Here is a 144,179-nt window from a genome sequence, read left to right on the forward strand (position 1 = left end):
AATATGCTATAGATGTGGTCTCAACCTCACATCTGACTTGCACCCACACAACGCATTCTACTTCCCCTGACAATCACACATACCAAGAAGAGTACCACTCTGGCAGCGGAGATACCGTTCTTGATTGGTGCGACAAATAGACTGCGCAGTAGAGATCAAAGTCTCCGCTTCAGTCAAGACACCACCAATAGCATAGGTGAATGGCCCTACACTGCTGATTTATCAGCAAAATAAACCTCCCAGATTAAGACACCCTCCCCAGGGAACAATTTCATCCCACCAACATGCTGTATGTCGGCTTCCCACCCAGTGCTAACCTAACATGAGAAGTATCTTCCACTGGAAATCAATCTTCTCTGGGACCCCACCCGCACCTCCGGTTCACTACATGTGTGGCGTCAACTTCAGTTAGACTTGGCGCTAAACTGCGTCTCCTACCTCCCCGGCATCACACACATCAGTAGCAGCTTGGCTGCTGAGATGTTTTACTGATTTGTGTGATAAGCAGAAGGCGCAGCAGAGATCCTAGTCACAGCAAAAAGTGACATCACACAGACACCCTCCCCAGGGAACTACTTCATCCCACCAACCTAGTATATGTTGGCACAACCCTCCCCGTGCTAACTGAACAAGAGAAGAATCTTCCAATGGAAAACACAATCTTCTCTAAGGAACCTACCCCCCACCCTTTTAAAAGCCTATAATAGTTGAAAGGTATGCCCTAACTAGTTGAAAGGAGTACAAACTCCAGGAAAAAATTTACCCTTCTAAGTGAACCCTCCCACCCCACCAATATGCTATAGATGTGGTCTCAACCTCACATCTGACTTGGACCCACACAACGCATTCTACTTCCCCTGACAATCACACATACCAAGAAGAGTACCACTCTGGCAGCGAAAATACCGTTCTGGATTTGTGCGAAAAATAGACCGCGCAGTCGAGATCAAAGTCTCAGCTTCAGTCAAGACACCACCAATAGCATAGGTGAATGGCCCTACACTGCTGATTTATCAGCAAAAAAACCCTCCCAGATTAAGACACCCTCCCCAGGGAACAATTTCATCCCACCAACATGCTGTATGTCGGCTTCCCACCCAGTGCTAACCTAACATGAGAAGAATCTTCCACTGGAAATCAATCTTCTCTGGGACCCTACCTGCACCTCCGGTTCACTATATGTGTGGCGTCAACTTCAGTTAGACTTAGCGCTAAACTGCGTCTCCTACCTCCCCGGCATCACACACATCAGTAGCAGCTTGGCTGCTGAGATGTTTTACTGATTTGTGTGATAAGCAGAAGGCGCAGCAGAGATCCTAGTCACAGCAAAAAGTGACATCACACAGACACCCTCCCCAGGGAACTACTTCATCCCACCAACCTAGTATATGTTGGCACAACCCACCCCGTGCTAACTGAACAAGAGAAGAATCTTCCAATGGAAAACACAATCTTCTCTAAGGAACCTACCCCCCACCCTTTTAAAAGCCTATAATAGTTGAAAGGTATGCCCTAACTAGTTGAAAGGAGTACAAACTCCAGGAAAAAATCTACCCTTCTAAGAGAACCCTCCCACCCCACCAATATGCTATAGATGTGGTCTCAACCTCACATCTGACTTGCACCCACACAACGCATTCTACTTCCCTTAACAATCACACATACCAAGAAGAGTACCACTCTGGCAGCGGAGATACCGTTTTTGATTGGTGCGACAAATAGACTGCGCAGTAGAGATCAAAGTCTCCGCTTCAGTCAAGACACCACCAATAGCATAGGTGAATGGCCCTACACTGCTGATTTATCAGCAAAATAAACCTCACAGATTAAGACACCCTCCCCAGGGAACAATTTCATCCCACCAACATGCTGTATGTCGGCTTCCCACCCAGTGCTAACCTAACATGAGAAGTATCTTCCACTGGAAATCAATCTTCTCTGGGACCCCACCCGCACCTCCGGTTCACTACATGTGTGGCGTCAACTTCAGTTAGACTTGGCGCTAAACTGCGTCTCCTACCTCCCCGGAATCACACACATCAGTAGCAGCTTGGCTGCTGAGATGTTTTACTGATTTGTGTGATAAGCAGAAGGCGCAGCAGAGATCCTAGTCACAGCAAAAAGTGACATCACACAGACACCCTCCCCAGGGAACTACTTCATCCCACCAACCTAGTATATGTTGGCACAACCCACCCTGTGCTAACTAAACAAGAGAAGAATCTTCCAATGGAAAACACAATCTTCTCTAAGGAACCTACCCCCCACCCTTTTAAAAGCCTATAATAGTTGAAAGGTATGCCCTAACTAGTTGAAAGGAGTACAAACTCCAGGAAAAAATTTACCCTTCTAAGTGAACCCTCCCACCCCACCAATATGCTATAGATGTGGTCTCAACCTCACATCTGACTTGGACCCACACAAGGCATTCTACTTCCCCTGACAATGACACATACCAAGAAGAGTACCACTCTGGCAGCGAAAATACCGTTCTGGATTTGTGCGAAAAATAGACCGCGCAGTAGAGATCAAAGTCTCAGCTTAAGTCAAGACACCACCAATAGCATAGGTGAATGGCCCTACACTGCTGATTTATCAGCAAAAAAACCCTCCCAGATTAAGACACCCTACCCAGGGAACAATTTCATCCCACCAACATGCTGTATGTCGGCTTCCCACCCAGTGCTAACCTAACATGAGAAGAATCTTCCACTGGAAATCGATCTTCTCTGGGACCCTACCTGCACCTCCGGTTCACTATATGTGTGGCGTCAACTTCAGTTAGACTTGGCGCTAAACTGCGTCTCCTACCTCCCCGGCATCACACACATCAGTAGCAGCTTGGCTGCTGAGATGTTTTACTGATTTGTGTGATAAGCAGAAGGCGCAGCAGAGATCCTAGTCACAGCAAAAAGTTACATCACACAGACACCCTCCCCAGGGAACTACTTCATCCCACCAACCTAGTATATGTTGGCACAACCCACCCCGTGCTAACTGAACAAGAGAAGAATCTTCCAATGGAAAACACAATCTTCTCTAAGGAACCTACCCCCCACCCTTTTAAAAGCCTATAATAGTTGAAAGGTATGCCCTAACTAGTTGAAAGGAGTACAAACTCCAGGAAAAAATCTACCCTTCTAAGAGAACCCTCCCACCCCACCAATATGCTATAGATGTGGTCTCAACCTCACATCTGACTTGGACCCACACAACGCATTCTACTTCCCCTAAAAATCACACATACCAAGAAGAGTACCACTCTGGCAGCGGAGATACCATTCTTGATTGGTGCGACAAATAGACTGCGCAGTAGAGATCAAAGTCTCTGCTTCAGTCAAGACACCACCAATAGCATAGGTGAATGGCCCTACACTGCTGATTTATCAGCAAAATAAACCTCCCAGATTAAGACACCCTCCCCAGGGAACAATTTCATCCCACCAACATGCTGTATGTCGGCTTTCCACCCAGTGCTAACCTAACATGAGAAGTATCTTCCACTGGAAATCAATCTTCTCTGGGACCCCACCCGCACCTCCGGTTCACTACATGTGTGGCGTCAACTTCAGTTAGACTTGGCGCTAAACTGCGTCTCCTACCTCCCCGGCATCACACACATCAGTAGCAGCTTGGCTGCTGAGATGTTTTACTGATTTGTGTGATAAGCAGAAGGCGCAGCAGAGATCCTAGTCACAGCAAAAAGTGACATCACACAGACACCCTCCCCAGGGAACTACTTCATCCCATCAACCTAGTATAGGTTGGCACAACCCACCCCGTGCTAACTGAACAAGAGAAGAATCTTCCAATGGAAAACACAATCTTCTCTAAGGAACCTACCCCCCACCCTTTTAAAAGCCTATAATAGTTGAAAGGTATGCCCTAACTAGTTGAAAGGAGTACAAACTCCAGGAAAAAATTTACCCTTCTAAGTGAACCCTCCCACCCCACCAATATGCTATAGATGTGGTCTCAACCTCACATCTGACTTGGACCCACACAACGCATTCTACTTCCCCTGACAATGACACATACAAAGAAGAGTACCACTCTGGCAGCGAAAATACCGTTCTGGATTTGTGCGAAAAATAGACCGCGCAGTAGAGATCAAAGTCTCAGCTTAAGTCAAGACACCACCAATAGCATAGGTGAATGGCCCTACACTGCTGATTTATCAGCAAAAAAACCCTCCCAGATTAAGACACCCTCCCCAGGGAACAATTTCATCCCACCAACATGCTGTATGTCGGCTTCCCACCCAGTGCTAACCTAACATGAGAAGAATCTTCCACTGGAAATCAATCTTCTCTGGGACCCTACCTGCACCTCCGGTTCACTATATGTGTGGCGTCAACTTCAGTTAGACTTGGCGCTAAACTGCGTCTCCTACCTCCCCGGCATCACACACATCAGTAGCAGCTTGGCTGCTGAGATGTTTTACTGATTTGTGTGATAAGCGGAAGGCGCAGCAGAGATCCTAGTCACAGCAAAAAGTGACATCACACAGACACCCTCCCCAGGGAACTACTTCATCCCACCAACCTAGTATATGTTGGCACAACCCACCCCGTGCTAACTGAACAAGAGAAGAATCTTCCAATGGAAAACACAATGTTCTCTAAGGAACCTACCCCCCACCCTTTTAAAAGCCTATAATAGTTGAAAGGTATGCCCTAACTAGTTGAAAGGAGTACAAACTCCAGGAAAAAAAAATCTACCCTTCTAAGAGACCCCTCCCACCCCACCAATATGCTATAGATGTGGTCTCAACCTCACATCTGACTTGCACCCACACAACGCATTCTACTTCCCCTGACAATCACACATACCAAGAAGAGTACCACTCTGGCAGCGGAGATACCGTTCTTGATTGGTGCGACAAATAGACTGCGCAGTAGAGATCAAAGTCTCCGCTTCAGTCAAGACACCACCAATAGCATAGGTGAATGGCCCTACACTGCTGATTTATCAGCAAAATAAACCTCCCAGATTAAGACACCCTCCCCAGGGAACAATTTCATCCCACCAACATGCTGTATGTCGGCTTCCCACCCAGTGCTAACCTAACATGAGAAGTATCTTCCACTGGAAATCAATCTTCTCTGGGACCCAACCCGCACCTCCGGTTCTCTACATGTGTGGCGTCAACTTCAGTTAGACTTGGCGCTAAACTGCGTCTCCTACCTCCCCGGCATCACACACATCAGTAGCAGCTTGGCTGCTGAGATGTTTTACTGATTTGTGTGATAAGCAGAAGGCGCAGCAGAGATCCTAGTCACAGCAAAAAGTGACATCACACAGACACCCTCCCCAGGGAACTACTTCATCCCACCAACCTAGTATATGTTGGCACAACCCACCCTGTGCTAACTGAACAAGAGAAGAATCTTCCAATGGAAAACACAATCTTCTCTAAGGAACCTACCCCCCACCCTTTTAAAAGCCTATAATAGTTGAAAGGTATGCCCTAACTAGTTGAAAGGAGTACAAACTCCAGGAAAAAATTTACCCTTCTAAGTGAACCCTCCCACCCCACCAATATGCTATAGATGTGGTCTCAACCTCACATCTGACTTGGACCCACACAACGCATTCTACTTCCCCTGACAATGACACATACCAAGAAGAGTACCACTCTGGCAGCGAAAATACCGTTCTGGATTTGTGCGAAAAATAGACCGCGCAGTCGAGATCAAAGTCTCAGCTTCAGTCAAGACACCACCAATAGCATAGGTGAATGGCCCTACACTGCTGATTTATCAGCAAAAAAACCCTCCCAGATTAAGACACCCTCCCCAGGGAACAATTTCATCCCACCAACATGCTGTATGTCGGCTTCCCACCCAGTGCTAACCTAACATGAGAAGAATCTTCCACTGGAAATCAATCTTCTCTGGGACCCTACCTGCACCTCCGGTTCACTATATGTGTGGCGTCAACTTCAGTTAGACTTAGCGCTAAACTGCGTCTCCTACCTCCCCGGCATCACACACATCAGTAGCAGCTTGGCTGCTGAGATGTTTTACTGATTTGTGTGATAAGCAGAAGGCGCAGCAGAGATCCTAGTCACAGCAAAAAGTGACATCACACAGACACCCTCCCCAGGGAACTACTTCATCCCACCAACCTAGTATATGTTGGCACAACCCACCCCGTGCTAACTGAACAAGAGAAGAATCTTCCAATGGAAAACACAATCTTCTCTAAGGAACCTACCCCCCACCCTTTTAAAAGCCTATAATAGTTGAAAGGTATGCCCTAACTAGTTGAAAGGAGTACAAACTCCAGGAAAAAATTTACCCTTCTAAGTGAACCCTCCCACCCCACCAATATGCTATAGATGTGGTCTCAACCTCACATCTGACTTGGACCCACACAACGCATTCTACTTCCCCTGACAATGACACATACCAAGAAGAGTACCACTCTGGCAGCGAAAATACCGTTCTGGATTTGTGCGAAAAATAGACCGCGCAGTAGAGATCAAAGTCTCAGCTTCAGTCAAGACACCACCAATAGCATAGGTGAATGGCCCTACACTGCTGATTTATCAGCAAAAAAACCCTCCCAGATTAAGACACTCTCCCCAGGGAATAATTTCATCCCACCAACATGCTGTATGTCGGCTTCCCACCCAGTGCTAACCTAACATGAGAAGAATCTTCCACTGGAAATCAATCTTCTCTGGGACCCTACCTGCACCTCCGGTTCACTATATGTGTAGCGTCAACTTCAGTTAGACTTGGCGCTAAACTGCGTCTCCTACCTCCCCGGCATCACACACATCAGTAGCAGCTTGGCTGCTGAGATGTTTTACTGATTTGTGTGATAAGCAGAAGGCGCAGCAGAGATCCTAGTCACAGCAAAAAGTGACATCACACAGACACCCTCCCCAGGGAACTACTTCATCCCACCAACCTAGTATATGTTGGCACAACCCACCCCGTGCTAACTGAACAAGAGAAGAATCTTCCAATGGAAAACACAATCTTCTCTAAGGAACCTACCCCCCACCCTTTTAAAAGCCTATAATAGTTGAAAGGTATGCCCTAACTAGTTGAAAGGAGTACAAACTCCAGGAAAAAATCGACCCTTCTAAGAGAACCCTCCCACCCCACCAATATGCTATAGATGTGGTCTCAACCTCACATCTGACTTGCACCCACACAACGCATTCTACTTCCCCTGACAATCACACATACCAAGAAGAGTACCACTCTGGCAGCGGAGATACCGTTCTTGATTGGTGCGACAAATAGACTGCGCAGTAGAGATCAAAGTCTCCGCTTCAGTCAAGACACCACCAATAGCATAGGTGAATGGCCCTACACTGCTGATTTATCAGCAAAAAAACCCTCCCAGATTAAGACACCCTCCCCAGGGAACAATTTCATCCCACCAACATGCTGTATGTCGGCTTCCCACCCAGTGCTAACCTAACATGAGAAGAATCTTCCACTGGAAATCAATCTTCTCTGGGACCCTACCTGCACCTCCGGTTCACTATATGTGTGGCGTCAACTTCAGTTAGACTTAGCGCTAAACTGCGTCTCCTACCTCCCCGGCATCACACACATCAGTAGCAGCTTGGCTGCTGAGATGTTTTACTGATTTGTGTGATAAGCAGAAGGCGCAGCAGAGATCCTAGTCACAGCAAAAAGTGACATCACACAGACACCCTCCCCAGGGAACTACTTCATCCCACCAACCTAGTATATGTTGGCACAACCCACCCCGTGCTAACTGAACAAGAGAAGAATCTTCCAATGGAAAACACAATCTTCTCTAAGGAACCTACCCCCCACCCTTTTAAAAGCCTATAATAGTTGAAAGGTATGCCCTAACTAGTTGAAAGGAGTACAAACTCCAGGAAAAAATTTACCCTTCTAAGTGAACCCTCCCACCCCACCAATATGCTATAGATGTGGTCTCAACCTCACATCTGACTTGGACCCACACAACGCATTCTACTTCCCCTGACAATGACACATACCAAGAAGAGTACCACTCTGGCAGCGAAAATACCGTTCTGGATTTGTGCGAAAAATAGACCGCGCAGTAGAGATCAAAGTCTCAGCTTCAGTCAAGACACCACCAATAGCATAGGTGAATGGCCCTACACTGCTGATTTATCAGCAAAAAAACCCTCCCAGATTAAGACACTCTCCCCAGGGAATAATTTCATCCCACCAACATGCTGTATGTCGGCTTCCCACCCAGTGCTAACCTAACATGAGAAGAATCTTCCACTGGAAATCAATCTTCTCTGGGACCCTACCTGCACCTCCGGTTCACTATATGTGTAGCGTCAACTTCAGTTAGACTTGGCGCTAAACTGCGTCTGCTACCTCCCCGGCATCACACACATCAGTAGCAGCTTGGCTGCTGAGATGTTTTACTGATTTGTGTGATAAGCAGAAGGCGCAGCAGAGATCCTAGTCACAGCAAAAAGTGACATCACACAGACACCCTCCCCAGGGAACTACTTCATCCCACCAACCTAGTATATGTTGGCACAACCCACCCCGTGCTAACTGAACAAGAGAAGAATCTTCCAATGGAAAACACAATCTTCTCTAAGGAACCTACCCCCCACCCTTTTAAAAGCCTATAATAGTTGAAAGGTATGCCCTAACTAGTTGAAAGGAGTACAAACTCCAGGAAAAAATCGACCCTTCTAAGAGAACCCTCCCACCCCACCAATATGCTATAGATGTGGTCTCAACCTCACATCTGACTTGCACCCACACAACGCATTCTACTTCCCCTGACAATCACACATACCAAGAAGAGTACCACTCTGGCAGCGGAGATACCGTTCTTGATTGGTGCGACAAATAGACTGCGCAGTAGAGATCAAAGTCTCCGCTTCAGTCAAGACACCACCAATAGCATAGGTGAATGGCCCTACACTGCTGATTTATCAGCAAAATAAACCTCCCAGATTAAGACACCCTCCCCAGGGAACAATTTCATCCCACCAACATGCTGTATGTCGGCTTCCCACCCAGTGCTAACCTAACATGAGAAGTATCTTCCACTGGAAATTAATCTTCTCTGGGACCCCACCCGCACCTCCGGTTCACTACATGTGTGGCGTCAACTTCAGTTAGACTTGGCGCTAAACTGCGTCTCCTACCTCCCCGGCATCACACACATAAGTAGCAGCTTGGCTGCTGAGATGTTTTACTGATTTGTGTGATAAGCAGAAGGCGCAGCAGAGATCCTAGTCACAGCAAAAAGTGACATCACACAGACACCCTTCCCAGGGATCTACTTCATCCCACCAACCTAGTATATGTTGGCACAACCCACCCCGTGCTAACTGAACAAGAGAAGAATCTTCCAATGGAAAACACAATCTTCTCTAAGGAACCTACCCCCCACCCTTTTAAAAGCCTATAATAGTTGAAAGGTATGCCCTAACTAGTTGAAAGGAGTACAAACTCCAGGAAAAAATCTACCCTTCTAAGAGAACCCTCCCACCCCACCAATATGCTATAGATGTGGTCTCAACCTCACATCTGACTTGGACCCACACAACGCATTCTACTTCCCCTGACAATCACACATACCAAGAAGAGTACCACTCTGGCAGCGAAAATACCGTTCTGGATTTGTGCGACAAATAGACCGCGCAGTAGAGATCAAAGTCTCCGCTTCAGTCAAGACACCAACAATAGCATAGGTGAATGGCCCTACACTGCTGATTTATCAGCAAAAAAAACCCTCCCAGATTAAGACACCCTCCCCAGGGAACAATTTTCACTATATGTGTGGCGTCAACTTCAGTAAGACTTGGCGCTAAACTGCGTCTCCTACCTCCCCGGCATCACACACATCAGTAGCAGCTTGGCTGCTGAGATGTTTTACTGATTTGTGTGATAAGCAGAAGGCGCAGCAGAGATCCTAGTCACAGCAAAAAGTGACATCACACAGACACCCTCCCCAGGGAACTACTTCATCCCACCAACCTAGTATATGTTGGCACAACCCACCCCGTGCTAACTGAACAAGAGAAGAATCTTCCAATGGAAAACACAATCTTCTCTAAGGAACCTACCCCCCACCCTTGTAAAAGCCTATAATAGTTGAAACATGTTGGCACAATCCACTCCGTGCTAACTGAACAAGAGAAGAATATTCCAATGGAAAACACAATCTTCTCTAAGGAACCTACCCCCCACCCTTTTAAAAGCCTATAATAGTTGAAAGGTATGCCCTAACTAGTTGAAAGGAGTACAAACTCCAGGAAAAAATCTACCCTTCTAAGAGAACCCTCCCACCCCACCAATATGCTATAGATGTGGTCTCAACCTCACATCTGACTTGGACCCACACAACGCATTCTACTTCCCCTGACAATCACACCTAACAAGAAGAGTACCACTCTGGCAGCGAAAATACCGTTCTGGATTTGTGCGACAAATAGACCGCGCAGTAGAGATCAAAGTCTCCGCTTCAGTCAAGACACCAACAATAGCATAGGTGAATGGCCCTACACTGATGATTTATCAGCAAAAAAAACCTCACAGATTAAGACACCCTCCCCAGGGAACAATTTCATCCCACCAACATGCTGTATGTCGGCTTCCCATCCAGTGCTAACCTAACATGAGAAGTATCTTCCACTGGAAATCAATCTTCTCTGGGACCCCACCCGCACCTCCGGTTCACTATATGTGTAGCGTCAACTTCAGTTAGACTTGGCGCTACACTGCGTCTCCTACCTCCCCGGCATCACACACATCAGTAGCAGCTTGGCTGCTGAGATGTTTTACTGATTTGTGTGATAAGCAGAAGGCGCAGCAGAGATCCTAGTCACAGCAAAAAGTGACATCACACAGACACCCTCCCCAGGGAACTACTTCATCCCACCAACGTAGAATATGTTGGCACAACCCACCCCGTGCTAACTGAACAAGAGAAGAATCTTTCAATGGAAAACACAATCTTCTCTAAGGAACCTACCCCCCACCCTTTTAAAAGCCTATAATAGTTGAAAGGTATGCCCTAACTAGTTGAAAGGAGTACAAACTCCAGGAAAAAAATCTACCCTTCTAAGAGAACCCTCCCACCCCACCAATATGCTATAGATGTGGTCTCAACCTCACATCTGACTTGGACCCACACAACGCATTCTACTTCCCCTGACAATCACACATACCAAGAAGAGTACCACTCTGGCAGCGGAGATACCGTTCTTGATTGGTGCGACAAATAGACTGCGCAGTAGAAATTAAAGTCTCTGCTTCAGTCAAGACACCACCAATAGCATAGGTGAATGGCCCTACATTGCTGATTTATCAGCAAAAAAACCCTCCCAGATTAAGACACCCTCCCCAGGGAACAATTTCATCCCACCAACATGCTGTATGTCGGCTTCCCATCCAGTGCTAACCTAACATGAGAAGTATCTTCCACTGGAAATCAATCTTCTCTGGGACCCCACCCGCACCTCCGGTTCACTATATGTGTGGCGTCAACTTTAGTTAGACTTGGCGCTAAACTGCGTCTCCTACCTCCCCGGCATCACACACATCAGTAGCAGCTTGGCTGCTGAGATGTTTTACTGATTTGTGTGATAAGCAGAAGGCGCAGCAGAGATCCTAGTCACAGCAAAAAGTGACATCACACAGACACCCTCCCCAGGGAACTACTTCATCCCACCAACCTAGTATATGTTGGCACAACCCACTCCGTGCTAACTGAACAAGAGAAGAATCTTCCAATGGAAAACACAATCTTCTCTAAGGAACCTACCCCCCACCCTTTTAAAAGCCTATAATAGTTGAAAGGTATGCCCTAACTAGTTGAAAGGAGTACGAACTCCAGGAAAAAATCTACCCTTCTAAGAGAACCCTCCCACCCCATTAATATGCTATAGATGTGGTCTCAACCTCACTTCTGACTTGGACCCACACGACTCCTTCTACTTTTCTTGACAATCATACATACCAAGAAGAGTACCACTCTGGCAGAGAAAATACCGTTCTGGATTTGTGCAACAAATAGACCGCGCAGTAGAGATTAAAGTCTCAGCTTCAGTCAAGACACCAACAATAGCATAGGTGAATGGCCCTACACTGATGATTTATCAGCAAAAAAAACCCTCCCAGATTAAGACACCCTCCCCAGGGAACAATTTCATCCCACCAACATGCTGTATGTCGGCTTCCCACCCAGTGCTAACCTAACATGAGAAGAATCTTCCACTGGAAATCAATCTTCTCTGGGACCCCACCCGCACCTCCGGTTCACTATATGTGTGGCGTCAACTTCAGTTAGACTTGGAGCTAAACTGCGTCTCTTACCTCCCCGGCATCACACACATCAGTAGCAGCTTGGCTGCTGAGATGTTTTACTGATTTGTGTGATAAGCAGAAGGCGCAGCAGAGATCCTAGTCACAGCAAAAAGTGACATCACACAGACACCCTCCCCAGGGAACTACTTCATCCCACCAACATAGTATATGTTGGCACAACCCACTCCGTGCTAACTGAACAAGAAAAGAATATTCCAATGGAAAACACAATCTTCTCTAAGGAACCTACCCCCTCCCTTGTAAAAGCCTATAATAGTTGAAAGGTATGCCCTAACTAGTTGAAAGGAGTACAAACTCCAGGAAAAAATCTACCCTTCTAAGAGAACCCTCCCACCCCACCAATATGCTATAGATGTGGTCTCAACCTCACATCTGACTTGGACCCACACAACGCATTCTACTTCCCCTGACAATCACACATACCAAGAAGAGTACCACTCTGGCAGCGGAGATACAGTTCTTGATTGGTGCGACAAATAGACCGCGCAGTAGAGATCAAAGTCTCAGCTTCAGTCAAGACACCACCAATAGCATAGGTGAATGGCCCTACACTGCTGATTTATCAGCAAAAAAACCCTCCCAGATTAAGACACCCTCCCCAGGGAACAATTTCATCCCACCAACATGCTGTATGTCGGCTTCCCACCCAGTGCTAACCTAACATGAGAAGAATCTTCCACTGGAAATCAATCTTCTCTGGGACCCTACCCGCACCTCCGGTTCACTATATGTGTGGCGTCAACTTCAGTTAGACTTGGCGCTAAACTGCGTCTCCTACCTCCCCGGCATCACACACATAAGTAGCAGCTTGGCTGCTGAGATGTTTTACTGATTTGTGTGATAAGCAGAAGGCGCAGCAGAGATCCTAGTCACAGCAAAAAGTGACATCACACAGACACCCTTCCCAGGGATCTACTTCATCCCACCAACCTAGTATATGTTGGCACAACCCACCCCGTGCTAACTGAACAAGAGAAGAATCTTCCAATGGAAAACACAATCTTCTCTAAGGAACCTACCCCCCACCCTTTTAAAAGCCTATAATAGTTGAAAGGTATGCCCTAACTAGTTGAAAGGAGTACAAACTCCAGGAAAAAATCTACCCTTCTAAGAGAACCCTCCCACCCCACCAATATGCTATAGATGTGGTCTCAACCTCACATCTGACTTGGACCCACACAACGCATTCTACTTCCCCTGACAATCACACATACCAAGAAGAGTACCACTCTGGCAGCGGAGATACCGTTCTTGATTGGTGCGACAAATAGACTGCGCAGTAGAGATCAAAGTCTCCGCTTCAGTCAAGACACCACCAATAGCATAGGTGAATGGCCCTACACTGCTGATTTATCAGCAAAAAAACCCTCCCAGATTAAGACACCCTCCCCAGGGAACAATTTCATCCCACCAACATGCTGTATGTCGGCTTCCCACCCAGTGCTAACCTAACATGAGAAGAATCTTCCACTGGAAATCAATCTTCTCTTGGACCCTACCCGCACCTCCGGTTCACTATATGTGTGGCGTCAACTTCAGTTAGACTTGGCGCTAAACTGCGTCTCCTACCTCCCCGGCATCACACACATCAGTAGCAGCTTGGCTGCTGAGATGTTTTACTGATTTGTGTGATAAGCAGAAGGCGCAGCAGAGATCCTAGTCACAGCAAAAAGTGACATCACACAGACACCCTCCCCAGGGAACTACTTCATCCCACCAACCTAGTATATGTTGGCACAACCCACCCCGTGCTAACTGAACAAGAGAAGGATCTTCCAATGGAAAACACAATCTTCTCTAAGGAACCTACCCCCCACCCTTTTAAAAGCCTAAACTAGTTGAAAGGTATGCCCTAACTAGTTGAAAGGAGTACAAACTCCAGGAAAAAATCTACCCTTCTAAGAGAACCCTCCCACCCCACCAATATGCAATAGATGTGGTCTCAACCTCACTTCTGACTTGGACCCACACGACGCCTTCTACTTTTCTTGACAATCATACATACCAAGAAGAGTACCACTCTGGCAGCGGAGATACCGTTCTTGATTTGTGCGACAAATAGACTGCGCAGTAGAGATCAAAGTCTCCGCTTCAGTCAAGACACCACCAATAGCATAGGTGAATGGCCCTACACTGCTGATTTATCAGCAAAATAAACCTCCCAGATTAAGACACCCTCCCCAGGGAACAATTTCATCCCACCAACCGGCTGTATGTCGGCTTCCCACCCAGTGCTAACCTAACATGAGAAGAATCTTCCACTGGAAATCAATCTTCTCTTGGACCCTACCCGCACCTCCGGTTCACTATATGTGTGGCGTCAACTTCAGTTAGACTTGGCGCTAAACTGCGTCTCCTACCTCCCCGGCATCACACACATCAGTAGCAGCTTGGCTGCTGAGATGTTTTACTGATTTGTGTGATAAGCAGAAGGCGCAGCAGAGATCCTAGTCACAGCAAAAAGTGACATCACACAGACACCCTCCCCAGGGAACTACTTCATCCCACCAACCTAGTATATGTTGGCACAACCCACCCTGTGCTAACTGAACAAGAGAAGAATCTTCCAATGGAAAACACAATCTTCTCTAAGGAACCTACCCCCCACCCTTTTAAAAGCCTATAATAGTTGAAAGGTATGCCCTAACTAGTTGAAAGAAGTACAAACTCCAGGAAAAAAATTTACCCTTCTAAGTGAACCCTCCCACCCCACCAATATGCTATAGATGTGGTCTCAACCTCACATCTGACTTGGACCCACACAACGCATTCTACTTCCCCTGACAATGACACATACCAAGAAGAGTACCACTCTGGCAGCGAAAATACCGTTCTGGATTTGTGCGAAAAATAGACCGCGCAGTAGAGATCAAAGTCTCCGCTTCAGTCAAGACACCACCAATAGCATAGGTGAATGGCCCTACACTGCTGATTTATCAGCAAAATAAACCTCCCAGATTAAGACACCCTTCCCAGGGAACAATTTCATCCCACCAACATGCTGTATGTCGGCTTCCCACCCAGTGCTAACCTAACATGAGAAGTATCTTCCACTGGAAATCAATCTTCTCTGGGACCCCACCCGCACCTCCGGTTCACTACATGTGTGGCGTCAACTTCAGTTAGACTTGGCGCTAAACTGCGTCTCCTACCTCCCCGGCATCACACACATCAGTAGCAGCTTGGCTGCTGAGATGTTTTACTGATTTGTGTGATAAGCAGAAGGCGCAGCAGAGATCCTAGTCACAGCAAAAAGTGACATCACACAGACACCCTCCCCAGGGAACTACTTCATCCCACCAACCTAGTATATGTTGGCACAACCCACCCTGTGCTAACTGAACAAGAGAAGAATCTTCCAATGGAAAACACAATCTTCTCTAAGGAACCTACCCCCCACCCTTTTAAAAGCCTATAATAGTTGAAAGGTATGCCCTAACTAGTTGAAAGGAGTACAAACTCCAGGAAAAAATTTACCCTTCTAAGTGAACCCTCCCACCCCACCAATATGCTATAGATGTGGTCTCAACCTCACATCTGACTTGGACCCACACAACGCATTCTACTTCCCCTGACAATGACACATACCAAGAAGAGTACCACTCTGGCAGCGAAAATACCGTTCTGGATTTGTGCGAAAAATAGACCGCGCAGTAGAGATCAAAGTCTCAGCTTCAGTCAAGACACCACCAATAGCATAGGTGAATGGCCCTACACTGCTGATTTATCAGCAAAAAAACCCTCCCAGATTAAGACACCCTCCCCAGGGAACAATTTCATCCCACCAACATGCTGTATGTCGGCTTCCCACCCAGTGCTAACCTAACATGAGAAGAATCTTCCACTGGAAATCAATCTTCTCTGGGACCCTACCTGCACCTCCGGTTCACTATATGTGTGGCGTCAACTTCAGTTAGACTTGGCGCTAAACTGCGTCTCCTACCTCCCCGGCATCACACACATTAGTAGCAGCTTGGCTGCTGAGATGTTTTACTGATTTGTGTGATAAGCAGAAGGCGCAGCAGAGATCCTAGTCACAGCAAAAAGTGACATCACACAGACACCCTCCCCAGGGAACTACTTCATCCCACCAACCTAGTATATGTTGGCACAACCCACCCCGTGCTAACTGAACAAGAGAAGAATCTTCCAATGGAAAACACAATCTTCTCTAAGGAACCTACCCCCCACCCTTTTAAAAGCCTATAATAGTTGAAAGGTATGCCCTAACTAGTTGAAAGGAGTACAAACTCCAGGAAAAAAATCTACCCTTCTAAGAGAACCCTCCCACCCCACCAATATGCTATAGATGTGGTCTCAACCTCACATCTGACTTGGAACCACACAACGCATTCTACTTCCCCTGACAATCACACATACGAAGAAGAGTACCACTCTGGCAGCGGAGATACCGTTCTTGATTGGTGCGACAAATAGACTGCGCAGTAGAGATCAAAGTCTCCGCTTCAGTCAAGACACCACCAATAGCATAGGTGAATGGCCCTACACTGCTGATTTATCAGCAAAAAAAACCTCCCAGATTAAGACACCCTCCCCAGGAAACAATTTCATCCCACCAACATGCTGTATGTCGGCTTCCCACCCAGTGCTAACCTAACATGAGAAGAATCTTCCACTGGAAATCAATCTTCTCTGGGACCCCACCCGCACCTCCGGCTCACTATATGTGTGGCGTCAACTTCAGTTAGACTTGGCGCTAAACTGCGTCTCCTATCTCCCCGGCATCACACACATTAGTAGCAGCTTGGCTGCTGAGATGTTTTACTGATTTGTGTGATAAGCAGAAGGCGCACCAGAGATCCTAGTCACAGCAAAAAGTGACATCACACAGACACCCTCCCCAGGGAACTACTTCATCCCACCAACCTAGTATATGTTGGCACAACCCACCCCGTGCTAACTGAACAAGAGAAGAATCTTCCAATGGAAAACACAATCTTCTCTAAGGAACCTATCCCCCACCCTTTTAAAGGCATATAATAGTTGAAAGGTATGCCCTAACTAGTTGAAAGGAGTACAAACTCCAGGAAAAAAATCTACTCTTTTAAGAGAACCCTCCCACCCCACCAATATGCTATAGATGTGGTCTCAACCTCACATCTGACTTGGACCCACATGACGCCTTCTACTTCCCCTGACAATCACACATACCAAGAAGAGTACCACTATGGAAGCGGAGATACCGTTCATGATTTGTGCGACAAATAGACCGCGCAGTAGAGATCAAAGTCTCAGCTTCAGTCAAGACACCACCAATAGCATAGGTGAATGGCCCTACACTGCGGATTTATCAGCAAAAAAAACCCTCCCAGATTAAGACACCCTCCCCAGGGAACAATTTCATCCCACCAACATGCTGTATGTCGGCTTCCCACCCAGTGCTAACCTAACATGAGAAGAATCTTCCACTGGAAATCAATCTTCTCTGGGACCCCACCCGCACCTCCGGTTCACTATATGTGTGGCGTCAACTTCAGTTAGACTTGGCGCTAAACTGCGTCTCCTACCTCCCCGGCATCACACACATCAGTAGCAGCTTGGCTGCTGAGATGTTTTACTGATTTGTGTGATAAGCAGAAGGCGCAGCAGAGATCCTAGTCACAGCAAAAAGTGACATCACACAGGCACCCTCCCCAGGGAACTACTTCATCCCACCAACCTAGTAAATGTTGGCACAACCCACCCCGTGCTAAGTGAACAAGAGAAGAGTCTTCCAATGGAAAACACAATCTTCTCTAAGGAACCTACCCCCCCCCCCCCCCCCACACCCTTTTAAAAGCCTATAATAGTTGAAAGGTATGCCCTAACTAGTTGAAAGAAGTACAAACTCTAGGAAAAAAATCTACCCTTCTAAGAGAACCCTCCCACCCCACCAATATGCTATAGATGGGGTCTCAACTTTACATCCGACTTGGACCCACACAACGCCTTCTACTTCCCCTGACAATCAAACATACCAAGAAGAGTACCACTCTGGCAGCTGAGATAACGTTCTTGATTTGTGTGACAAAAAGACTGCGCAGTAGAGATCAAAGTCTCAGCTTCATTCAAGACACCACCAAAAGCATAGGTGAATGGCCCTACACTGCTGATTTACCAGCAAAAAAACCCTCCCAGATTAAGACACCCTCCCCAGGGAACAATTTCATCCCACCAACATCCTGTATGTCGGCTTCCCACCCAGTGCTGACCTAACATGAGAAGAATCTTCTACTGGAAATCAATCTTCTCTGGGACCCACCCACACCTCCTGTTCACTAGATATGTGAAGTCAACTTCAGTTAGACTTAGCGCTAAACTGCGTCTCCTACCTCCCCGGCATCACACACATCAATAGCAGCTTGGCTGCTGATATGTTTTATTGATTTGTGTGATAATCAGAAAGCGCAGCAGACATCCTAGTCACAGCAAAAAATGACATCACACATACAGCAAAGGAACAAGGCCAATACCCCAACTAGCTGAAAGGAGTACAGATTTCAGGAAACCACCCTCCCTAAGGGAAACCTCACAGCCCAGAAGCATGCCATTTATGTGGTTTAATATGTGGTTTCTACTTTACATTTAACTTGGAACTACAATATGCCTTCCACTTACCTTCACATTACGTAAAGCTACAATTGAGTCTAGAATAGATGTTGCTATTCCTTTATGTGGCAAGTGAAAGGAACAGCTTTTTTCCAAGTCATTGTTACAGCTGAGGGTATATAAATATCATGGCATAAGCTTGTATTTTTTTTCACCACCCTCCACTCTACAGAAAAAAAATCCCTCTTACAAGTGTTGTACCTAATGTATGCTGAAGTCACCCAGTCTTTGCCTGCACCTACTTCTGCCTTACGCCACGCCTCTAAAAGCGAAAAACACTGGGCAGCAGTTTTGGATTTTATCTGAAAAAGGGCACTTTACTTTGATATTGAAAGTGCAGGCAAACGTTAAAGAGACTCTGGAACAAAATGTTCAGCCTTAGTTCTTCTATCCTATAAGTTCCTTTGCCTGTTCTAATGTGCTCTGGCTTACTGCAGCTTTTCCTAATTGCACAGTGGCTATGTTATCTCTGTTTATGATCTAATCTGTTTTCTTCTGTCAGCACAGTTGGGCTAAGGCTGGAATGTGTGGAATGTGCAGGGCTGCTTGTGATTGGTAGAAGCTATACACATTCCCTCCAGGCCCCCTGCAGGCTCTGTATGATTCACACACTCTGCTTATGTGAGCCTATCACAAGCTGGTTAGTTTGTTTGTAAACAGTGCCTAAAACTGGCAATTACAAGCCAGGTTTGCAGCAGAGAGTGGCAGAAATAGCACAGAGGGGCCCAGGAGAACATAATGAATAGAATGGTATGCTTTTTGCTGTAAAAATTTTAGAGTACAGATTCTCTTTATGTAACTTTAAGTGTACCTTGAAGACTAGACAAAAAGCGTCTCAGGCACCATATTTACCGGTGGCTTCCTTAAGCCCCCTCGTTGTCTCTCCAGGTGGCTCCGGTCCTCGGCAATTTGGCCCTGAAAGTTTGGCCGAGTTACGCTTTATCACGTAAATGCGCTTGGTGGTAAAAGCACACCAGTCACTCTCCCGCAGCGGGAGCATTCTACGCCAGTGCAGAACTGATGTGCAAGCGCAGAAAGCTTCCAGCAGTGGGACCACAATGGGTTAGCGTGCAGCAGAGCAGCACATGCGCGGTGAAACGTGATTCAGTCAAGCTTTCGGGCCAAATTGAGGGGGACAGGGGCCACTTGGGGAGACAGCAAGGGACTTAGCAGCCTCAAGGGGGCTTAAGGAAGCCCCAGGTAAGTATGGAGCCTGAGATGCTTCTTGTCTCAAGTTCTCTTTAAGGCACTCCTGGAATTAGGCTACAACTAGAGGAGTTAGAACACTTGATCTGTAACCTCCTTTGGGTTTAGTATCTCAATAAGGTCTACAGTAATTTTCCATTTCTGTGATTTCTTTCTATTTCCTTTTCATACAAATTCAGATGCAGAATTACACCCCACTAAAATCACTTGCAGGGAAAAAAAATAGGAGTCCCTGCTGCATTTTTCTAACATGACATCTGAATGCTTCTAGCCATGCATTGGCATGCCTACTGGATTGAGATGTGATTTCACATCAGCATGTGGCACAGGGCAAATGAAGCCTAATTCAAGGCTTGTACAAATGCTAAATGAATCTCTACAATGCCTCTCCCAAGTGTGTTTATTGGGCCCGGCCTCCCTCATGTATCAGCACGATATCTGGACTGATGAATTATCTTGCATAAGCACTGGCCAAGTATAATGTACAAGTTACTTATGCCTCCAGTTTAGTGTTGCTCCCTCATGCACCATTCCTCCGCTTTACAACAGAGCACATCACTGGTCTGGAGGCCTGATTGCTACAGGTGACAGTACTCATGCGTGTCACAAAGCAAAGAATTACTACAATAACCATCCAAGTCAGTGCAAACTTTGGACTACAGCCATGTGAAAGAGCAGTAATAATTTCACAAAAGCTGCACTTCATGTGAATATACATTTACTGGTATCCCATGACCTGTGAATAAGAGGACAATTGTTTGGGGCCCATGCATAGTCCCCCTTTCACAAAGCATAACATTGCAGTGTAAAGTATATCATACCAAACACATACATTTATGTTATTCAGGAATAAACATCAACCAATCTACATCTGGGCAAAGACAGTTAGCAATATGTATATTTTATGGACTTACAGGTCTCTTATGGTGGCAGGTCATAGCATGCAATTTACCCTTACAGGCCTATTTACAGAAGATATCATTATGCACAAAAATCAAATGATGCCAATTTGTTCTTTTTTACTAAGGTTTTTTAAGCCACTTCGCACAAAACTTGCAAAACGTTTTCATTAGTATCACAATAAAGTTAGAGTGTGATGTTGATTTTCACCGATAGTGTTCAGTGAAGAATATGACAAATCTAATGATATTGTTCTGTGAATAACACCTGTGTATCAACGTTAACTTTGGTCTCCTACAAATGTACCAACGATGTCCCACTTCAGCAAGGAAGAAGATGCATCCAGCAAGTGATAGTTGTCTGTCCAGGTTCGCTTTCACACTTGTCTGTTATACCAACAGCAAACACCGGCAGTAAACGCCACTGCCAGCATCAGTAAACGCTACTAATTAGCAGGCAATGGCCCAGTGGCGCGCATCCTTGATTGTGCACCCATGTCTGGGAGTACTCTGCATATAATGTCATGACTACATAGTGGGCATGTGTACCATGTAGTCATGAATATCATGCGAAAAGTGCTGGTGGGCACATGGTCAAGGATGGGTGCCATGGGGCAAGCACCTGCAAACTACTCACAGACCTTGCCAACCCAGAAGTAGCTACATGGAGAACTGTTCACCAGTGAACAGTTGTGGCATCACTAACAGCCACTGATTAGCAGCTGCCACTATGCCAGCAGCAGTAATGGACACTCATTAGCAGATGTCTATTTGACAGCAGCAGTACGAGAAAATCTCATACTGCACACGCACAGGACAATCCCAGCTATGGGAGCGTGATCGAGGACACGTGCGTCTAGGGCCCCACAGCCATTGACTGGCCCATTCGCCAAAATCGAAACTCAGCCAATGCAGGCGACCGGACAATCGTTCCATGATGGCACATGAACAGGGCGGCTGCAGGGAGCTGGTAGAAGCCACAGGTAAGTGAAACTATTTTTTCTTCCTTTCAGTTCAGGTTCCCTTTAAGGCAGGGAGCACACTTGTCTGTGTCTGCGTGTGTTCTGCACAGGAAAACTAAGAACCAATGTTTTGGTTTTTTTCTTTACTTTCAAAAGATGTTTATTGAGAAAATAAACAGAAACATCACAATGAATTATAACTGATAACAGCAACAGCAAATAGTGCAATAAACAAAACAATTGAGAGTCCCTATCATTCTTGCAGTCTTACACATAGTAATATTATGCTAGAATAGAGATATGAGTATAACCAAGGGCCCAATTCCATGAAGATGTCATAACCATATGTAGTAGTTTAAAGACAACACAAAACAAAACAGAACAAAGAACGAGGAACAGGTATACGTAGAAGTGAGAATTTGCGTATCCAAAGATGTTGTAGACCTTACTTAGAGGAAGTATGGGAGATCACGTCCCCTATGAGAAAGCTTAATGCACTTTTCTTATCATACTCATGTCAGATTAACATTTACTCAAAATTGTTTGTATATGTTTGCCATAATCTGAGGTTAGCCAAGGTTCCCATATTGAAAGAAAAGGTGCTGTGTCTCCTATAGTCAGAGCCCATATACATTTGTTTAAACAGATATAATTAATTTTTTTGTATGACTTTGTCCCAGGACAGTTCATTGATTAGCCAAGCTTGGGCGATGTGGAGTCTAGTGGCCACCAATATTTTAGTGAATAAAGGGTTTTCTAACCGGGAAAGTTTGTCAATCTTTAGGTTCAGTAAAGCTAATAGAGGGTTAGGGTTAGCAGCTTTATCCCAAAATTCCCTTGACAGCTCAAAAATATTTGACCAGAGTGAATGTACCATAGGGCAAGACCACCTAGGGCTTAATTCACAAAAGAGTGCTAACTGTTAGCACAGCCGTTTCTGCGCAAATTTTTGCATTGTGCGCGATCGCGAACTTTCGTGCGAAACGATAACGTTTTCGTGCGCAAACTCAAATTTTCCCGCGAAATCGATATCGTTTTCGCGTGAAACCGGTATCGTTTTGCGTGAAACAATGCGAAAATTCGTGCGAAAACGGCCGTGCTAACAGTTAGCACTTTTTTGTGAATCAAGCCCCAAGTGTGAAAAGAGTCTCCAATGTCTAGACACCCTCAGAAACATAAATTAGAAATGTGAGGTTTATATTTATAAATTCTAGAAGGAGTTAAATATGTGCGAAACTTAAGTTTAACAGAAGTTTCCGTCATTGATACATTATTTGAACATTTGGAAGTTCTTTCCCAGATTGTTGACCATTGAGAATCCGAGATTTTATGGCCTAGATCTTTCTCCCAGTTAATTTGATAAGGCCTCTTCGATGTGGGAGTTAATTTTGTGAATTCATCTTCCCGGCTCATTATTTAGTGATTCTGATAGTTTCCTTATTCGTTCAGGATTGGTTAACATGAAGGGTGGAACTCTCCATCTTGGGGTCCTATTAGAGTTATGTTGTGGTGTGAAAGTGGTACAGATGATTGAATGATCCGATAAATATGAATGGATGATTGTCGAACTCTTAATCCTAGTAGTAAGAATTTTTGTAGTAAATATATAATCAAGCCTTGAAGAGCTGAGATGGGGACTAGAAAAGAAGGTAAAATCTTTTTTTTTTGTTTTGGATGGGTCTCTCTCCATGTATCTGTATCTGCCTAATAAATGATATGGGGGCGGGGGTCTATCAGAAAGGGTCGAAGAGGATTGGTAATCCAGCTTTGGGTTTAGTGCTAACTTCATATTCCCTCCTATGATTATATTCTCATTTTGAAATTGATGGAGGGTGTTGATTATAGAATTGAAGAATGCTCCATTTTTGGTTGAGGGTGCGTAAATATTGACTAACAATGTTGGTACGCCTGCTAATGAAATGTAGCGGCCCTCCTTATCAGTCACTTTCTTTCTTAAGATAAATGAAGTATTTTTGTGGAGAAGGATAGCAACTCCATTTCTCTTGGCTGTTGGGTGACTAGATAAATGAAATTCAGGGAAATTTTTATGGAAAAATCTTGGAAATGACATCCTAATAAAATGGGTCTCTTGTAGCATAACTATTACAGGGTTTCTCGCATTATAATAGCGCATGCATTTAGCTCTTTTTGTAGGGCTGTTAAGACCTTGAGTATTATGTGAGAGTACTTTCATGAATCCGGAAGCCAGAGAACTGAAGTTGCTGTCACTCTCCTTATGCTGTATCTAAGGGCTCGTTTCCACTATCGTGAAGGATTCGCACATGTAATGCAAGTGGATGGGCCTGTTTCCACTGTAGCGTTTTTAGGGTGCGTTTTTTTTAAGCTGTGAAAAAAACGCACAAAAGAGCCGCAGAATTCGCCTGCGAGTGGAATGCATGCGAATCGCATGCAATGTATTTAATAGGGAAGTCGCATGCGTTTTCCCCATGCGTTTTTTGCCGCGAATTCGCATAGGTACCAATGTAAATTCACACAGGCAGTGACATGGTTAAAATCGCATATACCCTCACCTATGCGAAATCGCATGCGAATTCGCGGCAAAAAACGCATGGGAATCGCATCCGCATGCGATTTCATCAGCGGTGGAATCCAGGCGATTCTGCACAGCAATAGTGGAAACGAGCCCTAACAAGCAATTTGTTAACCAAAATAATCCTATAGATCTCAACATCCCTTTTACATAGTAAAAATATTAGTAGTGAGGACTTGATCTCTCTCAAAAACACGAACACCCGTATTGTACATCCGGTCTTATGGGTCACACGTCTATAACTAAAACGAATACAAAAAATATTTAAGATTACCGTACATTCAAATAAATATATATATTAAAACATGAACACACAAGCTATGAGAAAGCACATTTCAAATAACCAGGGAAATGTTGGAGCTGCAAATCACACAGCTGGACCGAAACTGCTGAGAGATACTTAAGTAATACTGCCTGAACCGCAGAAGCTACTAGGAGGTATAGCTTATTAATGTAAATCCTAGCCAGTAAGCAAGTTAAAGGCAAAGAGAGTGCCAAGATTGGCTGAGTCTGTATTATGTGAGCAAGTATAGCTCTCTTTGTCCCCTTATGGATGATTAACCTGTGGGTCACTTACAGGAGTAAAGGAAGCCATCAGTCTTTATCGTTGCCCGACCTTAAAGCTCTTGGGATTCTAGAAGGAGTCAGGTGTTTTTCTTTGCTTCGTTTATAGGTAGAGTGGTGCGTTTCCTGCCAGTCTCTGTTGAGCCTTTTATGCTTGTTAGAAGAGTCCATAGGCGATTCCTCTGTGATTTTCTGTACTCCATTTTCTCTGAGGGCTTTTATTCCTTCCTGCAGTGTATGGACTTGATATCTTTTGGGGCCAAAGTTGAATGCGAGTACAAAAGGAAATCCCACCGATATGGTATCGCTCTTTTTTGCAGGGCTGTAGTGACTGGTCTTAAAGATCTACGTTATGCAAGTGTAATTGGTGACAGATCTGGAAATATGTGTGTACCTTATGGTCTCCTATTCCATTAGGACCCATTTCCCGTGCAGCTCTCATCACCTCTTCTTTCGTTTCCGAGTAGTGCATTTTTAGTATAATGTCTCTTCACCACTCCGGGTTTTTGAGTGCTTTTAAAGCCCTATGAATCCAATCAAATCTGAACATCTCATCAGGGAGGTTAGGGAGAAGTGCTTAAATAACGCTGTCACATAAGCCTTAATGTCCGTCACAGAGTCTGGTACAGATCTGATCCTAATATTTTCCCTCCTACCACTATTATCCAGATCTTCCCATTTATTCTCCTGGTTTACCAGTTTTTCCTCCTGGGCTGCATTTTGGTTCTGTAATTCTGTAATAATGTCCACTGCGTCATCCATTCTGTATTCTAGTTTGCTCGTCCTGTCTCCCAGTTCTTCCATCTGGGCAGAGAGCGTATTTTACAGTGGCTCTGATCTTATTCGTGAAGGAGACCTTTAGATGCGTGAGAAGGTCTGTGATATCCTTCAGAGAGAAGTCAGTATGATGCAGAGATTCTCCTTCTTTCTCAGTAAGTGTATTAGTTGCCTGCAGCTTCTCGGCGGCCATCTTAGCTGCTGTCGCACCACGCGGCCTGAAGAAGTCCAGGGATCTGAGCACTAATTCTTTATCTTTACCCTGGGTTGAAGGCATATGAGGTGCAGGGGTAGTCTTCAGACCCTCTTCTTTGCCTATGTCGTCCGTTTTAAGTCCGCGGTTCAGAAGTTATGCCACTGTCTGTCCCCGCTATGATCGGAGCTCACGGAGCTTGCATCCGCCATACTCCGCACTGCGCCCCTACTAAGAACCAATGTTAATCAATGGGCTAGTTTATCCTTGAATGCGTTTTCGCATGCAGACAAAAATAATAATAATGAGAGCAGTACAGCACTGTGTGCATTTTCTCCAGCAATTACATTAGCATCTGTGAAAAAGCACACACGTTTACCTACCTACAGACACACATGGAGTGCAGAAAATGCATCCTAATAATCATGCGTAGAAAATGACAGACAACAGGTGTACTCCCAGCCTAATGGCCTCTTATCCAGGGATGCTGGCAACAAGCACCATTCAGCTGTAATTACATGCAGCTGAGTGGAAGCGATCGGTAAACACATGTTTTACACACGGTTGTGTTAAACAGTTTCATGCTGCATCTGAGCGCGGAAAGTGTCATGCTCAGATGAAACTACATGGGGGGACTGCCTGTGCCGAGCGCTAGCAAGCACCCAGCCAGTGGATGGGAGCAGCTGACAGGCAGTGAATTCACTGCCTTCAGCTGCTTGTGTAAAAGAAGCCTTAAGGTATCCATATATATAGCGATTCTGATTCAGTCGACAAAGCAATCGCCTTTATTGGAGATCAACTTCAGTGTGGTTGATCGAAAGTCGATCGGCTAGTAGCCCACACAGTACAAGGGATAGCCTATGTGATTCACTTTCACAAATCAATCTGACCGATATTGTACCTCCATGCTCTGAATGCAAAAATCGATATAGCGTCAAACGGTATGTGAAAAGTAGCCAATTCCTGTGTGAATGACCGAAATCTTGAATCCTGCTCAATTGACTAAGGTGGTCAACATGATATCAGCAACTTTTCATTGGTTAGACATACTGAAGCACATTTGATTTGATGAAATGACAGAATCAAAGCCGAATCACTAGATGTATGGCCACCTTTAGAGTCTGCTAAGAGGTAGAAAAATGAAGGCACCATCAGGACTAAATCCTATAGGCCGGTTCACACTGTACACAAAAACGGTCTGTTTTAGGAAGGTATCCCAACGGATGCGAACGGATCCTCAGTCTGTTTGAAAAGGATGTGTTCAGTCCGTTCTGCTGATTGGATTGCAAATATAGGGAGTCAACTATTAATTCCAGATTGAGATATGCATCGACCGATCGGTAATGGAATGGAAATCATGGATGAAAAACTGATGCCCAATAAAGATGATCTGTTTGATGGATCAGTTTTTCATCCATGCAGTGTACAGTGGCTCTTAGTGATTGCCAGGGTGTGTTTCTTTTGACTAACCTTCCATGTGAAGCCCCACTTCTGTGTATAACCACCCATTACATGTACATCAAATCACCTCCCACTCCACACGCAGCCCCCACGTCCGTATTAAACATTCAGCAACACCTATTTCTCTAGTTGTTTTGCATTAAAGTGTATAAAACAAATATGCATTAATGGAACCTAAGCAGTGTTTTCTCCTTTTTAAGAAACAAAGTGTTAAAGTCCCACCTGTCCGCCGGCGCGACTCCTGGCCTCCTCCAGTGACCTCACCGCGAGCTCCTGTTCCTCGCCACACTGGTGTTTCTTTTTGATATCTGTCTGCAGTGAGTGGGCAGGCAATAGAATCCTTTCAGAACATATTCAATCTGAAATCAAGCAGAAGAGAAATCAGGCTGATGGTCGATTTGGTGGCAGATTGACATGTGTATGGGCACATTAAAGTGAACCTTAACCGAGTAGAAGAAAAAAAGTTTCACTTACCTGGGGCTTCCACCAGCCCCCTGCAGAAGTCCTGTGCCCATGTCGGGACACACCAATCCTCTGGTACCCTGCAGCCTAAAACTAAACTCAACAGGGCGTGCGCAATAAATTGCATTAAGCAAGATGATGTGCATAAAGTTTTGCCGCAGGATTAGTAGAGCAGAATGCAATACATTACACGCAATGCATTAGTCACTACTAATCATGCAAAAACCTTAGGTATGAAATTCTGCTTAAAACGAACCCAAACCAAACAATTTTCAATTTAAAATATTTAGTTGCACCACTCTAACACATACAAAGATAAATAAACACTCCTTCAAGCCTATGAGCATTTCAGTGCATGCTTTTCACCCTTCTTTTTTCATAACTAGGGTTATACAGGTGGCAGCCATTAGCAATTCCTCCTTTGCCGGACACCACCTACTCCACCAGTTTGCCGGATTCTGTCCTGGCAATATGAAACGAAGGGAGGGATCCTTCCAATAAATGTAAAATATTTTATATTTGTCATCATGCAGCTGAAAAAAGGCTGCTATTTATTATTATACTTTAGAAAATAGATTTTATTTCTGAAGTCTTGTATTTTTCATTTGGGTCCACTTTAACACAGTTTCTTGCATACACCCCAAAGTCACATGGTATGAGGGTATGGAGCAGGGATTGCATATAATGTACACCTGTTACTAAACTAAAGTGCCCACATCATGGATTTGAGTAGTGACAGGTTAATTAATACTAAAGGTGGCCCACTAACAATACAATTTTCGAAAGATTCTTCGTATGAACGATCGGAAATGACCATTTGCGCCCACTAATAGACAAAAATCTCCAAACCAATCAGATCAGATTGATAGGATTGATCCAAAAATCGGATTGGTTTCATTAATGTGATTGGTTAGGAGATTATTTTCCTTTAGTAGTTACAAATTACCATTTACGATCGTTCGGAAACGGTTGTTCATGACCACTAGTGGAAAAAAATCTATTAACCAATCTGATCAGATTTCATCAATATGATTACATTAATGAAATCTGATCAGATTGGTTAGGAGATTTTTGTCCATTGGTGGTTCCAAACAATAATTTCCGATCGTTCTTATGAAGAATTACTTGTAAACGATCTCTCAGCAAATTGTATCATTAGTGGCCGCATTAACCATTCCTGCCACCTGGACATGATTGTCATGTCCAGGTGGCTGCTGCCTTGCTGTTGAGCGTGTCTGCGTGCTCCCGCGTGCGCCACCCCCCAGTAATCAATGGATGGGAAAATAGTACCCTTTCATTGATCTAAGTCCCTGGCAGAAAAACCGACAGCTTCTTATCAAAGGCCGCGGTCTTTCTGACAAAAAAAAAAAGAAGGTTTCCAGCACTTCGCTTCCAGGGCTAAAAAAAAAAAAAAAAAAAAAAAAAATTAAACTAAATAAAATTTCACTGTGGCCATCTTGTGGCCAAAAAGTAAAACTACATCTACATACAGTTTTTAATAAAATAAACCCACATTTTGAAATTTAAAATTAACTGTTTACCTCCCACACCAAAAGTTACCCAAATAACATTTTTACTGAAAAAAAAAATTCCAATAAAAAAAAATAAAGTTACCTAAGGGTCTGAACTTTTTTAATATGCATGTGAAGAGGGTATATTGTGAACATTTTTTAAATTATAAGCTTGTAAATAGAGATGGCCCGAATCGTTTGCATCTCTGTGGGCCCTGTACTACTTCCGGGTCGCTATGACCCGGAGTAGTACGCCTGCGCTGGCCCGGCGGTGCGCGTCCTATATCGCGCTCCTGTGGCCGGGCACTCTCTGCGCATGAGCGTGATGTCATGACGGCACGCACATGCGCAGAAAGTGCCCGGCAACAGGAGCGCGCTCTAGGACGCGCACCGCCGGGCCAGCACAGGTGTTCTACTCCGGGTCATAGCGACCCGGAAGTAGTACAGGGCCCAGGGATGCAGAGATGTTCGCCGGCGAACGGTTCGGGAACATCTCTACTTGTAAATAATGATGGACATAAAACTGAAAAAATGCACCTTTATTTCCAAATAAAATATTGGTGACATACATTGTGATAGTTACATAATTTAAATGGTGTAATAACCGGGACAAATGGGCAAATAAAACACAAAGGTTTTAACTATGGTAGCATGTATTATTTTAAAGCTATAACGGCCGAAAACTGAGAAATAATGATTTTTCCATTTTTTTCTTAATCTTCCTGTTAAAGTGAATTTAGAAAAAAATAATTCTTAGCAAAATGTCCCACCCAAAGAAAGCCTAATTGGTGGTAGAAAAAACAAGATATAGATCAATGCATCATGATAATTAGTGATAGTTATTGGCAAATAAATGGGAGGTGAAAATTGCTCTGATGCATAAAGTGAAAAATACCCACGGGGTGAAATGTTTAGGCTGGTTTCACAGTGGGACGTTAAAGTCCCACGTTACAGCAGCCAGTAACGCAGCCTAACTCACAGCACTGTAAAATCAATGTTGCTGTTCACAGTAACACGTTGCGTTACATTGTAACGCAGCACGTTAAAAACAAAGTGCTGCATGCTGTACGGTATACTGGGCTAAGCCACGTTAGACTGTTTGCACATGCTCAGTAATGTTGGAGGAGGAGGTCTCCCCTCCTCCTCTGCAGCCAGCCATATGGCTATTTAATATTAATTGCACTGCAGAGACTCGTGGTGGGACTGTAGTGTTGTCCGGATCATGAACAAATCGTTCATTTGATCCGGATCTTTTTTATGAGTCAAATCATCCGGATCATCATAGTTACATAGTTATTTTGGTTGAAAAAAGACATACGTCCATCGAGTTCAACCAGTATAAAGTACAACACCAGCCTGCTCCCTCACATATCCCTGTTGATCCAGAGGAAGGCGATCACAATGAAAGATTCGGTTCACAGTGGATGTCTGCCTGGAAGAAACAGGAACATACTGAATGTACAGTGCAGGGAAAGTCCTGTCCTGCTAATCATTTTACCCAGTCTGCTTCCCTAGTAAAATGATTCAAATGATTTGGTTCAAAGATCCGGATCTTTTCAATGATCCGATTCAAATGATCCGAATCCTTAAAAAGATCCGGACTTCCTATGACTAACCTGGAGCGGCTGATTTTGAGAGCTGCATAACGCAGCTCAATCTTACGTCCAACTTCAACACCACCATGCGTTGCTTTAGGGGCACGTTATGCGACCATAACGTCCCCTAAAACGCGACGTCTTGGTGTGTAAGTAGCCTTAAAGGACACCCGAAGCGAAAATATACTAATGAAATAAACGATTGTATCTATCTTCCTTCTCCTAAAAATGACTTTTTAAGATATTCCACAGTTTTATTTTATGTTTAAATCTACTTTTTAAGTTTTAACTGTTTTATTGCCAGAGCTAAAAATCTATGACCTATTGACCCTTTGTATCTCTTTCCTGCTCTCAGACGCCATTTTCTGCTAGGGAAGTGTTTTATAGCTGGAATTTCTTATCAGTGACGGTCACACTGTAGTCACTTCCTGTCATGACTGAGTCAGCCACTTACATACCTGATATTTAACTCTTTCAGACAGAGAAAGAATAAAAGGAACACAGCATAGTTATTAGTGTGCTTGGCACTGTACATACCTATGTTTATCTCATGTCACATGTCACTTCGGGTATATTTTAAAGTGAACCCAAGGTGAGAGTGATATAGAGCCTGCCATATTAATTTCCTTTTAAACAATACTAGTTGCCCGGCAGCCTTACTGATCTATTTGGCTGTAGTAGTATCTGAATATCACCTGAAACAAGCATGCAGCTAATCTTGTCAGATCTGACAATGTCAGAAACACCTGATCTGCTGCATGCTTGTTCAAGGTCAATGGCTAAATGTTATAGAGGCAGAGGATCAGGGAAATAAATATGTCAGCCTCCATATCATTCTCACCTCGGGTTTACTTTAAAGGAGTTGTCCGGCAAAAATAAATAAAATAAGCGCTACTTACCAGGGGCTTCCTCCAGCCCCAACCTCCCAGCACATCCCTCGCCGCAGCTCTCCCTTCAGCCGTTCGCCGGAGCTTCGACCCGGTCCCTGGCGATGATGTCAGAGCGACCTGGAGGTCGCTCTGTACTGCACCTGCACGATCGGCACTGTCAATCACCGTCACGTGGGCTGGAGCGGACTGCGCAGGGGCTGGAGGAAGCCCCCGGTAAGTAGCGCTTATTTTATTTATTTGTGCCGGACAACTCCTTTAAGGCCTCTTCTCCAGAACTTCAGCCAGGTGGTGAATTCCCCTCCTGTCAGCTGCTACTGTCCACCAGCCGGGTGCAAGCTAAAGCACGGCATATGCAGCAGACAGCCCTGAATAGCAGTCGTGGGTGGTAGACAGGATGCTTAAGTACCAGACAAATGAGCAGTTCAGCCATCTGTGGAAAAGAGCCCTGTACTGGCAGCAAGTCACAAAAGCAGGCACTTTGGGCACCTGCATGGTGACAGGACCGTGATCACAAGCGGAAGTGTTACTTGGGGCTTCTGCTGGCCCTCCACAGCCGTCCTGTTTCCACGCCAGGACAAAAAGATACTCTAGTCTTCTGCTGCGGCTCACTTCCAGATTTTGCAATTTTAATGTCGCAAACTACTGTGCCTGCATGGCCCTGGTCGTGCGCGTCCTCACTCCCGCAGATGTCCCCGGGAGCTTCCTGCGCAGTACAGTACTGCGCCGGAAGCTCCTGATGAAGTCAGCAGGCGCGAGTATGCAGTAGTTTGCGACACTGAAGTCACAAAATTCGGAAGTGAGCCATGGCAGGAGACCAGAGGATCGCTTTGTCCCGACGAAGGCACAGGACATCTGCGGGGGGCAGTAGAAGCCCCAGGTAAGTTAAATACTTTTTTTTTTATTTTTACCCTTACAATACTCCTTTAAGCCCAGGGCCTTTTTTGAGAGGCAGACCCATCTACCCTTCAGCATCATGGGAGAAAAGGCGCCTCTTCTTAGGCAACACCCCACTAGGCTTTTCATTCTAGCATTCATCAAGATGGGCTTTATTGTCAGCAGATGGTCACATGTCCTGCAGCCACCACCTTGTGACATTTTTGGGGGGCTGTAGAAACTAGAAATTCTTAAAGTGAACCTAAAGGCATTAAAAAAAAATGAGATGAACTCACCTGGGGCTTACCTCAGCCCCCTGCAGCCGACCGGTGCCCTCGCAGCTCCGCTCCGATGCCTCTGGACCCGCCGGCGACGACTTCCGGTTTTGCCGTCACCGGCCGACAGGCATGGGAACGCGAGTGATTGTTCGCGTTCCCAGCCTGTATATCGCCCCCTATGCTGCTATTGTGGCCAGGAGCCGCAATAGCAGCATAGGGCGCCCCCTATGCTGCTATTGTGGCCAGGAGCCGCAATAGCAGCATAGGGGGCGATATACAGGCTGGGAACGCGAACAATCACTCGCGTTCCCATGCCTGTCGGCCGGTGATGGCGAAACCGGAAGTCGTCGCCGGCGGGTCCAGAGGCATCGGAGCGGAGCTGCGAGGGCACCGATCGGCTGCAGGGGCTGAGGGAAGCCCCAGATGAGTTCATCTCATTTTTTTTTTTTTTGACTTAAGGTTATCTTTAACTTTAAAACTGCGTGCTGCAAATAAAATAAGCTACTTCCAAATGCACCCACCCAAAAAAATGGAAGTTTATCATTCAATTGTAAAATGCTGCTGCAGCACAAAGCAGTAACACATGAGCAGACATCAACACATTAAGTGTACATACTATAAAAATATACACAATTACAAGGACCGAGGGGAAAGGATAATAATTATGGCACCTTTGCGCTACTGCATTTACAAGTAGTGATGATGTTGCGAGCAGTTCTGCAAACTGCTCGCTGCGAAGCTATGGACAGCCTGGCCCCTGTACTACTTCCAGGTCACAATGACCTGCAGTAGTACGTTTGCCCTGGGCCGGGGACGCGTTCATTAGTACGCATGCTTGGTGAGCGTCCTAGATTGTGCGCCTGTGGCTGGGCATGCTCTGCGCATGAGCGTGACATCACGAAGCGTAACTGGCAACAGGTGCACAATCAAGGCCAGGGCATGCGTACTAATGAACGTACTTTTACTCACAGTAATGACTTCCATTCTGTGCCTCCATCCTGCCATTCCCGCTATCAGCCACAAGGGGGTGCTCCGGGTATGATTACTGCTCGGAAAGCCGATCTCTTTCACTTCTGGTTAGTGGAGGTACAGGGCTGGAGTAGCTTCTATCCAGTCTACTGCCGAATCTGCAAGAAGTGGATCCTCGAGGTGACTATGATGTCTGACTATGACGTCATGTCATGGGCGTGTCACCGCTGAGTACAGCGCAAGCAGTGACAGGTGACCGCATGCAGGGCCGCCATTAGAAATTTTGGGGCCCCTCACACATCATCAGGCCTGGGGCCCCCTTCCCTGGGCCCACCCACTGGTTGCTGTGCCCACCCACTAGCCACCCCACCCCCGTGCATGAAGTGCGCTGCGCGAAAAAATGTTCATGGCTCAGACACTAAAGAAAGCGGCATGCACAGCAAGATGCGGGGGGGAAGTGGGTGTGGCCATGGCATGTTGAGGGTGGAGTCAAATACTAGCAAAATACAGGTAGTCCCCAGTTAACAAATGAGACAGGGACTTGTAGGACCGTTATTATACTTTATCCATTCTCTTTTGTTCCCCTCTTTTCTTCCTGTGCCTCTTTTGTCAGTGCTGGAATGCAGTGTGCTGGTTAGTGAGCCACAGGCCACAGCCAGCATATGCGGCCCTTCCAGCGCTTGGGGGGGCCCAGGGCCCCCAGAAGCCCTGGGCCCCTCACTGCAGTGTCAGTTGTCCCCCCCCTGATGGCTGCCCTGACCGCATGCAACCACACGTGACCACAACACAAATACCTTACCAATACCTTACCATGGAAGTGTATAGCTTTGGCCTATCATTAGTACCCCAGTATGTGCAGAAACTGCGCGCTGCAAATGAACTCCGCTACTTCCAAATGCACCAAAAAATGGCAGCTTATAATTTAATTGTAAAATGCAGCTGCAGCACAAAGCAGCAGCACGTGAGCAACATCAGCACATTCACTGCAAACACTATTAAATATATATATACAATGTATAGGCCAGAGGGTAAAGGATATTCAGGACACTTTTGCGTTGCTGCATTTACAAGATGGGTGTGGGACTGAGCTCTGGCTGTCTGTGCAGGGGTCATATGGTGGCCTATACTGGGGAGGGAGTGAATACATCCCGCTGCCTATACTGGGAGGGCGAGATTAGGGACCTGGGATAAATGTAACCCAAAACCTGCCCCGGTCAGAACTAGGTTCATTTTTACTCACAGAAATCTCAATGTTTTGCTTCCATCCTGCTATTGCCGCTACAGCCACAAGGGGGAGCTCCGGGTGTGATCAGTGTTCAGACAGCCGCTCTCTCCTTCTAGCTGCCAGCCACAAGGGGGAGCTCCGGGTGTGATCAGTGTTCAGACCCGCTCTCTCCTTCTAGCTGCCAGCCACAAGGGGGAGCTCCGGGTGTGATCAGTGTTCAGACAGCCGCTCTCTCCTTCTAGTTAGTGGAATCGACGTATAGGGCTGAGGTAGCTGCCGTCTTAGCAACACGTCAGTCCTCTCTGCTACCGCCGCCGGCCGAGTGTGCGAGCTCGAGCTCTCTGTAACCGGCGCCGAGTCTGCGAGGAGCGGATCCTCGGGGAAGGTATGATGTCTGACGTCATACTGGGCATGTCACCGCTGAGGGCGGTGCATGCAGGCACACGTGACCAGAGCCCATTTACCTTACCATGCAGGTATATAGCTTTGGCCTATCATTAGTGCCCCAGTAGCTGCTGTGCACTATCGTTATTATTGGGCAAAACAGAGCATGGTGGAGGATGGATGTGAAACATAGATAAGGAAGGAAGAAGCAGTCTGTGTGCTGCTGTACGGGTAGAGTATGTAGTAATGTCTGCCTATTGACTGTTCACATGCAAGAAGGCAGAGCCCTGGAATTGTGTACTGTATATGCATAATATAATTAGTGATGTATTAATATTTCTTGGGGTTTGGTGTGTGTGGAGGTGGAGCTGACTGCAGGTGGCCATACATCTGTCAACTTGGCGGACAATCGACCAATTTTGTTAATTATGTTTGAATTGGATAAAATCGGTGCCGCCAAGTGCATGACCAATCAACAGTACGACCAAATCGAGGCTGAAATTGGTTGAATGTATTGATTAGGCATGCAGGGAAATCTCGGGTCAACGTGGTTGATTCAGTGCGTGGCGGTAACAGCATGCGATAAACATGAATGACAAATGTGACAGAGACCCCCTGGCCGACGGCCCTCCAAATGTTTTATGTACCCCCTGGTGCTCATACTTTACCTGTCTCCTCAGTGTCTGCACTGTACTTCCACAGATGTGCCCCACATGACTACCGGCATATAGACATAGGGTGTGTGTCACACATGTGCTAGACGCCGGGTAGTCATATGGCGCGCCAATGCAGGAATTCAGTGCTGGCACTCGGAAGTATAAATGCATGGGGGGGTCACATAAAACATTTGGTGGGGCGGCGAGGCAATGTCACAAGGCCATTTTCTAAAAGATTTAATGCTGAAATCGATCAAGAATTGGCCTTTGGTGTATGGGCAGCCAACAGATCTCTATCTGATTAGATTGGATCAGATAGAGCTCTGTCTCTTGGTGGAATCTGCCAATCATCCCTAGATGTTTTGTGAGTGCTGGAGTGAAGGCAGGGACTTAAAGGGAACCAGAGACAAACAGCATTGAAAAAATGAAAAAGCTTTTATACATACCTGGGGCTTCCTCCAGCCCCATAAGCCTGGATCGCTCCCACGCCGCCGTCCTATGCTGCCTCTATCGCCGCTACAGGGACGCGGCCAATTGTACGCAAGAGCAGGGACTCCCTCCATATCCTTACGCATGTGCCTGCGTAGTATGGAGGCGCATGCGTAAGGATATGGAGAGAGTCCCTGCTCTTGCATACAATTGGCCGCGTCCGCCGGTAGTGACGCACTCCGCTTGCGTTGACTGGCCGAAAGTACGGGACCTGGTACCGGCGGATAGAGGCAGCGGAGGACGGCGGCATGGGAGTGATCCAGGCTTATGGGGCGGGAGGAAGCCCCAGGTATGTATAAAAGCTTTTTTGCAACGTCTCTGGTTCTCTTTAAAGGAGTCATCAGGGAAAAATAGTAAAAGAAGTGGTACTTACCGGGGGCTTCCTCCAGCTCCAAGCTCCCAGGACGTCCCTCGCCGCAGCTCTGCCCGCAGCCATTCGCCGCAGGTCCGTTCCGGTCCCCGGCGATGACGTCAGAGCGACCTCCAGGTCGCTCTGTACTGCGCCTGCGCGAGCGGCGCTGTCGATCACCGCCACGTGGGCCGGAGCGGACTGCGAATGCGCAGTAATACTACTCCTGCGCAGTCCGCTCCCGCCCACGTGGCGGTGATTGACAGCGCCGCTCGCGCAGGCGCAGTACAGAGCGACCTGGAGGTCGCTCTGACGTCATCGCCGGGGACCGGGACGGACCTGCGGCGAACGGCTGCGGGCAGAGCTGCGGCGAGGGACGTCCTTGGAGCTGGAGGAAGCCCCCGGTAAGTACCACTTCTTTTACTATTTTTACCCTGATGACTACTTTAAGCGGTGGAGGAAGGATTGTTTTGCTGCAGATTTTAACATTTTTCAGAATTGGCCCTGCATTGGTCAAGTAAATAAACACTGTTCATCTTTTCCACTTTGATGCTATATTATTATTGGAGTCAGAACCACACTAAATATTTCACACTCAAGAATCCTATGTGCACTGCATATAATGCTTGGTACACATCATAATTTCCTTTCAGATAAATGGGTCAAATCAACTATTTCTTACAATCGATTTTTCGATCATGTCTCTACAAAATTGATTACAAAAAAGAACGTTCGGACCTGTCAGAAACAATCGATTTGACCGGTCTGTCTGACGGGAAATGGTGTGTATCAAGCATAAAATATTGTAATTTCCATTACCAGCCACAAGGGTGTAATTTAACGTGTACTTGTAGGGAATGAGAAGTGCCCCTACCAGATACTTACCTTGGTAAGGGTAAGCCTCTGGATTCTCCGTCCTCCTCCGCTTGAGCCGTTCCAGCGCTGAGATCCCTGCAAAACCACTTGTGGACTGTTTGCGCATTGCACAGGAGCACCGGCCAGGCTCCAGCGGAAAAAAGCTAAGCACAGTCGGTTCTGTGCTACTGCGCAGGTGACGCGTGGCCACGCTTCAGGTCTCATCACTGGACCGGCCTGGCTGATGAAGATGAGGATGTTTCTAGAGAATCCAGAGGCTTCCCCCTCCCGTAGATCCGAAATAGGTTGTAGCAAACATTATAGGTTTGCTTTTAGGCTGGTTTTACACTTGAAAAGTGTTTGCGGTGTGATGCGCACAAAATGCCTAACCTGTAACGATTGCTGTTTTCACCGTGGATTAGGCGGTGAGTATTTGGTAACGCCTGGGGGAGGAGCTGGGCTTCCTTCTTTGCATGCGAAGGGATTAGTTCCCCATCAGGTCCGCCGGTCCCTGCCTCTCTCTGATTGGCCGATATAGAGCAATGCTGATTGGTGGGCTGGGTAATGTTCTACTATTTAAACTGTGATGTATTACATGTTGGTGTGATGACTTTGCTTCTTGGCTTGAAAAAGGGCTATACGCCCGAAACAGCGGAGCTGTCGCTGACAGATACTTGACATCATGCTTTTTAACCAATAAAAGAGCTATTTCCTACTGAAGACGGTGCTGACTCGTTTTGGACTTTGACTATTGATTTGGTCTGATGCTGGGGCGTAGGGAGGTGGGGGCAGGATGGGACATCTGCCCCCCCCCTCACAGCATCAGAGGGGGGCGCTTTGGCAGTGAAGGCTTGAAGCCGATGTTTTGTTCCATCCTAGCCAGGTCCATGGATAAGTGCAGCAGCTGCAGTGCAGATTACGGAACTCTGCTGCCCCGCCTCCCTGTCTCTCCTGGATGTGTCTCACACACAGCCACTTCTCGCTGCTCTGCCGCGCGAGATTCAAACCTACAGGACTCAGGAGTAGAAGAGCTTCTGCTAACTGGCTGCCTGGATCTGAGGGGCGGCAGAAGAGTCCAGGCACCTCTCCATTGTTGTCCATTGTCACGTTGGGACGCAGCCTCCAGCTTCTGTGCAAGTCAGTGAGAGCTGTGTATGAGAGCAGCCCCGCCCCCCTCCTTCTCTGTCCTGGTGTTATGCTGTGTTCTGGCATGGGAGTTCAGAGAAGGGAGATGGGCTGTAGTGCCTTTCAGCCTTCCCTTTCATTGCCACTTCCTCTCCCTACCCCCTTCACTCAGAGCAGCACTGATAAGAACCTGGACTTGCTGAAATTAGACTTCAGGGTCCTAATGCCATGTTACTTTCTAGTAAGTACTACAGCAATTTCACTGCCAAGATGCCTAGAAGCTATTATTATTTAGTATTTATATAGCGCCAGCATGTTCTGCAGCTCTGTACAGCGAGTATATTGTCTTGTCATTTAACTGTCCCTCAGAGGAGCTCACAATCTAATCCCTACCATAGTTGTATATTTATGTATGCATCGTGTAGCGTATGTATTGTAGTCACAGGCCAATTTTGAGGGAAGCCATTAACTTATCTGTATGGTTTGGGGATGTGGGAAGAAACTTGAGTGCCCAGAGGAAACCCACGCAGACAGAGGGATAACATGCAAACCCTTTGCAGATAGTGTCCTGGCTGGGATTCCAACTGGGGACACAGCACTGCTAGGTGAGAAAGCAAACTACTACACCACCATGATTTACTAACCATAAATGAGGGGGAAAAAAATCATTATAACTTACCTGGGGCTTCATCCAGCCACCTGTAGTTCTTCAGGTCACTCGCTGTCCTCTCAATCTGCTCTGTTCTGTGCCTGTCGAAAATCTCACCAACTGGACCAATAGTGGGCTACTGCCCATGTGCTGTCCTAGCCACGTGCCTCCTCAAATCACTCTCCTGTGGCTGAGAGCGGTCTGTGCATGTGCAGTTGCAAGCTTTACAAAATGCGGATGCCCAAAGCGCTGCCGGCCACAGGAGCTCAATCAAGGAAATGCGTGCAGCTAGGACAGCACAAGGTGTGGCAGTTGCACAACAGAACGGACTGTAATGGCCCGTACTCACGGGCTGCAGAAGTGGCCTGTCGCCAGCACACGTGAGCGTGCTAGCGACAGGCCGGCGACAGCTTCTCTCCAGGTCCCTCCGCGTACACACGCGGAAGAGGGACCAGCGGCGAGACGGAAGCTGTCGCCGACGTTCCTCCTCCCCCCCGCCGGAAGCTCCATTTACCTCTATGGAGGTTGCTGTCGCTAGTCCGCGTACTCACGCGGACTAGCGACAGTTGCGACGGAGGTGCGGCGGCGACTGTTGCCATGCGATTGAAACTTTCAATCGCATGGCGACAAGAGCGACAGGCGACAGTTCGGGGTGCGCGCGCGTGCGACGGCCCATACTCACGGGCGACCTGTCGCCGCAACACGCGCGCGCCGCGTGTTGAGGCGACAAAAGTCCCTCGTGAGTATGGGCCATAAGGACAACAAGGGACCTGAAGGACTACAGGGGGCTGATCAACTTTTTGCCCTCACTTAACTACTTAAGGACTGGGCTATACAGATCGTATTTGCAGCAGGGCAACCAGACTTCCCCCCCCCCCCCCCTTTTTTCCCCACTAGGGGGATGTCTTGCTGGGGGAGGTCTGATCGCCGCCGGCTGCCTGCGTGTTGTGGGGGGGGGGCTCCTGAAAGCCCCCCTCCGCAGCGATATCGGGGCTCCCTCTTTCCCTCCCTCCGCTCCGTCCCCTGGGCGGCACAGGACGGCGATGCGTCCTGTGCCGCCTCTGATAAGCTTAAGCCTATCAGATGCCGGCAATCCCCGGCCAATCCCGTGTTTACAATTAGCCTGCAAGCCGCGATCGGAGGCTCGCAGGCTGTTCACGGAGACACCCTCCGTGAACTGACATGGAAAGGCCGCTCGAACGAGCGGTCGTTTCCATGTAATACCACTTACGACCTGCCACCGCCTATCGGCGTTAGACGGTCGTTAAGTGGTTAAGGTTTCCTTGAGGCCTGTTTTCCACCAAGTGTTGCGTTTGCAGTTTGATGCTCCACCCTGTCACACCACAACGCAGAAAACGACATTCATATGACCCTGTGCCGACAGGGTCATATGCATAAGACCGCAGGCCATTCGCCACCTGTCGCCCTCACCTAGTGATGCGCTTCCTGCCAGACTGAAAGTACATCACTGGGATTCCTGGGTTTTCCCATCGTAATTGCATGCACGCTGCACCACTGGCGCTAACAAATTTAAAATCCCTGCATCACCAATTTACTTATATGACTTTAGCGGAAGTCCGCTTTAATGCACTTTTGACTTTGTGGTGATTCAGCAGCCAATCGGGAACTTCTGGTTTCGTACTACACAACCAATTCACTATATCAGGGGTCAGGAACCTTTTTGGCTGAGAGAGCCATAAACGCCACATATTTTAAAATGTATTTCCCTGAAAGCCATACAGTATGTTTCAAACTGAGTTCACAGTTCACATGAGCACGAGATCCCGCACTTTGACCCAATAGGCTGGAAGCCTATTGGGCCAATCAAAATGTGGGGATCTCGTCCTACAAAGTCACTGGACCTGATAGGGTCCAGAATGGGACAATTGGAGCAGCTGTTAGTTTTGGGGTAGCACGAGTAAGTGAGTAGTGCATGCTACAGCAGTAGCATGCACCACTTTGAAAATTTAGCTTGCGCTGCCACACTAAGCTGTGCTGTTTGAGCAGTGTAGCTTAGTGAATCAATTCCTACTGATTTGTCTGTGAGCCAGAGCCAGATGTATCCGAGCCATAGGTTTCCTACCCCTGCATTATATCATCAGTTGTTTTTCGCTTCAGTGTCATTTTAACCACTTGAGGACCGTGGGCTTTACCCCCCTTAAGGACCAGGCACTTTTTTTCCATTCAGACCACTGCAGTTTCACGGTTTATTGCTCGCTCATACAACCTACCACCTAAATGAATTTTGGCTCCTTTTCTTGTCACTAATAAAGCTTTCTTTTGGTGCTATTTGATTGCTGCTGCGATTTTTACTTTTTATTATATTCATCAAAAAAGACATGAATTTTGGCAAAAAAATGATTTTTTTAACTTTCTGTGCTGACATTTTTCAAATAAAGTAAAATTTCTGTATACATGCAGCACGAAAAATGTGGACAAACATGTTTTTGATAAAAAAAACCCATTTAGCCTATATTTATTGGTTTGGGTAAAAGTTATAGCGTTTACAATCTATGGTGCAAAAAGTGAATTTTCCCATTTTCAAGCATCTCTGCCTTTTCTGACCACCTGTCATGTTTCATGAGGGGCTAGAATTCCAGGATAGTATAAATACCCCCCAAATGACCCCATTTTGGAAAGAAGACATCCCAAAGTATTCACTGAGAGGCATAGTGAGTTCATAGAATATATTATTTTTTGTCACAAGTTAGCGGAAAATGACAGTTTGTGACAAGAAAAACAAAAAGTTTCCATTTCTGCTAAATTGTGACAAAAAAATTAAATCTGCCACGGACTCACCATGCCCCTCTCTGAATACCTTGAAGTGTCTACTTTCCAAAATGGGGTCATTTGTGGGGTGTGTTTACTGTCCTGGCATTTTGGGGGGTGCTAATTTGTAAGCACCCCTGTAAAGCCTAAAGGTGCTCATTGGACTTTGGGCCCCTTAGCGCATTTAGGCTGCAAAAAAGTGCCACACGTGGTATTGCCGTACTCAGGAGAAGTAGTATAATGTGTTTTGGGGTGTATTTTTACACATACCCATGCTGGGTGAGAGAAATATCTCTGTAAATGACAATTGTTTTTTTTTTTATACACACAATTGTCCATTTACAGAGAGATTTCTCCCACCCAGCGTGGGTATGTGTAAAAATACACCCCAAAACACATTATACTACTTCTCCTGAGTACGGCGATACCACATGTGTGGCACTTTTTTGCACCCTAACTGCGCTAAGGGGCCCAAAGTCCAATGAGTACCTTTAGGATTTCACAGGTCATTTTTGTTTCAAGACTACTCCTCACGGTTTAGGGCCCCTATAATGCCAGGGCAGTATAGGAACCCCACTAATGACCCCATTTTAGAAAGAAGACACCCCAAGGTATTCCGTTAGGAGTACGGCGAGTTCATAGAAGATTTTATTTTTTGTCGCAAGTTAGCGGAAATTGATTTTAATTGTTTTTTTTTCACAAAGTGTCATTTTCTGCTAATTTGTGACAAAAAATAAAATCTTCTTTGAACTCACCATACTACTAACGGAATACCTTTGGGTGTCTTCTTTCTAGAATGGGGTTATTTGTGGGGTTCCTATACTGCCCTGGCATTTTAGGGGCCCTAAACCGTGAGGAGTAGTCTTGAATCCAAATGTCGCAAAATGACCTGTGAAATCCTAAAGGTACTCATTGGACTTTGGGCCCCTTAGCGCACTTAGGGTGTAAAAAAGTGCCACACATGTGATACCGCCGTACTCATGAGAAGTAGTATAATGTGTTTTGGGGTGTATTTTTACACATACCCATGCTGGGTGGGAGAAATATCTCTGTAAATGACAATTGTTTTTTTTTTTTTACACACAATTGTCCATTTACAGAGAGATTTCTCCCACTCAGCATGGGTATGTGTAAAAATACACCCCAAAACACATTATACTACTTCTCCTGAGTACGGCAATACCACATGTGACACTTTTTTGCAGCCTAGGTGCGCTAAGGGGCCCAACGTCCTATTCACAGGTCATTTTGAGGCATTGGTTTTCTAGACTACTCCTCACGGTTTAGGGCCCCTAAAATGCCAGGGCAGTATAGGAACCCCACAAGTGACCCCATTTTAGAAAGAAGACACCCCAAGGTATTCCGTTAGGAGTATGGTGAGTTCATAGAAGATTTTATTTTTTGTCACAAGTTAGTGAAAAATGACACTTTGTGAAAAAAAAAAACAATAAAAATCAATTTCCGCTAACTTTTGAAAAAAAAATAAAAAAATAAAATCTTCTATGAACTCGTCATACACCTAACAGAATACATTGGGATGTCTTTTTTCTAAAATGGGGTCACTTGTGGGGTTCCTATACCGCCCTGGCATTTTATGGGCCCAAAACCGTGAGTAGTCTGGAAACCAAATGTCTCAAAATGACTGTTCAGGGGTATAAGCATCTGCAAATTTTGATGAAAGGTGGTCTATGAGGGGGGGGAATTTTGTGGAACCGGTCATAAGCAGGGTGGCCTTTTAGATGACAGGTTGTATTGGGCCTGATCTGATGGATAGGAGTGCTAGGGGGGTGACAGGAGGTGATTGATGGGTGTCTCAGGGGGTGGTTAGAGGGGACAATAGATGCAATCAATGCACTGGGGAGGTGATCGGAAGGGGGTCTGAGGGGGATCTGAGGGTTTGGCCGAGTGATCAGGAGCCCACACGGGGCAAATTAGGGCCTGATCTGATGGGTAGGTGTGCTAGGGGGTGACAGGAGGTGATTGATGGGTGTCTCAAGGTGTGATTAGAGTGGGGAATAGATGCAAGCAATGCACTGGCGAGGTGATCAGGGCTGGGGTCAGAGGGCGTTCTGAGGGTGTGGGCGGGTGATTGAGTGCCCTAGGGGCAGATAGGGGTCTAATCTGATGGTTAGCAGTGACAGGGTAATTGATGGGTAATTAGTGGGTGTTTAGGGTAGAGAAGAGATGTAAACAATGCACTTGGGAGGTGATCTGACGTCGGATCTGCGGGCGATCTATTGGTGTGGGTGGGTGATCAGATTGCCCGCAAGGTGCAGGTTAGGGGCTGATTGATGGGTGGCAGTGACAGGGGGTGATTGATGGGTGGCAGTGACAGGGGGTGATTGACAGGTGATCAGTGGGCTATTACAGGGAAGAAAAGATGTAAATATTGCACTGGCAAATTGATAAGGGGGGTCTGAGGGCAATCTGAGCGTGTAGGCGGGTGATTGGGTGCCCGCAAGGGGCAGATTAGGGTCTGATCTGATGGGTAACAGTGACAGGTGGTGATAGGGGGTAATTGATGGGTGATTGATGGGTAATTAGTGGGTGTTTAGGGTAGAGAAGAGATGTAAACAATGCACTGCGGAGGTGATCTGACATCGAATCTGCGGGCGATCTATTGGTGTGGGTGGGTGATCAGATTGCCCGCAAGGCGCACGTTAGGGGCTGATTGATGGGTGGCAGTGACAGGGGGTGATTTATGGGTGATTGACAGGTGATTGACAGGTAATCAGGGGGATAGATGCATACAGTACACAGGGGGGGGAGGTCTGGGGAGAATCTGAGGGGTGGGGGGGATCAGGAGGGAGCAGGGGGCAGTTTAGGGCATAAAAAAAATAGTGTTGACAGATAGTGACAGGGAGTGATTGATGGGTGATTAGGGGGGTGATTGGGTGCAAACAGTGGTCTGGGGGGTGGGCAGGGGGGGTCTGAGGGGTGCTGTGGGCGATCAGGGGGCAGGGAGGGGGGAAATCAGTGTGCTTGGGTGCAGACTAGGGTGGCTGCAGCCTGCCCTGGTGGTCCCTCGGACACTGGGACCACCAGGGCAGGAGACAGCCTGTATAATACACTTTGTATACATTACAAAGTGTATTATACACTTTGTATGCGGCGATCCGGGTGCTAGTAACCTGCCGGCGCTTCCGGCCGGCGAGTTACAGCGCGAGGGGGCGGAGCCAGTCGCCGGCGGCCGATCGCGTCACTAATGACGCGATCGCGCCGCCCATGCCCGTAAATGGACCGCCGCCATTTGTCAATACGGCAGTCCTTGCGGGGTCCACTTCCCGGCCGCCAATTGTATATACGGCGGTCGGGAAGTGGTTAAAGTGGTATTGTCAGCAAAAAAATGTTTTTCCTCTAAAAGTAAAATGAACAGTAAAAATGTATATGAATCACTTTGATGTCTTTTGAATGTGTATTTGCATCTCACTCAGGGCCCATTCACACTTAAAGCGGAATATAACCCTGCATTTCAACTTTACTCTAAAACATTCTTTACAGCATATCATATGCAACCAGCATTTTTTTACTAGACCAGCATTGGAAGGGTTACACACAGAGCTTTAAAGTTCCTGGAGAGAACTGCTCCCAGCAGCCGAAGTTTAGATAGATACATTTAAGCAAAACAAAATGTAACAACTGTGGAATGTGACTCACTCTCTCTGACTGTGCAGGAGCTGGAGGACAGCCAAATAGTGTGTAACATTCCTCACTTGTCACATTTTGTTTTACTTAAATGTATCTATCTAAACTTCGGATGCGTCTGCAGTTCTCTCCAGGAACTTTAAAGCTCTATGTGTAACCCTTCCAATGCTAGTCTAGTAAAAAAAAAAAAATGCTGGTTGCATATATGATGCTGTAAATAATGTTTTAGAGCAAAGTTGAAATGTAGGGTTATATTCCGCTTTAAAGCGGAACTATAGATAGAAAATAAACACATTGTTTCACCTACCTAGGGCTTCCCCAAGCCCGCAGCAGCCGTCCTGTCCCACGCCGCTTCTCGATGAGCCTCCGTTCTCTCGCCGCCAGCTACTTTCGGTTTCACCTCCGGGCCACTGCGCCTGCGTGGCTCTGGCCACGTGTATCCTTTCTTCGTGTTCCCCGCTATTGCAGAAAGGGAACGCGAACAAAGGATATGCTTGGCAGGGCTGCGCTGGCATGGACTTACAAGTCGAAGTACGGGACGAAGCGGCAGCGGGAGAACGGAGGCTCGGGCAGGACCGGTGCAGGACAGGACGGCTGCTGGCTGCTTAGGGAAGCCCCAGGTAAGTGAAACAATGTGTTTATTTTCTATCCACAGTTCCGCTTTAAAAATGCAAAACCATTTTGTGCGGGTGATTTTACCACGATTAGCATGGTAAAATCACTGTATACTCCCACGAATCAGAGTGAACGCGATCTGAGCTTTTATAATCATAACCGTGATCGCTCCTGAATCGCAGCAAAAGGCTGCCGGGAACTTGTTTTGCAATGTCCATTAGTCGCAGAAGGCCCGTGATCGGCGGCAATCGTGGCAGTGAGATCACTGCCATAGGTTAATATTGCGCTAGTGCTCTTATCGCTTTGGCGATTAGTTGAAATCACCTGTGAGAACGGGCCCTTAAGCTGACTGATATAATTGCCAGCTGCAGGACGAATTATCAGACCTACTCCTGGAGAAGTGATTAGTGTGGAAACAAAGTATATACAATTCTCAATCCCATCTGCCCCCCCTCCCACCTGTCCTGGTAGATACAGCAGAAACTTTTCTGCCTTGTTTATACAGTATATACACTACTTAGCACAATCTAATAGTTCTGCCTGGCAATAGCAGGCTTATCAATTAGCAGCTAAAATTGGTGTAAAGTATGAGTTTTAATCCTTGAAATCAAGTCAGATAGTTTAAGTTGCTAATTTTATGCTGTTTTAATGCTTTAGACTATAGTTGAAATGTTATGACAATACCACTTTAAAATGACTCAATGGGCCTGATGCACTAAACTCCAGGTAAGTTGCCGTACGCAGGCAGTGCACAACAATTTTACTGTTAATAGTAAGGCGCAAATGGGTTAATGGCCGATGCTCCCCCTGCACTAGTAATGGTAATATTGCTGTGCACTCCCTGCGCATGACAACTTTACCAGAGTTTAGTGCATCATGCCCAATGTATACACTGCTGAGTCATTCAACAAATCATTGTAGTAGACTTTTAAATAATTTCATAATCACATTTCCCTCTAAATGATTTACAATTTAGTAGCAAAAAGAGGGAAACAAATCATTCTTCTAGTTTAAAATGATTTGCCGTCTTCCCAAGTCACCAACATAGATGCTGCTTGTGATTCTACAGGTTGAGAACCGACGTATAACCCACATCTCAGCTGAACAGAAGAGACGCTGCAACATTAAACTTGGGTTTGACACTCTGCACCATCTGGTGACATCTCTGCATGGACCGCACAACAAGGTATCACTTCATCCCTATCACACTATGTTATGGGAGAAGTCACTAGGCTATCATTGCATTTCCTAGCATTTACTACCTTCCTTCCTATTACAGTAAAAGAAATACAAATATTGATGACATAGACAAGGGCGTAGCTAAGGTTTGTCTATATTTACATATAGAAAGGTTCTTATAATGACAAAGGAAAGAAAAGGGAGTAACAGAATCCTTGTCATCATTTTGAAAAGTATCTTCACAATGTTGGTGTGTTAGATGTGTAAGATGAGCCAAATCTTGACAGCTTAGTAAGGCATCAGTACATCTGTAAGCTCACAAACTGGTTTCCTTTCAGAGTACCGTTAGAGCACATGTACGCAGCGGCAAAAAAAAAAATTGTTCCGCCAGTGCTTTCTGCACTTTACATTGTATTTGGCCCGCGGCGCTTTAAACAATGGCCCGCAAGAGGATCGTCATGGCCCGCGGCAACGCCCCTCCTGTCTGTTGTCTTTGGATGGCCAGCCCTCCTCCTCATGCAAGTGACAGAGTGTTGCTACGTTCTATCACGCTCCAGCTTCTTGCTCCGCCTCCCAATGCCATGGGTTCACTGCGGAGCTGTCAATCAGGCAGCGTCTTTTCCGCTTCCTCCACCTCCTCTTTCATCCTAGCTGGCCGCTGTACTCTCCATGGGGGCGAGCAGCGGCAGTCTGCACACCAGCGTGACCCCCGCACACAGGAGAGTGGTGAGTCCCTGCCTGCTAGCGTGCGTATACAGGCCTGGCTACCTAAACTGGGGCACCTGCTATGCCTGGCTACCTAAACTGGGGCACCTGCTATGCCTGGCTACCTAAACTGGGGCTCCTGATATGCCTGGCTACCTAAACTGGGGCACCTGATATGCATGGCTACCTAAACTGGGGCACCTACTATGCCTGGCTAACTATACTAGGGCACCTGCTACGCCTAGCTACCTATTCTGGGGCGCCTGTGCCTGCTACCTATACTGGAGGCACAACATGCCTAGCTATCTATACTGAAGGCACCTATTCTTGGCTACCTATATTGGGGGCAACTATACCTGGCTTCCTATAAAGGGGTTACCTATACCTGGCTACCTACCTACAATGAGGATGTATTTTGTTTGTTGGCTATAACACCGCGGCTATCACATGCAGTGAAAATTGTGGGGTGTTATGTGATCATTCCAAGTGGGGAGGGGGGGGGAATAAGTATACTAGTCGGCCCTCGACCTGGTCTAAGTTTTACATTTCGGCCCTCCGTCGTCTATTTATATTTGACACCCCTGCATTAGAGGAATTAGATTAAAACATAACTTTTAGTCAGAAACAATTAAAAAAAGTAATAGACTGTTTAGGAGACTGAAACTTGTCTACACTAATACATGTTTGAGACAAAAGACTGAGGTAGCACCTAAATGCATATAAAGGATCCCTCTACTAGAACCTGTTTGGGTGGGTGTTATTACTCAGTCTACACTAATTACACAGAGAAAGTGACCCTGCATGTTTCGCCCCAAAGTGGGGCTTCTTCAGAGCTGTATTAAAGGAACACTAACGATCTACATATTTTTTTCAATTAAGATAGGAATTGTTTGGGAAGTGCTGCTAAGTACTGTTGTATACATTTTCCTAGCAACCTCTTTGTTTACTGTTATCAAAATACTTTCAAACTTTACTGACACCATAACTGATGGCAGAATGAGCCATGAGAGGGGAAATTCCCCTCACACTTGATCAGTTAACCCGGTGTGTAACTCTGTGTGTGAGAGAGAGAGAAAGCTCACAGCTTTTGTCACAGCTTTTCATACTGTTTTTGCTTTCTGAGAAAAATACTCTGCAGTCTGATATGCAACACTGGCTGTGCATTGAAGCAGACACCCCTTCTGCAATTGATTTGTCCCAATACAGCTACCGGTAAATCCTACTCTCAATAAATTAAAGCTCTTGCCTTTGATAATTAACATGAAAAGTAGGAAAATGTTTACACAGCTACTTAGACATTATTTGTACATTGTAATTTTAGAAAATTTGGGCATTGATAGTATTCCTTTAAGTAAAGTGCAAAAGTGAGGAGTGCGTATGAATAATCACATTCAATAATCACAAATGATACATACCACTAAGAAAAATAGTAACCTCCTGTTACTTGCGCTATTTAGCCCTGTGCGCCTTATGCGCCCTATTGGCAGCATACCGTGCATTATTAATTTTAGTCAGAGGGCGCTCACTATGCACAGTAACAGGAGGTTACTTGCGCTATTTTCTTACTGAATCAACCCCATTGACATTCTCATGGCTGAGACCTATGTGGTGTGGTCAAGCCAAAGAGCCAAAATAGCTCACTGCTTTATATCCAGTTGGCGCACCCTTGTAGGTAACTCCCACTGTGCCTGATCCATTTCATCAGAAACAACCCCCTCATTATTATTCCACCAATCCCAATACCATGATTGTATTATGGTGGGAAATCGAAGGAGGTAAGCCAATTCGTAAAAACAAATTGTATTATCCAAGGTAAAGACTCCAGCTTATATTTAGTAAAAACCATATTGGAAAACCGTAATTATGGATTGTTTCCTGTTTTGAGGGACATACCCTTTATAAATTAAACAAAAAGGTGCAGTTGAGGTTTGTGTATATCTGCATATAGAAAGGTCCTAATAATAACAAAGGAAATAACAAAATACTTGTCATTTTAAAAGTATCTCCAAAATATTGGTGTCTAAGAGTTATAACATGAGCCTGATCTTTACAGCTTAGTAAAGCAACCACCTTGCAGAAGACAGCAGAGTACATCTGTAAGCTGCAGCAGGAGAGAGCACAGCTACAGGAATAAGCTCAGCGACTGTGTTGCCAAGTACAAGAGCTAAGCGACATCAGGTAAGCCTTAAAACCGAATTACAGGCGGACATTATTATACAAGAAAACTTGCAACCATTGCTTTGTTTCCTATAACACTATGCTACTTGCTTTTCTTCCAATGTAATGCCATCTGTGTAAAATTCACAAGTTTTCGGCTTGGAGTACAGCAGTGTTGGGATTTGCCATTGCATGCATATTTTAAACCATCAAGTTAATTCAAAAAGCTGTTCAGTAAGGACAATAATCTCTCCTCTGCCTACAGTCATTGAATCCTGCAAAGAAAAGCCCTCTGCTTTGTTAACTCTGTCATATCAGCAGCTGATAGTGATCATAGTACAACCTAGAGAGCTGCTGAGTAGAACAATGTAATTTATAAGCTTTCCAAGCACAGTGAGGCACAGTCTATTAACCCTTTCAGTAACTTTTTACCAAATAATTGTCCCTAGAATTTCTTATACACATGAAGCTTTTCTGCATCACCAACCTAACAACAAGACCGGCCACACCAACAGGGGATCGCATGACTTGTATTTTCTGCTCATTTACATACTGCGCGCGCATGCATACGACGGACTGCATGATATGGCCGCATTCAAAACAAATTTTGAACAAATGTACAATTGTATCACACATAGCATTCTGATGGTTGTTACTTGTCTCTGTCATTTTCCAGTGTATTGCTCCTGTCTTTTATTGCCTGAGGAAGCTGGTCCTTGCCCATGAAACGCGTTGCGACTTTTCATTGGGAGTAATTGAATAAATTGTATATTTTCTGAATTTCGACAGTACTTATGTCTGTTTAAGGTTGGCTGGTCCACCACCGCAACCAAAACAATTTTAAACTTTTTATTGACTTTTATCCTACCGGCGCCTCTGTACACCTCTGCGCATCTAGAAGTCCACCCTTGGTGGAAGGGTGTTCTACCCTACAACTTCCTCCTGTCCACAGAGAGCGATGTCTTATTCCTGAGTGGGGACAGGCTTGTTCTCCCCACCTGCCTGAACAGTGGTTGCTTTGGAGGCAACCCTGGTTTGTGAGTATAATACTTACACGTCATAATACACCCCCTCCTTCCTTAAAACATACTACACCATATTGGGCTCTCGATCTTCTACCCTTAGTTCGCATTCAAAACAAGTACAAGTCGTTCAAACGACTTGTACCCACGTGGCCACCTGCACAATATCAGCCCAGCAGTCGTGTGAGTTGAACCGCATGTTGGATAGGGCACACCACCTGTTCTCAGTCACTCGTGTAGTCATTTGTCTCACGTTAACAACCATACAACAGACCAAGTTTAGTTGATAGTTGAGTAGAAAACTTGCATGCATGTATGAGCCTTTATTGTGCGGCTAATCTGTTGGACAAGAGGGTAAATTTCGACTAGTTCTACTTTAAAATATCACAGAGATTCAAAAGTTGATGGTTTACCAGTTGTAACCTTGCAGAAATTCCATTTAAGTAGACTGGAAACTGAACAAACTTTATACATATTACCAACTTTATATCTAAGCCATTAAAACATCCTAAGCTATGCCACAATTTGGCATACAGGCACTGGAGCTATTCAAGGTGGCAGGGGACATTTGTCCAATCTTGTACTACATTTGCCTTGGTTTGCAAAATTTTGACCATACTCCTTGTGATTGTGCAGCATAGACATGCTCATTGAGTTCAGCTCCAAGTGCAGCAGACCACATGTTATTGGGAAGAGGTGGCACAAGGGTACAGAAGGTATTTTGGCGAGGCAGCAGGAAGTTCATACGAGTGCTGGGTAAGACATGCAGGATCACAGGATTTATATAGGATTGCAAGTTCAGATTGCTCCTCCCATACTTCCTAACAGGCCAATATCGTGCCAGTGCTTGATATGACTTTTCTTATCTACTTTACAACTACTGTACTTTACTATTTTGTGGATAAGATGAGAAAACATTTACTGCTATTAAAAAAAACAACCTCAATAGAAACCTTTATTCAGTCAGATTGGCAATACAACTCACGATAAATGCTTTCCGCATAATGGACTTTATTTTACAATAAGACCATGAGTTAAAGCGCCATCTTTCAGATATTTTTTTTTTTTTGCCAAGGAGCGCCACCTACTGGCTCAAAGTGGAAAATATGATAAATTAATTTGCAAAATGTCATTATAACCCAATTAAATATTGTTTTAAAATAGGTTTTGCTAATGCATATAGTACAAAGTAAAACAAATATTTGAAACATCTATATAGATATCTTTATTATTTTCCCTATCCTCACGATCCACCATTATGCATGGAAAGTTAATTCAAACCTGTAAAAAAATAGATACTTACCTAAGTAGTGGGAAGCCGCTGGATGGACTTGAGGCTCCCCATGTCCTCCTTGACCCCACCACTGCTACTCAGGTCCCTCTTGTTTGCAGCCACACTCCTTTACATAGGAAACAGAACTGCAGCCACGAGAGCAAATCTGACAAGCTCTTGTTGGCTATATTCAGAAGAACCCTGTGCAGGAACTGTGGGCACCAGGAGGATCAGGGAAGCCTCTGGGTTATCTGAAGGCTATCTTCTTTCTTGGAGGAAAGGGGGTGTCAGCTACTGATTGGAATGAAGTTTATTCATTGGTTAAAGTTCAACTTTAAAGGGAACTAAGCACCCTTTCTTTCCCTTTGTAATGGCTATAGGAGCTGCCATATTCCCCCCTCCCCTTTTCACTGTCCTTATTTACAGACATCAAAGATGCTATCTTAACACATTCCCTCTGGTTGACTTCTTTGAAGCAGTTGTCCTAATTACCCACCCTTCTTTGTTGAGGAAAAGGTATTGTTTACTTCTTGGTAATGAGTTCAATAAAACAATTATTTAAGTCATTAGATGCCTGAAATCTCTGCAGATGGGTCAGGCTGGCAAGCCTGCTGAAGTAGGCTAATAAAACCTCTACTACTCATCAAAGAGACTCTGAAGTCTCTTTTTTCCCTGTTTTGCTCATATCATTCTGTTAAGAGTTAATGCCTGAGTGAAATTGCCGCATCCCCATGGCAGATGAGTAATTTAATATAGAGAAAGCGACATGCAAAGTTCAATGACTTTGCAGGTCGCAGATCATGCTGCCCTGGAGAGACAGAGCTTTCAGCTGTAGCTCTGCCTCTCCGCAATCAATCTTCGTGGATCTTCGCCATCTCCCAGTCCCTCAGTGAAAGAAGACTGAGAGGGGTGGGGAAAGCCGTCGATCAGCAGAGATTGACTGCGGAGGAGGCAGAGCTACAGCCTAAAGCTCTGCCTCTTCTAGGAAGTAAAGCCCTGCGAGCCCGGGAGCTTTGCAGGGCTAATCCTCAGCAATAAATCTGTCATCTGCTGCGGGGATGTGGCGATTTCACTTAGGCATTAACTCTTAACAGCACTATATGAGAAAATCAGGGGAGAAAAGAGACTTCAGTCTCTTTAAATGTAAAAATAAATGGTAAAATGGAAGTTGTTTTTAATAACAAGACATATTTTTGTCATGCATTTTTAATGTGCTATTGAGGTGCTAAAAATGGTGCTCGGTACACTTTAAGTGAATATTTGCAATTAGTTGGACTATTGTGTGTGGAAATCCATCCGCACCCCTTCCCTCCTGCTGCATCACACGGCCTAGACACCAATACAGAATCTAAAGGTATATTTACATTTCTCACTCTACCCAAAGTTAACATAACATGTTTTGTTTGGATTTCTCTTGTAATAAAATGGATCTTGCCACAAATTGCTCATGCATAATACTGTTGAGGCATATTAATGATCAGGAATATCTTCAGGTATCCTTTATTAAGATACAAGACACTGAGTAACTTGCTTTTTCTTTATACAACAGCCTGTGCCAGCAACAGCTGCCAGCCTCTGGGGTGCCTGTCACACATCAGCGCTTCCAACAGATGCAACAGATGTTCCAGGCTTACGTCCAGAGCAGGACCTTGCAGAACTGGAAGTTTTGGATTGTATCTTTAAATGTATGGCGAGCTGTGGGCCTCAGCTGTAATGGCCAAAGTGCACTTAAGGTTTAAAGTGAACCCGAGGTGAAAATAAACTGATGGTGCACAATGTACTGACTGACATGGTGTACAGTATACTGACTGACATGATGCACAGTGTACTGACTGACATGGTTCTCCAATGTACTGACTGACATGGTTCTCCAATGTACTGACTGACATGGTGCACAGTACACTGACTGACATGGTGCACAGTACACTGACTGACATGGTGCACAGTACACTGACTGACATGGTGCACAGTGTACTGACTGACATGGTTCTCCAGTGTACTGACTGACATGATGCACAGTGTACTGACTAACATGGTGCACAGCATACTGACTGACATGGTGCACAGTATACTGACTGACATGATGCACAGTGTACTGACTGACATGGTGCACAGTATACTGACTGACATGATGCACAGTATACTGACTGACATGGTGCACAGTGTACTGACTGACATGGTGCACAGTGTACTGACTGACATGGTGCACAGTGTACTGACTGACATGGTGCACAGTGTACTGACTGACATGGTGCACAGTGTACTGACTGACATGGTGCACAGTGTACTGACTGACATGGTGCACAGTGTACTGACTGACATGGTGCACAGTGTACTGACTGACATGGTGCACAGTGTACTGACTGACATGGTGCACAGTGTACTGACTGACATGGTGCACAGTGTACTGACTGACATGGTGCACAGTGTACTGACTGACATGGTGCACAGTGTACTGACTGACATGGTGCACAGTGTACTGACTGACATGGTGCACAGTGTACTGACTGGCATGGTGCACAGTGTACTGACTGGCATGGTGCACAGTGTACTGACTGACATGGTGCACAGTGTACTGACTGACATGGTGCACAGTGTACTGACTGACATGGTGCACAGTGTACTGACTGACATGGTGCACAGTGTACTGACTGACATGGTGCACAGTGTACTGACTGACATGGTGCACAGTGTACTGACTGACATGGTGCACAGTGTACTGACTGACATGGTGCACAGTGTACTGACTGACATGCTTCACATTATACTGATTGACATGCTTCACAGTGTACTGATTGACATGCTTCACAGCGTACTGACTGACATGGTGCACAGCGTACTGACTGACATGGTGCACAGCGTACTGACTGACATGGTGCACAGCGTACTGACTGACATGGTGCACAGCGTACTGACTGACATGGTGCACAGCGTACCGACTGACATGGTGCACAGCGTACCGACTGACATGGTGCACAGCGTACCGACTGACATGGTGCACAGCGTACCGACTGACATGGTGCACAGCGTACCGACTGACATGGTGCACAGCGTACCGACTGACATGGTGCACAGCGTACCGACTGACATGGTGCACAGCGTACCGACTGACATGGTGCACAGCGTACCGACTGACATGGTGCACAGCGTACCGACTGACATGGTGCACAGCGTACCGACTGACATGGTGCACAGCGTACCGACTGACATGGTGCACAGCGTACCGACTGACATGGTGCACAGCGTACCGACTGACATGGTGCACAGCGTACCGACTGACATGGTGCACAGCGTACCGACTGACATGGTGCACAGCGTACCGACTGACATGGTGCACAGCGTACCGACTGACATGGTGCACAGCGTACCGACTGACATGGTGCACAGCGTACCGACTGACATGGTGCACAGCGTACCGACTGACATGGTGCACAGCGTACCGTCTGACATGGTGCACAGCGTACCGACTGACATGGTGCACAGTGTACCGACTGACATGGTGCACAGTGTACTGACTGACATGGTGCACAGTGTACTGACTGACATGGTGCACAGTGTACTGACTGACATGGTGCACAGTGTACTGACTGACATGGTGCACAGTGTACTGACTGACATGGTGCACAGTGTACTGACTGATATAGTGCACAGTGTACTGACTGACATGCTGCACAGTGTACTGACTGATATGGTGCACAGTATACTGACTGACATGCTGCACAGTGTACTGGCTGACATGTTCCACAGTATACTGACTGACATGGTGCACAGTGTACTGATTGACATGCTGCTGCATAGTGTACTGACTTATATGGTGCACAGTGTACTGACTGACATGGTGCACAGTGTACTGACTGACATGGTGCACAGTGTACTGACTGACATGGTGCACAGTGTACTGACTGACATGGTGCACAGCGTACTGACTGACATGGTGCACAGCGTACTGACTGACATGGTGCACAGCGTACTGACTGACATGGTGCACAGCGTACTGACTGACATGGTGCACAGCGTACTGACTGACATGGTGCACAGCGTACTGACTGACATGGTGCACAGCGTACTGACTGACATGGTGCCCAGCGTACTGACTGACATGCTGCACAATATACTGACTGACATGGTGCACGATGTACTGACTGACGTGGTACACAGTACACTGACTGACATGGTTCTCTAGTGTACTGACTGACATGGTGCACAGTACACTGACTGACATGGTGCACAATGTACTGACTGACATGGTGCACAGCGTACTGAATGACATGCTGCACAGCGTACTGACTGACATTATGCGTCCAATGCTGCTGCGCTTGTACTCCTTACAAACACATCCAATAATGTCACATGTAGGGGGAGAAGAAAAAAACCAAAACATAGGGTGTAACGTATGCTCAGTTCACCCTTGGTGCCAAACACACACGCTTCCAGAAATAGTGAATAAGCCCCCAGCCAGCCCCTGATGAGTCACGCCCTGTGATGAAACACGTAGGGCGGAGCCTGGACGTACGCATGCACGCATACTTGGGAAGGAGCGAGGATAGCAGCTACACCCGGCCGGCGGACGCGCTGATGATCCGGTGCAGTTTATGACTATGATATGCTCATGTCCAAGTGTTTACATTGTAAGCAGAATTGTTAGCAGGGCTTTACTGTCTTAAATAAACGGAATTACGCTATGGTTTACTTTTATATTGGCTCTAGGATGTTTATTGCATAGGCAATGGCTGCCAAAGGCTGTGCTTGTTTAAAAGAATACTGAGGGTAAGCGGCCACTCTATAGGAAGTGGTGGTGGTTATGCCGGCTGGGGGCTTATTCACTATTTATGGAAGCGTGTGTGTTTGGCACCAAGGGTGAACTGAGCATACGTTACACCCTATGTTTTGGTTTTTTTCTTCTCCCCCTACATGTGACATTATTGGATGTGTTTGTGAGGAGTACAAGCGCAGCAGCATTGGACGCATAAAGTTTGGATTGCCTGTACAGAGGACACTGCTTGCAGCTCGGACAATTACCAAGTACTCTTATCACATTGAGCGCAGCGATACTACTGCATTCAGTACTGACTGACATGCTGCACCATGTACAGACTGACATGGTGCCCAGCATACTGACTGACATGACATGGTGCACAGCGTACTGATTGACATGGTGCACAGTGTACTGACTGACATGCTGCACAGAGTACTGACTGACATGGTGCACAGTGTACTGACTGACATGTGACATGGTGCACAGTATACTGACTGACATGATGCACGGTGTACTGACTGACATGGTGCACAGCGTACTGACTGACATGGTGCACAGCGTACTGACTGACATGGTGCACAGCGTACTGACTGACATGGTGCACAGCGTACTGACTGGCATGGTGCACAGTGTACTGACTGACATGGTGCACAGTGTACTGACTGACATGGTGCACAGTGTACTGACTGACATGGTGCACAGTGTACTGACTGACATGGTGCACAGTGTACTGACTGACATGGTGCACAGTGTACTGACTGACATGGTGCACAGTGTACTGACTGACATGGTGCACAGTGTACTGACTGACATGGTGCACAGTGTACTGACTGACATGGTGCACAGTGTACTGACTGACATGGTGCACAGTGTACTGACTGACATGGTGCACAGTGTACTGACTGACATGGTGCACAGTGTACTGACTGACATGGTGCACAGTGTACTGACTGACATGGTGCACAGTGTACTGACTGACATGGTGCACAGTGTACTGACTGGCATGGTGCACAGTGTACTGACTGACATGCTTCACATTATACTGATTGACATGCTTCACAGTGTACTGATTGACATGCTTCACAGCGTACTGACTGACATGGTGCACAGCGTACTGACTGACATGGTGCACAGCGTACTGACTGACATGGTGCACAGCGTACTGACTGACATGGTGCACAGCGTACTGATTGACATGCTTCACAGCGTACTGACTGACATGGTGCACAGCGTACTGACTGACATGGTGCACAGCGTACTGACTGACATGGTGCACAGCGTACTGACTGACATGGTGCACAGCGTACTGACTGACATGGTGCACAGCGTACTGACTGACATGGTGCACAGCGTACAGACTGACATGGTGCACAGCGTACCGACTGACATGGTGCACAGCGTACCGACTGACATGGTGCACAGCGTACCGACTGACATGGTGCACAGCGTACCGACTGACATGGTGCACAGCGTACCGACTGACATGGTGCACAGCGTACCGACTGACATGGTGCACAGCGTACCGACTGACATGGTGCACAGCGTACCGACTGACATGGTGCACAGCGTACCGACTGACATGGTGCACAGCGTACCGACTGACATGGTGCACAGCGTACCGACTGACATGGTGCACAGCGTACCGACTGACATGGTGCACAGCGTACCGACTGACATGGTGCACAGCGTACCGACTGACATGGTGCACAGCGTACCGACTGACATGGTGCACAGCGTACCGACTGACATGGTGCACAGCGTACCGACTGACATGGTGCACAGCGTACCGACTGACATGGTGCACAGCGTACCGACTGACATGGTGCACAGCGTACCGACTGACATGGTGCACAGCGTACCGACTGACATGGTGCACAGCGTACCGACTGACATGGTGCACAGCGTACTGACTGATATAGTGCACAGTGTACTGACTGACATGGTGCACAGTGTACTGACTGACATGGTGCACAGTGTACTGACTGATATAGTGCACAGTGTACTGACTGACATGCTGCACAGTGTACTGACTGATATGGTGCACAGTATACTGACTGACATGCTGCACAGTGTACTGGCTGACATGTTCCACAGTATACTGACTGACATGGTGCACAGTGTACTGATTGACATGCTGCTGCATAGTGTACTGACTTATATGGTGCACAGTGTACTGACTGACATGGTGCACAGTGTACTGACTGACATGGTGCACAGCGTACTGACTGACATGGTGCACAGCGTACTGACTGACATGGTGCACAGCGTACTGACTGACATGGTGCACAGCGTACTGACTGACATGGTGCACAGCGTACTGACTGACATGGTGCCCAGCGTACTGACTGACATGCTGCACAATATACTGACTGACATGGTGCACGATGTACTGACTGACGTGGTACACAGTACACTGACTGACATGGTTCTCTAGTGTACTGACTGACATGGTGCACAGTACACTGACTGACATGGTGCACAATGTACTGACTGACATGGTGCACAGCGTACTGAATGACATGCTGCACAGCGTACTGACTGACATTATGCGTCCAATGCTGCTGCGCTTGTACTCCTTACAAACACATCCAATAATGTCACATGTAGGGGGAGAAGAAAAAAACCAAAACATAGGGTGTAACGTATGCTCAGTTCACCCTTGGTGCCAAACACACACGCTTCCAGAAATAGTGAATAAGCCCCCAGCCAGCCCCTGATGAGTCACGCCCTGTGATGAAACACGTAGGGCGGAGCCTGGACGTACGCATGCACGCATACTTGGGAAGGAGCGAGGATAGCAGCTACACCCGGCCGGCGGACGCGCTGATGATCCGGTGCAGTTTATGACTATGATATGCTCATGTCCAAGTGTTTACATTGTAAGCAGAATTGTTAGCAGGGCTTTACTGTCTTAAATAAACGGAATTACGCTATGGTTTACTTTTATATTGGCTCTAGGATGTTTATTGCATAGGCAATGGCTGCCAAAGGCTGTGCTTGTTTAAAAGAATACTGAGGGTAAGCGGCCACTCTATAGGAAGTGGTGGTGGTTATGCCGGCTGGGGGCTTATTCACTATTTATGGAAGCGTGTGTGTTTGGCACCAAGGGTGAACTGAGCATACGTTACACCCTATGTTTTGGTTTTTTTCTTCTCCCCCTACATGTGACATTATTGGATGTGTTTGTGAGGAGTACAAGCGCAGCAGCATTGGACGCATAAAGTTTGGATTGCCTGTACAGAGGACACTGCTTGCAGCTCGGACAATTACCAAGTACTCTTATCACATTGAGCGCAGCGATACTACTGCATTCAGTACTGACTGACATGCTGCACCATGTACAGACTGACATGGTGCCCAGCATACTGACTGACATGACATGGTGCACAGCGTACTGATTGACATGGTGCACAGTGTACTGACTGACATGCTGCACAGAGTACTGACTGACATGGTGCACAGTGTACTGACTGACATGCTGCACAGAGTACTGACTGACATGGTGCACAGTGTACTGACTGACATGTGACATGGTGCACAGTATACTGACTGACATGATGCACGGTGTACTGACTGACATGGTGCACAGTATACTCACTGACATGGTGCACAGTATACTCACTGACAAGATGCACAGTGTACTGACTGACATGGTGCACAGCGTACTGACTGACATGGTGCACAGCGTACTGACTGACATGGTGCACAGCGTACTGACTGACATGGTGCACAGCGTACTGACTGACATGGTGCACAGCGTACTGACTGACATGGTGCACAGCGTACTGACTGACATGGTGCACAGCGTACTGACTGACATGGTGCACAGCGTACTGACTGACATGGTGCACAGCGTACTGACTGACATGGTGCACAGCGTACTGACTGACATGGTGCACAGCGTACTGACTGACATGGTGCACAGCGTACTGACTGACATGGTGCACAGCGTACTGACTGACATGGTGCACAGCGTACTGACTGACATGGTGCACAGCGTACTGACTGACATGTTGCACAGCGTACTGGCTGACATGTTGCACAGTATACTCACTGACAAGATGCACAGTGTACTGACTGACATGGTGCACAGCGTACTGACTGACATGGTGCACAGCGTACTGACTGACATGGTGCACAGCGTACTGACTGACATGGTGCACAGCGTACTGACTGACATGGTGCACAGCGTACTGACTGACATGGTGCACAGCGTACTGACTGACATGGTGCACAGCGTACTGACTGACATGGTGCACAGCGTACTGACTGACATGTTGCACAGTATACTCACTGACAAGATGCACAGCGTACTGACTGACATGTTGCACAGCGTACTGACTGACATGGTGCACAGCGTACTGACTGACATGGTGCACAGCGTACTGACTGACATGGTGCACAGCGTACTGACTGACATGGTGCACAGCGTACTGACTGACATGGTGCACAGCGTACTGACTGACATGGTGCACAGCGTACTGACTGACATGGTGCACAGCGTACTGACTGGCATGGTGCACAGCGTACTGACTGGCATGGTGCACAGCGTACTGACTGGCATGGTGCACAGCGTACTGACTGACATGGTGCACATGACATGGTGCACAGCGTACTGACTGACATGGTGCTCAGCGTACTGACTGACATGGTGCTCAGCGTACTGACTGACATGGTGCACAGCGTACTGACTGACATGGTGCACAGCGTACTGACTGACATGGTGCACAGCGTACTGACTGACATGGTGCACAGCGTACTGACTGACATGGAGCACAGCGTACTGACTGGCATGGTGCACAGCGTACTGACTGGCATGGTGCACAGCGTACTGACTGGCATGGTGCACAGCGTACTGACTGGCATGGTGCACAGCGTACTGACTGGCATGGTGGAGAGCGTACTGACTGGCATGGTGCACAGCGTACTGACTGACAGTTTCTGGAATGTGTCTGCAACACCTCAACCAAATAACCGTGTGTGCTACTGCTCAAAACAAGAGCAATTATATGGTAGAAAGAGAAAGCCCAGCAGCAAATTTTGAAAAAAATATAACAAAAATCTTTATTCAACATTAGGTATAATAATAATCATAATATATATAAAGAGGTTGGCGCTCAGGATACTCATACCCCTCAATGGGTTTGGGTTAATAAATACATGTATGATACAGCAGTTAAAATGTAATCCCTCTGTAGTCCATATATCAAATGAAAGTTACAATGTCCAAGTGCTTAAGCCCTAAAAATAAAAAGCAAATTTATGGCTGGGATAAATCCTCTTCCTGATGTCACAAGTAGTACACTCCTGGCTAATATTTCAACAGCAGACCTCCACCAACACCCTTTGTGGTCCACTCACCGCTATCCTAGACCAACCAATGGTCTATATACGCCTTGGGACCATTACCGGGTCGTCCCCCACCTCTGCGACCAGTTAATTCCACTGATGACACCAGATATTTCTTCAGAAGGAATCACCCTTCATATTCATCCTCATAAGAAAAACTCCATATAGTGTAATACTGCTTAAAAAAATTTATTTATAAAAACGCAATTGCACTCACATGTATCCTCTTTAAGATAGCGCGTAGAGTGTTGTTTGAGCGGGCTCTCCCCCGCATAGGTGGCCAGGCTGGCAGGCTCGTCTAGACGTATTCCCCCGTCTTCCGCCGCGCGTACGGAGATCAGGAACGCCACACGTGTCCTCCTCGCCGCCGCTCACCCACACGCTGCACTTCCGCCTTCACGTCAGACTCCGCCCTATCGATTTCGTCACACGGTGACTCATCAGGGGCATGGAGTCTGACGCGTATGGCGGACATTTTTATGCCTGGCGCGCCCTCCGCGCAAACTCAGTGCCCCTCTGTGTAGCCTGCAAGTCTGCCACCATCTAGGGGTGGGGTGTGGGGTTATTTAAAACGAGGTCTGCTAGTGGAGCAGTCCATTGTGATTGGGAATTGATTTGTGTTTTATTTGCAGGATTTTGTAGGGCATTTCCTCTGAAAATGGATGCATTTGAACTAAGAGCTCGCAGAATTGTTAATCTTGATGAAATATTTGTAGATAGTGGGGAGATAGGTGGGAGTATGGAACAGGAGTTTAGGAAACTTCAAAATGTAATGATAAAGGAACAAGGCACTTGGTGGGACCTGGCCGCACTGACCAAATATGATAAAGAGGGTATTATACCTAAAAGATTAAGATGGGATTTAGCAGCTAATGATGGGGAGGATGATGAGGAAAATGACAAAGAATGGGAGGATTATTTTGACAAGTGCGGTCAGGGCCTAGTCAAGTTGCTGATTAAAAGGAAGAATAAGAGATTGGAAAGGCTGGGAGGTGAAATAGAGAATATAAAAACCAAGATGACTCCCCTAAATAGTTCAGAAGAATACAAAAGCCGATCCAAAAGACTTGGTGAGATTCTAGAAAAAAATGAGAAAGAGATTCGAGTAGAAAAACAGAAAAAGTTCCAGCGAGACGCGGATGCTACAAGGAAAAAGGAAGTATATAGATGGCAGGTAAAAAAGAAAGAGGAAATTAAGGCAGCAGAAATAGCAGCTAAAATAGAAGCTAGCAAGCAGCAAAATCAAAAAACACAGGTGGAGGATCAGGGGGTGGAACAGAGACCGGTCCAAAAAACAGTGTATGTACCTAATCACGAGCAAGGAATAACATACGGCCATCATGGGGGTGAGGGGAGAGGTGGGTGGTCTAATGGGAATAGAGGATGGGGAGCTAATAGGGGGGTAGCTAGAAGCCCATATGGGGCACCCGATAGAGGGCAGGGGAGGGGTTACAGAAATGATTCTTATGGACAGTACTCGGTACCAACCTACAATCGATATGACCCTATCAGACAACACAAACAAGTGGAGCCTTTTTTAGAGATTGCCCCGAGATATGGGGAGAGGGAATGGAGACAGGAGGGAGCAGGATATGCACCATATCAGAACCAATATGGAAAAAGAGAGCAAGACGAGGCACAAGGGGTGGGAAGGGGAGCAAAAAGGATGAGACAGTAATAGGGGAAGGAGTATTCAATATTAGTGGCACCACCTTGAATGTTAGGGAGTTGACACTATTGGATAAAGGCTTGAAACATGCACCCAGGCAAGGTATGGATAAATTCACTACCTATATTGATATAAATAAATTTGCACGGAAACTTCACTTAAAGAAGTATTTTGCGGGTCGTCCCATACGAGACACTAAGAAAAGGGATCAGGATGGTTATATGCACACAAGTTTACGCACAAAATCTACTTTTAATCCACAAGATAAAAATTACAATGCTATTGAGGTGTTTAAGAACATGGTTATTAAGGACATGAATAAAATTCCCGAACAAAAAAATGGACAGGTTAGGGAATTAGCTAGAGAGATGTTAGAGGATAAAGGTTTGGTGGTGAGACCGGCAGACAAGGGGGGAGGGGTAGTAGTTCTGAGTAAGGCCCAATATAAAGTTGAACTGGACAGACTGGTGGGTGATAGAGAAGCTTACACTCCATTAAATGGAGATCCAACAGGCAAGTATATGGCTGAGTTGAGGGAGATACTTAGGGAGGGGATGGATAGGGGTTTGATCACTGATGAGGAGTTCAAATACATTGTTCCAGATGTTCCAAGGATACCCATCATATATCAAGTCCCCAAAATGCACAAGAACAAAGCTGAACCCCCAGGGCGCCCCATAGTGAGTGGGATAGGGTCAGTGACCCACCGGTTGGGGCAATATTTGGATGAGTTCCTTAAACCTATGGTAGCAAATTCACCCAATATTCTCAAAGATACAAAACACATGCTTCAGATTATGGAAGGGGGGGAAATAAATGCGGAAGAAATAATGGTCACGATGGACGTTTCGTCTTTATATACAAATATAAAACATGAACTGGGGTTGGAAGCAGTAGACTTCTATTTTAAGAAGGAGGAAAAAATTAAAGATGAACAAAGGATATACATACTCAGGTTGCTTAAATTTGCCCTAGAAAAAAACTATTTCTGGCATGACGGAAAGTACTATAATCAAACTAGGGGATGCGCCATGGGGGCGAGCTATGCTCCTAGTCTCGCAAATTTATTCATGGGAAAATGGGAACAGGAGATACTTGAGAGGGGGGGACCAGTGAGAATGTGGCGCAGATTCATTGATGATTTGTTTTTTGTGTGGGGAGGTGGGAAGGAGCATCTGGAACTGTATCTGGATAGCCTAAATGACAATGATGTGGGTATTTCCCTCACTATGCAATCCAGTAAGGATAGCATCCAGTTTTTGGACCTAGAAATAATGAGGAGGGGGGATATTATGGGCACTAAGAGCTACTTTAAAGATACAGATAGAAATGGGTATATATCCACGGAGAGTTGTCACCATCCAGCATGGATTAAGGGTATCCCAAGGGGGCAGTTCTTGAGGATGAAACGAAATTGTTCAGATATACAGGATTATTACAGACAGGCTGGTATTTTAAAAAATAGATTTATGGAAAAGGGATATAAGGGAAGAGAGCTCGATGAGGAAATACAAAGGGTTGGAAATATGGATAGACGAACAATGTTGGAGGACAGAGGAGAAGAACGGGAAAAGGGTGAGTATGAACTAGCCTTCATTACAGGATTTAATACCCAATATAAGAAACTTCAAAATATCATTAGACAACATTGGGGAATCATGGAGACAGATTTGACACTTAGAAGTATTATCCCAGCCCAACCTAAATTTATCTATAGGAAGGCCCAAAACTTGAAACAAATTCTGGCACCAAGCTGCGTGGAGCCTAAGAAAACTCCGCGTATGCAGGGGTGGCAAACAGCTGGTTTCTTCCCATGCAGAGGCTGTAAGGCCTGCAGGGAAGCAAATGGTGTCCGAACAGATAGGGTGGTGTCCTTCAGCAATGGTAAGAATTTTAAAATTCAGGAGTTCATCACCTGCAATGACAAGTTTGTAGTATACCTTGCCTGGTGCAAATGTGGATGGCAGTATATTGGTAGAACAACACGTACCCTCAAGGAGAGGATGGGGGAACATGTACGAAATATCACTAAGGGGTACCCCAACCATGGAGTCTCAGCGCATTTTGGGAGTCATCATAATTGTAACCCCAAGGAGTTGTCCTTCTGTGGTCTGCAAAAGATCATCCCAAACTGGAGGGGGTGCAATAAAATCAAAAAGGTTTCACAAGAGGAAACCAAGTGGATCCATCGGATGGGTACACTCAGACCAGATGGTCTAAATATAGACATTGACCTAGTCTGTTTTTTGGGGGAATAGGAGTGTGATGTGTGCGCATGCGCTCCATAACCGAAATAGCGGGCAGGTGCTACTGAGTCCATTCTATGGGGGGTGGAGGAGAGTAAAACATATTCATCCTGTTAGGCTATACAATGTTTGGGTAGTAAGGGTGGTATTCTTGGGTCTAATGGGGTCATACAGTTGGTAATAGGTGGATGGAATTGGAACTAGGATGAAATTGTCAACATGTAATACTTATGTAAATGTGGAGCATGCAGCCCCGCTTAGGCACAGTAGTGAGAGGAGGGGGGGTGTAGGAAGGATGGAGGGGAGGTGGATCTATATGGGAGAGTGTAATTTATACATGAGGGTGCGATGAGCGGGACTGTATGGCACACATGGTAAGGAATAATGTGATAATGAGGGAATTGTATTGTATGGGTGGGAATCTAATATATATAAATGTCTCTGTAAGTAGTTTTATCATTTATACAAGTGTTAGGTTTTGGAAGCAATGGAAAATTTTTTTATCTTTATGGAAGATGTAATTATGAAACTGTACCCTAGATGGCGGCAGACTTGCAGGCTACACAGAGGGGCACTGAGTTTGCGCGGAGGGCGCGCCAGGCATAAAAATGTCCGCCATACGCGTCAGACTCCATGCCCCTGATGAGTCACCGTGTGACGAAATCGATAGGGCGGAGTCTGACGTGAAGGCGGAAGTGCAGCGTGTGGGTGAGCGGCGGCGAGGAGGACACGTGTGGCGTTCCTGATCTCCGTACGCGCGGCGGAAGACGGGGGAATACGTCTAGACGAGCCTGCCAGCCTGGCCACCTATGCGGGGGAGAGCCCGCTCAAACAACACTCTACGCGCTATTTTAAAGAGGATACATGTGAGTGCAATTGCGTTTTTATAAATAAATTTTTTTAAGCAGTATTACACTATATGGAGTTTTTCTTATGAGGATGAATATGAAGGGTGATTCCTTCTGAAGAAATATCTGGTGTCATCAGTGGAATTAACTGGTCGCAGAGGTGGGGGACGACCCGGTAATGGTCCCAAGGCGTATATAGACCATTGGTTGGTCTAGGATAGCGGTGAGTGGACCACAAAGGGTGTTGGTGGAGGTCTGCTGTTGAAATATTAGCCAGGAGTGTACTACTTGTGACATCAGGAAGAGGATTTATCCCAGCCATAAATTTGCTTTTTATTTTTAGGGCTTAAGCACTTGGACATTGTAACTTTCATTTGATATATGGACTACAGAGGGATTACATTTTAACTGTTGTATCATACATGTATTTATTAACCCAAACCCATTGAGGGGTATGAGTATCCTGAGCGCCAACCTCTTTATATATATTATCATTGTTTAAGAGGAGGCGAACGGGAGTGCTGCCAAAGTTTATCTTTTCCTGAATTAGCTGTGAGCGCTTACCTCTTGTGGATATAATAATAATCACAATATTGATGATTCAATAAAGAATAAAACGATTTAAAAAATAACTAATAAATGTTCCAACATGATCCCTGCTGCATATGAAACAATCACTCTAAATGCAATATATTGTATAATGACACAATGCTGCTGTCAGATATAACACACCACAGTAGGCTCAATATTGAACCCAACAGGGGGATAACCTCCGTAGTGACGTCTGTGCGCGCTGAGGCAGCGCGGCCAGTCAGCAGAGAGGAGGGGCGGCGCTTCCTGCAACTGGACCAATGAGGGGAGAAGGCTGAACACAGGCGTGTATTTATACACGGCCTGAACATAGTGCGGCGTGTTTTTATATAGCCGCCATGTAAGCCACAGTATCCGTGAACAAGCACCAGTGAGGTGTGAAACAATTGTTGGATCATCCGTGGGCTAACTGTGTGTGGGTCATCAGACTGGTGAAGTATCGCATTTCCTTTATGTGAACTGTACTGCTTTCTACATATTTTTTTATCACAAGTGGATTAAATGGTTACCACATCATCGGTGCCCATGTGTTGTTTTGCTGAAGTGGAAGATTGTTGATCTTGTTTTCTTGCACATGGCAATGGCATCTGACACTTTGCGTGTCAGAAATCTATCGGGGGTGGAACTTTCACAATCATGCATTGAGGTCTTGCAGAAGGGCTTGAACTTTGTGGTCACTGGTTCATTTGATTTCACAAGATTCGAGATTGATCTCTATAAAAGCATATGCAAGATGAACATCTATAGGCTTTATGGAGCAGGAGGTGAAACCCCAGTGAGGGAGGGAATTTGGAATCTTGGCTTTCAACCAAATTGGTCTTTTGGCGACTGTGTCGCTCTTAATGACCTACAAACCCTCTTTGCGGAAAGTCATACAGAAGATACAACCAAACTGGGGAATGTATTGAACTATCATGCCTGTAAATCTGTTGCCCATTTCCCTCCAGTGGCAGGTTCAGGTTTGGATACCTTCCAAAAACAAGTCCTGCAGGATATTAAAGCAATTATTTATCTGGAAGATAAACAAAACTTCTCTGCTTCTGAATGGAAAGCAGTGAAATGGTTGAGATCTCACCCGATCTCACAATTAAAAAAAGACAAGGGGGGGGGGGGGTAACATTGCTGTGATGAGAATGGACAGCTATGTAAGGGAGGCCTTGAGGCAGCTTGAGGATAGTTCCACCTATGTCAAATTGAAGGCTGACCCCACTTTTCAGTACCAACAAAAGTTGAGAAACCTTTTGAGATCTGGGGTACAACAAGGCTTTCTTGACCCTAAGTTGGGAAATGATTTGTTCCCCCAGTTCCCAAAAAGACCTGTCATCTACTTTTTGCCTAAGGTCCATAAGTCCATGGTGGACCCCCCGGGCCGACCCATTGTCTCAGGAAGGGGATCCGTAACGGAGCCCCTCTCAAAGTACCTGGACCAAGCCCTCCGACCTCTACTCGACCACATTCCCTCCTATCTGAAGGACACAACATATGTCCTCCAGATTGTGGAACAAATGGTTTGGCATGAAGGTGACAGCCTCGCCTCCATTGATGTGGTTAACCTATACAAAGGATACCACAAAAAATGGGGGTGGAGGCAGCACTTCAGATGCTTAATGCGACGAAACGCGTCGATCGGTTTGAAAGCAAATTTTTAGGAAGGTGTCTTGAATTCGTACTGGATCATAATGCATTCAGATTTGGAGGGGAGTGGTTTAAACAGATAGCCGGGATGGCAATGGGGACGTAGGTAGCCCCAACTTTTGCTAACATTTTTCTTGCAAAATGGGAGGCAGTGTACATCTATGGGGAACGAAACCCCTATAGATGTGATTTGAGGGCATGGTCCAGGTACGTGGACGATGTGTTGGTAATTTAGAGGTCCACCAGGGACCGCTTTAACTCCTTTTTGGAGTATCTGCACCAAAATGAGATGAATATGAAATTCACAGGCGAATGGAGCGATCAACAGGTCACTTTTCTTGACCAAGAAGGTTCGGGGGGGGACGATAATCACCAAAGCACATAGGAAGAGCACAGCTACAAACTCGGTCCTGCATTGTTCCAGCTATCATCCAAACCATGTCAAGACCTCTGTCCCATATAGTAAATTTTTGAGATTAAAAAGGAACAATTCCAAAAATGATGACTTTGAGACTCAGGCAAGTGAGATGTACGATCGTTTCCTAGAGAGAGGGTACGATGCTTTTGAATTAGAACAGGCTTTGGAAAAGGTACGGGACATCAGCAGATTGGGACCCTAAAGAGTAGTCAGAGACAGCGTGATGACACATTTGCATTTGTGTTTGACTTTTCCCCAATGTCAGGTAAAATTCATGAGAGCATTCTGAGGAATTGGCACTTACTAGAACAGGATGAAAGATTAGGTCCAAAGGTACTACAGCCCCCAATTATGTCCTTCCAACAGGGTAATTGTAACGATTGTGGAATCGTATTCGCGGTCAGCGCACCAGACGTGCGCTGACGCGGCGGATTTCCTCCACAAGCGTATATTTGAGGACACCCAGGCTAGGTGCTATGCACCCGCAGAGGGCAATTCCCTCCGGCAGATGGCGCTGTGGAGTGCAGGCGAACACAGTCGCTGCACAGCCACAGATGCCAGACGGGAATTGTACAGATCCAGGACAAGGTACGATCAGGCAGGGCTGGATAGCCCACAAGAAACGGAGCAAAGGTACAGAACCAATGTGTGTCCACCAAACTAGTCGCCACCCAGCGACGGTGAACACACAACGGCGGAAACGAAGTGGGAATGCAATCGCAAGAATGGCGATTGCCGACAGAGACACAAGACTGAGCAAAACCGGGCACGAGGGTAGCAAAGGCACAGCAAATACAATGAGGAGATACGGAAAATAACAAACGCTAGCTAACCGCGAACACCGCACTCATTCGCAACAGTGCACGCGGTTATGCGCGGTCTCCACGTGATAAGCACAATAGAGACAAGCACGCCTACCTAACCATTAACAGACAAACATGAAACAGAGGACGCGAGCGCTTGCTTAACGGTTACCTCACCGAGCCTCCAGCAAGCGTAGCAGACAAGACAGACACACGAAAACAGGGACAAGCGAGAGATAGGATCCACAGCACTAGCGGAAAGTGGCTAGCGCGATCCCAGGAGACAGAACAGAAGGATCCACAGCGCTAGCGAAAAGTGGCTAGCGCGATCCAAAGAGACAGATCAGAAGAGATAGCTGGTAGCAACCGCTGCACCAGCTATACTCCAAGAACAGAGATCAGAACCATTTCCTGTCGACCACCGTTGGGACAGGACAATAGCAAAAGAACAAACAAACAGATAATACAACCTGACTGGGCTAGAAGGGGAGCCTAAAGCAACCCCCAGGAATTAACTATACTAGATAGCAACGGCTGACACTCCAGCAGTGTCCTTCAGGAACAGACCATGGAAGGGAAATGACCAGCAAAGCCTTCTGGGAAACAAAGCTCTTATAGTGCCAGTCATCAAAGAAGGCAGGTAGGGGATTTGCATAACGAATGTATGCAAATTCCCCAGCAAGAGAACAGACCAGAACTTGCAATGGAAAGACAGGTCTCTGTTCTAGAGTCCTGCAGCATGCAAACCTAAACAATGGTCAAAAGGCTGCCTGCCTGTGCAGGCAGCTGAGCGGATTCTCACAGTAATACCCTGGGCTCCATGCTAACACAAAGTGAATTTGTGAGGCAACAGTCTCATACAGGGGTGAGCCTGGGGTGCCTGGCACCTGGGTGCAAGATTTTCGCTGGCGCCTATGGGAGAGGTTAAATTAACCACGCCCAACCACATAACCACACCCATGTCCTGCCTAATCACACTCACACTTTCCACCTCTTTACGCATGCATGTGATACCCCATTCCTACCCCTCTTCCATGGGCTTGCTCCTGGCTGGCTTTGGCTGCCTGCGAGCCTGCTAGTCTCTGGACTGATCCAGGCTGAGATGCTCTGCTAGTGCGAAGCAGTCACACACTGCGTATTTATGGCTGCATGCGGCCACCCTACTCTTGCTCGCTGTCGTTGGCTCCTCCCCCAGCCAAGCCCAAGCGTGAGGTGGGCTGCCTGTATCTTTCCCGTTGTGCCGCGCAGCCTGCCAGTGTTGCCAACCTTTCACGTTATTTTTTACAGACAAATACCTAAAAATTTACTGACAAAAGATTTTTACTGACAAAATGTTCCCACTAAATGCACATAAGAGACAGCGTTTCACCAGTAAATGCATATAATGACAGACAGCTTTTTACCAGTAAATGCACATAACAAGAGACAGCTTTTCACCAGTAAATGCACATAACAAGAGACAGCTTTTCACCAGTAAATGCACTTAACAAGAGACAGCTTTTCACCAGTAAATGCACTTAACAAAAGACAGCTTTTCACCAGTAAATTCACTTAACAAGCGACCGCTTTTCACCAGTAAATGCACTTAACAAGAGACGCTTTTCACCAGTAAATGCACATAATGACAAACAGCCAGTGTGCCTAGTATATGGAGCCAGGGGGTATATGTGCCCAGTATATGGAGCCAGGGGGTATATGTGCCCAGTATATGGAGCCAGGGGGTATATGTGCCCAGTATATGGAGCCAGGGGTATATGTGCCCAGTATATGGAGCCAGGGGGTATATGTGCCCAGTATATGGAGCCAGGGGTATAGAGACCCCGTTTAGTGAGTGAGTGAGTGGGACCCCCCCTAGCCGCCGCTACCCCCTCACCTTGCAGCAGCGTCAGACCTCGATCAGCGGGCGACCCGACCAGTAAGAGGGCGCCGGACGCACCCGCTCTATATGCGGAAGTGATGTCACTTCCGCATACCATTGCGGCAGGCTAGGTCCTAGCGCCTGCACTACTGGTCGCCGCTTGATCGAGGTCTGACGAGGTGCCGGCGGCTAGAGGGAGGGAGAGAGCGGCGGCCACAGAGGGAGAGCAACGGCCGGGCGGCGCCTCTCAGAGACGGGTGCCTGGGTGCCTTGCACCCGCCCAGGCTCGGCCCTGGTCTCATACATGGCTTGATGGTCGCAGACCTAGTGCAAATTTTCAATGTGGGCATTGTCCCACATGCAGTCATGTGCTAAAAACCAACAATATAAGGTTGGGATCAGTCCATTTCCAAATTAAGAGTTTCATCACATGTAGGACCGAGTTTGTAGTCTATGCTCTCCTGTGTCTTTGTGCATTTGTGCATATTTTTACATAGGGTAAACCACACGTCCAATGAGGGAACGTTTGGTGGAACATGTAAGAGCAATCAATAAGGGTGAGGGAGGTGTTCCCAAATTGGTTCAGCACTTTTTGGACAACCACCACGGCGATCCATCCCACCTGAGAATAGTGGGTTTGATCGCCGTGGGAGTCCCCAGGAGGGGAGGTGATCGGGACAAAATTTTGTCTCAAAGGGAATCCTATTGAATCTTGAGAACTGAAGCTACAGCTTGGGTTCAATGATAGGAATGAGTTATGTGTATTCTTGGAGAAATAGGTGTGTGGGAATTGGCTTGTGGGTGGGGGTGGGTAGGGGTAACCCTTAAAGTCACTGTAAATTTGTAGGTTTGATCTTTTTTTTTCATTGCCCTTGCTTTTATATTCCAACTTTAGTACTTAAGTATTTATATGCAATTTAGATGCTACCCCTTTAATTCCCTTGAGTATGTTGTGTTTGGCCTGTCAACCCTTGTTCCAGGTCAGGGAGGAGTTCTAGCCCCTATGGATGACGTGCACTATTGTATCCTGCTGCAAATTTCGTGGGGGATTGCGTGGCACACACCAATCGGGCAGTTTCTGCCCGTTACCTTGGTAAGGTCTCTTCGCTTTAGGGCTTGTTGGTTCCAGTCACTCTCCGTGGTGACGTCAGTGCGCGCTGAGGCAGCGCAGCCCGTCAGCTTCCTGCAACTGGACCAATGAGGGGAGAAGGCTGAACAGAGGCGTGTACTTATACACTGCTTGAACATACTGTGGCGTGTTTTCACATAGCCGCCATGTAAGCCACAGCATCCGTGAACAAGCACCAGTGAGGTGTGAAACAATTGTTGGATCATCCGTGAGCTAACTGTGTGTGGGTCATCAGACTGGTGAAGTATCGCATTTCCTTCATGTGAACTGTATTGCTGTCTACATACAGTGAGTTGCAAAAGTATTCGGCCCCCTTGAAGTTTTCCACATTTTGTCACATTACTGCCACAAACATGCATCAATTTTATTGGAATTTCACATGAAAGACCAATACAAAGTGGTGTACATGTGAGAAGTGGAACGAAAATCATACATGATTCCAAACATTTTTTACAAATACATAACTGCAAAGTGGAGTGTGCGTAATTATTCAGCCCCCTGAGTCAATACTTTGTAGAACCACCTTTTGCTGCAATTACAGCTGCCAGTTTTTTAGGGTAGGTCTCTACCAGCTTTGCACATCTAGAGACTGAAATCCTTGCCCATTCTTCTTTGCAAAACAGCTCCAGCTCAGTCAGATTAGATGGACAGCGTTTGTGAACAGCAGTTTTCAGATCTTGTCACAGATTCTCAATTGGATTTAGATCTGGACTTTGACTGGGCCATTCTAACACATATATATGTTTTGTTTTAAACCATTCCATTGTTGCCCTGGCTTTATGTTTAGGGTCATTGGCCTCAATTCACTAAGCTTAACTCCTGTCTTTAATAACTCTTCTGAGCTGTTTTACAGTTATCACAATTATATCACCATGGCGATAACTGTAAAACAACTCAGAAGAGTTATTAACCACTTTGTCCTTCAATACAGTATATCTACGTCAGCTGTGGCTCTCTCCAAGCCACAGCGACGTAGATATACTGACCTGCTTGCAGCCCTGTTGTGCCGGAACAGGTGCGCTTCAGAGTGCATCTCCCGGCACTAACAGCTGCAATACTAATTGGTGAAAGGGAAAATGTTCCCTTGTAGCCAATTAGTAACCCCCCCCCCGCGGATGAACGATCCCCGCTGTAGCAAACAGCGTGATCATTCATCTCTCCCCTCCGTGGTCGGATCTGCTAAAAGAAAAGGATCAGAAAGCAGCCCGACTCACCTTTTCCTGTTCCAGCGACCAGCCTGCAGCCCAAGCCTCCGATCGCCGCTCTGCACGCAGCCCTGTGATGCCGGTTACCGGGTCCCGGCTTGATGACGTCATCAAGCCGGGACCCGGTAACCGGCATCACAGGGCTGCGTGCAGAGCGGCGATCGGAGGCTTGGGCTGCAGGCTGGTCGCTGGAACGAGATAAGGTGAGTCGGGCTGCTTTCTAATCCTTTTTTTTAACATCTGGCCACCGAGGGGGCTGCCTAGGTGGGGGGTGGGGGATCTGGCTGGCTCCTATGGGGGTGCGTGGACCCCTGGTGGGGGGTGGGGGGTAAAATGTGCAGCTGGAGGGGGGAACAATAAAATAAGAGGGGGTACAATTTTAATTTATGTGTATAATTTTATACTGGGGGCAGATCTGGCTATAATGGTGGGGGGCCCTAATCCAGGGTGCACCCGCTAATCCTGAGGGCGCATCTGGCTATAATGGGGGACCACTATTCCTGGGGACACATATGGACACATGAGGGGCAGCAATCCTGGGGATACATCTATCTATCTATTCTATACCTAGATCATTTAGGTGTCGTGAGTAGGGATAAAGTTATGGCTGATTAAAAAGGGACACCGCTAAAGCGTCAAAACTGCTCTGGTCAATAAGGGGAAAACAAGGTCTGGATGCGAAGTGGTTAAACACAGGAGTTAAGCTTAGTGAATTGAGGCCAATGTCCTGCTGGAAGGTGAACCTCCGCCCCAGTCTCAAGTCTTTTGCAGACTCCAAGAGGTTTTCTTCCAAGATTGCCCTGTATTTGGCTCCATCCATCTTCCCATCAACTCTGACCAGCTTCCCTGTCCCTGCTGAAGAGATGCACCCCCGAGCATGATGCTGCCACCACCATATTTGACAATGGGGATGGTGTGTTCAGAGTGATGTTCAGTGTTAGTTTTCCGCCACACATAGCCTTTTGCATTTTGGCCAAAAAGTTCAATTTTGGTCTCATCTGACCAGAGCACCTTCTTCCACATGGTTGCTGTGTCCCCCACATGGCTTGTGGCAAACTGCAAATGGGACTTGTTATGCTTTCTGTTAACAATGCCTTTCTTCTTGCCACTCTTCCATAAAGGCCAACTTTGTACAGTGCATGACTAATAGTTGTCCTATGGACAGAGTCTCCCACCTGAGCTGTAGATCTCTGCAGCTCATCCAGAGTCACCATGGGCCTCTTGACTGCATTTCTGATCAGCGCTCTGTTTGTTCGGCCTGTGAGTTTAGGTGGATGGCCTTGTCTTGGTAGGTTTACAGTTGTGCAATACTCCTTCCATTTCTGAATGATCGCTTGAACAGTGCTCCGTGGGATGTTCAAGGCTTTGGAAATCTTTTTGTAGCCTAAGCCTGCTTTAAATTTCTCAATAACTTGATCCCTGACCTGTCTTGTGTGTTCTTTGGACTTCACAGTGTTTTTGCTCCCAATATTCTCTTAGACAACCTCTGAGGCCCTCACAGAGCAGCTGTATTTGTACTGACATTAGATTACACACAGGCGCACTCTATTTAGTCATTAGCACTCACCAGGCAATGTCTATAGGCAACTGACTGCACTCAGACCAAAGGGGGCCGAATAGTTATGCACACACCACTTTGCAGTTATTTATTTGTAAAAAATGTTTGGAATCATGTATGATTTTCGTTCCACTTCTCATGTATACACCACTTTGTGTTGGTCTTTCATGTGTAATTCCAATAAAATTGATTCATGTTTGTGGCAGTAATATGACAAAATGTGGAAAACTTCAAGGGGGCTGAATACTTTTGCAACCCACTGTATCTTTTATGACAAGTGGATTAAATGGCCACATCATCGGTGCTCATGTGTTGTTTTGCTGAAGTGGAAGATTGCTGATCTTTTCTTTTCTTGCACATGGAGGCACGAATTTCTGGTGGCGGGGATTACTGTTACCCGTTGAGAGGTGTTTCCACAGTAGGCTCAATATTGAGCCCAACAGGGGGAGAACCCGGGTTCAGTATACAACCTAGTGTGATGCAAGACCAATAAAACAACACCTGTGCTGACTGACATGATGCACAGCATACTGACTGACATGGTGCACAATATACTGACTGACAGTGATCACAATCATTTCTGACTTACAGACCATATCTATGATATTAGGACATTCATTGGTGGTTCATTGAAAATAAACTTATAAAAATGAAAATATTTTTAAGTACTTTTCCCTTAACATAGCAATAGTTCAGCCTCCTTATCCGTCCTTTGTTCAACTCATTTAATCGTATGGTGTCCACAACAAGTATGACAGATCTTAGAGAAACCTCTCTGGAATGGCTGGACCAGCATTGCTCCCTACCTGCACTGAGACCAAGTGAGTATATGGTGAAGAATGGGTTACCAAAGCATGTATGTTGGTGCAGTGTTAGACCCCATTCACACTTTCGTTTTGGCATGCAAATGGATCGGATCAGGACCGGATCCAGGTCGGAACCGTACGGCTCCGATCCGGATCCGGTCCGTTTGCATCAGGAATGCATCAGGCTGCCATCCGGATCCATGTTGTAAAAATAGCGATAAAACTATTAAAATTGTTGGGGTCAGCAGAAGGTGCACCTGTAAAATCAGGTCCTCCGCTGTGTAGGCCTCACCTCCACCTCCAACATACTGCCAAACAGCTCCAGCACGTTAGTCACTGCTGCTCCACTCCAGGAATGCTGGGCCCATGTGTCCCCATCCGAAATGGCCGCTAGAATACGCATAGGAAGTGGGGTAGAACGTCAGGTGTTTGTATCCAGTGTGTTCTGTGCTTTCCGTTCCCCATTGGTTTCCATTACCAGATGGTGCAGTCAGGATCCGGTCCGGGTGCGTTGGCCGGATGATCCGGACCCGAAAAATAGCGCATGTTGGAAAAGTGTCCGGATCCGATCAAGCTCCGTTCTGTACGGAACGTACGCATGTGAACGTCCGCATAGACTTTGCTTTGCTATGCGGAACGTACGTTCCGTTTGTACAGTATACGGTCCGGATCTGATCAGGCGAATCCGGACAGCGAACGCTAATGTGAACCAGGCCTTACTCTTGGACACAGACACACCATGATGAGTAGATGGGAGAGAACATCAGTACGTTTAATTTAATGCATTGAGAAGCAGTTTACAGTGCAACTACTGAAGTATTGAACATAAAAGTCAGTAAGGTACTGAATATGTGCAGCACATAGTAATACACATGTTAAGACATGCTCCATTTAACGCTTTCATTAACAATATATTAAAACAGCAATGCACGTTATGCAACATTTCACCCCCTGAAATAGTCATTGAAGACTGTTGCATGTGAAACTAGAACAAGTAAGGGAGTCCCCGATGCTGAAGTTCCTTCAAGTGGTGCAACACAGCCGACAGTTTGTACAGGGAGCAGTACAATTCAACACGTGGTCATGAATGAGATGACTGGACCATGTAGTACAAGAGAAGTCTGTGGCACTATATGCCACTGTATAAAATCTAAGCGTTTATTCAAATGGTCTAAAATGACTATCTGGCAGGGCCGTTGCTTGCAGACTGCATGTGTTCGGTGGCATATATGAGACTCTCTGTGCCATCAGTTATTTTGATACACTTATTTGCAAATCACAAGCAAATATTCCGACCACCTGTCTCTCTTTGATACACCCTACTTTGTATGTTCGATTAACGCGTATCTGGACAAACTTGGAATTTATTGTATCTAAAGCTGGCCAGGGCTGGCTACACCCCATCAGGTGTGTGTGTGTGTGTGTGTGTGTGTGTGTGTGTGTGTGTGTGTGTGTGGGGGGGGGGGGGGGGGGGGGGGGAATCAGCACAGACACCCTCCTGTGCTTTACTGTTACATCCAGGTATTATGATAATTTTAGACCATTTAAAAAAGCTTTTCGTTTATATACAGTGGCGTATAGTGCCACAAACTTTATCTTGTACTATAGGGTCTACTCACTTCATGACCAGGTGTTGAGCCCCTTGAAGTGATCCAGTGTATTGGACTGCATTTGCTGACTGTTATTGTTTTTGTTCTGAAATTCCCACAACAACATTTATTGAGTACACTTATCAGTTCATATCACTAGCTGACTCATGATCTAAGTTATGTTGCCACATTCTAGGCCCAATTTTTGGTGAAAAACGATTACCTACCAGTTTGATTTTTGGGCTGTGACTAGTGTAAATCCCTGCAAACACAGAGAGGAAACGCACAGTGGCGTAGCTAAGGAGCTGTGGGCCGCAATGCAAAGTTCTACATTGTGGCCCCCCAAGCACTCTATACATAACAATTGATACACGCACCAAAACCTGCCACTGGCAACTACAGTATTTGAGGTACAAGAAGGGAGTGGAGAACAGTTTCTTAAAGAGACTCCGTAACAAAAATTGCATCCTGTTTTTTTATCATCCTACAAGTTCCAAAAGCTATTCTAATCTGTTCTGGCTTACTGCAGCACTTTCTACTATCACAGTCTCTGTAATAAATTAATGTATCTTTCCCCTGTCAGACTTGTCAGCCTGTGTCTGGAAGGCTGCCAAGTTCTTCAGTGTTGTGGTTCTGCTATGAACTCCCCCTCCCAGGCCCCTCTATGCACACTGCCTGTGTATTATTTAGATTAGGGCAGCTTCTCTCTGCTCTCTTATCTTTTACAAGCTGGATAAATCATCCTCTGAGCTGGCTGGGCTTTCACATACTGAAGAATTACAGACAAGGGCAAAGCTGTTTGCAGAAAGAAACGAGCAGCCTGAAACTTCAGTGCATGAGAACAGGGGGGAAAGAAACACACAAATTATCTCTCGAGATTCAAAAGGAAGGCTGTATACAGCCTGCTTGTGTATGGATGTATTTTCTATGTGTGGACATACTGTACATCAACCTACTTCCTGTTTTGGTGGCCATTTTGTTTGTTTATAAACCAACTTTTTAAAACTGTTTTTAACCACTTTTAATGCGGCGAGGAGCGGCGAAATTGTGACAGAGGGCAATAGGAGATGTCCCCTAACGCACTGGTAGGTTTACTTTTGTGCGATTTTAACAATACAGATTCTCTTTAATGATTCCCACTATCCAAAGTATCTATAGAAGTGATTATTATGAGCACAGGACCAATAAAGAGCTAATACTGCAGTTGAGGGAGGGCCCCTCTAGCCCAAGGGCCCCAATGCGGTTGCAACCTCTGCACCCCCATTGCTATGCCACTGGAAACACACATTCCATGCAGACAGTGCCCTGGACTGAAACCTGAGATTCTAGTGCTACAGGGGGAGAATGCTAATCACTTTGCTGACCATTTCTCCACTGTGCTGCCCATGCATGATATCTCGGGTTACACTTTGTATATTGCTGGCCTTTCATTTTCATAGTATTGTTAAAACAGCCATCATACATAAATCAGCTTAGTGGGTAAACCAGGATATCCAGGAAGCAGGAAAAACACAGACCAGGAGCCAATGGTGTGAACTGTTATGTAACACCTTATAAAAAGTTGCTCACACTTTTTGGGTTGCTCTCAGATGCAACCACTAATGTATCCTACAGGAGAATCCCGTTCCTGCTTGGTTGTGGTAACTGCCCCTCAGTGGTTGCTCTCTGGGATGTAGACTCCTTGATGGAGGGAGATTACCAGTAAACATATTCACGGAATATGGTATGGAGAGCTACCCCTTTAAGAACAATTAGTGCAACCTGTGTTTAAACAGGGAGCCAGCAGCTTGAAAACTGCATTGCCATTATCTTTTTTTTTTTTTTTTTTACTCACAACTGCTGTCTCAATGCACGTACAAAATGATTTTAATAACAGCCTTAGCTACATGTAATTTGCACAACTTAATTAAAAACCTACAAGCTTAAAAACAACTATACCTGGCCAGGATAAGCGCGCTATTAAGTATATGAGGGACCAGATCCAGTTACCAGCAGAGTGCGATCGCCCAGCCGCAGCCTATGCAGAAAGCACACCGCACACTAGGATCTACGTGGTCCTCACCCACCACCTATACACCACACACACGTGATCTTGTCGTTGGAATTATCTCAGCTGTTATAGCAGTATCCTACAGCGCTTTTATTGCCAAGCTGTTCCACGGATAGAGGCGTTATCACTGCGTTTGGGAGAGTTCACACAAAAACATTGCGGATAAGGGATCACTATATGTAAACGTTTCAACTTTCACAGGCTTGTGGTATCTTGTGGCTGTACAGCTTTTGATACTTGCGCACTTCAGATGGTGAGCACCCGCTCACAAGGACCTCCGTTGCCCGCAGTGCACTGGGTATGCTGAATCTTCTCCACCTCCGTATCTGACGTTCATCTCCGTCAGCCTTGGCTTTAAATTCAGCGCTGCTGGCGCTATGTTCCAAGCATATGTTGAAAAGCTGGATCAGTGTGGACGGCGTGGATGGTGGGGAAGCCGCGCGAACACTCCTGCGGTAGCCACGCCCACCGACGCGTTTCGCCCCGCCCACGGGGCTTTCTCAAGGTATTGAGTGACAGTTGCCTCGGCTCTTCCTCTTTTGTATCATAACATCACAGCCCACACCCACACAGCTTCATGGCTGCAAACACTTGTTGTATTCAATCATACATACAAAAGTGGTGGGCCACGATACATTTAAAGCACATTATTGCCTTAGGAATTCTCTTAGGTTGAATTAATAGCAGGGATGTCATGAAAGTCTCTCCATAATTTCAATCAGCATACTTATATAAGAGCAGACCTATTGACCGATTGCATCGGTCAATAGGTCTGCTCTTATATAAGTATGCTGATTGAAATTATGGAGAGACTTTCATGACATCCCTGCTATTAATTCAACCTAAGAGAATTCCTAAGGCAATAATGTGCTTTAAATGTATCGTGGCCCACCACTTTTGTATGTATGATTGAATACAACAAGTGTTTGCAGCCATGAAGCTGTGTGGGTGTGGGCTGTGATGTTATGATACAAAAGAGGAAGAGCCGAGGCAACTGTCACTCAATACCTTGAGAAAGCCCCGTGGGCGGGGCGAAACGCGTCGGTGGGCGTGGCTACCGCAGGAGTGTTCGCGCGGCTTCCCCACCATCCACGCCGTCCACACTGATCCAGCTTTTCAACATATGCTTGGAACATAGCGCCAGCAGCGCTGAATTTAAAGCCAAGGCTGACGGAGATGAACGTCAGATACGGAGGTGGAGAAGATTCAGCATACCCAGTGCACTGCGGGCAACGGAGGTCCTTGTGAGCGGGTGCTCACCATCTGAAGTGCGCAAGTATCAAAAGCTGTACAGCCACAAGATACCACAAGCCTGTGAAAGTTGAAACGTTTACATATAGTGATCCCTTATCCGCAATGTTTTTGTGTGAACTCTCCCAAACGCAGTGATAACGCCTCTATCCGTGGAACAGCTTGGCAATAAAAGCGCTGTAGGATACTGCTATAACAGCTGAGATAATTCCAACGACAAGATCACGTGTGTGTGGTGTATAGGTGGTGGGTGAGGACCACGTAGATCCTAGTGTGCGGTGTGCTTTCTGCATAGGCTGCGGCTGGGCGATCGCACTCTGCTGGTAACTGGATCTGGTCCCTCATATACTTAATAGCGCGCTTATCCTGGCCAGGTATAGTTGTTTTTAAGCTTGTAGGTTTTTAATTAAGTTGTGCAAATTACATGTAGCTAAGGCTGTTATTAAAATCATTTTGTACGTGCATTGAGACAGCAGTTGTGAGTAAAAAAAAAAAGATATTACCAGTAAACATACAACTCCAGTCCCCACTGGGAGAAAACTACAATTACAACCTTTCAATAAAGGTGTAAACAGTAACAACTGGTGGGAGGAGGCGTTATAAAAACGGATTAATAAGAATAGGTGGTTGGCTTACCTCTCCTGATGAAAAAGCCAATCGTATAGGAAGAAATTTTTGTTGCACAATAGTAGACAAGCAGGTGCTTTCCTGCTTCCGTCAATAAAGATTGTGCCTGGTGGCTGTGGGGACATGGAACAGGTGCCTCTCATAAAGCAGGAAAGCACCTGCGTAATGCATTGTCTACTATTGTGCAATCAGAATGTGTTATACTGCTATACAATTGGCTTTTTCAGGAGAGGTAATGAAAAAAAACACCTATCCTTTTTAATCCAAGTAGGAGGATGGTGCACAGGGACAGTAGACACGGCTCTCTGGAGTGCTCTAAGCCCTTGCAAGTTCCAACATACCTCAAGAAATAGAAGAGAGCGGCTGGGCACATCCAGTAAAAAATGCCACTTTACTAGAAATCGCTTATAAAGTTCCACAATACTACAGCAACAGACCGCTGGGAGAGAGAGCGGGACAAGCATGTAGGAAGTCGACAGCTGTTTCGCACTCTCACAAGGAGTGCTTCATCAGGACAAACGAGCCCCCCCAAACATACCCTTTAAATAGTGTACTCACTCATTAAGCATGAAAGATAAGGCAGGACGACATTGCAGCACGTCCAGAACCACCGTGCCGGCACTTCCAGGACACTGATGCGTTTCAAGAGCTGGAAACCAGAAGTTGTCACTGACCTGACCAGCCAATAGGCTGTCAGTATGCAGGCCAATCGGGCTCATAGCGCTAAAAGTGGCGGAGCTCACCACATCATCAAAACCTACCCACTGTCTTTTTGGGGGGCTCGTTTGTCCTGATGAAGAACTCCTTGTGAGAGTGCGAAACAGCTGTCGACTTCCTACATGCTTGTCCTGCTCTCTCTCCCAGCGGTCTGTTGCTGTAGTATTGTGGAACTTTTTAAGTGATTTCTAATAAAGTGGCATTTTTTACTGGATGTGCCCAGCCGCTCTGTTCTATTTTTTGTGGTATCCTTTTTAATCTTTTTTTTTTTTTTTTTTTTGCACATCCTCCCACCAGTTGATCAATTTCTTTGGTGTGAAAATTATGTGGAAAGGGACAAAGTACTGTTATGTCCCTTACGTAATGTGCTAAGCATAAATTTGAAAAAAATGCGAGCTAATTTAAGCGCAACGTTAAATATCAACAATGATAACAAAAACGGTAAATAACAATTTAATTGTGGTATTACATTATCGATAAATTTACCGATAATGTTGAACCTAACTATAACCTAATCCAGGGGTCCTCAAACATTTCACATACCCTCAAACTTCTGGGGGGCACACAGAGATCATACAGCAATTTTACCATACGTATGTTGATATGCATTAATATTATTGTTTTTATTTATAAAGCACCAACATCTTCCGTAGCATTGTACAAAGTACAACACAAAAATCGGGGAACATATATAGATGAGAATTTAAAGACACTGTACAGTCATGACTACCTGTATTACAAGTACAAATACATACAGCTGATGTGTGGCTTGAGATATCACTAAAATTGTTAGGTGTTCATATGGTGAAGTTCAGCATGACCCGTGTTAACTAGGTAATGCCAGCATTGCTAGGGTAATGCACATTATAATACTTGCATATTATTATTGTAATTATTATTGATTTATAAAGCACCAACGTATTATGTGGCGCTGATAGCGTGCATTACTCAAACAGCCTACGTAACCCAGGTGATGTGGACTGCGCGACGCACTCTGCCTTGTCAGCGTAAGTGACAGAAAAAAATACTGTGCATTCTGTGCCCACGGCAACTTTACTGAACTTTTGTGAATATGGCCTATAAATTCTACAGTATTTCAACAATGCCTTTGAATGTGTCTCCACCAGGTAGAGTGTAACTGTTACTTGTGTAGAAAGAGGAAAAAGATCTGTAATACAGACTTTATTATTATTATTATTTATTTATATAGCGTCAATGTGAGGGATAGCGGACCCGCTGCCAGCAGGCATGAGACAGCGGGCTCCGCTTCCCGGACTCTCACCGCCGGCGTGTCGCCGAGCGGGGCTGTGCGGTCGGCGGAGTCCGTATGCTCGGCGGACTCCGCCGTGCAGTTGCCGTCTGTGGTGTCCCTGTCGCCGGCACTCACCCGTCGCATAACGCGCGCGCACGCAAGGAGGCAGGATCTTTATGCCTCGAGACGGGGAGTCAGCTGACCAGGCTAGTCAGCTGACTCCATCTCCACTGGGGATTGGCTGGGACTCTGGGGCGGCGCAGGGCAGCTCATTTGCTACAAGTAGGACTTGCTAGTCAGTAGCAAGTTGTCTGCTGTCGTGAATGCACTTCTGTGTTAGCGCTCAGACCTTAGCTCAGTGCCCTGGTGTTGATACTAAGGATTCCACACCTTAGTTAGGATTGTATTTGATATTATATCTGTGTTTTGACTCCGGCTATCCTTGACTACTCTCTCTCTCTCCGCTATTGTACCTCTGCCTATCTGATCCTTGTTGCCGACCTCTGCCTGATTACCTGTGTTTCTTTTGCTGGGTGTCCAGAGGTTAGCAATATATCCGTATTATCGGTGATTCTGCAGATCGCCAATAATCGGGTATATATCTGCATTCTTGGCGATACTGCAGATCGCCAATAATCAGATTCTCTGTGTGTGCTGACACCGATCGTTACAGCCAGCATCTTTCATAGTACTGTACTTAGTACAAAACAGACAATAGTAGGGAGCATAAATACACAGGTAGTTCAACAGTACAATGAGGATATCCAGTAACACAAGTACAAAATATATACACAGTTTATGTATGGTTTCAAATATCAGCAATGCTGGTACATGTTAATTTAATAAAGTACAACAGAAATAGGAAACACTAAGGGAGAACCCTGCCATTGCAAGCATTGTAAGACATTAGGTGAGGAGGAGACAAAAGCTATTGGCCAGACCTTCAAGAGTTTACCTTTACATCGGTCAAAAGTGTCAGCCGAGTCCTACAGACTAGTGAACAGTGTCAAATCATATAGTTATATTGTCTTCAAAGATGTAATTGATTGCAGCAATGTTAACAGGTTGTGGACCCAATGATGCAAAGGAAATAATGTAAAAACCTACACTATTGAGTAAATCACAAAGCAATCCTTTAGGGGTGTTTTTGTATTTACACTATATAGTTCATGTAGAATGGTATTACATTTAGTACTCTTCTTGAATAACTACTGATACCTTTTTTGTATTATTTCAGCGGTATTAAGTGCTTTATGCCAGCTTAGCACCTCTACGTCCATTCTGACTGATCCATCACTGATACCAGAGCAGGCCGTGCAAGCAGTCACGAGAGGGGAGATTGGAGATACCTTCTACTAGAAAAGCCAGACATCATCCATCTGGACTTCCTATGGTGGCCTTAGTAAGGAGCTCTGGGACATCGCCAACATAATCTCAAGAGTCACAAAGTGCCTGCGCTCTGTAAATGCAATTGTGAGCTCTGTGAGCCAGTGTTTTATTTCCCTATTCTTGCTTTATATACCCAGTGTTAAAAATTGTTCTAGTTTTCCATGTCTGTATTTGATGATTGTCCATTCAGTTGTTGAGTTTTATGTTGTCTGTTCAACTCACTAAACTGTTGCCAGAGTATTATATACTGTAGATTACAGTCTTTTTTACAACAACATTCAACAAAGAAATACACTTTGGTCTGTGATTTACACACCTTTTGAGACTTCAGTTGTGTTGCTGTTATGACACACCAACACAAGTAATAAGGAATATACACAATTGATGGATTGCTGTAGGAGTTGTCATTTTAGCATGAATCCACAAAACAGGTGCACTTGAAGCCTCATACTTGGGAGTCACCATTAAGTTAGTCATCCAATAGTTTTCTTTTTGGCGTACTGAAGGTGATTGACAGTCAAAATTCTGTCTGGAAGATCTTGGAAGCCGTGGGGGTAGTATGGTGGTATAATTAAAATTAATGTAAAGCTTCCCATACATCTGGCGCCCGAAAGACAGATCTCTCTCTGATCGAAGAGAGATCCGCTGGCCACCATAAACCTCAGGCTGATTTCCAATTGTTTTCAGCATGAAATGTTTTGGGAAACGTCCTTGTGACTCGCCTCACGACCCCCCCAAAATGTTAGATGGACACACCCAAAGATGGCTGAACACAACGCTTAACGCCCATTGACTTCTGGCTTCCATTGAATGCAGTCCGGTAGCAGCATTTGTAACCACATGCATGCCTGTGTTTGACACATGGTGCAGGTATACAGCAGCAAAGAATTGCCTCATGCACTGTGCTCAGCTGTACATATACAGGTCTAAGAACAACATTGGTACCTGAACTATGGCTTGTAAGGAAACCCGAGGGCCTGAATTGCTTTGGAAAAGCAATTTAGCAGCGACTTTGTTGGGCCATTTTCTTGTGTAAATGAAATTTAAAGTACTTGTTCCATCTCTCGATACACATTTCTATTGGTGCATCTCTATTTGGAGATCGAGGAGCTCATATGATCTCTTGTGCTAGGGGGTGGGGCTAGGGCCTTGAAGCCAGCAGAAATGAATATTGGGAGATCCAGCAAGTAGTTTAAACTTTATTTAGCAGCATACAAAAGAAAAATGAATGCACATTGGAAGCACTGTACAATCGCCATCAGTAGATTGTACAGTGCTTCCTATCGTCACACAAATCACACTGGAAATCACTGTAGCAAACCCTAGAAAAACAAACACTTAGCATTTGCTACAATGATTAGCGATCTGGAGTGGGCCCCAGGCCTAAGTGAGAAAAGTATGGAATCTGTTCTCTACGATATGCCAGATTCCTGGCTGCCAGGCTGACTGTTTGCCTTCAGTAGTGTTTAGGACACACACCTGAAACTTGTATGCATTGAGTAGAATCAAGATTATTCACCTTGTTCTTGGTCAATGCCTCAAAGGGCTCATTTACTAAGATGTCTCCAGAGATCTTGAAGCACCTCTAGAGGGTACGTCACAAATGGTTCAGCAAACCTGGAGTTCTTCGAGCCGATTCACACGGGCCTCGGCATGCATGCAGAAAAGCATTTGTCATCTTACGGCATTTTTCATCCCCGCAGGCCTGGCCAGATTTATACTTTTTATGCCCCTAGACCAAGTATGCAACTCCCCTTTCTTGTGCTGCCCTCCCATTCTGTGTGCAGCCCCTCTTCCATGTGTATCATCCATGTACAGCAACCCCTTTATTTCAGGAACAGCTCCCTTGACCATCAGTTTTCTTTTTTAATGCATTGCTCCCCATTTTCAGCCTCTCCTTTCATAAGCAGCAACCCCTCTTTCATGTCCAGGTGCCCCATTGGCCTGCAGCCGCCCAAGGCCTGGACCTTTGTGCTCTTACCAGAAATCTGGCACTTCATACAGGAGGACACAGAGACCCTGGAAAGAGCATGTTGCTTTCTGGGTCGTCAGAAATGAAAATTTGGGATCAGAACACGGCTGCCAGTAGAGGCACCGCCCTTTCACCTTTGGGCAGGACTTTAACAACAGGTGCCGTGGCTGGCAGTAAACATTGGTGTGAACTGCTCCTTACAAATGTCTGCTATAAGGTGGTCGATTGTAGCCTTTTCCTGGATCATACTGAACTATAGTAGTGGCTGCTGAAAGGCAAGTAAATTAGTAGTTGAGCGATTGCAGTCGTATGCAGGTACCCGCAGTGAGTGCCTTTTAAAAAAAATAATTCCAGGCTATCCAAAGATTATTACAAAACAAAACAAAAAATCTTTTGCTGCGCATTCTGCGAGTAATCACAACTTTATAATCATTAGTCTACGTATATCTCAGGAACCTTGACTATGATCTGATATGATCCAGGTGAGGGTGACAAATCCTGACTGCTGAAGAGTATTTTAATGAATTCAGTTCATTAAATGTTTTGCTGAATCACTTATAATATGGAGATGCTCTGAGGTCTCTGGAAATGCCTTAATAAAATTGGCCTAAAGAGTATTAACCACTTGCCGACCGCCTACTTCATATTGGCGGCGGCAAAGTGGCAGCCCCAGGACCACGTAACGCAGATTGGCGTCAGGTCCTGGGGCACTCTCTGGCCGGGGATCGCGCGATGGGATGCGCGCGCATCCACCGGCAATAGGCTCCGCCCACCCGCGACGTCAACCCGCCGGCCAATCGGAAGCGCCGGCGGGTTGTTAACCCGACGATCGCCGGAAAGGAAGCGTATAATACGCTTTGTAATGTTTACAAAGTGTATTATACAGGCTGCCTCCTGCCCTGGTGGTCCCAGTGTCCGAGGGACCACCAGGGCAGGCTGCAGCCACCCTAGTCTGCACCCAAACACACTGATCTGCCCCCCCCTGCCCCCTGATCGCCCACAGTACCCCTCAGACCCCCCCCCTGCCCACCCCCCAGACCACCATTTGCACACAATCACCCCCCTAATCACCCATCAATCACTCCCTGTCAACGCTATTTTTTTTTTAGTCCCTAAACTGCCCCCTGCTCCCTCCTGATCACCCCCCCACCCCTCAGATTCTCCCCAGACCCCCCCAGACCCTCCCCCCCCCTATGTACTGTATGCATCTATCCCCCCTGATCAACTGTCAATCACCTGTCAATCACCTATCAATCACCTGTCAATCACCCGTCAATCACCCCCTGTCACTGCCACCCATCAATCAGCCCCTAACCTGCCCCTTGCGGGCAATCTGATCACCCACCCACACCAATAGATCGCCCGCAGATCCGACATCAGATCACCTCCCAAATCAATCGTTTACATCTATTCTCTCCTTTAACACCCACTAATTACCCATCAATCACCCATCAATCACCCCCTATCACCACCTGTCACTGTTACCCATCAGATTAGACCCTTGCGGGCACCCAATCGCCCGCCCACACACTCAGATTGCCCTCAACCCCCCCCCTTATCGATTTGCCAGTGCATTATTTACATCCGTTCTTCCCTGTAATAACCCACTGATCACCTGTCAATCACCCCCTGTCACTGCCACCCATCAATCACCCCCTGTCACTGCCACCTATCAATCAGCCCCTAACCTGCCCCTTGCGGGCAATCTGATCACCCACCCACACCAATAGATCGCCCGCAGATCCGACATCAGATCACCTCCCAAATCCATCGTTTACATCTATTCTCTCCTCTAAACACCCACTAATTACCCATCAATCACCCCCTATCACCACCTGTCACTGTTACCCATCAGATTAGACCCTAATCTGCCCCTTGCGGGCACCCAATCACCCGCCCACACGCTCAGATTGCCCTCAGACCCCCCCCCCCCTTATCAATTCGCCAGTGCAATATTTACATCTGTTATTCCCTGTAATAACCCACTGATCACCTGTCAATCACCCATCAATCACCCCCTGTCACTGCCACCCATCAATCACCCCCTGTCACTGCCACCCATCAATCAGCCCCTAACCTGCCCCTTGCGGGCAATATAATCACCCACCCACACCAATAGATCGCCCGCAGATCCGACATCAGATCACCTCCCAAGTGCAGTGTTTACATCTCTTCTCTCCTCTAAACACCCACTAATTACCCATCAATCACCCCCTATCACCACCTGTCACTGTTACCCATCAGATTAGACCCTAATCTGCCCCTTGCGGGCACCCAATCACCCGCCCACACCTCAGAACGCCCTCAGACCCCAGCCCTGATCACCTCGCTAGTGCATTGCTTGCATCTATTTCCCCCCTCTAATCACACCTTGAGACACCCATAAATCACCTCCTGTCACCCCCTAGCACACCTACCCATCAGATCAGGCCCTAATTTGCCCCGTGTGGGCTCCTGATCACTCGGCCAAACCCTCAGATCCCCCTCAGACCCCCTTCCGATCACCTCCCCAGTGCATTGATTGCATCTATTTTCCCCTCTAACCGCCCCCTGAGACACCCATCAATCACCTCCTGTCACCCCCCTAGCACTCCTATCCATCAGATCAGGCCCAATACATCCTGTCATCTAAGAGGCCACCCTGCTTATGACCGTTTCCACAAAATTTGCCCTCTCATAGACCACCTGTCATCAAAATTTGCAGATGCTTATACCCCTGAACAGTCATTTTGAGAAATTTGGTTTCCAGACTACTCACAGTTTTGGGCCCGTAAAATGCCAGGGCAGTATAGGAACCCCACAAGTGACCCCATATTAGAAAGAAGACACCCCAAGGTATTCTGTTAGGTGTACGATGAGTTCATAGAAGATTTTATTTTTTGTCAAAAGTTAGCGGAAATTGGATTTTTATTGTTTTTTTCACAAAGTGTCATTTTTCACTAACTTGTGACAAAAAATAAAATCTTCTATGAACTCACCATACCCCTAACGGAATACCTTGGGGTGTCGTCTTTCTAAAATGGGGTCACTTGTGGGGTTCCTATACTGCCCTGGCATTTTAGGGGCCCTAAACCGTGGGGAGTAGTCTAGAAAACAAATGCCTCAAAATGACCTGTGAATAGGACGTTGGGCCCCTTAGCGCACCTAGGCTGCAAAAAAGTGTCACACATGTAGTATCGCCATACTCAGGAGAAGTAGTATAATGTGTTTTGTGGTGTATTTTTACACATACCCATGCTGGGTGGGAGAAATCTCTCTGTAAATGGACAATTGTGTGTAAAAAAAATCAAAAATGTGTCATTTACAGAGATATTTCTCCCACCCAGCATGGTTATATGTAAAAATACACCACAAAACACATTATACTACTTCTTCTGAGTACGGCGATACCACATGTGTGACACTTTTTTGCAGCCTAACTGTGCTAAGGGGCCCAAAGTCCAATGAGTACCTTTAGGATTTCACAGGTCATTTTGAGACATTTGGGTTCAAGACGACTACTCACGGTTTAGGGCCCCTAAAATGCCAGGGCAGTATTGGAACCCCACAAATGACCCCATTCTAGAAAGAAGACACCCCAAGGTATTCCGTTAGGAGTATGGTGAGTTCATAGAAGATTTTATTTTTTGTCACAAGTTAGCGGAAATTGATATGTATTGGTTTTTTTTTCACAAAGTGTCATTTTCCGCTAACTTGTGACAAAAAAAAAATCTTCTATGAACTCACCATACCCCTAACGGAATACCTTGGGGTGTCTTCATTCTAAAATGGGGTCACTTGTGGGGTTCCTATACTGCCCTGGCATTTTAGGGGCCCTAAACCGTGAGGAGTAGTCTAGAATCCAAATGCCTCAAAATGACCTGTGAATAGGACGTTAGGCCCCTTAGCGCACCTAGGTTGCAAAAAAGTGTCACACATGTGGTATCGCCGTACTCAGAAGAAGTAGTATAATGTGTTTTGAGGTGTATTTTTATACATACCCATGCTGGGTGGGAGAAATCTCTCTGTAAATGGACAATGGTGTGTAAAAAAAATCAAATAATTGTCATTTACAGAGATATTTCTCCCACCTAGCATCTGTATGTGTAAAAATACACCCCAAAACACATTATACTACTTCTCCTGAGTACGGCGGTACCACATGTGTGGCACTTTCTTGCACCCTAAGTGCGCTAAGGGGCCCAAAGTCCAATGAGTACCTTTAGGATTTCACAGGTCATTTTGCGACATTTGGTTTCAAGACTACTCCTCACGGTTTAGGGCCCCTAAAATGCCAGGGCAGTATAGGAACCCCACAAATGACCCCATTTTAGAAAGAAGACACCCCAAGGTATTCCGTTAGGAGTATGGTGAGTTCATAGAAGATTTTATTTTTGTCACAAGTTAGCAGAAAATGACACTTTGTGAAAAAAAACAATTAAAATCAATTTCCGCTAACTTGTGACAAAAAAAAAAAATCTTCTATGAACTCACCATCCTCCTAATGGAATACCTTGGGGTGTCTTCTTTCTAAAATGGGGTAATTTGTGGGATTCCTATACTGTCCTGGCATTTTAGGGGCCCTAAACCGTGAGGAGCAGTCTTGAAACGAAATTTCTCAAAATGACCTGTGAAATCCTAAAGGTACTCATTGGACTTTGGGCCCCTTAGCGCAGTTAGGGTGCAAAAAAGTGCCACACATGTGGTATCGCCGTACTCAGGAGAAGTAGTATAATGTGTTTTGGGGTGTATTTTTCCACATACCCATGCTTAGTGGGAGAAATATCTCTATAAATTGACAATTGTGTGTTAAAAAAACAAAACAATTGTCATTTACGGAGATATTTCTCCCACCCAGCATGGGTATGTGTAAAAATACACCCCAAAACACATTATACTACTTCTCCTGAGTACGGCAATACCACATGTGTGGCACTTTTTTGCAGCCTAACTGCGCTAAGGGGCCCAAAGTCCAATGAGCATCTTTAGGCTTTACAGGGGTGCTTACAATTAGGCACCCCCCAAAATGCCAGGACAGTGAACACACCCCACAAATGACCCCATTTTGGAAAGTAGACACTTCAAGGTATTCAGAGAGTAGCATAGTAAATCCGTGGCAGATTTCATTTTTTTTTGTCGCAAGTTAGAAGAAATGGAAACTTTTTTTTTTTTTTTTTTTTTTGTTACAAAGTGTCATTTTCCGCTAACTTGTGACAAAAAATAAAATCTTCTATGAACTCACCATGCCTCTCACTGAATACTTTGGGATGTCTTCTTTCCAAAATGGGGTCATTTGGGGGGGGATTTGTACTATCCTGGAATTTTAGCCCCTCATGAAACCTGACAGGTGCGCAGAAAAGTCAGAGATGCTTGAAAATGGGAAAATTCACTTTTGGCACCATAGTTTGTAAACGCTATAACTTTTACCCAATTCAATAAATATACACTGAATGGGTTTTTTTTTATCAAAGACATGTAGCAGAATAACTTTCGCGCTCAAATGTATAGGAAATTTTACTTTATTTGAAAAATGTCAGCACAGAAAGTTAAAAAAGTCATTTTTTTGACAAAATTCATGTCTTTTTTGATGAATATAATAAAAACTTAAACTCGCAGCAGCAATCAAATAGCACCGAAAGAAAGCTGTATTAGTGACAAGAAAAGGAGGTAAAATTCATTTAGGTGGTAGGTTGTATGACTGAGCAATAAACCGTGAAAGCTGCAGTGGTCCGAATGGAAAAAAAGGCTCTGGTCCTTAAGGGGTTTTATGACTGCAGTCCTTAAGTGGTTAAAGTCTCTGGTTTAAAATGATAGTGATTAGTTCCTTGCACTCACACAAGTGTGTCTTTTATTTTAAAGTACGCCTGTAACTTTAAGGACAGTTTTACAGCTGGCAATAGCATTGCAGTGAGATGCTCCGCCCCATTGCATCGCACTGCAACGCAAAAAACTGCATTCGTATGACCCTGCAGCAGAGTGCACTGACACACCCCTTGCCACTTGACGTATTCCCTGCTAGACAGGGTTTCCCGTCGTATTCAGGTCGCTCTATGCATGCACGCCGTACTGCCAACTAATTTAAAAATGTCTGCGTCGTCCATTGGACTTAAAGACATTCCGCCACCGCTGTGTTGGTGTAGAAGTCAGATGGTAATGTGCTTTGACTTTGCGGCAGGTCAGTGGCCAATTGGGAACTTCTGAAGCAACACGGTAAGTGTGCTAGGCCCATTGCCTTGCATAGTCGTTGTGTTACACTGCGGCAAAACAGGTTAACGCAATGCACACTTGCAAGGCAAGTGTAGAGGGGCTTCTAAAAAAAAAGTTACATACTTACATCAAAAGCAGTAGAGTGTTGTACTGTGTTAGCCATCAGTAAAAGCAAGAAGTTTTGAATCAGAATGATACCATTTATTGGCTAACTTAGAGGTAAATAAAAAATACACTTTTAGCTAATAAGCCTACTTCAGACTAACCTGTATAGTAACACAATGTTATAAACACACAGCTTATTAACACTGGACATTCGGAGGAGAAACATTCTTTTGCAAAGATAAATATCAGTCATTACACTGTACGGCACTGCTGAACAGAAGCGTAAAGAGGAGGTGCTGATAGATCCAATGACAGGTAACGTGCGCTCTGCTGGCTTTAGGGAGTGGGAGGGGAGAGGCTTTAAGGTAGTGCATGTGGACACGGAAACATTTTTTTATCCTGTAGGGGGAGGTTTAGGGTTTTTATGGGGAAGGGGGGGGGGCAGGTTTTATTTGGTTTGAGAGTTTGAATAGCATGATGCATTACATTGCAGAGATATGAAGAGAATTGTTATGCAACGCAACAGATGCAGTGTGAATGCACCCTTTTTCTATCATAGAGGCATGAGGCTGGATTCACAATTTATTTTTCAGCAAAAGAAAACTGAGAACCAATGTTAACCACTTCTCTACCACAGTTTTTTTTTCCCCTTCAAAAGCTCTTCCCATTCATTCGGTAATAACTTTATCACTAATTATCACACTGAAATGATCTATACATTATTTTTTGCGAGAAAAACTAGGCTTCCTTTGGGCAGTACTTTATGCTAAGAATTATATTATTTTATATGGATTTGACAGGGAAGAAGAAGAAAAAAAGGAAAAAAATCACCATTTCTCAGCTTTCAGCCATTGTAGTTTAAAAAAAAAAAGTGCTATTGTAGATAAAACAGACACATTTTATTTGCCCATTTGTCCCAGTTATTACAATGTTTAAATTGTGTCCCTAGTACAAAGTATGGCGATAATATTTTATTTTGGGTTAGGGGTGAAGGAGTTTCAAAAATAATGAAAATGTATTTATTTTTTCTATGGTAAGTGAATAATGGTGTATTTGGAAGTAGTTTTACTTTTTGGCCACATGATGGTGCTATACGTACTCCGTTTTCTAAAAATAGAAAACAGAACCAAATATTTACATGTTTTTATAGGTGTTTGTAAACAAGGACATAGAAAAGCGTGGCAGAAGTTGCTAAGTGGTTAATCAATGGGCCAGTTTACACCTGAATGCGTTTTTCACAAACACAAAAACAACTAAGGGCCCATTCACACTTGAAAGCGCAAAACGCCTTGCATGAGTGATTTTTCAGCAGAAAAATCACTGAACACTGCGGCGATTTTTCCACGATCGCTTCTATAGCACTGAAACGCGATCGCTGGGAAATCGCCTAAAAATGGTGCAGGCGACGCGTTTGTGTTAGGCAATTTTGAGAAATTTGCCCCGATTAGTGCAAATCGCCCAAGTAAGAATGGGCCCATAGGGATTAACTACACTAGCTTTCAAAAGCACTAGTGTTTGAGCGTTTTGCCGAAATCACCCGCAAAACGCACAAGTGTGAATGGACCCTTACAGCAATTGTAGCACTATCACAAAACTCATGCAGAAAAATGCACAGACTAAAGTGAATCCAGCATTACAGAAGTAAGTAATTTATATTGTTTTCAGGCTTATGTCGGGTTATTTTATGGGGTGTTCTGTTCAGGCCCCTTTTCCACTGACCATGTCAAGTCACGGTACTCTCCCCCATTGCAGCTCATCACAGAGGCCATTACAGTCAATGAGACATGACACACCTTCCTGCAGTGGGATAGTGTGGCAATGCTCCGGGCAAAAGTAATGCAGAACCTGCAGTTCGATACCCAGCTACTCCCGAAAGTGCACCAAAGTCACGTGTTATTTTATTTTATTTTTTTGGTCACACTGCACTTATAACTCGCAGTGCGACTTTTTGACTGCGGTGCGATTCTTCCAAACCACACCGCTACCACAGCACAAAAGTATAAAAGAACCCTCAGGCCCTTTTCACACTGGAGCCATCACTACGCTAAAATCTATGGGGCATTTTATACCTAGAGCAGTGCGATGTGTTCCACTGGAAGTGCCCAATTCAACGCAAGAGTCATTTGTTTGTTGTCGGGTAATGTGCGGAGCGACGTGCGGAAAACCGGAAGTCATGTAAGTCTATGGTAACACAGTTTGTTTTGTTTTTTTTACCTTCGTATTGAGGCACGCATGCACGGAAGCATATTTTTTCAATACACTTCCAAGTTATTCAAATTTCGGCCACAGGAAGTAAATGCTAGAGAGACACCCTCTCCAGGGAACAATTTCATTCCACCAACATGCTGGATGTCGGCTTCCCACCCAGTGCTAACCTAACATGAGAAGAATCTTCCACTGGAAATCAATCTTCTCTGGGACCCCACCTGCACCTCCGGTTCACTATATGTGTGGCGTCAACTTCAGTTAGACTTGGCGCTAAACTGCGTCTCCTACCTCCCCGGCATCACACACATCAGTAGCAGCTTGGCTGCTGAGATGTTTTACTGATTTGTGTGATAAGCAGAAGGCGCAGCAGAGATCCTAGTCACAGCAAAAAGTGACATCACACAGACACCCTCCCCAAGGAACTACTTCATCCCACCAACCTAGTATATGTTGGCACAACCCACCCCATGCTAACTGAACAAGAGAAGAATCTTCCAATGCAAAACACAATCTTCTCTAAGGAACCTACCCCCCACCCATTTAAAAGCCTATAATAGTTGAAAGGTATGCCCTAACTAGTTGAAAGGAGTACAAACTCCAGGAAAAAAATCTACCCTTCTAAGAGAACCCTCCCACCCCAACAATATGCTATAGATGTGGTCTCAACCGTACATCTGACTTGGACCCACACGACGCCTTCTACTTCCCCTGACAATCACACATACCAAGAAGAGTACCACTCTGGCAGCGGAGATACCGTTCTTGATTGGTGCGACAAATAGACTGCGCAGTAGAGATCAAAGTCTCAGCTTCGGTCAAGACACCACCAATAGCATAGGTGAATGGCCCTACACTGCAGATTTATCAGCAAAAAAACCTTCCCAGATTAAGACACCCTCCCCAGGGAACAATTTCATCCCACCAACATGCTGTATGTCGGCTTCCCACCCAGTGCTAACCTAACATAAGAAGAATCTTCCACTGGAAATCAATCTTCTCTGGGACCTCACCCGCACCTGCGGTTCACTATATGTGTGGCGTCAACTTCAGTTAGACTTGGCGCTAAACTGCGTCTCCTACCTCCCCGGCATCACACACATCAGTAGCAGCTTGGCTGCTGAGATGTTTTACTGATTTGTGTGATAAGCAGAAGGCGCAGCAGAGATCCTAGTCACAGCAAAAAGTGACATCACACAGACACCCTCCCCAGGGAACTATTTCATCCCACCAACCTAGTATATGTTGGCACAACCCACCCCATGCTAACTGAACAAGAGAAGAATCTTCCAATGGAAAACACAATCTTCTCTAAGTAACCTACCCCCCACCCATTTAAAAGCCTATAATAGTTGAAAGGTATGCCCTAACTAGTTAAAAGGAGTAAGAACTCCAGGAAAAAATCTACCCTTCTAAGAGAACCCTCCCACCCCACCAATATGCTATAGATGTGGTCTCAACCTGACATTTGACTTGGACCCACACGACGCCTTCTACTTCCCCTGACAATCACACATACCAAGAAGAGTACCACTCTGGCAGCGGAGATACCGTTCTTGATTTGTGCGACAAATAGACTGCGCAGTAGAGATCAAAGTCTCAGCTTCAGTCAAGACACCACCAATAGCATAGGTGAATGGCCCTACACTGCTGATTTATTAGCAAAAAAACCCTCCCAGATTAAGACACCCTCCCCAGGGAACAATTTCATCCCACCAACATGCTGGATGTCGGCTTCCCACCCAGTGCTAACCTAACATGAGAAGAATCTTCCACTGGAAATCAATCTTCTCTGGGACCCCACCTGCACCTTCGGTTCACTATATGTGTGGCGTCAACTTCAGTTAGACTTGGCGCTAAACTGCGTCTCCTACCTCCCCGGCATCACACACATCAGTAGCAGCTTGGCTGCTGAGCTGTTTTACTGATTTGTGTGATAAGCAGAAGGCGCAGCAGAGATCCTAGTCACAGCAAAAAGTGACATCACACAGACACCCTCCCCAGGGAACTACTTCATCCCACCAACCTAGTATATGTTGGCACAACCCACCCCGTGCTAACTGAACAAGAGAAGAATCTTCCAATGGAAAACACAATCTTCTCTAAGGAACCTACCCCCCACCCATTTAAAAGCCTATAATAGTTGAAAGGTATGCCCTAACTAGTTGAAAGGAGTACAAACTCCAGGAAAAAAATCTACCCTTCTAAGAGAACGCTCCCACCCCAACAATATGCTATAGATGTGGTCTCAACCGTACATCTGACTTGGACCCACACGACGCCTTCTACTTCCCCTGACAATCACACATACCAAGAAGAGTACCACTCTGGCAGCGGAGATACCGTTCTTGATTGGTGCGACAAATAGACTGCGCAGTAGAGATCAAAGTCTCAGCTTCGGTCAAGACACCACCAATAGCATAGGTGAATGGCCCTTCACTGCAGATTTATCTGCAAAAAAACCCTCCCAGATTAAGACACCCTCCCCAGGGAACAATTTCATCCCACCAACATGCTGGATGTCGGCTTCCCACCCAGTGCTAACCTAACATGAGAAGAATCTTCCACTGGAAATCAATCTTCTCTGGGACCCCACCTGCACCTCCGGTTCACTATATGTGTGGCGTCAACTTCAGTTAGACTTGGCGCTAAACTGCGTCTCCTACCTCCCTGGCATCACACACATCAGTAGCAGCTTGGCTGCTGAGCTGTTTTACTGATTTGTGTGATAAGCAGAAGGCGCAGCAGAGATCCTAGTCACAGCAAAAAGTGACATCACACAGACACCCTCCCCAGGGAACTACTTCATCCCACCAACCTAGTATATGTTGGCACAACCCACCCCGTGCTAACTGAACAAGAGAAGAATCTTCCAATGGAAAACACAATCTTCTCTAAGGAACCTACCCCCCACCCATTTAAAATCCTATAATAGTTGAAAGGTATGCCCTAACTAGTTGAAAGGAGTACAAACTCCAGGAAAAAAATCTACCCTTCTAAGAGAACGCTCCCACCCCAACAATATGCTATAGATGTGGTCTCAACCGTACATCTGACTTGGACCCACACGACGCCTTCTACTTCCCCTGACAATCACACATACCAAGAAGAGTACCACTCTGGCAGCGGAGATACCGTTCTTGATTGGTGCGACAAATAGACTGCGCAGTAGAGATCAAAGTCTCAGCTTCGGTCAAGACACCACCAATAGCATAGGTGAATGGCCCTACACTGCAGATTTATCTGCAAAAAAACCCTCCCAGATTAAGACACCCTCCCCAGGGAACAATTTCATCCCACCAACATGCTGTATGTCGGCTTCCCACCCAGTGCTAACCTAACATGAGAAGAATCTTCCACTGGAAATCAATCTTCTCTGGGACCCCACCCGCACCTCCGGTTCACTATATGTGTGGCGTCAACTTCAGTTAGACTTGGCGCTAAACTGCGTCTCCTACCTCCCCGGCATCACAAACATCAGTAGCAGCTTGGCTGCTGAGATGTTTTACTGATTTGCGTGATAAGCAGAAGGCGCAGCAGAGATCCTAGTCACAGCAAAAAGTGACATCACACAGACACCCTCCCCAGGGAACTACTTCATCCCACCAACCTAGTATATGTTGGCACAACCCACCCCATGCTAACTGAACAAGAGAAGAATCTTCCAATGGAAAACACAATCTTCTCTAAGGAACCTACCCCCAACCCATTTAAAAGCCTATAATAGTTGAAAGGGATGCCCTAACTAGTTGAAAGGAGTACAAACTCCAGGAAAAAATCTACCCTTCTAAGAGAACCCTCCCACCCCACCAATATGCTATAGATGTGGTCTCAACCTGACATTTGACTTGGACCCACACGATGCCTTTAACTTCCCCTGACAATCACACATACCAAGAACAGTACCACTCTGGCAGCGGAGATACCGTTCTTGATTTGTGCGACAAATAGACTGCGCAGTAGAGATCAAAGTCTCAGCTTCAGTCAAGACACCACCAATAGCATAGGTGAATGGCCCTACACTGCTGATTTATCAGCAAAAAAACCCTCCCAGATTAAGACACCCTCCCCAGGGAACAATTTCATCCCACCAACATGCTGGATGTCGGCTTCCCACCCAGTGCTAACCTAACATGAGAAGAATCTTCCACTGGAAATCAATCTTCTCTGGTACCCCACCTGCACCTCCGGTTCACTATATGTGTGGCGTCAACTTCAGTTAGACTTGGCGCTAAACTGCGTCTCCTACCTCCCCGGCATCACACACATCAGTAGCAGCTTGGCTGCTGAGATGTTTTACTGATTTGTGTGATAAGCAGAAGGCGCAGCAGAGATCCTAGTCACAGCAAAAAGTGACATCACACAGACACCTTCCCCAGGGAACTACTTCATCTCACCAACCTAGTATATGTTGGCACAACCCACCCCATGCTAACTGAACAAGAGAAGAATCTTCCAATGGAAAACACAATCTTCTCTAAGGAACCTACCCCCCACCCTTTTAAAAGCCTATAATAGTTGAAAGGTATGCCCTAACTAGTTGAAAGGAGTACAAACTCCAGGAAAAAAAGCTACCCTTCTAAGAGAACCCTCCCACCCCACCAATATGCTATAGATGTGGTCTCAACCTCACATCTGACTTGGTTCAACACGACGCCTTCTACTTCCCCTGACAATCACACATACCAAGAAGAGTACCACTCTGGCAGCGGAGATACCGTTCTTGATTTGTGCGACAAATAGACTGCGCAGCAGAGATCAAAGTCTCAGCTTCAGTCAAGACACCACCAATAGCATAGGTGAATGGCCCTCCACTGCTGATTTATCAGCAAAAAAAACCCTCCCAGATTAAGACACCCTCCCCAGGGAACAATTTCATCCCACCAACATGCTGTATGTCGGCTTCCCACCCAGTGCCAACCTAACATGAGAAGAATCTTCCACTGGAATCAATCTTCTCTGGGACCCCACCCAAACCTCCGGTTCACTATATGTGTGGCATCAACTTCAGTTAAACTTGGCGCTAAATTGCGTCTCCTACCTCCCCGGCATCACACACATCAGTAGCAGCTTGGCTGCTGAGATGTTTTACTGATTTGTGTGATAAGCAGAAGGCGCAGCAGAGATCCTAGTCACAGCAAAAAGTGACATCACACAGACACCCTCCACAGGGAACTACTTCATCCCACCAACCTAGTATATGTTGGCACAACCCACCCCGTGCTAACTGAACAAGAGAAGAATCTTCCAATGGAAAACACAACCTTCTCTAAGGAACCTACCCCCCACCCTTTTAAAAGCCTATAATAGTTGAAAGGTATGCCCTAACTAAATGAAAGGAGTACAAACTCCAGGAAAAAATCTACCCTTCTAAGTGAACCCTCCCACCCCACCAATATGCTATAGATGCGGTCTCAACCTCACATCTGACTTGGACCCACACGACGCCTTCTACTTCCCCTGACAATCACACATACCAAGAAGAGTACCACTCTGGCAGCGGAGATACCGTTCTTGATTGGTGCGACAAATAGACTGCGCAGTAGAGATCAAAGTCTCCGCTTCAGTCAAGACACCAACAATAGCATAGGTGAATGGCCCTACACTGATGATTAATCAGCAAAAAAAACCTCACAGATTAAGACACCCTCCCCAGGGAACAATTTCATCCCACCAACATGCTGTATATCAGCTTCCCACCCAGTGCTAACCTAACATGAGAAGAATCTTCCATTGGAAATCAATCTTCTCTGGGACCCTACCCGCACCTCCGGTTCACTATATGTGTGGCGTCAACTTCAGTTAGACTTGGCGCTAAACTGCGTCTCCTACCTCCCCGGCATCACACACATCAGTAGCAGCTTGGCTGCTGAGATGTTTTACTGATTTGTGTGATAAGCAGAAGGCGCAGCAGAGATCCTAGTCACAGCAAAAAGTGACATCACACAGACACCCTCCCCAGGGAACTACTTCATCCCACCAACCTAGTATATGTTGGAACAACCCACCCCGTGCTAACTGAACAAGAGAAGAATCTTCCAATGGAAAACACAATCTTCTCTAAGGAATCTACCCCCCACCCTTTTAAAAGCCTATAATAGTTGAAAGGTATGCCCTAACTAGTTGAAAGGAGTACAAACTCCAGGAAAAAATCTACCCTTCTAAGAGAACCCTCCCACCCCACCAATATGCTATAGATGTGGTCTCAACCTCACATCTGACTTGGACCCACACAACGCATTCTACTTCCCTTGACAATCACACATACCAAGAAGAGTACCACTCTGGCAGCGGAGATACCGTTCTTGATTGGTGCGACAAATAGACTGCGCAGTAGAGATCAAAGTCTCTGCTTCAGTCAAGACACCACCAATAGCATAGGTGAATGGCCCTACATTGCTGATTTATCAGCAAAAAAACCCTCCCAGATTAAGACACCCTCCCCAGGGAACAATTTCATCCCACCAACATGCTGTATGTCGGCTTCCCACCCAGTGCTAACCTAACATGAGAAGTATCTTCCACTGGAAATCAATCTTCTCTGGGACCCCACCCGCACCTCCGGTTCACTATATGTGTGGCGTTAACTTCAGTTAGACTTGGCGCTAAACTGCGTCTCCTACCTCCCCGGCATCACACACATCAGTAGCAGCTTGGCTGCTGAGATGTTTTACTGATTTGTGTGATAAGCAGAAGGCGCAGCAGAGATCCTAGTCACAGCAAAAAGTGACATCACACAGACACCCTCCCCAGGGAACTACTTCATCCCACCAACCTAGTATATGTTGGCACAACCCACCCCGTGCTAACTGAACAAGAGAAGAATCTTCCAATGGAAAACACAATCTTCTCTAAGGAACCTACCCCCCACCCTTTTAAAAGCCTATAATAGTTGAAAGGTATGCCCTAACTAGTTGAAAGGAGTACAAACTCCAGGAAAAAAATCTACCCTTCTAAGAGAACCCTCCCACCCCACCAATATGCTATAGATGTGGTCTCAACCTCACTTCTGACTTGGACCCACACGACGCCTTCTACTTTTCTTGACAATCATACATACCAAGAAGAGTACCACTCTGGCAGCGAAAATACCGTTCTGGATTTGTGCGACAAATAGACCGCGCAGTAGAGATCAAAGTCTTAGCTTCAGTCAAGACACCAACAATAGCATAGGTGAATGGCCCTACACTGCTGATTTGTCAGCAAAAAAACCCTCCCAGATTAAGACACCCTCCCCAGGGAACAATTTCATCCCACCAACATGCTGTATGTCGGCTTCCCACCCAGTGCTAACCTAACATGAGAAGAATCTTCCACTGGAAATCAATCTTCTCTGGGACCCCACCCGCACCTCCGGTTCACTATATGTGTGGCGTTAACTTTAGTTAGACTTGGCGCTAAACTGCGTCTCCTACCTCCCCGGCATCACACACATCAGTAGCAGCTTGGCTGCTGAGATGTTTTACTGATTTGTGTGATAAGCAGAGGGCGCAGCAGAGATCCTAGTCACAGCAAAAAGTGACATCACACAGACACCCTCCCCAGGGAACTACTTCATCCCACCAACCTAGTATATGTTGGCACAACCCACCCCGTGCTAACTGAACAAGAGAAGAATCTTCCAATGGAAAGCACAATCTTCTCTAAGGAACCTACCCCCTACCCTTTTAAAAGCCTATAATAGTTGAAAGGTATGCCCTAACTAGTTGAAAGCGGGTCCGTTAAAAATGGCGCCGGCCAAAAAATGGCGCCAGTTTACCGACGATAAATTTGCATTAAACGATATTTATCGTTTTTGTGAAGTAAACGTTAATTTTCGTTTGAATGAGTATTTATCGTTTTTAATCTATGCATTTGGTTACAATAATTACATAAATGTTATTTATCGTTTTAATGGATAGTTTTCGTTTTTAATCTATATATGTCGTACAATCATTAGATGTCACTTCACTTAAACGATATTTATTGCATTTATGTCATAGTGTTAGTTTACCTCTACCTCTACATAGTTCATGGCGGGTGAACAATCTGTGAACAATCTGCGAGTCGGCAATCGTGGCTCGCATGTAATATGTTAACACACGTGAAAGAAATCCACCCTATTTACATCATAAGTTTTCGGACGCTGCGCAGCAGCACCGTAAAGGAGATTTTCAATCCTCGGCATCTGATTGGCCGGGGATCGCCGGCAGCTGATAGGCTGAAGTCTATTAGAGGCGGTGCAGGACGGATCTCCGTCCTGCGCTGCCCGGGGGAAAGAGGAGAGGGAGTGAAGGTGAGGGAGGCTGAAAATCGCTACGGAGGGTGGCTTTGATTAGCCAACCTCCCCTCCCCTCCCTGATAGCAAATAGCTGGTGGTGATCAGAGTCCCCCAGCAGGACATCCCCCTACCGGGGAAAAAAGATGGTAAATCTGTTAGCCCTAGCTGTCTTCTGATCTGTGCTGTGGGCTGTAGAGCCTATGCTGCACAGATCAGCCCAAACAAGGCTGGACTTACGAGGCCACAAGTATGAAAAAAGTTAAATACTATTTCATAATCCAGATCCATGGAGGACGCCATTTGCGCCCTCCCGTTCATTCCGCCATGGCACCCGCAGTAATAACGGCCCCGGTCAGTTCCCAAACCCTCCAAACGGTTCGTGTTCTTTCTTATTTACCCCTCAATATGGCTGCCACAGATTTCTGTGGTTGCGCAGTCCGCATAGACGTAATTCTGGCTGTGCAGCTTTAGGCCCTCCTTCTACCGCATCATCAATATGCGTGAATACATCAAATGCATTGTGAGGAGGTCATAGAGCTGCGCAGCCAGAATTACGTCTATGCGGACTGCGCAGACGCGGAAATCTGTTTTGGCCATATTGAGGGGGTAATGAGTTGAGAACCCGACCCGTTAAGAGGGGTCTGGACTCGACCGGCTTCGTTATTACTCCGTGAGCCATGGGGGAATGAACTGTAGTGTGCGAATGGCATCCTAAATGGATGTGGATTATAAAAATTTATTGAACTTTGTTTCACATTTGTGGCCTTGGAAGTCCTTTACACAATTTTTTTAATTATTTGTTATTATTTTTATTTGCTGTGTGTGCAAAATCTGTAAAAACAAATGGCGTGTGTTACCCGCTCCCAAGCCTCTCTAACCTCTTTTCCCCCATGCAGGCTTGGATAGCCATAATGTATAGCCCCGGACGACTGGGGCTTCGCACCCTGCGCTATACCATCCTGCATGGTTCAAGGTATAGGGGGGCTCCGGGGGGGGGGGGGGGGCAAGCCTTCCCCTCCAAACCCCCCCCCCCCCCCCTTAGCCCTTGTCCAATCCATGGACAAGGGGATCTTCCCCACCTCTGGTGCCCCAGGAGGAGGTGTGGGCGACGAGTCCCTGTGGATGGGGTTCATGGTGGCATATAGGAGTCCCCTTTAAGAAGGGGACCACAGATGCCCATCCCCCTACCAGGAGAATTGAGTATAGGGGAACAAAGTACCCCTTACCCATTTACACCAAGTGTTAAATGAAATTAAAACACAACCACGAAGAAAAGTCTTTTATTATTCTACATTAATCCAAAATACTTACCTGTACCTTTAAAAAAGATTTCCGTCTCAAATATCCACTTTAAACTATCCAATCAACTGTATCCTCTTATGTTGCTATCTTAGATTAAGTTGATTGAAGATCCCCGTAGCCACCACCCACATAGCAGAGAATGCGTCCTTTCGTAAACATAGCTGCCGGCTCCTGCTGTCTCTCCCTACCTCCTCACTTGTCACTCTCAGCTAGCCTGTCAACCATGTGTGCACCGGGTGCCAGGCTAGGTTTGGGTGACAGGTGCAGCCAGATGGTGAGAGAAAGCATCGGAGCCAGCAGCTTCACGTCCTGCTCAGGAGTAGAGATGGTCCGAACGGTTCACCGGCGAACTAGTTCGCGTGAACTTTGGTGGTTCGCGAAAGCGAACTTTTTCAAACTTTTTCTGAAGTTCGCTTCGCCCCGTAATGCACCCTGAGGTGTCAACTTTGACCCTCTACATCACAGTCATCAGGCCCAGTGTAGCCAATTAGGCTACACTAGCCCCTGGAGCCACTCCCCCCCCCCTAATAAAAGTCAGGCAGCGGCCATTACGGTCACTCGTGTGCCTGCGTTAGTTAGAGTAGGGTGAGCTGCTGCAGACTGTCTCTCATAGGGAAAGATTAGTTAGGCTTAGCTTGTTCCTGGCTGCATACCTGTTCTGTGAACCCACCACTGCATACCTGTACTGTGAACCCACCACTGCATACCTGTTCAGTGTACCCACCACTGCATACCTCTACTGTCAACCCACCACTGCATACCTGTTCAGTGAACCCGCCACTGCATACCTGTTCTGTGAACCCACCGTTGCATACCAGTTCTGTGAACCCACCACTGCGTACCTGTTCTGTGAACCCACCACTACGTACCTGTTCTGTGAGCCCACCTTTGCATACCAGTTCTGTGAACCCACCACTGCGTACCTGTTCTGTGAACCCACCACTGCGTACCTGTTCTGTGAACCCACCACTGCGTACCTGTTCTGTGAACCCACCACTGCGTACCTGTTCTGTGAACCCACCACTGCGTACCTGTTCTGTGAACCCACCACTCCGTACCTGTTCTGTGAACCTGTCACTGAATACGTGTACTGTTCAGTGAACCGCCACTGCATACCTGTACTGTTCAGTGAACCCGCCACTGTTCAAAACATTTCCCACACTCAGCACATGAATACGGCTTCTCACCAGTGGGAGATCTCTCATGTCTGATAAGGTTTCCTTTCTCTCCAAAACATTTCCCACACTCAGCACATGAATACGGCTTCTCACCAGTGGGAGATCTCTCATGTCTGATAAGGTTTCCTTTCTCTCCAAAACATTTCCCACACTCAGCACATGAATAGCGCTTCTCACCAGTGTGAGATCTCTCATGTCTGATAAGGTTTCCTTTCTCTCCAAAACATTTCCCACACTCACCACATGAATACGGCTTCACACCAGTGTGATATCTCTCATGTCTGATAAGGTTTCCATTCTCTACAAAACCTTTCCCACACTCACCACATGAATAGCGCTTCTCACCAGTGTGAGATCTCTCATGTCTGATAAGGTTTCCTTTCTCTCCAAAACATTTCCCACACTCACCACATGAATAGCGCTTCTCACCAGTGTGAGATCTCTCATGTCTGATAAGGTTTCCTTTCTCTCCAAAACATTTCCCACACTCAGCACATGAATACGGCTTCTCACCGGTGTGAGATCTCTCATGTCTGATAAGGTTTCTTTTCTCTCCAAAACATTTCCCACACTCACCACATGAATACGGCTTCTCACCAGTGTGAGATCTCTCATGTCTGATAAGGTTTCCTTTCTCTCCAAAACATTTCCCACACTCACCACATGAATAGCGCTTCTCACCAGTGTGAGATCTCTCATGTCTGATAAGGTTTCCTTTCTCTCCAAAACATTTCCCACACTCACCACATGAATAGCGCTTCTCACCAGTGTGAGATCTCTCATGTCTGATAAGGTTTCCTTTCTCTACAAAACATTTCCCACACTCAGCACATGAATACGGCTTCTCACCAGTGTGAGATCTCTCATGTCTGATAAGGTTTCCTTTCTCTCCCAACATTTCCCACACTCACCACATGAATACGGCTTCACACCAGTGTGAGATCTCTCATGTCTGATAAGGTTTCCTTTCTCTCCAAAACATTTCCCACACTCAGCACATGAATAGCGCTTCTCACCAGTGTGAGATCTCTCATGTCTGATAAGGTTTCCTTTCTCTCCAAAACATTTCCCACACTCACCACATGAATACGGCTTCACACCAGTGTGAGATCTCTCATGTCTGATAAGGTCTCCTTTCTCTCCAAAACATTTCCCACATGTGGAACAGGAATGAGACCCTCCAGCAGGGGAGAGCTGTGCTGGGTATGGGGCCTTTCAGGGTTAGACAGGTGAGGGGAGTCTGGGAGAATATTTGGGGTAAACAGGAAATCTGCAGGCAGGAGACTCTTGTCCAATGACATCATCATCCGTTGTACAGTCTTTGGATACAGAGAGACGACTCTCTGAGAGGTTCCTGATGCCAGGACTCCACCCTGTATTGCTCTCTGTAACAGTTTCCTCCTCTTTATTTGTCCTCATCATGTCACCCTCCTCCACAGACTGCTGATCAGTAACTCCTCACATATGTCTCCTCTTCTTCCTCTTTACTTGTCCTCATGTCACCTTCCTCCACAGACTGCTGTTCACTCCTCACATATATCGATTCACAGAACAGGTATGCAGTGGCCGGTTCACTGAACAGTACAGGTATGCAGTGGTGGGTTCAACTGTTCTGTTCAGTGAACCCGCCACTGCATACCTGTTCTGTTCAGTTAACCCACCACTGTACACCTGTTCTGTGAACCCACCACTGCATACCTGTACTTTTCAGTGAACCCGACACTGCATACCTGTTCTGTTCAGTGAACCATATGGGCTGTAAAGCCACCAAAACCTGCACTCTCGCCATGGTGCGCGCACCAGTCCAGCAGGGCCGTCACTACACAAACAGCTGTTTGCGTTGCGTTACACGGTGAGTTTGGTGTGTCAGTGTGAAGCAGTACCTTAATTACACTACCTGATTGATGTATAAACATGCAAGATGTTTTAAAGCACTTTAGGCCTCCAAATTAGCATTCAATCTGATTTCTGCCCTTAAAACGCTGCTTTGCGTCAAATACAGATTTTTCCCATGGACTTTTGGCATGTATCCCACTCCGCCATGCCCCCCGCTACAGGTGTTAGACAACTTGAAACATATTTTCCATCACTTTTGTGGCCAGCATAATTTCCTTTTTTTTTTCTAAGTTCGCATCCCCATTGACGTCTATTGCGGATCGCGAACTTTAACGCGAACCGAACCTTCCAAGAAAGTTAGCAAACACGTTTTGCGAACCTAAAATCTGATGTTCGGCCCAACTCTACTCAGGACGCATTCTCTGCTATAGTAACGCTTCATGAACCACCTTTTTTTTTTTTTTTCTTTATAAATTGGCTTGTTACTTTGAAACTTTCTAATTGTTATTCTTAAAAAGAATAATGTCTTTCTGACAAACATTTTATTCCCTCTTGTTCACACTATTCCACTGCACATTACCAACAAATTTGGTGTTTTTAGTACGTAAGGGGGCTTTGCTATTAACCGCTAAAGTTGCCACCATTAAAGTGTATGGGCGACCCGTACTTATTGGAAAAAAAGTTCCTGGTTCTCTGCAAAGGCGAACCACCAGAATTTCACCTGGAACCTTTCGCAGGTGTACCGTTCTATAAATGTCTCTAGGTAATTAGGTGCCCCAGGAGTTAGGTAGGCATAGCTTGGTGTCCAAGTATAGATAGTTATTCAGGGCCTTGCTGGCACATTCCTAACAATTACCAAGGTCCAGCTGCAACACAAAGGGCTGTATAAGCCTTCCCTTTCTCACCCCCTCCCCCCCGGAGCACTTGTCCAATCCATGGACAATGGGCAGTTCCCCACCTCCTGTGCCACAGGAGGAGGTGGTGGCGACGACTCCCTGGGGGGGTGAGGTTAATTGTCGCATCTTGGAATCCCCTTTAAGAAGTGGATCGCACATGCCCACCCCCTCCCAGGAGAAATTTTACACAAAGTGTTAAATGAATTAAAAACACTACCACGAAAAAAGTATATTATTAAAAGTTAACCATACATACTTACCTGTACCTTTCATAAAGTTTTCCCACTGTAAAACCATTGTGCCTGCGTTATGCCGTGTCTTCGCTCTTGCTGATGTCACCAGGAGCGTACTGCGCAGTCCCAGTACGGTCTGCGCCTGTGCAGTACGCTTCTAGTGACGTCAGCAGTAGCAAGGAAACGAAAACGCAGTCACATTGGTTTAGAGACTTTACTCTGAAATCCAAGAAGTGAACCGTCGGCGGGGCCAGGCCATCGGTTATTTGCTGCATGTGCAACGGACGTCTACCGTGTACCATTATAAGCCCCGTGTAAGTTAAATTCCTTTTCACCCGACCCCCCTACAGTATCCCTTTCAGCTATTGATTTATCTTCTTGAACAAATGGCATTATTTCAAGCCTTCACACACTATTCGGGCAACTATAAGCGTGTTCAATTGTTGTCTCCGTGTTTCACAGTACGGAGGTAAGATTAATGTTACGTGGCATGGTTGACCATGCCACTGGTAAGTCATTAAGAGCTCGTTTCCACTATTGCGGTGTAGAATTGCATGGATTCCACCGCTGTTGAAATTGCATGAAATAGCATGCGGATGAGAATTTTTGCGCCTTTTCTGCAGAGAATTCGCATGTGAATTCGCATAGATGAGTGTATATGCGAATTTAACCATGTCACTGCCTGTTTTAAGTTACATTGGTACCTATGCGAATTCGCAAGCAAATTCGCATACCTTAAAAGCATGCGAATATCCTATTAAATACATTAGCGGCGATTCGCATGCATTCCACTCGCCGGCAAATTCGTTTGCTCTTTTGTGCATTTTTTCCCCGCTGAAAAAAAACGCACCTCAACAACGCTACAGTGGAAACAGGCCCACCCACTCGCATTACATGTGCGAATCCGCATGCGTTGGACGCATGCGGATTCGCGATAGTGGAAATTAGCCCTAAAAAAGTGTATTTTTAGTTGTGCACACATTATGAAAAAATTTTTTTTTTGTTCTTGAACAGAACTTGTACTGGTTCTTTCAAGCCGTTAAAAAGAATTCTCAAAATGTTGGTAAACGTCTACAATTTTCTCTTTATTTCAATTTATTTATACCCCATGCATGCTCTGTTAAACAAACTATTTCTTGTGTGACATACTAATCTAAAAAAAAAAAATTGAAAACATAGATAAGGCAAAACATTTTTTTATTTTTTTAGAATCAGACATCTTTAACAAATTTTGAAAATACAATTAGTTATGAACATGGTATTTACCTAATTTACTAATAAATTTTCAAAATGTTTCTGTACAATACTTATCATAGTATATATTACATTTTTTATGTATACAGCAGCGTCTAGTTCACATACAAAATAGCTTAAAGACAACCAGAGGTTGGTTTGAAGATTATTATCTGCATACAGAGGCTGGATCTGCTTATACAGCCCAGCCTCTGTTGCTATCCCTGCACTCTGCAATCCCTCATAAATCACACCCACGCTGCTGACAAACAGCTTGTCAGAGCTGGCTGTGTTTATCTCTATAGTATTAGTGTGCTGCTCTCCCCGCCTCCGGCATAACTCCAGTCCCCGCCTGCATCCCTTCCCTCCCTGCTGATTGGAGGGAAGGTATGTGGGGAAGGTACCGGTGCTATGCAGGAGGCGGGGGAGCAGCTGAGACTGACTCTACAGATGTAAACACAGACTCACAGCACGGTTGTGATTTATGAGGGATTGCAGACTGCAGGGGAACCTTAGTGGGGTTTGGGATAGCAACAGAGGCTGGGCTGTATAGGCAGATCCAGCTTCTGTATGCAGTTAACATTTTAAACACACCTCGGTTTCTCTTTAAGTTCTGTTGTCTTTACATATCCTATACTACATATGTATATAATTTGTAAATTGTAGGTTATCTAGTACACATATGAACCTTTAACTGTAAATTTTTTTTTTAAATATAAATAATGTTAGAAACGGTACAAATATACACAAAAAAAAAAATTGTTTGTGTAAATAAAACATGCAAACATGCAGTGTCCAAAACATATGTGCAATATTTCAATACTGCAGGGAAGTCGTCAATGTGGATAGAGAATTAACAACATAAAGTATGCTCCTTATACGCTAGGTTGTCAAATGACTACTGATAGTTAATCGTAAAAAAAGTATACTACTACTCTTTAGTGTGATACATTTTAATTAAAATAAATGTGTACAATAGCAATGCACTTACTACATACATGTCTTCACATTTCTAATTTTTTCTATTTGACCAACAAGAAATGCTTCTCATCATGGAAGCTGAACCTTGGCCTGCAGTGTCCAGCGTCATGAAAGTTCTACATCTTTTGTGGACATCGTGTATGTATGTACCATGACTGTGTGCTATTAACGTGGAGACGCTTATTGTCTTAACGCCTTCATCCGTTAACTAAAATTAATTACATGACATTGTAATTTAAGCAAAATTTATCACACTACAGAACACTGATCCTTGTTAGAATATACACTTTTTATTGACCATAAGAATAAACCAATAAGATAGCATGGTATTACAGTTCTGCTACTGTAAAGAATCTGTGCTGTTGTTGAAATGCCTAGATGGCATATTAAAATTTGGTTATTATACATATCTTCACCTTGTACTGTTAACAGGCCCTTACCCTTCGTCTGTTCTTACTTCAACACAGCAGCAACTTGCTAAAATGAAGTTTCCTGTTATCTTTGCAAATCCACAATTTACAATGCATATGCCTGTCAACTTTATCCTCCTTGCTCCTTCTCTATCTCTCTCTCTCCTACTGTTATATCAGTAACTCCATTATCGTCCTCTTTTGTATAAATTTAGAAAATACATCACTGTCTCATTAAGAAACACTATATTTTCTTAGTTTGTGTCTATCTTAAGGCTCATACACACATCAAGACCAGTCTTTTAAATTGAAATATCACAGAACAATCTTAACCCCTTCCATGTAGTATTAGAGGCATACCGACACTGTCTTTTCTACATAGCTGATCACCTCAGACCGAAATCTTTGCAAGATGCTGCACACCAATAAGCTGTAGACATTTAAAAGAAATTAATCTTCAAAAGATGTGTTCCTGCAAAAGATCCAGTCCTACAAAATGTATTGATAGTCTCTGACATCTTCAGCTCCTCATACACACCTTGTTTAACAGACATTTATCTGCAGATCAGAAGCATAAAGTTTCTATTTCAGATCGACACTTGTTTGTCTGTTCATCAAATCAATGTCATTTAAACAAGGTGTGTATGATGATTTGACGATCTCATACACTATGAATGTAATTGGCAGGAATGGATCTTTTGCATGAACAGATCTTTGGTATATACTGATGTGTGTCTGTACATCATCTGTTTGTTCAGCTTATGGAAAAATGTCTTCATGATCTTGAGTTCTGCTCCATACAATAGACTGTGTAGGCATGGCTTTCATAGTACATGAAGGTTGATAAGATTGTTGTGTGATATTTCTTTTTGAAAAGACTTAATTATGTTGTGTTTCTGAGCCTTTATTCAGTGTACACATGTCAATGCCCGTACACACGTTGTACTTTTACAAACTACGGGTCTTTCTAACGTCCCGACGATTAGTCGTCCGTACGTTGATTTCTCAAAATAATTCTTAGCACCAGAACAACATTCGGTACACACGCCTGATTTTGCGGTTGGACGACTGAATGACGGCACGTTCCAAAGACATGTTTTTATCAACAGTCATGTGTGTATGGGCCTTAACTTTCTGTTTAAATTATAATTAATCCAACAGTATTTCCTAACGAAATTTTCCGGAAAAATTCTATGGTAAATGGCGGTTTGTGCCATGTTCAACAAGTGCCGTTAACACAGGCAGACGAAAATATACATGCAAAATTTGAAAACTATTTCTTTCATCAAATACAGGAGTTGTTATAGATAACATGACATTAGATCGGAGTAAATGCATGACATCTAGAAACATGTATCAGCATTATATTTTTCTTTTTTTAAGTATGTGATGTGCATGGGTATGACAATTTCTTCACACACTGCATTACTAGCAGTATGCTATCCTAAATGCATGTGCATTGTAAATGAAAGTTATTAAAGGGATACTGTAGGGGGTCGTGGGAAAATGAGTTGAAGTTAACCGTGGCTTGTAATGGTCCCCCGCAGACATCATCTGCCCGTGCAGCCACTCACCGATGCTCCTGCCCCGCCTCCAGTTTACTGCTGTAATTTGTGACTTTCAATTAAAAAAACCACTACGCCTGCATTGCCGTGTCCTCGCTCTCGCTGATGGCACCAGGAGCATACTGCTCAGACCAAAAACCATACTGGACTTGTGCTATAAACCCCTTGTGACATAAGCGGGAGCGATTACACAGCAATGCAGGCACAGTGGTTTTCTGTTTTTAAAGTCATACATTCAAGAAGTGAACTGGAGGCGGGGCCGGAGCATCGGTGATTGGCTGCGCGGGCACAGGATGTCTGCGGGGGACCATTTCAAGCCCCGCTAAACTAAAACTCATTTTCCACCAACCCCCCTACAATATCCCTTTAAGCCAATAGAAACTGGAAACCGTACAACATATACTCTGTTAAAAAAAAAATTAGTTTTCAATTCACATGAACACTTTTTAAACCTACATTGTCAGGTTGTTGTTTTTTTTTTTCAGGGAATATATGTTGAAAATTATAAACTACTGTGTGACTATGCATCACTCCCAATGCAAACTAAGTCTTTTTTCATTTTTTTAAAAAAATGAGGCGGCATTACATTGGTCACAAGAATGATTATTGTCATTCTTAATAAAATAAGATTAGAAGTCATTTTAGCAGGAAATTTGGCTTCGGGTCAGCCTTTATTGAAAGAATTAGATTGCTGTATAGTAATTTGAGTGCTCAATTAATAGTCAATTCCTCTATTTCTAACCCATTTAAATTATCTAATGGAGTGCGTCAGGGTTGCCCCTTGTCACCTGGACTTTTTAATCTGTGCCTTGAACCGCTGATTCGAGCTATCCAAGACGATCCAACCATCAGTGGTATGACAGTGGGTGATGTTGAAATTAAAACACTGGCATATGCGGATGATCTCCTGCTGGTGCTTAGAGACCCAGTAACATCTCTAAAGAGGTGTGAGGACTTATTTAATAGTTATGGAAGTAGCTCAAACTTTAAGATAAATAGAGAAAAGTGTTTGATTCTTGACCTAGGATGCACCCGTAGCACTAGAATGGGAATACAAGACTATAACTGTTACTCTTGGAAGAAGGTAATAAGGTATTTGGGGATTAATTTGAGTGGTGAAATTAACAACTTTTTCAACTTAAACTAAAAAAAATTAATAATAGAAAGTAAAAAGAAGCTTAAGGGATGGGATAGACCTTATTTTAACCCCTTGGGGCGTATTGCAATTTTGAAAATGTTTATTCTACCAAAAATTTTATTTTGTATGCAGTGTGTACCGATCGCCCTTCCCAGCACATGGTTTAAGGAATGGAATAGATTATTTCAAGAATTTATTTGGGCAAGGGTCCCACGTAAAATAAATTACAGGACAATTAGTAGAAGTAAGTCTGGGGGCGGATTGGCAGCACCTGACATATCAGTCTATTATAAAAGTATACATTTGGTAAGGATAATTGATTGGAAGGGAGAGCATTCTACATCTTCAGGGGAAAAAGCTTGGGTAAACATAGAGAAGGGGGAACTAAATTTTGAGATATTGTTCTCTTGGCAATGGGTACAGGTGCGGGGGCTATGGGTGGCGTCAACCCACCCTCTGATAAAACCAACCTTAGGTGTCTTAGTGGGGCTCATGAAAAGTTGGCAATTAAAAGATGGCCTGTCTCTTTTGACATCTTTAAGAAATATCCCAGACTTCCCGCCCGCGTCTTCGGCCTCTTGGTTTGCCGGGAATGGCTTGAACTTGGACACCCGCTTAATCCATGTCTTTGGTAACAGGGAAGCAGGGATAAAAGGGATCCTGGGAACAACAGTAGAAAGAAACGTACCCTGGGGCATTATTCAATTACAGAATTATAAAAATAAAAATGGACCCTTTAAGAGGGACTTAAACGACTTTGAAAAACTTTTGTTTCTGAATAAGAGACCCCCTAAAATATTGTCCTCGTTGTATGATTTTTTACAATCCAATGATCAATGTGAACTTCCCTCATACTGTAAAAAATGGGAGCATATTATGAAAATGTCCTTGTCTGAACAATGGCCTAAAATATGGTCGGCAGTGTGGAATATCCCTGACCCAGATGTCCAATGGATGCAATATAGAATCATAACAAGATGGTATTTGACACCTAAACGAGCGGGAAAGTTCGGACCACTGTCGGATGTTCCATGTTGGAGATGCGGGCGGTTAGGGGGAGCGGAGCTGCATATGTGGCGGCTCTGTCCATCGATCTGTACCTTGTGGGAACAATTTATTAAATTCGGTAAAAAGGTGGCAGATAGGTGTTTTAATATTTCCATAATTAATGTAATATTTAGCATAACAGATTCGAAAGAAAATAGGGAAAGCAATTTCCTAAAGGAGATTGGCTCTATCTATTTGAAAAAAATAATTGTAAAACACTGGAAGGGTGGGGGGAACCCCCATATTGGTGACTGGTTCAGAGAAATGGAATCCGTATATGACGGAGTCACCAATGCCCCCACGGCGGCCCGATCAACTGCTGAGGGTCTTTTTAGAGAAATATGGGGTAATATGCGGAATGCTCTCCCTTGGGAAAATATTTAAAATAATGGTAAGGTTAATGTAAAATATACTTGGCGGGGATGTAGACTCTCGGCATAGCCTGTTATGGTATGTATGGTATGTTTGGTATGGTATGTCTGGTATGGCATGTTTGTGGTATGAAAGGCTCTGACTCCTTTGTTAAGTGGGCTATGAAAGATTTAGTAGGAGGTGGAAGGCGTAAAAAATTGTATAGATTTATTAAAGTTATTATATAAATTGAAGAATAAATTAAGTTGAAAAATCTGTCTTCTCTCAGGCAATGATGCAAGTGACTCCTGAATCTAAGGCGAAAGCCTTAAATTAATCAGGAAAAAGCCCGGCGGCGAGACTGAGCCTGAAAAAAAAAAAAAAAAAAAAAAAAAAAAGAGGAAGTCATTTTAGCGCACTACTGTTATGTTGAAGAAAGACTGTAATTGACATATGATGGATGTATTATCTAAAAACAACTTTCCTTGGCCTAGGCACATGCTTTTCACTTTTTTGTACATTGATAATAAATCAAGTGAAGACTTTAGGCCAAATTTTTGAAAACACTTATGTTTGTTCTATGCAAAATAAAAATATATTTGTTCATTATGCTAGGGATCCAAAGATTCATGTCAGTCTGTAATGGTCACCACATTCTAAAATGTACAATATCTCTAAGAATACTTTAGTGGGGTCAGGTAAAAATGAGTTGTAGTTAACCGGGGCTTGAAATGGGCCTCTGCAGACATCTTTTGAACGTGAAGCCTCTTATCGATGCTACAGCCCCGCCTCCTTTTCACTATTTTAATTTTATACTTTACAGTCTGAGAAGCACGGCACCTGCGTTGTGTCCTCGCTCCCGCTGATGTCACCAAGAGTGTATTGATCATTTACAGACCAGACTTGGATTGTGCTATACACTCCTGGTGACGTCAGTGTGAGCAAGGACAAGTCAAGGCAGGCGCAGTTTTTTTCATACTTTAAATAGTTGCATTACAGAAGTGAAGTGTAGGCGGGGCCGTAGCATCGGTGAGTGTATGTGCGGCCACAGGACGTGTGCCCTGGTCGTTTACAAGGCCATGGAAAGTATAATTTTTTTTTTCCTTGACACCACAACAGTATTCATGTAATGACAATGTAGACTTTAACGCATTTCAAGCTTTGGTCAGTTCAAAAGTTTAGTCTTCTACATTTGTGTACACCATATTTATAAAAATGCTGTCATGGTTAAGTCATGGATTGGAAATAGAAAAAGTATACATAGTGTCATTAAGACATGAAACTTACTCTCTCCATAAGTATTCTCATCCGTTTATTCTAGCCATTTACTTATTTGTTCTCCCTATTATATTCCTTCCAAACAAATTATTCCTTTAAATTTAGATAGTAATTTTATTTTAATATTACCATAAACACGTACACATTGTACCTTAAAATTTTTGTAAAAAATACCTACAAACTTTCAAATTAGAAACAATTAAAACAAATATAATGTTGTAGTGTATCATGGTTTGTATGATTTTCAACAACATGGTATACACCTTCTATAATTCCTCATGTAACATTAAACATATCAAGCTAAAAAACAAACTACTCTATTCTCGATAGCACAATACAATTATGAAAACTTGATTTTACCTGTAATCAACACAACTCCAGAATAGGACATATCTATTCATTATATCACCTTGTGTGTTGCGTGTTCAAATTTTTTTGTTATGCGTCATTTAAATTATTTTCCCTACATCTGACTATACTATGAGGATAGCATCAAACACACATGAATATTGTAAATGACTGTAATAAAACTGTAATAGAACAGTGTTTCATATTTTCTCTAACACATCTCAAGCCTACGATCGGCAACCACCTTTTAATTTTTGATACACAAGCACAGCAAGGCTTACAAACAGAGCTCTAAATTTACGTGGAGAGACATGTATACGTTTCCAAAGTGTACATAGAAACTTTTCATTTAACGTACTTAAAAAAAAATTTTTCAGACACAATGTATTTCTGTGTATAATCTCATGCACAGGCATATTCTTTGTATCATTTCGTGCGTTGTTAAATTATGTGTACACTTGTAGGTATCTATGTACACTACTAATGCTTGTGCATTTAACTCCACGTAACTTTTCATGAGTTTGTAAACATATCAATGCTGGTGTACAAAAATCAATTAAAAGTTAGTATATCACATGCTTTAAAAATAACCCGAGGTGTGTAGAAAGAATGATATCTGCATACAGAGGCTGGATCTGCCTATACAGCTCAGCCTCAGTTGCTATCCCAAACACCACTAAGTTCCCCCTGCACTCTGCAATCCTCATAAATCACAGCCGTGCTTTGAGGCTGTGTTTACATCTGAAGTGTCAGTCTCAAATGCTCCCCCGCCTCCTGCATAGCTCCGTTCCCTTCCCCCGTCCCATCCCTCCAATCAGCAGGGCGGTAAGGGATCCATGCGGGTACCAGAGTTCTGCAGGAGGCGGGGAGAGCAGCAGACTGACACTACAGAGATAAACACAGACAGCTCAGACAAGATGTTTGTCAGCAGCGTGGCTGTGATTTATGAGGGATTGTAGAGTGCAGGGTGACCTTAGGGGGGTTTGTGATAGCAACAGAGAAAGGGCTGTATATGCTGATACATCCTCTGTATGCCGATAACATTCAAAAACCACCTCGGGTTCTCTTAAATAATGCATTAGTACAATGCTGTATTCATTTTTATATTATGCATGGACAAAGGGTAATTTAATAATTTACACTGTTTGTATTTAGTCCTATGTCGTAGTTCAGTGTGTTTCAGATAAAGGGTTTAATCAAGTTTTGGAACACACTCATATTGCACATTACATACATTGTCTAACTATGCACAGTACATAACATTCTCTCCTGACAGAAACACTATGAAATGTACTAATTTTTAACATATTAAGTGATCCTAAGCAGACATGCTGTTTCAACATATAAATACCACAATTTTCGGTAAATAGGATATACTCACCGTACACTAAATTGTTTCTTAGCATGTGCAGGGTGCTATTAATTACATTTGATGTTAGAATTTAACTTAAAAAACATCTGCGACCCATACCAAGCAATCTGTGTGTCACATCTGCACATAAGCATGCTTATTCACCTCCCTCCCTATGGCACAAGTCATATTGTAATTGTCACGCAGAGGTGGTGGTGGATGCACTAACAACAATGACCATGCGCACAGATAACCATCAAGCATCCTATTTTAGAACAAAGTGCAATTGCACATTACAGACGATGCTCGCAATGTAATTGATAGCAACCAGCCTTTTGGAGGAGGAGCTCTCAAACAAGGTGACGATGAGGGTATAATATTTCACAAATTAACTTGTGTATGGTTATATGCATAACCACGGTGTCTGCTGATGGACCATTCCAACTTCTAAGTTCCTTCAGTGCTCTCCAGCCAAATAATCCTCTATGCCACAGCCTCAAGACGTGGCCTTTTAAGAGATAGAACAAAATTAAGTAAATCTACTTGCCCAAGTTGTTTGTTATTTATTTGTTGTTATAGTCATATCTTCAAGTTCTTGTTTTGTCACACCTAACATCAATTTCCTTTACCAATTCCATCTCTCCCCTCTACGATGGAATAGTGAGAGGGGTGGGTACAGGCTTTCTGATGCAGCGCAATTGACATAGCGTCGTAACATATCCAGCACGCTAATCAAAAAACTAATGAAATCACATCAGTATTTCCTAATTGCTATTTGTGGCTCTACTTCAATAATTTTCTATTTTTCAAATAGTCGGGTACTTACCCGGAGAGCACTCAATCAACATATAAGTAATTATGTTAAAAATAAGTTCGCTTCATTGTGTGTTTTGTTATGTTAACCGAAAAATAAGTTATTCTAAATAATTAACATGTCGATACAATCTTAACAACTATTCTTTGATAATTATGTGGTATTAGTTCTTTCTTCTGATACTAAGGATAGTGTTTGTACATCAATGTACAACTGCTCCACTGCTTATCTTATACAAGATCCATTGCTAAATGCTGAATTTTTAAACGTAAATTTAACTGTGCTCATCAGGGCTATGTTAACAGTATGTAGTACATTGCACAAAAAGATTTTCAATGGACAAATTTTTTTTTTTTTAAGGTTTCTTTCAAAACTGTTTTTACTTCACTGGAGTCAGGAACTGAACTTGTACTGAGGTACACACTTTCTATAATAGTTTACAACGCCCCTAAGGTTACTTTAATTTTTTCAATTCCATTGAATTACGTTATTCAAGATCTATGAATAACCTTTTCCATTGTTTTTGTAATGTACATACAAAATACCCAAATAAAAAATAAAATTTCTTAATGAACTTGTGTTTCTGATTCTTTTAAACTAGATGCATTTACAATTAGAACAAGATTAATGTTGGTAACTACATACTTAAAAGGTTAAGCACTGATAGGGTTCAGAGCAAGTACACTGAACAAAGTTTGGCGACAATTACTCTCCGAATTTTTTTTTCAATATCTTCCCTTGCTGCTCAATAATTTTATTCTGCCTATCTAGCAGTAAGCTCACATTGTCCAGTAGTAGTTCAATGAATTCAAACACTGTTTTGGAGGTCTTCAAAATTTGTTCCATCAGAAACCTATCATCATGATCAGGGTCCAATATACGTGGGTCAATTAATGGTTCTTTCACAGAACTTGTAAATTTCAATTGTGAACTACCGGAACATTCAGGTAAACTATCTTTATTTAAAGGGGAATCTGTTATGTCATCATGTTCTCCACATTCACTACCTGTTTGTCCCATTGAATGTTCATCTGACTGTTTTGTTATTTCAACAGTTTTCTTTTTATCTACAGAATTGTCAGACATATCGACTTTGTGGTGTTCACTATCATTTTTCTCCTTTTCTTTGTTGGCATTGTTAGTGTGTTTTAATTCATTCACGTTAGGTAGTGTATGTGATCCTTCACTGTCATTCTTCTCAATCTTTTTATTTTTGTTTTTTTTCTCAACAAGAGGTACAATGGATTTGTTACTGTCAGACACAATCTTGTTTTCACTAGGTTTGTTTTGCTTTTTCCCAAAACTTACTGTTTGTGGGTAAACAAAATCTTTGGAAGAAGAAAAATTTTTAGTACACGACCTTCTTGGTCGTGTTTTTACCACCTTAGAATGACCTTTGGTCATTGCAAGCTCCCTCTCTTGAGGATATTTCCTTTTTTTGGGTGGAACACTTTGCACTTCTACTTGTAACACACTTTTTGTTACAGTGCTTCCTGTTTCAAAAACAGCGGTTGCTGACATTTTTTTGGACACTTCATTTTCTATATGACCAACTCTACCACTGTCTTCAGTGTACATAGAATCAACCTTTTTCAGACGCTTTTGGGTTTTGGACAGTTCTTTCATTACCACAGGTGTTGGGTTATCGTATGCACTGGAATCTCCGTAATCCTCGGGAATATCTTCCCTTTTTCTCTCCGCTTTTTCAACTTTTCTATCACGTTGTTCACTGTAATCTTTGGATATTTTCATCGCAACCTTTTGCTTTGTAGATACCTCTGTAAAAAATAAATGATACAACAAATGAGATACAGTACAATTATACATCATGGTATTCTCCAAAAGGTGGATAAACAGAACCAGAGTTGTGTTTATAGAATGTTATCTGCATACAGAGGCTGGATCTGTCATGACAGCCCAGTCTCTGTTGCTATCCCAAACCACACAAAGGACCCCCTACACTCTGCAATCACTCATAAATCACAGCCGTGCTGTGAGGCTGTGTTTACATCTGTAGAGTCAGTCTCAGCTGCTCCACCCGCCTCCTGCATACCCGTACCTTCTCTCCAATCAGCAGGGATGGAAGGGATGCAGGGGGGGACTGGATTTATGCCGGAGGCGGGGAGAGCAGCACACTGACACTATAGAGATAAACACAGCCAGCTCTGACAAGCTGTTTGTCAGCAGCGTGGGTGTGATTTATGAGGGATTGCAGAGTGCAGGTGGACCTTAGGGGGGTTTGTGATATCAACAGAGGCTGGGCTGTATAGACAGATCCAGCCTCTGTATGCAGATAATATTCTTCAAACCCACCTCGGGTTCTCTTTAAATTGTGAATTTGTATGTGTTTTGTATAGAGAGTCTTAAAAAAATCAAACACCTACTGTAGAAATAACATTACATGACTTTTCATATTTCACTTGTTCACTATTAAGTTATTCTTGCACCCATATACAGTACGGATTTTGTCCCTTTTCAAAATACCCTGTGTACAATCTTCCTATCCACAAAGAAATTTCAATTCTGCTATTAATTTTTCAAATATAATACACATTCTTACAGTAAGCTACCTATTACAATTGGTACACTCCGCATACCTGCCTATCTATCTCATCCACTTCATGTACATACATATTTCAAGATCTTTATCCAAAATGCTTAAACCTCTACCTCATTTCAAATGCACTTAGACACCAACTTACATTTTGACCCCCCCATTCTACCTTGGAAAGCTCGACAGACATTGTTCACTGAACATCTCGCAGTTGTACCTTAAGGTACTTAACCAATAACACGCATACTTCACCTGTAAGCATGATATTACACAGTACATCCCGTGCTACTACGCTTGGGGCATTCCGTGTACATTTTCAATCTTTCCTTGCTGTGGCTTACTTGATATGTTTGGAACCGTTACTTTATGAGTCAAGCATGTTAAAAAAAAACCTCACGTATGCCTTTAAATAAACCTCAAACTACAGCAAAAAACAATGGCGTTTGAAAAATTGTAAGGCTATGTCATTGTAATAAGGCAGTTCTATTTATTACAATACTTTTTTTATATGAATAAAAAACATAAATATCTATATCAATTGATCGACATCCACAGACTGAACTTTTTCTAAACCATGTTGGGTCCTTAACTTTCCCTGTACATTGAAACTCTATTTCAAGGTTTCTAATAGTTTGGTGTACTACCACATAATGTGCTTTATTTATACTGAACCCATGCTATGCATCTGAAACAACTTAATTTGCGTAATCTGGATGATATTCTCCAGTGCCTGAGTAACAATTACCTTGTACTCATACTGTGATGCCTGATCTGTAATTTCATGCATGCATGTATATATTTTAAATATTCATAAAAATATTACCAGTTTCATTGTTCTCTCCAATCAGTGAATTCTGTCTTATCACGTTTTCTATGGTTTCGTTTTGTAAACGGCAATCATCCGTGACTTTTAACTTCTGTGACCTCTTCAAATCCACCTTGTCTTTTTTGAGATTTGCTAAAAAAATAAAAAATTATATTTAGCGTGATACATACAATGAAAATATATATCTAATTTTGAGATCACACGTTAAAAAAAAAAAAAATTACGTTTACGTTCCATGTTTTGTTTAAATATTTCTATTAAATTTTTCATTTCTGAAAATATAAATTGTAAACTATGGGTGGTGAAATCTGTGTGCAACTGTGGGCAAAAGACATGGCACCCACCAGGAACAGATTTCTCGTCATTTACTATATAACATTCACTAAAATCAAAACGTGGAAAGTATAATACATGTGTTATGTAAGTAGATCAAGTATTTATCTACTTATATATGTTTTTTATTGTCCTGGCATAATATGGCTGATCCTACTGCTTTAAAGCTGCGGCACATAGTTTAACTGTACTGCAATGAGAGGAAGAGTGCCGAGCTATGCCAAGATGAATCATGAATTAATATCAATCACAAAATTAACAAAAGTAAATCAAATTTAATAAATAATTCTAAAAATATTATCAAAACATCTGCTAAGTAGAATACTTATTAAAGTGTTAATGATTTTGTTGGTTACATGAACAATACATTCTTATTAGTATTCATCCAAAAAATTTAATTTTTGCAATATTTTAGATGTAGCACTACATTATTTTAGGGGGACACACATAGGTTAACCCTTTGTAAATCAAACTACAAAAACAACCTGCTTTTATAATTATGGATTATGTGTGTAAAACCAAAAATTTTATTTTAAATTCTTAAGAAGTGGAGTATTGCAAAATTAAAGTAGCTTTTCATCTTTACAAGAGTGGTGTGCTGATGTAACCAACAAACTATACAGTTAGGTTAAGATTGGAGGAGGAGATATTGCCAACATTCTGCTACTGTTGAGAGGTAGAAGCACCTGGTAAGTGGATATATTTTATCCTTTCAAAACCAAAAAAAGGGAAAAAAGCAATCAATTAAGCGCACTATCCTTTATTACAATTATAGGGTTAGAAAGCACGTTGAAGCATAAGCCCTGCCAAACAATGCACATAACAGAACGCAGTCTGAACAGTTTGTCACAGGCCGAAAATGAAAATGTAGCAGTGTGCTGGACCAGATAATTTTGGGTTTTTTGGGGTGGTAGGAGGGGTTTTGGTGGGGGTGGTTGTGGTGTTTGGACGCATCATCGCCACCTCCACTCATTGTTGGTGAAATAAAGTACTATAAGTTTAGCTTTACAAAAAATGAGTACCTATTGTTAAAAATTAATAGTCAATCTTAATGAATAGTGGGATTTATAATATTACTGGGGAGATAGTTATTAACTATTGATTGAAGTAGATGTACAAGTGCAGTTATGTTATAGTAAGGAGTAAGGGCTGTTTCAGACGGACGTTTGCAGAGCCTTTACTGCCAGCGTTCGGTGCTTGGCGTTAAACGCTCCCATTCAAGTGAATAAGAACGTTTGTACCAAGATTTTACGCGCATTGGCAAAAACGCGGTGTTCAGCTCCCGATTTTCAATGGCGTTCAAGGAGCCCATGGAAGCTACATTTTGCTTCCAGGGGCAATTGACCGCGACGGGTAATGTCCCACTAGGGGAAGAAAAAACGCAACCGCATCCAAACGCAATGCGAATGCTGATGAAAGCCTGAACGCATCACAAATGCTACGGAAAGCAACAAGACGACTCCAAAGGTCCGTCTAAACCATCCCTAAAGAAAGTAGTATGAATGTTCACAATGTAAGTTCAGAGATTAACTTATAAAATGTTTTAGAAAATTTAAAATTTTAAGATTTTGTCCTCATACAATTCTCATTATATAAAAAATATTAAACAACAATAAATTAAAGTCAACTTCAAACGACGCAGCATCCTACATTATTTTATCATTTATATCAGTGTCAAGATTATACAAATAAACTACCTTGCTCTCTGCTCCATTTTTTATTGCACTTCCTGCTTTTTATTACCCCAGACAAAATCCCTTAATCAGTATTCAGACTGTGTGCGCTATAATGACTCAGCTGTAATTATTCATGACGATAGACCGAAGGGAACAGGTTTGGTATTGATAACACAACACTGAAGACTGTATCCTCTATAATGATTACTAACCAAGGCCATAGTAAATGGTCATTTTAAAATTTCTTCATGCATTATTATGAACAGTTTCCAATTCCCCCCCCCCCCCCCCCCACCTACCCCCCACACCCTAATTTTTTTTTTTTTTATTTAATTTCCTTTAGACTTAAACGGGGTAACAGATTTAGGAAAGGCACACCTTGCCGTGAGTAGTTGGGTGCACAACCTTGATGTAGAAGCAACATCAGTTCAGTACAATCGATTCAAGGTCGGTCGGCACACCAATCAAGTTCCCAAGCACATTTATTGAATGCACAACATGACAATTGTTTCGGGGCCGCGGAGGGTCCCCTTCATCAGATAAGTGCAGACATATGAGTGATACAAAATACAAGCACATTTATATATAAACCAACAATGATCAATCACCAGGCATCAGGAGAAAAAAGGATCCTCCCCCTCCAATTACCATACATAATCTAATTACAATGCGTCAATGCCACAATAAGATCCACAATCTTTGCCCCATAGCTGACCTGTGTGATTAGTAGCTTGAGTTCAGAACATGCATCCCATCGTGTCCACCATCCTCAGCAAATCTATGATGTAGATATGCAAAATGACGGTTTGCAGCCAAAATCCGCGCCGCTTGCCGCCAATAGCACAAATCAGCCGTCAGGCTGATAGCACCATACCCGGAAGTGGCCATGGCAACCTGACAAGCAGGCCGCCCTGGCCAATCAGAACGCGGCTGGGTGTGGCCACAGCTCTGCAGAGCAGAGCCGTAGCATAACGCTGGAACGAAGCGGTGGGCGTGGTCCTGCCGGCAGCCTGACGGCTAACACGGCCAATCACGCGTACAGCTCAGCCGCATCCCAGCATCAGTACGAGCGGTGGGCGTGGTCCACACGGACATCACTGCCATCCATGGCCAAAAGGCTCTCAATTGGCTGGGGGGCGCGACAATGCGCGCTTCCACCCTGCCTACTCGTCTCCGCCCTGGGTAGTCATAGTTACCCAAGCCACCAGTCTGTGTGTGAGGAGGACACAATGGGGTGACAGATGTAACTAAAAATATATAACAACAACAGGTGGCACTGCTGTCATCCAGTACATATGGTTACCAAGAGAAAAAAAAGGGGGAAAAAAAAGGGAAGAAATACAGGATGAAGAAAGGGTGGGGGAGGAGTGGAAGAAAGGGGGGAAATAGAAAGGGGTAGAAAAGATGCCAAACATATATGAAATAAAAACAGTGCAGCATGTGGATTGAATATTCAAACATGGGCGGCTGGGGTGCCCCCGTACACTACACAACTCTATACTCTGATCAAACAAGAATCCATGACACTGAGCATTTGAAGCCTAAATACAGCTTTTCTAGCAAGTTAATAAATATGAATATGACAGTTTCATCTGTCATCCAAGAAACAAGTCAGAGGATTAGTTTGATTCAAACCTTTCGGTTGCAGTGTCTCTAATGTATGGATCCAATATGCTTCCCGCTGTAGGAGTAGTTTGTCCCTATCGCCACCTCTCCTTGGTTTTTTCACATGATCAATAACCAGTCCTCTTAATTCGCTAACTCGATGACCCCTTTCAACAAAATGCATTGCAACTGGTTTTGTAACATCAAGCGTTTTATTTTTCAATCTCGCTTCTATGGCTATTTTGATGTCACTCCTATGGTGCTGGAACCTCACCTTAAAGGCACACGTAGTTTTACCAACGTATCCCATGCCACACGGACATTTAAGCATGTATACACAGAACTCAGTATTGCAATTATAATAATCACGAATGAAGTACTTTCCACCGCTGCAGGGGTGCGTGAAATGTTCACCAGTGATCAATGAACTGCACACGTTACAATTCTGACATCTATAACATCCTTTTCTGTCAGAAAATTTAAACGGTGTGCTGCAGTATTTGTCATAGGGATCTGCCTGTACCAACATGTCTCTCAGGCTTCTATTTGATCTATAGGAGAACAGAGGTTTCTCTTTAAGTACCGGATTTAGACTAGCGTCTGCTTGCAGTATGGACAGGTTTTTTGCTACACAGTTTTTGATGCGTCCTGACATGGGGCTGTAATCTTGTACAAAAGGGATGCCATTCTTGTTTTCCCGTGTGGTCCTCCCCTGATGTATCTCTCTAGCTTTAATAATGGCATTTGTCAGCACATTTTCCGGGTATCCTCTCTCAGTGAATCTCCATCTCATACATTCAAGTTCAGATTCAGCGTCCTCACCAAAAGTGCAAATCCTTAAAACCCTAAGGAATTGTGAAACTGGTAGGCCCTTCATAAGGTGAGTCGGGTGTGCACTATTGTATTGTAACAATGTGTTGCGGTCGGTGGGTTTCCTATACAAGGTTGTTATAAGCCCACCCTCTGTTTTCTTCACCATGACATCTAAAAATGGTACTTCCTGATGTGAGAACTCCGGATTGAACACTATACCTGCAAACAAGGAATTCAGATACACAACAAATTCCCTCAATGCTTCATGTCCGCCATTCCATATCACAAACACGTCGTCTATGAATCTAGTCCAAAAGACGACGTGTCTGCGATACAACGGCGAGTTATAAACCCTATCCTCCTCAAGGTATCCCACAAACAAATTTGCATAGGCCGGGGCTGCCGAGCTGCCCATGGCTGTCCCCCGGCACTGTCTAAACCAAGTCTTTTCAAATTTAAAGCAGTTTGTGGTAAGTATCAATTCTAACCCTGCTAGAATAAATTCTGTAGGTAGCAAGAGATCATTTGATTTCAATAAAAAGTGTCTTACCGCCTCCAGTCCTGCTGTGTTTGGAATTGATGTATAAAGAGACCCTATATCCATTGTACACAGGATCATCTCACGGGTGTCGACTGTAATCTGTTCCAATTTTCTCAGGAAGTGATTGGTATCCTTAAGATACGCAGGTAAGGACTGCACAATCGGTTGTAACTGGAAGTCGATAAACTGTGCAATTGGCTGTGTGACCGAGTCTGTGCCTGAAATAATTGGGCGAAACTTCAGTGGTGTGAGTCCCTTATGAATTTTTGGCAATCCGTATATAACAGGTCGCTGTGGAAAGTCAGGAAGCAGAAACTCTTTCTCACTATCTGTAATCCAGTTATTGTTGATACTAAGCATAAGGAGGTCATCGAGTTGTTTCAAAATCTTCAAAGTTGGATCGCTCATAACTTCTTGATAACTGGTGTCATCTGCCAGCATTTCTCTAATGCCTGTGCTGTACTGTCTGTAATCCATGATTACGATGGCTCCCCCCTTATCTGCGGGTTTAATAATAATCTCTTTGTTGTTCCTCAATGATTTGATGGCTTGTCTTTCATTCCATGTAAGATTAGATTTATTCACTCCACTGTTCCTGTTGTGGTGTAAGACCTCATGCCTCACTGTGTTAGAAAAAGTTTCTATGCTGGAAAAGGAGCCGGGTGGTATAAATGCACTCTTTAACTTAAACCTAGAGGTTTGTGTTGCTGGAGTGGTGCTTGGTTTTCCGTAGAAGAATTGCTTCAGTTTCAATATGCGTTCATATTTAAAGAGGTCAACCTCAAATTTAAAGGGATCAAACTTTGCAGTCGGACAAAATGAGAGCCCCTTCGAAAGGACCCCCATTTCGTGTTTGCTAAAAGTACTGCTACTTAAATTGATCACTGGTGATTCTGACTCACGCTCCTGGTGTATGGGCGTTGTGGTTGAGATCCTCCTCCTTTTGGTTTTCCCCCTCCTGGGGTGTCTCCTTTTGCGTCCCCCTGAAACCCCGATGCACCAGGGGTATCACTCTCGGATGACGGATTCTCTGTAGGAACGTCGGAATCCGGATTCGGTTTGGGTCTGGGTTTGGGGCGTGGTCCACCTCGTGGTTTCGGTCTCCCTCTGGGTGGTTGTCCTCTCCTTTGATTCGCTCCTGTCACCCACGGATATATACCTTCTTGATGGTCCTGACAAATTTGTCTGTATTTTTCCCGTTTCCTTTGCTGGACCTGCGCTTTATAATCCTCGGTTTCTTTATTGATCGCCTTGATTTGCTCTGCAAGTTTGGTATCAGCAATCTTCAATGCGTCCAACCTAGTTTGTACAGGTAATAGCTCCTTTTCTACTTGGGTTAACAGTATTCTAACTTCTTCAATGATCATGAGCATATAGTTGAGCGAGTGTTGCGTGGACAAGGCGCACCATCTATCGCAGAACTCCCTCTTATTCCGGCTGATCGTTGGTTGTATACCCAATCTAAAGCCTTTGGGGATCTTTTTGTTGCGATAATATTCCGATAGTGTGTGGCCGTGGAGCTCCAGATCAACTTTGCGCTTTTTTAGGCGACGTAAAACCTTCAATAGATCTGTGGTGTTATCCTCGCCAAGGCCATCACTCCTCACTTCGGGAAATAAGATATTTTCGATATCTTCCTGTGTGTAGTTAAATGTTGGTTCGCCGGAATCCTCAGCCATCCTCCAAGAGGTGAAGCAGTTAAAAACAATGTCGGCCTTACAACGTGACCGACTTGTTATCTGCAGATGCTGAAAAAGTCTTTATTCCAGAATGCGTCAGAAAGATCGCAGTCGTCACGGGGGTGCTCACTCCAATTGCTTCAAATTCCAATGCGGTAACAGATTTAGGAAAGGCACACCTTGCCGTGAGTAGTTGGGTGCACAACCTTGATGTAGAAGCAACATCAGTTCAGTACAATCGATTCAAGGTCGGTCGGCACACCAATCAAGTTCCCAAGCACATTTATTGAATGCACAACATGACAATTGTTTCGGGGCCGCGGAGGGTCCCCTTCATCAGATAAGTGCAGACATATGAGTGATACAAAATACAAGCACATTTATATATAAACCAACAATGATCAATCACCAGGCATCAGGAGAAAAAAGGATCCTCCCCCTCCAATTACCATACATAATCTAATTACAATGCGTCAATGCCACAATAAGATCCACAATCTTTGCCCCATAGCTGACCTGTGTGATTAGTAGCTTGAGTTCAGAACATGCATCCCATCGTGTCCACCATCCTCAGCAAATCTATGATGTAGATATGCAAAATGACGGTTTGCAGCCAAAATCCGCGCCGCTTGCCGCCAATAGCACAAATCAGCCGTCAGGCTGATAGCACCATACCCGGAAGTGGCCATGGCAACCTGACAAGCAGGCCGCCCTGGCCAATCAGAACGCGGCTGGGTGTGGCCACAGCTCTGCAGAGCAGAGCCGTAGCATAACGCTGGAATGAAGCGGTGGGCGTGGTCCTGCCGGCAGCCTGACGGCTAACACGGCCAATCACGCGTACAGCTCAGCCGCATCCCAGCATCAGTACGAGCGGTGGGCGTGGTCCACACGGACATCACTGCCATCCATGGCCAAAAGGCTCTCAATTGGCTGGGGGGCGCGACAATGCGCGCTTCCACCCTGCCTACTCGTCTCCGCCCTGGGTAGTCATAGTTACCCAAGCCACCAGTCTGTGTGTGAGGAGGACACAATGGGGTGACAGATGTAACTAAAAATATATAACAACAACAGGTGGCACTGCTGTCATCCAGTACATATGGTTACCAAGAGAAAAAAAAAGGGGGGAAAAAAAGGGAAGAAATACAGGATGAAGAAAGGGTGGGGGAGGAGTGGAAGAAAGGGGGGAAATAGAAAGGGGTAGAAAAGATGCCAAACATATATGAAATAAAAACAGTGCAGCATGTGGATTGAATATTCAAACATGGGCGGCTGGGGTGCCCCCGTACACTACACAACTCTATACTCTGATCAAACAAGAATCCATGACACTGAGCATTTGAAGCCTAAATACAGCTTTTCTAGCAAGTTAATAAATATGAATATGACAGTTTCATCTGTCATCCAAGAAACAAGTCAGAGGATTAGTTTGTATTTCTTCCCTTTTTTTTCCCCCTTTTTTTTCTCTTGGTAACCATATGTACTGGATGACAGCAGTGCCACCTGTTGTTGTTATATATTTTTAGTTACATCTGTCACCCCATTGTGTCCTCCTCACACACAGACTGGTGGCTTGGGTAACTATGACTACCCAGGGCGGAGACGAGTAGGCAGGGTGGAAGCGCGCATTGTCGTGCCCCCCAGCCAATTGAGAGCCTTTTGGCCATGGATGGCAGTGATGTCCGTGTGGACCACGCCCACCGCTCGTACTGATGCTGGGATGCGGCTGAGCTGTACGCGTGATTGGCCGTGTTAGCCGTCAGGCTGCCGGCAGGACCACGCCCACCGCTTCGTTCCAGCGTTATGCTACGGCTCTGCTCTGCAGAGCTGTGGCCACACCCAGCCGCGTTCTGATTGGCCAGGGCGGCCTGCTTGTCAGGTTGCCATGGCCACTTCCGGGTATGGTGCTATCAGCCTGACGGCTGATTTGTGCTATTGGCGGCAAGCGGCGCGGATTTTGGCTGCAAACCGTCATTTTGCATATCTACATCATAGATTTGCTGAGGATGGTGGACACGATGGGATGCATGTTCTGAACTCAAGCTACTAATCACACAGGTCAGCTATGGGGCAAAGATTGTGGATCTTATTGTGGCATTGACGCATTGTAATTAGATTATGTATGGTAATTGGAGGGGGAGGATCCTTTTTTCTCCTGATGCCTGGTGATTGATCATTGTTGGTTTATATATAAATGTGCTTGTATTTTGTATCACTCATATGTCTGCACTTATCTGATGAAGGGGACCCTCCGCGGCCCCGAAACAATTGTCATGTTGTGCATTCAATAAATGTGCTTGGGAACTTGATTGGTGTGCCGACCGACCTTGAATCGATTGTACTGAACTGATGTTGCTTCTACATCAAGGTTGTGCACCCAACTACTCACGGCAAGGTGTGCCTTTCCTAAATCTGTTACCGCATTGGAATTTGAAGCAATTGGAGTGAGCACCCCCGTGACGACTGCGATCTTTCTGACGCATTCTGGAATAAAGACTTTTTCAGCATCTGCAGATAACAAGTCGGTCACGTTGTAAGGCCGACATTGTTTTTAACTGCTTCACCTCTTGGAGGATGGCTGAGGATTCTGGCGAACCAACATTTAACTACACACAGGAAGATATCGAAAATATCTTATTTCCCGATGTGAGGAGTGATGGCCTTGGCGAGGATAACACCACAGATCTATTGAAGGTTTTACGTCGCCTAAAAAAGCGCAAAGTTGATCTGGAGCTCCACGGCCACACACTATCGGAATATTATCGCAACAAAAAGATTCCCAAAGGCTTTAGATTGGGTATACAACCAACGATCAGCCGGAATAAGAGGGAGTTCTGCGATAGATGGTGCGCCTTGTCCACGCAACACTCGCTCAACTATATGCTCATGATCATTGAAGAAGTTAGAATACTGTTAACCCAAGTAGAAAAGGAGCTATTACCTGTACAAACTAGGTTGGACGCATTGAAGATTGCTGATACCAAACTTGCAGAGCAAATCAAGGCGATCAATAAAGAAACCGAGGATTATAAAGCGCAGGTCCAGCAAAGGAAACGGGAAAAATACAGACAAATTTGTCAGGACCATCAAGAAGGTATATATCCGTGGGTGACAGGAGCGAATCAAAGGAGAGGACAACCACCCAGAGGGAGACCGAAACCACGAGGTAGACCACGCCCCAAACCCAGACCCAAACCAAATCCGGATTTCGACGTTCCTACAGAGAATCCGTCATCCGAGAGTGATACCCCTGGTGCATCGGGGTTTCAGGGGGACGCAAAAGGAGACACCCCAGGAGGGGGAAAACCAAAAGGAGGAGGATCTCAACCACAACGCCCATACACCAGGAGCGTGAGTCAGAATCACCAGTGATCAATTTAAGTAGCAGTACTTTTAGCAAACACGAAATGGGGGTCCTTTCGAAGGGGCTCTCATTTTGTCCGACTGCAAAGTTTGATCCCTTTAAATTTGAGGTTGACCTCTTTAAATATGAACGCATATTGAAACTGAAGCAATTCTTCTACGGAAAACCAAGCACCACTCCAGCAACACAAACCTCTAGGTTTAAGTTAAAGAGTGCATTTATACCACCCGGCTCCTTTTCCAGCATAGAAACTTTTTCTAACACAGTGAGGCATGAGGTCTTACACCACAACAGGAACAGTGGAGTGAATAAATCTAATCTTACATGGAATGAAAGACAAGCCATCAAATCATTGAGGAACAACAAAGAGATTATTATTAAACCCGCAGATAAGGGGGGAGCCATCGTAATCATGGATTACAGACAGTACAGCACAGGCATTAGAGAAATGCTGGCAGATGACACCAGTTATCAAGAAGTTATGAGCGATCCAACTTTGAAGATTTTGAAACAACTCGATGACCTCCTTATGCTTAGTATCAACAATAACTGGATTACAGATAGTGAGAAAGAGTTTCTGCTTCCTGACTTTCCACAGCGACCTGTTATATACGGATTGCCAAAAATTCATAAGGGACTCACACCACTGAAGTTTCGCCCAATTATTTCAGGCACAGACTCGGTCACACAGCCAATTGCACAGTTTATCGACTTCCAGTTACAACCGATTGTGCAGTCCTTACCTGCGTATCTTAAGGATACCAATCACTTCCTGAGAAAATTGGAACAGATTACAGTCGACACCCGTGAGATGATCCTGTGTACAATGGATATAGGGTCTCTTTATACATCAATTCCAAACACAGCAGGACTGGAGGCGGTAAGACACTTTTTATTGAAATCAAATGATCTCTTGCTACCTACAGAATTTATTCTAGCAGGGTTAGAATTGATACTTACCACAAACTGCTTTAAATTTGAAAAGACTTGGTTTAGACAGTGCCGGGGGACAGCCATGGGCAGCTCGGCAGCCCCGGCCTATGCAAATTTGTTTGTGGGATACCTTGAATAGGATAGGGTTTATAACTCGCCGTTGTATCGCAGACACGTCGTCTTTTGGACTAGATTCATAGACGACGTGTTTGTGATATGGAATGGCGGACATGAAGCATTGAGGGAATTTGTTGTGTATCTGAATTCCTTGTTTGCAGGTATAGTGTTCAATCCGGAGTTCTCACATCAGGAAGTACCATTTTTAGATGTCATGGTGAAGAAAACAGAGGGTGGGCTTATAACAACCTTGTATAGGAAACCCACCGACCGCAACACATTGTTACAATACAATAGTGCACACCCGACTCACCTTATGAAGGGCCTACCAGTTTCACAATTCCTTAGGGTTTTAAGGATTTGCACTTTTGGTGAGGACGCTGAATCTGAACTTGAATGTATGAGATGGAGATTCACTGAGAGAGGATACCCGGAAAATGTGCTGACAAATGCCATTATTAAAGCTAGAGAGATACATCAGGGGAGGACCACACGGGAAAACAAGAATGGCATCCCTTTTGTACAAGATTACAGCCCCATGTCAGGACGCATCAAAAACTGTGTAGCAAAAAACCTGTCCATACTGCAAGCAGACGCTAGTCTAAATCCGGTACTTAAAGAGAAACCTCTGTTCTCCTATAGATCAAATAGAAGCCTGAGAAACATGTTGGTACAGGCAGATCCCTATGACAAATACTGCAGCACACCGTTTAAATTTTCTGACAGAAAAGGATGTTATAGATGTCAGAATTGTAACGTGTGCAATTCATTGATCACTGGTGAACATTTCACGCACCCCTGCAGCGGTGGAAAGTACTTCATTCGTGATTATTATAATTGCAATACTGAGTTCTGTGTATACATGCTTAAATGTCCGTGTGGCATGGGATACGTTGGTAAAACTACGTGTGCCTTTAAGGTGAGGTTCCAGCACCATAGGAGTGACATCAAAATAGCCATAGAAGCGAGATTGAAAAATAAAACGCTTGATGTTACAAAACCAGTTGCAATGCATTTTGTTGAAAGGGGTCATCGAGTTAGCGAATTAAGAGGACTGGTTATTGATCATGTGAAAAAACCAAGGAGAGGTGGCGATAGGGACAAACTACTCCTACAGCGGGAAGCATATTGGATCCATACATTAGAGACACTGCAACCGAAAGGTTTGAATCAAACTAATCCTCTGACTTGTTTCTTGGATGACAGATGAAACTGTCATATTCATATTTATTAACTTGCTAGAAAAGCTGTATTTAGGCTTCAAATGCTCAGTGTCATGGATTCTTGTTTGATCAGAGTATAGAGTTGTGTAGTGTACGGGGGCACCCCAGCCGCCCATGTATGAATATTCAATCCACATGCTGCACTGTTTTTATTTCATATATGTTTGGCATCTTTTCTACCCCTTTCTATTTCCCCCCTTTCTTCCACTCCTCCCCCACCCTTTCTTCATCCTGTATTTCTTCCCTTTTTTTTCCCCCTTTTTTTTCTCTTGGTAACCATATGTACTGGATGACAGCAGTGCCACCTGTTGTTGTTATATATTTTTAGTTACATTTGTCACCCCATTGTGTCCTCCTCACACACAGACTGGTGGCTTGGGTAACTATGACTACCCAGGGCGGAGACGAGTAGGCAGGGTGGAAGCGCGCATTGTCGCGCCCCCTAGCCAATTGAGAGCCTTTTGGCCATGGATGGCAGTGATGTCCGTGTGGACCACGCCCACCGCTCGTACTGATGCTGGGATGCGGCTGAGCTGTACGCGTGATTGGCCGTGTTAGCCGTCAGGCTGCCGGCAGGACCACGCCCACCGCTTCGTTCCAGCGTTATGCTACGGCTCTGCTCTGCAGAGCTGTGGCCACACCCAGCCGCGTTCTGATTGGCCAGGGCGGCCTGCTTGTCAGGTTGCCATGGCCACTTCCGGGTATGGTGCTATCAGCCTGACGGCTGATTTGTGCTATTGGCGGCAAGCGGCGCGGATTTTGGCTGCAAACCGTCATTTTGCATATCTACATCATAGATTTGCTGAGGATGGTGGACACGATGGGATGCATGTTCTGAACTCAAGCTACTAATCACACAGGTCAGCTATGGGGCAAAGATTGTGGATCTTATTGTGGCATTGACGCATTGTAATTAGATTATGTATGGTAATTGGAGGGGGAGGATCCTTTTTTCTCCTGATGCCTGGTGATTGATCATTGTTGGTTTATATATAAATGTGCTTGTATTTTGTATCACTCATATGTCTGCACTTATCTGATGAAGGGGACCCTCCGCGGCCCCGAAACAATTGTCATGTTGTGCATTCAATAAATGTGCTTGGGAACTTGATTGGTGTGCCGACCGACCTTGAATCGACAATTAGACTTAAAGAGAATCTGTATTGTTAAAATCGCACAAAAGTAAACATACCAGTGCGTTAAGGGAACATCTCCTATTACCCTCTGCCACAATTTTGTCGCTCCTTGCCGCATTAAAAGTGTTTACAAACAGTTTTTAAAAGTTTGTTTATAAACAAACAAAATGGCCACCAAAACAGGAAGTAGGTTGATGTACAGTATGTCCACACATAGAAAATACATTCATACACAAGCAGGCTGTATACAGCATTCCCTTTGAATCTCAAGAGATAATTTATTTCCCCCTGCAGCTATCTTCCACTGAAGTGTCAGGCTGTTTCTTCCTGCAGAGTGCAGACAGCTCTGGCTGTATGTAATTCCTCAGTATGTGAAAGCCCAGCTAGCTCAGAGGAGGATTTATCCAGCTTGTAAAAGATAAGAGAGAAGAGAGAAGCTGCCCTTATCTAAATAGTACACAGGCAGTGTGCAGAGAGTGGCCTGGAGGGGGGAGATGCATCACAGAACCACAACACTGAAGAACTTGGCAGCCTTCCAGACACAGGCTGACAAGTCTGACAAGAGAGAGATAAGTTGATTTATTACAGAGATGGTGATAGTAGAACGTGCTGCAGTAAGCCAGAACACATTAGAATAGCTTTTGGAACTTGTAGGATGATAAAAAACAGGATGTAATTTTTGTTACGGAGTCTCTTTAAGTTTAAACACATAATTATGCTTAGTTGGTTGTTCACTTAACAGTATTGTGCAGATATTATAGTTCAAAAAATTTTTGAGTTAAAAATAACAACATTCACACACAAACTGTTTATAATAATAATTTTATACCTTTTTTTTTCAAATTTTTTCTGATTCCGAAGTATTGCTTTTCGCATGACGTTCTCCCATCGACAGAAGTCGACAGTGCATAGTTTCTCTCTGGATATCTTCTCCTTGACCGCCCTTTGACAATCCTGAAACCGTCGTTTACAGTTGTACGGTGTTCTTTGTATATTTGAAATGGACGATACCTACAAGATAAAAAAATTAAATTAGTTATACACAAATATATATATATATATATATATATATATATATATATATATATATATATATACATATACACATACATACATACATACATATATACATATATATATATACACATATATATTTATATATATACACATAGATATATACACATATAGATATATAGATATAGATAGATAGATAGATATACACACACACACACACATATATATATATATGTGTTTTACACACATATATATATATATATATATATAGATAGATCTAAATAGATATATATATATATATATATATATATATATATATATATATATATATATATAGATATACAGATAAAGAGAAACAGACAGAGAGAGAGAGAGAGATAAATAGAGAGAGAAAGAAAAATAGAGAGAGAGTAAGAGAGAGAGAGAAAGATAGAGAGAGAGACAGAGAGAGAGAGACAGAGAGAGACAGAGAGAGAGAAAGAGACAGAGAGAAAGAGAGAGAAATAGAGAGAGAGAGAGAGAGAGAAAAAGAGAGAGAGAGAAAGAGAGAGAGAGAGAGAAAGAGAAAGAGAGAGAAAGCGAGAGAGAGAGAAAGAGAGAGAGAGAGAAAGCGAGAGAGAGAGAAAGAGAGAGAGAGAGAGATAGAGAAAGAGAGAGAGAGAAAGAGAGATAGAGATAGATAGAGAGAGAGAGAGAGAGAGAGAGAGAGAGAGAAAGAGAAAGAGAGAGATAGAGAAAGAGAGAGAGAGATAGAGAGAGAGCAGCAAGCAGCCAGAGACAATGGCAGCACTGAACATGAGCTCCTGAAACTTTACCAATTTTACCTTGTAATGGGCAACTGAATGGACACAAAGGACACAGCCAAGACCAAGACATAACATGGAAACCAGAGGAGCCTATGGAAGTCTAAAGAATAAAAAGACTGAAGATTAAAAAGCAAATGCTCTGAATGGAGAAGATAACCACCTATAAAAGGATAAACAAGCTGTGTCACTCAGAGGAAAAGCAACAAGCAGCAGCAGCCAGCTCCAGCCAACCAACAGATCCTAACACCAGCAGAGAGTAACCCCAGAACTGACCAAACCTGCAGAAAACAAGGTAAGGGCATTTCTGCTGAATATTACTTATAGAAATAGGAAAAAGTTTATCAAGGGATTCACAATGGAAACCATATTAGAGCCAGCAGATCAAAAGGCAAGCCAGGATGCAGATAAGCCCAGCACATCTAGCAGCAGGAGGTCTGGCACTCGGGAGATTGTTTACTCTCCTGGCAATAAAAGCAATGATGCAAAGAAAGAAGAAAGACTGAAGCTAACTTAAAGCATGCCAGAGACTCTGTTTGCTGACTATTCCTCTAACCCTAGAGTAAGAACAAACCTGATATTTTTTACACATGACACCCAAGCTTGGCATACTGCCATCTGTGAAAAATTTGAAAAAAGCATTAAAAAAAATGGCATCACGAATGGGAGACAAATCAGAATAAAAGACAAGGAGGACCCAGAGGTTACTACACTTACAGTAACTGTATACCACAATGGCAGTGTCTTGATCCAGGGGGCAGAACTTTATTTAAATATATTTGAAAAGAGTTATCCTGATATTGAAAGACTTGCAATTAACTTTAAAGAAAACCAGACAAACTCTGTCAACACAAACAATGGTCATAAATCATCTGCAAGGACTGTTCCCAGAGAGAAGGCTGAAGACCAATCTCCAAAACAACAGCCCCTCTCCAGAGACCAGACACCAGGCTTCTCACACCCCTCTCTGGAGACTCTCAGAGAAAGTCTGTCCCAATTAGAAAGGGACTTCACCCTTTTCAGGGAAGAAAGGAAAAGCAGCCAAGGTGTGAAAAATGCAAATGATCAACTGAGAGAAGAAATAGCCAGGATGAAAGCTGAGCACACTGCAGCCTTGAATGATATGAACATTTCCCTACAAAAACTACAGGAGGAAAGCTCACAACTTAAAGAGGAGATCAGGAAATTAAAAATATTAAAACAGCCACAAAAGTTAGAGGAGACAACAAAAAGCACAAAGGCCCCCACAAAACCTATGCCGACCAAAGACAGTGCTCCGCACAACACACAGGATACAATAATCACCCAAGAGACCAGTGACAATCACAGCCATCCAGCCCCCTCTCCAAATACTGCCAACACAGCCTCATCCAACAACCCACAGCCCAAGCCTCAACACCAAGCAAATCGCTCCTATAAACATCGCAGTCCTGACATTGTGCTGGTTATAGACTCTAATGGAAAATACCTGGACATAAGAAGACTCTTTCCAGGGATGCATGCCATCAAAATCATCACTTCAACTATTGAACAAGTAACACAGGTCATTAATGAGCCTTATTTCACCGACCCAAAACATCTCATCCTGCACACCGGCACCAATGACATTATACAAGAAAACACCACAAACCAAGAAACCATCGCATACAAACTGTCACAACTGGTTAAAAGGGCACAGCAGAAATTCCCCAGCACAAAGATTATCCTCTCTTCCCTGCTCCCAAGAAAAGACATTCCTCACCAGACAATTACACAGATCAATGCAGAGCTGGCCTCCAGTCTCAGATCCTCACCAGACATACAACTGGCACAGCACACCACAATCACAACCGACCATCTGTACAACAACAAGCACCTTGACAAACAAGGAGTCAGCCGCCTAGCAAAGGAACTAAAGGACATGGTGCTAAGTAGACCCCAGAGACTCCAAGAAAGCCCCAACTCAACAATCAGACAGCAAACCACAATGTCCCAACACCAGAGAGAGAGCCCACAAGCATGGCAAACATGTAGGAAACCGCCTGCCCCACAATGGCAACACAAAGCAACAGAGGGTAGCATCATGGCGGAAATCAGAACTTTGCTTATCAATATACAAAGCAGATTGAGGTGACACCCACAACAGTGTCCACCCTCCCCTTGAAAATACTGAGTCCTATGAAAATTTCTGCTCATTACAAGGTAAACCGAATCAAAATGACATCCCTTATCATCAGTAGCTGGAACATCCAAGGGCTGAACGCCTCAGCTTTTGGATCCAAAACAAATGATCCAGACTTTAAAAAGAGACTTGAAAACATTGATATCCAAATCCTCCTGGAGACATGGACCCGGGCAGAGGATGAATCTTTCGTACCCATGGGGTACCGGGAATTCTCCATATCTGCCCAGAAAAACAGGAACATTAAACAGGGCCGCCGTTCAGGAGGCATACTAATCTGGTATAAGGAGGAGCTCACAGAGCACATCAAAGCAATCAAACGAGGAGACAGCCACATCTGGATCAAAATAAACAGCTCCATCCTCACCTCTCAGTCTGACATGTACCTGTGTGCAGCATACATCCCCCCAACAGAGTCCCCTTACTACAAACCTGACATCTATGAGGTCCTACAAAGAGAAGCCAGCCACTTCCAGTCTCAGGGCAGAGTGCTCATCTATGGAGACCTCAACGCTAGAACAGGCACAGAGAAGGACTATCTGACCTCTGAGGGAAACACATACATACTTGGAGGAGAGAGCTACTACCAGGAACCAATGCAGACAGCAAGAAACAGCTATGACAAGACAGTAAACAAAAGTGGGAAAGCCCTGTTGAACCTGTGCCGGAGCCTCGGACTATACATAATGAATGGGCGAACCAGGGGTGACTCTCTTGGGAGATTTACTATGAACTCACATGTAGGCAGCAGTGTGGTAGATTATGCTGTCACAGACACAGACCCCATAAACATCAATGCCCTCATAGTCACCCCTGAAACACACCTGTCAGACCACAACCAAATCCTGCTGTACCTGAAATCCACCGATAAACCAACCACACAGCAACCTCACCAGAACGGTCTCTACAAGCTGCCACCATCCTTCAAATGGCCCAAAGAGTCTGCCATCAAATTCACCAACATGACCAAAACTGCCAAAATCCAAGAACTGCTGACAAACTTTCATACCAACCTATATGAACCAAACAAACAAGGTGTCAACCATGCAGTGAAGGACTTCAGCAACATCTTATATAACATGGCAGTACTCGCCGGCCTCAAGCAGACCAACTTTAAGAGATCCACAAATAAACAGTCCCAAAAATGGTTTGACAGTGAGTGCAAGGCTCTACGTAATTCGCTAAGGGCAGCCTCTAACCAAAAGCACAGAGACCCCAACAACCAGGACCTAAGGGAAGCCCATGACCACCTACAGAGACAATACAAAGACACCCTCAGGCGGAAAAAACAGAGCCACATCTCCCACAAACTCCAACAGCTGGAGGACTCCCTCCAAGACAACTCATTCTGGGAGACCTGGAACTACATTGGGACAAAGCCCAAGAAAAGCCCTCTACACATCCAAAATGGCCACATCTGGCTCCACTACTTCAGGGACCTCTACAAAGACATCCCAGAAAATGCCCAAACCCCGGAACAGAATCAAATAGCCGCAAAGCTGAAGTACATGGAGGAGACAATCAAGGACTTTCAAAACCCCCTGGATACACCAATCACGATGGAGGAAATAAGAGAAAGAACAAAGCTGATAAAATGTAAGAAGGCTAGCGGTACCGATGGCATCCTGCCAGAGATGATCAAATACAGCCCCCCGGACATACATGAGGCACTCGCAAGACTTTTCAACCTTATCCTGAGTGTGGGCTCCTTTCCTCAGGCCTGGAGTGAAGGCCTCATAACAC

General features: G+C 44.8%; 3 long non-coding RNA genes across 6 annotated transcripts in view; 1 reads left to right on the forward strand and 2 right to left on the reverse strand.

Moving 5' to 3' along the window:
* Positions 1-26,036: 26,036 nt before the first annotated feature.
* LOC137546975 (uncharacterized) lies at positions 26,037-35,744 on the reverse strand. Its single transcript, XR_011026418.1, has 3 exons — positions 35,370-35,744; positions 27,774-27,910; positions 26,037-26,321 (listed from the first exon to the last, which is right to left on the reverse strand). It is a non-coding gene; the product is annotated as an uncharacterized lncRNA (long non-coding RNA).
* Positions 35,509-87,217, forward strand: LOC137546972 (uncharacterized). Of its 4 annotated transcripts, none has more exons than XR_011026411.1 (6): positions 35,509-35,830; positions 47,960-48,076; positions 50,828-50,952; positions 54,776-54,899; positions 77,983-78,112; positions 86,821-87,217. It is a non-coding gene; the product is annotated as an uncharacterized lncRNA (long non-coding RNA). The 4 variants fall into 4 exon arrangements; XR_011026410.1 differs by having other exon boundaries at positions 35,509-35,739; XR_011026412.1 differs by lacking the exon at positions 35,509-35,830 and adding an exon at positions 35,910-35,963.
* A 52,096-nt stretch (positions 87,218-139,313) lies between these two features.
* Positions 139,314-144,179, reverse strand: part of LOC137546974 (uncharacterized) — a 429,594-nt gene continuing 424,728 nt past the window's right edge. Inside the window, exon 4 of the long non-coding RNA XR_011026417.1 lies at positions 139,314-139,469. This is a non-coding gene — a long non-coding RNA (uncharacterized lncRNA). The remainder of the gene's footprint in view (positions 139,470-144,179) is intronic.

The sequence above is a fragment of the Hyperolius riggenbachi genome, chromosome 2, assembly GCF_040937935.1.
Source record: "Hyperolius riggenbachi isolate aHypRig1 chromosome 2, aHypRig1.pri, whole genome shotgun sequence".
In the NCBI taxonomy this organism is placed as follows: Eukaryota; Metazoa; Chordata; class Amphibia; order Anura; family Hyperoliidae; genus Hyperolius; species Hyperolius riggenbachi.